This window comes from Lytechinus pictus, chromosome 10 (assembly GCF_037042905.1).
Source record: "Lytechinus pictus isolate F3 Inbred chromosome 10, Lp3.0, whole genome shotgun sequence".
Lineage (NCBI taxonomy): Eukaryota > Metazoa > Echinodermata > Echinoidea > Temnopleuroida > Toxopneustidae > Lytechinus > Lytechinus pictus.
The window spans coordinates 13,597,958-13,716,577 of record NC_087254.1 but is presented as its reverse complement, the minus strand read 5'-3'; the positions used below and the strand labels follow the sequence as shown (position 1 = coordinate 13,716,577).

The following is a 118,620-nucleotide window of genomic DNA, read 5'->3' as shown; positions in this document are numbered from 1 at the left end:
CTACTGCAAATACAATTCTGGATAATTGGTGACGGTGTTAATGGTGATAACATGTAAGAGATGCTGAATGTATAATTAAATTATGACCGTTGTCATAAACCAAATGTAATCATCGTCTCCAACCTGTGTGATCTATGGAATCCGATTGACTTCTACAGTATAAGCCTTCCCATAGAGATTATACAGCTCCAATAGAAATCCCCTGTAATTCTATATTTCACCTGTTCACACTACCTCTCAACACTCCACCCCCATATATTTTGGGAAAACGGAACACGCCCGGGTCTCTACATAACGCCATACGGAAACCGCTCGAATTAAGGATGGCTAGCAATTCATCAACAAATGAAGGTGATAGAGGCAAGGGACAGGCCGGCCCCCCAGCATCCAAAACCCGTTCCAAGAAGGAGGGCCGCCACAGTACGTTTCGCGCCTCGATCACGGGCGGATCATCAGGACACGAAGCTAGTTGGATTTGGTGGAGGCCCTCGGTTGGGGCAATGGATGCATTTCATGGTCCGGTGGTTCTTTGTTCTTTTTTCTTTTATGGCGGCAAGTACTAATTAGCTCAGACCTTCGGTTGAGCGAGTTTTCCTTATTTGTTGGGATGATAAGCATCTGAGCAAATGTTGCAAATCCCACCTCTTCGCATTGTCAAGTTAGATTTCTTGCCTTATTTATTCATCTAATAAGCCTAAAGAGAGCGCGAAATTTGTTGATACTAAGGCCAGAAAACTGGACATTTTAAACACTTTTATGACTATGAATAGGATGCATGGGTAAAAATATTTTAAACAATCGATGCGAGCGCAAACCTCGAGCAAAAATTTTTGATCAACTGTCATGGAAAGGGTGGTGTTAAGTAGTTTGTTAGAATTAATTTAGAGATATACATAACCCACCTGGATCCGCCTATGGAAAAAGGGTTTTGCCATTTTCTTGTTCATGCATTGGCAGAATAATGCCCTATATTCCTGCGTAAATGTAGGGCCTACCTTAACAAAAGTTGCAGATATAAGATGGAATCATTTTCCGCGCGGAGCGCTCGGAGAAATCATGATTTTGTACTGTAATATACATGTAGATGTAAAAACTATAAAGTTTGCATTGTGTTTGGTTAATATGCTGATTTCTGTGTAACATTACAATTTTTCTATTTTGCACTTATGGAATTATTGGGGGGCAAAACGATATGCTTGCCACCCAAATATTTTCATTGGTTAGTGACTATTAGTGTGAATGAGATTTCCACTCAGTGCCAGTACAGTGTAATCAAAGTGAGATGGCCTATTTTGCATATATTTCAATTATTTAAGCATAACACGTCAAATCCATATTCTGAGGAACTAATTTTTTTTTCATAGATAAAATAGTAGGGCCTAAGAAGTATAAATCACAATAGCATGCACCTCTGCATGACTTTAGAGCTGTTTTGTAAAGTCTACTACTATATTGGAGGTTCAGCTAGGTGCTTTCATGCTTTAATTAATTAATTAATTAACCAATTTTGTTAGAAGTTTGGAAATGATGTAATAAAGAAACAAATCATTCCGATTGCACTTTGGGACCTTTATATATCACGGGCCGCGGAACTACGGGTTTTGAAAGTGGAGGGAGAGGGCTGAGCCGCGAATTTTTGGGGGGCTGACCATGTGCTTGCAAAAAAATCATTATCAGATGGTAATTTTTACGTTTTTGTACACGATTTTGGAAAAAAAATGCGGAGGCTGAATAAAAAAAGTTAAAGTTTTATCATGACAAAATATGCATATACCAGTGAGCTGTTGATTGATATACAGGTGCATTTTCAGCTCCCCCTTGATGCGTTCCTGCCCCGTTCCTGCATCACCGGAAAACTGACGAAGTTATCCCCGCATTCACCTCCGGTCATACTCCTGCGACCCGACTAGAGCCTCACTATACGCGGCTGTCTTTGCCGTCATCCACGTACGTGGTGTTACTGCTAGCAAGTACCACATCACCGGACTGTGTCAAACAAAGGTGTAAATAATTTTTCAGAGATTTCGAAAACTATTATATTGACTGAGTTGCCATGTCGGGGAATTACGAGAGCAAATACTTTTCTGCGCAGGGTTTTGCCCTACGAAATCAACATAAGTATTGGGCCAGCGCGGCGGTTGGCTGCGGGGAAATCAAGGTGGAACACCTCAGGGAAAATACTCTCGCCATTAACGACTCCTGAACAACTCCTTGGTTGGTAGTGGTAGGCTATGGCCCCGGGGACCATGGGAACATCGCCACTTCGTGTTCGGTATACGGCAGTAACTAGTTGTTGGGCACTGCCCACTCACACTAACACGTTTTAACTATATCTGAGTTCCCAAAGTGAAATCTCTTCTAATATTTCATTTATTATGATTAACTTTGATTTAAGATTTTGATTCATCGAACAAATTCAAAAACGTTTTTGACAATTTGTTAATGTTATCTATGTTATGTAGCCTGAACGAAGTTGGTCTGTTCTGTTTGTCCGTTGGTCTGCTAGTCTGTTCCAAAATGTTAAAAATTTTCAATTAACTTAAATTGCTCTCATTTCTTTATTTCTGATTCATTTTTATCACACTTGGTCCTAAGGATCCGTAGGTAATTGTTGAGGATGATGGGTTAAACTTAAAGGTCATCTAGGGTTCAAGAGGTCAAATGATATTAGGTCATGTCCCCGTTTGTTGAAGTTTTTGTGCAACTTGTTCTCATTTCTATATTTCTGCATTTCTGCATCAATTTTGATCACACATGTTTCAAATGATCATGGGTTATGTGTTTTGTTGATGATGGGGTCAAAGGTCACTCGAGGGCCAAACTGTCAATTTTTTGTTCAAATTGCTCTCATCTTTTTATTTCTGCATCATTTATGTCCATACTTGGTATAAATGATCCTTGGGTAATTGTTGAGGATGATGGGGTCAAAGGTCATCAAGGGATCAAAAGATCATATTCCATATTTTATTGATTGTGAAATCAGGCGAGACTCTTGGTTAGTGAACCACATTGTTTATCTCACATTATCACCCTTTCAGACATTGATGAATGTATGAATAACCCCTGTGAAAATGGAGGACAATGTGACATTACTGAGGGGTCCTATACCTGCATCTGTACCGATGGATTCACAGGAATGCATTGTGAACAAAGTAAGAACATCATCTTTGGGTTTCAAGCTGAGATGTGAATCTTTTAGCCACTTCCATTAAATATATCTTGTAAACCCATCCCCTTCCTCTATGGGCTTGTTATCTTTGATATTGTTGTTTTGTAATAAATTGTATGTTGTATTTTTTATATGTTTGTAGATATTGTAAACTGATCATAATGCAGACTTTATTGCTGTTTATTTAGTAGTTTTGAACAAACCATTCAATAAATAATTTTTTTTAGAAAAGTCCACATTAGCCTACATGTAGGCCAACATTAATTAGCTTGTGTTCAAATAAAAAAATGCTTAGTGATTGTGCTTACTAGTACATTTTAAAGCATGATCACACCAAAGCAGAACTTAAAATTAAGCTTTACCTGAATTTAGTCAGTTTTTAGGGTTCCTACACATATAGTGAATACATATGCTCCATATTTATTCTATAATTACATTAATTTCTTCTGTTGAATATAAAACAAATATCTGCTTTTCTTCCGAAAGCTACATTCGCTTACCTTGGAAATGATGATGAAGAGTTCGCACAGCAATGTAAGAAGGATTCTAGAACAGAGTCATGACAAAGAACAAAAATAGTTTGTCAAGAATGGCTGAATCAAAACAGAGTCCTTGACTTGATTCTTGACAAACAACACATGTGCAATTTTTCATCAGCTCTGAAAATATGACAAAACTGCTGTTCCGGCTCACTGATATTTGACATAGACTTCTTCATTGTTCTTTTTCTTAATATGGGCATTAATTTATTTACTCTGTTCATAAATACTTGCTCAGTATACCACGTTTCTACTCATGTATACTCAGGTATAGACAGATGTGTGAATGACCCTTGTGAAAATGGAGCCCAATGTGAAAACGCCGGTGGCACTTATAGATGCATATGTACTGAGGGATATATGGGGATGAATTGTGAACAAGGTAAGACAATATTATAGATTATATCCCTTATTTAAGATTGTTGTATTGAGAGTGTACACAAGGATAAAAAGAATAGTTTTACTACGAAAAACGTTTGCCGTGAAATAGTTCATTTTCCTTGCTGACGTCACGCATAGTCCATTTTTTCCCTAGGGAAAAAGTGAACTATACGTTTTTTTGACCCCCCCTACCTCGCGATTCGCGAGCTGTGCCGCGCGATGCGAGCAGAGCGCTGCTCAGCCAACGGCACTCTCCACTGCATGCCACGGGAAACCTGGTTAGTGCAGCTCGCCGAACAGATGATCCATACGGCCCAGGCATACAGCAAGACTTATTATTTTCTCAACTTCTCAACGATTGTTCTATATGGACTTATTAAAAATCGAAAATGGTATGAGTGGAAGGGATATAAAACAAATATACAATGACCCATTCTCGGAACAGGCTAAAACTATTCGCACTCAGGAACATCACATGGTACTATGTGATGTTCCTTCGATGCGAATAGTTTTAGCCAGATCCTCGAGTGTCATTGTATATTTGTATACTATTTAGAGCTATAGATGTAGGTTAAAATTGATATAGCTTTCCAAAGGAATGCTGATTGTATTCATGGACTTGATGTAAACTATGGGCCACCTACAATATATCCAAAATTGATAATGCAGTATATTGTAATGTAGCATTTATTGTATAGTGAAAATACACAGCTGTATGCAGTGGCTTCATTTCTGCACTTTTGATACGATATATGTTCTTTCAGATCTGAGATGAAATCTGACTAATTTTCTTTAATGAGTAGGGCTTATGGTTCTCATATTTATACTTCGAAATCAGAGTATGCACCCGTTTCCATGTAATGTACCATATTATCCTGTTCATAGATATTGATGAATGTGTTAACAGCCCTTGTCAACATGGGGGTCTGTGTGAGAACACCTTCGGCTCCTACACATGTTTCTGTACCAGTGGATATATGGGACATGATTGTCAACAAGGTAAGGATGTTTCCCCGGGGGGGGGGGGGGGGGGGGGCAGTCAAATGTATTTGCATGCATGACCAAATTATTTTCAAACACCCCCTAAACAAGTTTTTCTCTGTGCAAGTTTTTTCGCGGGCTTCATTTACACATTTTGGCCCCTAGACAAGTTGTCGCCAGAATATGACCCCTAAAAAAAGCTTTTGGGAAAAAAAAACATACCCTAAATACGTTTGACCCTGCGATTTACCATTGACCAGTCCTTCCAAACCACCCTTTTCTTTTTAAATCCGTGCACTCGCAGCCCGCGTTCAAAACTGAAAAAACACGTTTTTGGGTCACGCATGTGTACAAAAATATATTTGACTGCCCCCCCCCCCCCCCCGGGCTGTTTCAAATTACTGTCATAAACAATTGAGAGATGATTTATCTTAATCGTGGTTTTAAAAGGCAATTGGTAGTGATTTTTTTACCTGATTGCTCAGAAAGCATGAATGCAAGCAACCAGAGGACCGACAGCTTAAGGTCTTCTCCGAGGGACCCGTTGTATTGAGGATTTAAATGCCTTACCAATGGGCATTAGCCCACCAATTGGGAATCAAACCCGGAATACAAAACCCCCGCTCTACCGACTATGGAATTAACATGAAAAGGAAATGCTTACAGTATTTTTAATGTTGAGCAATTTGAAAAAAAAATCATAGTGAACTAATTTGTTATAAAATAAGATAGGACTTCAAAAAGTAGACAAAATAGTGACTTGTGAATTTCTTTCATTTAAATCTATATATACAATAAAATATTATTGCGGGTAGGAGTAGATAAATTACAGAATTATTTTTTTTTTGTTCTGATGCTCACCAAATTCAGCTCCAGAGATGGCATTACTGGTTGGGGGGGGGGCATGTCCCCCCCCCCCCCCATTTGTTTGAGGGACGGGGTTGTGTTCCCACCTGATAGAAAGCTTTAACATTTTTTCTATTCGCTTAACATGCTGTATAGAATTTGTATTTGCCCATTTGTCCAAAGATAAATGTGATGAAAATAAGCAAAATTGTTAATTTATTCAAGTCCTCTTTAATGAGGCATTCATTTACAGCACATGATACAAGGGCTTGAATTAATTGGCAGCCATGTTAGGTTGCGCTGCATACCTGTCATTTTTAGAAAAATTGGCATTAGTGCCCTTTTGACCAGAATTAGCTGCCCGTTAAAAGTGGCCTTAATGCCGTTTAGTATGGCCTTGATGCCGCTTGAAATTTTGGGCTATCAAAGGCAACTTTTCCCCAGCTGAACTAGTACCTTTTTAAAAGTGGCCTTGCCACTTTGAATTTTTAAATCGAGCCCTGGTATACCCATCAATTACTGCCCTAAAATCTTTTGTACAATGAGTTACATTAAGTGGTTGATTTTGATGTGTTTGGAAGGGATTCACAAGTCTGATAATTTTTTGCCCCTCCCTACTCTTTACATGAAATCACTACCACTGATCAGCACCCAAGATTTCTGACTAATGTATTAATTTTCTGAATGTTTATAGATATTGATGAATGTTCAAGTGGCCCTTGTGAAAATGGAGGACAGTGTGACAACACTGAGGGCTCCTATAACTGTATATGTGTCGATGGATTCACAGGGATAAATTGTGACCAAGGTAATTCATTTTAATGACTCTAAAAGGCTATGTAGGTTTGCATTTTTATTAAGAATTGATTTAGCTTTCCAAAGGAACGCTGATTGTCTTCATGGACTTGTTATTTTCATGTAAACTATGAAGCTGTACAATTTATCCAATATAAAAAGCAGTTATTGTATGCAACATTCATTGTATTATGAAAATACACAGCTGTATCCAATGGCTTCAACTCTGTACTATGTATGTTATGTTCTTTCAGGTCTTAGATGAAATTTGACTATTTTATTGTATTAAAGGAATGGTCCGGGCTGAAAATATTTATGTCTTAATACATAGAGTAAAATTCACTGAGCAAAATGTCGAAAATTTAATCAAAATCGGATAACAAATTATGAAGTTTAAAGTTTAGCAATATTATGAAAACAGTCGTCATGAATATTCATTAGGTTGGCTGATGATGTCTCAACCCCACTTTCCGTTTTCTTAATATGTTATTACATAAAATCATATTTTTTTCATTATTTCATACTTGTGTGAATGATATGTCTCCCTCACAATGAAATAAGTTGCAGTAATAAATATCTAATGCACTAAATCAGTTGTCTATCCAATTTTTCTAGTTCTTGGAGGAAAAAATTTGAATAAACCTAATTTCATATAATAAAATACAAAATAACAAGTGGGGATGTGACATCAGCCCACCTAATGAATATTCATGACGACTGTTTTTACAAAATATTGCTAAACTTTAAAATTCAATAACTTTGTTATCCGATTTTAATGAAATTTTTGGCATTTTGCTCAGTGAATTCTACTCTATTTATTAAGCTATAAATACTTTCAGCCTGGACCATCCATTTAATGAGTAGGGCTTTTAATACAGTTCTGCCATTTACACTTTGTAATTGGAGTATGCACCAATTTCCATGTCATGTCCCGTTGACAGATATCGATGAATGTGTGAACAGCCCTTGTCAACATGGGGGTCTGTGTGAGAACATCTTTGGCTCCTACACATGTATTTGTACCAGTGGATATATGGGACATGATTGTCAAGAAGGTAAGGCTGTTTCAAAGTACTGTTATAAACAATAGCTTCATCGCGGTTTTAAAAGGCTTTTTAATCTTGAGCAATTTAAAAAAAAACTTGCAAACTTATCACAATATTGTTATAAAATAAGTTTGACTTTAAAAAGTAGACGTAACAGAAAATAGTGACTTGTGAATTTGCATCATTTAAATCTATATACAATAAAGTATTATTGCACATGGCAGTAGATTAATTACAGAACTATTTTTTGCCTGTTCTGATGCTCACCAAAGTCAGACCAGAGATGGCAATAGTGGTTGGGGAGGGGCATGTCCCCCTTTGATCACCTTTTTCAAGGGGGAAGGGGTTGTGTCCCCGCCCCCTAAATTTTAAAGTTAAACATTTTTTCTATTCTTTGAACATTCTGTATATATTTTGTATTTGCCCACTGGTCCAAGATAAATGTGATAAAAAGAAACTAGTAAAATAGTAGAGGCATTTGTTTATGATGCACACACATCAATCGCTTCCCTGATATCAAGAAGTTATGTATCATACTGTAATACTTGATTAAATAAGACACACTCAAAATGAATTTACAAGTCTGATAATATTTGCCCCCTCCACCCATTACATGAAATCACCGCCACTGGGCAGCACCCGAAGTCTCTGACTAATATATATCTTTTCTGAATGTTTATAGATATTGATGAATGTTCAAGTGGCCCTTGTGAAAATGGAGGACAGTGTAACAATACTGATGGCTCCTATTTATGTTTTTGTACCAATGGATTCACGGGGATGAATTGTGAATACGGTAAGACCAGTCAGAACACACTTCAAAGGTTTATATGTCAGGATTATGGGGCCTCATTCACATGCCCCTTGTAAATTTGAGAATTAATAGTGATCGAAACATATCAAAATTCTGTTTTGAATATTAACTTCATGCTATATTTTATTATTCTGTAGACAATCATGGTAGCATCATTGCATTGGTTATTTCTTTCTTTAATCTCTATTTAATCTGAATAACTACATTTTAGTACACGAACGCTGTCGCTTTCCACGCCATCTTGTCAGGTTAACAATTTAGATTCCAATGTACTGTACACTGTAAAAAATGAAATGCTAATTAAGCACTTACAGGGCTTGTATAGTGACTGCACTACAAGTGCTAACTTTCTAGTTTAAATTTGAACTAGAAAATCAGCACTCGTAGTGCAGTCACTATACAAGCACTGTAAGTGCTAAATTACACATAGCACTTCATTTTTTACAGTGTACATGCACCAGTATTCAACCCAATAGTATACAGTATTTAACCTGTTTGGAGAACATCCTCAAATATATACCCAGTTGTGTGTCCGGACGATCAATTTTAGAAAGTCATTCAGAAAAAATTACAAGCGAATTTTCATCAATTTTTAGTGCAAAATGTTAGGAAATATTATAGAGAACGAAATAGTAGATGATTACAACTATTAAATTCACATTTTTAGTGTAATCCAAAGACAAAAAAGAAGGCTTCAAAAATATAAAGTGTCCGGACACCCAACCCCCATCCTACATGTATAGAAATAGGGAATTATCTTATTTCAGACTCTTCTCATTTCCAAGGGAAAATTCAGTCTGTTGTCAGTATTTTCTTTATCAATCTGCCTACTGTTTGGGGGATGGAATTATACAGCTATAGCTTTTTGCCCTAGCATTCAACCTAGTAATGATAGATGGCGAATTTCAAGTGGTGTAGATCGCTCACCTATATCACTCTGGGCCTTGCAGATTGTGAGATAACACCATCTATCATCGCTAGGTTGAAGTCTTGGTAGGTTGAATACTAATGCATATATTGTATGTTATCTGATTTTTATTTTATAAACATTTTACCGACTGCATATCGCAGGGACATTTTGTCATCCGTAAAACTTATCTCATTTTTTTCCTTTCCTTATTGACCATCTTTTCTCCATCCCACTTCATTAACGTATGATCCGTAAACCTATCCATTCTTCCATTCACTTATGGTTTGGCCTTTACAGCAATATCTACAGATTGTGGAAACCGACCGGCCCTTTCATCTTCCAGTCCTCGCATCATCGGTGGTTCGCTGACTCAGCTCGGGGATTGGCCCTGGATGGTATCTCTCCGAGACCGTTCAAATGTTCATCGTTGTGCCGCTGTACTCATCGACAGTACCAGAGCTGTCACGGCTGCCCATTGTGTGTAAGAATTTCTGTTGAGTTCCATTACAGCATCCATAAACATGTAGCTTATACTGCTTTGGTGCATCACACTTATTGTGAAATTGTCAGTTTCACTCGGTGAAGTATCTATTTATAGCTGTCTGATTAGTATCTTCATTCCCATAACCTCTAGGAGACTGAACCTGCATAGAGGCGGGCTTAGGTCTATAAAGAATTTGTTCAGTGTCCAATACATGTACGTCAACTGCTTAAGTGTATTGTTTGTTTTCTTCCTAACTTTTCACTTTGGACCTTGCTGCTCATAATATTCTTTATGATACGCATCACGCTCGGTGTCCGTTCGTTAACTTTTCCTTGTAAACACGATAACTTCCGTTTAACTTAACCTAGGCTCATATAATTTGGTGTGTATGACACTAGCATAGATCCCAGGAGGCCTATTGATTTTGAGGTCAAAAAGTCAAAGGTCAAGGTCACACTGACATGTTTTCATCGTACTCTTCTGAAGTCTTTGTAAATGCGATAACTTCAGTTTAACTTAACCTAGGCTCATATAACTTGGTGTGTATGACACTAGCATAGATCCCAGGAGGCCTATTGATTTTAAGGTAAAAAAGTCAAAGGTCAAGGTCACATGTACTCTAGGCTCATATAATTTGGTGTGTATGATACTAGCATAGATCTCAGCAATTCTATTGATTTAGAGCTCAGAAGGTCAAAGGTGAAGTCGCCACCTTCCACTTTTCTTGCTTGACAAATAACTCCATTTTCCATTAAAGGCGGGCGTATTATGTGCTCGCCTTCGCGACACTCTTGTTGAATGTAGGCCTCTTGGAAAATTTCTGTTGAAAAATAACTCACAATCACAACATTCAATGCAAATTTTAGACATTATTGGTTAAAATGAAGATGAATTTTCTCTCCTCTCTCTACAGTCAGCCCTTAGTCTAATTGGTGGCTTTGAGAAGGTCTCAATGTAAACAAGAGTACAAATGTGACGTCTTCATGAATAAGAAATTGCCTCGGTCCAGCAAAAAGTCACATGAAAGCTCTAAAAGATCAATATGTTACAAATATATACCTATAGATAAATGCATGTAACATAACATGTATTGACTTTTCATTGAAATATAAATAGCCAAAGCTTGTTTCTGCCCCCAAAGAAAAATGTAACATGTATAGATCTGTCATTTACACGTGATGATTAAATGATATAATTTTTCTTTCAGGAAAAAGTTCGATACGGCAGTCCTGGGCGATCTCAAACTCTCCATGATGTCTCCGCATCACGTCCAAATGGAGGTTCAAGCTGCTATACATCCAGACTATGATATCAATACTATCACTAATGACATTGCTGTGATCACGTTCAGTGGTATTCTTGAGTTCAATGACTACATCCAACCTATCTGTGTCCATAATCACGATGCGTCTACAATGTTTAAATCATGTTACATAACAGGATGGGGACACACATCTGAAGGTACATTTTTTCCTCTAAATTTTCATTTTTGTCTCGCCTGCGTAGCGGATCGAGACATAGGTATCACTATTTCCGGCGTCGGCGTCTTCGTCGTCAACAATTGTGTTGTACACCCAATAACTTTCTATAGCTTCGAGGTGGGATCACCAAATTCATACCAGAGGTCCATCTCCTGAAGGCACAGGTCAAGTTCGAATATGAGTCGAATTTGAATAAGGTCAAAGGTCAAAAGTCAATGAACTTTCCATGACTGGCACTGTGCTGTGTTGTACACATAATAACTTTCTATATCTTCGAGGTGGGATCACCAAATTCATACCAGAGGTCCATCTCCTGAAGGCAGAGGTCAAGTTCGAATATGAGTCGAATTTGAATAAGGTCAAAGGTCAATGAACTTTCCATGACTGGCACTGTGCTGTGTTGTACACATAATAACTTTCTATATCTTCGAGGTGGGATTACCAAATTCATACCAGAGGTCCATCTCCTGAAGGCACACGTCAAGTTCGAATATGAGTCGAATTTGAATAAGGTCAAAGGTCAATGAACTTTCCATGACTGGCACTGTGCTGTGTTGTACACACAATAACTTTCTATAGCTTCGAGGTGAGATCGCCAAATTTATAATAGACGTCCATCTCCTGAAGGCACAGGTCAAGTTCGAATATGAGTCGAATTTGAATAAGGTCAAAGGTCAATGAACTTTCCATGACTGGCACTGTGCTGTGTTGTACACACAATAACTTTCTATAGCTTCGAGGTGAGATCGCCAAATTCATAATAGACGTCCATCTCTTGAAGGTGCAGGTCAAGTTCAAATGTGAGTTGAATTTGATTAAGGTCAAAGGTCAATGAACTTTCCATGACTGGCACTGTGCTGTGTTGTACACATAATAACTTTTTATATCTTCGAGGTAGGATTGCCAAATTTATACAAGAGGTCCATCTCTTGAAGGTGCAGGTCAAGTTCGAATGTGAGTTGAATTTGATTAAGGTCAAAGGTCAATGAACTTTCCATGACTGGCACTGTGCTGTGTTGTACACACAATAACTTTCTATAGCTTCGAGGTGGGATCGCCAAACTCGTAACAGAGGTCCATCTAAGTCATATAGCATACATGTAGTTTTGACATGCAGTCTCTTCATGACTGCAATATGCAGGCGAGACAACGCTTGGCGTTTGCCTTGTTTATTAAAGCTCCCAACCCAAACTATAGCATTACAATAGGCCCATTATACTAATGAAAAGCAGTATTTGCCCTACCTCTTTTTCTCACTGTGTCTGCGTGTAGTCTTTTGTGTTCTTTTTTTTTTTTTTTAGGGGGATGGCCTTAGCCATATTATTAGTACGATACTCTAAAGCTCCATTAACCCTAAAATGGCCGGGGGGTTGAATCAACCCCCCCTCAACATTTTCTGTGATCATTCCGCCGCGCGAAATTTTTTACCGTGCCACTCATCGAGTTTATACTTTTAAGTCTCGCGCATCTTTTGAGACCTAATTTACGACACCTGGGTACGCGGTTCTGAAATTACGCAACATTTTGTAAGTGCATGTAAGACCAAAAATTGTTCGAAAACATGATTTTGTGTACAAAGTCAATGCAAATTGAGTTTTCTCATCTTATTCATAAAGATATGATTATTTTTACTTTAAACAGCTGAAATCAATTGATTTTAGCATGATTATGCTTCAAAAAGGTTGTGCAATAAATCTGGTGAAAAAAACAAAGGAAAACAAAAGGTTGAAAAACAAAGAAATACATAAGAAATTAATAAAACAATAAAATACATAAGAAATTGATTTCCAAAACGAAGTTTTTTTCAATTGCGATTGTTAAGAATGCTACAAAGAATATTTTTACCAAAAATTAGCATTCTAGGAGCTTTATTTAGTGAATTAGAGCAAAAAGTATGATTTATGCATAAATTAGCATAATTAATTCATATAAAATAAAATCTCATTATTTTGGAAAATTTTACCATACAGCCTTGTAAATTACATCCCACACTACCAGCGTGCAAATGTTTGCGGCGCTCGCGCGATCGGCGGCCGAGATCTCAGGGGGGGGTTGAATCAACCCCCCCCCCCCCCCCGGCCACAGAACAGCCAAAAAAGCCCGGCCTAGTTAGGGTTAATCTATAGCCAAAACATGAGCCCACGTAACATTTGATGTTCTCCAATAGGTGGCCAGGTATCTGATGCACTTCTAGAAGCAACAGTAGAGTTGTTTGATCAGGCTCGATGTCAGTCATTTTATCCCAATCATACCATTACATCGACTATGCTGTGTGCAGGGCATCTGAGTGGATCAACGGACACATGCCAGGTCAGCATCACTCCATTTTCTTTCATTTTCAATCATGGCTGCCTTTCTCAAAGAACATGACATTCGCTAGAGGGTATTCATTTGTCTCGCAATCTACTATGGTCCACAAGGAAATTCATGATCACTCTCACAAAAAGTGTTCACTAGCTTTCTAGGAAATTTGTGATCACTCTCGCAAAAAAGTGTTCACTAGCTTACAAGTTCACAAGCTTTCGAGTGTCGCTGCAACTCTTTATCAAGTGACGAAAATTATCTGATAACGTAGTCTATTTATACCAATCCCCAGGACCGTACACACAAACGCGGGAACAATAGGTGGGCACTGATCCGTTGTGTGAACTTGTAAGCTAGTGAACACTTTTTTGCGAGAGTGATAACAAATTTCCTAGAAAGCTAGTGAACACTTTTTGCGAGAGTGATCACGAATTTCCTTGTTGACCATAGTAGATTGCGAGACAAATGAATACCCTCTAGTGATTATTTCAGTCCGCAATAATGAACCTATTTAGTAACCTGACATTCGTTAGCAATGATTCCCTATTAATTAGGTAGGTGTATGGATAAGCTGATATATATTGCGCATTTTAAGAATCTTGCTATAGGATTGGTCAGAAGTGGGTCACATGATAAATGTTAGTTTCCCATATCAATCATCACTCGCAGTGACGGACCTTTTTTGTTTTGCTGATCTTTTTTCAGCCGATAAGGACGTAACGCATTATGAATTAGTTTGAGTACGCGCGATGGGTCATTGCCACTCAATTCTTTGGTCCATTTTTCTCCATCACTTGCATTGAAGATCATGCAAGATCTAGATCGGCTCGCGCAGTGCAAATACGTGCCTACAGTAAACTTTGCACAAAATAGAAGTGCTTTGCCACTTGATTGTTTTGTTGTGAAGTAAAATTCCTTTGTGAGGTCACAAAAATCTTGCTGGATCAAGATCTTGGATGCTTTTGCACATTTCACGCTCTAGCATTAAAAACAAGCTTAATCGTCTCGATTGATTTTTTTCCCAGTGGAAACCTTGATTTAAAAAAAATCTAAATTCTTCTTATAGAGACGCATTGATATCAGGAATTATAAGGAATTATAATTTGCCTGAAGCGCGCAGCGCTGAAGGAAAATATTCTCCCAAGGGAAAATATAGCTTTGGAGGGGAGCTGAAATGTTATTTATTAAAAAGATAGACCAGGCAATATCTGTTATGTTATATAGTCTTTGTGGATTAACCATCAGAGATTGCATTCATCATCTGGCTCTCTGATTAACCCGAAATTCTTGCTGCAGCTCTGATCCATCTATGTCATAATAATTTTTTGGGGGAAAATACATCATGCGCGTCCTTCATGCAATCGACGCATTAAACACTATCGCGTTTATCAAATAAACTAAAACTGATTACGCAACTTGTAAGCAGTGAGTGATGTCACCTTAGTGAATTTAACGCCGCAATTGACAATACAGCGCAGTTATATTCACTGAGGTGACGTCAAAACCTAAAATATAACAAATGCGATCCTTGCAGCTATGGTCACATGATGGCGTATTGACCTATCACTGATTCGAATCTACATAACATATGTAATATAGGGCATATAACGGCCTCTTGATTTCAGGTGACGAGGCAAACCACACTTCCTCGGCAAGCTGAATGTACTAGCTATCTAGCTGCATCCAGCTTGCCACGTTAGTGATAGATTGCCCATCACCTTCACCAACAGTGATTATTTGCTTAATGTTTGATTGCAAATTAGAAATAAAGCCAACTGTATTGTCCCCCTTAGAAAATGTTTTTCCATAATCGGGTAGCCTACTCTCTGAGAGCATATGCTTTTCATCAAGCTTGTGTTCTATTCTATTTTCAACAGGGAGACACAGGCGGTCCTCTCCAATGTGAAGATCAAGATGGTCGCTTCCATCTGATAGGCATTACTAGCTTTGGCATCGGATGTGGGAGAGAAAACTATCCTGGCGTTTACACCAAGGTCTCTGAATACTATGACTTTATTACTTCAGATGACCCACAACCTGAACCTGAACCAGGTGAGCTTTGAACTACCCCCCCCCCCAAAAAAAAAAGAGTAAACAATACCAAACTTATGGTACAGTTTGTGTATGGTTATGTCGACGGTTTCATGGAAGCATTTACAGGAGTTTTAAAATGTTTTTGATAGATGGATCAAGGTATACAAAGCTAATTGTTCATCTGTATTTCAGAGCATCTTTAATCATTTATGACATACCATGTATCAGTAAGGTGATTCATTTGATATCTTTTAAACTTGACAAGGTTTACAATCTGGTGGGTGTTTCATTAAGCTGTTCCTAACTTACGAGCAACTTTACAATTGACTGGCAACTCTTTCCTAGGAACCAAATGAGCATCAAAATAAATCCGCCTGGTTTGTATCATTTACCACAAGAAAGGATTACCAGTCATTCATAAAGTCGTTTGTATAGTCGCTTGTAACATATGAACATGTTTATGATACACCCACCAGGCCTGTTGCAAGTTTGGATCAGTCCAAGTTTGGATCAGCAATTATCAATGGATTTTATTCAATTACATGATCAAGATTAGTCCAGTTTACCACTCTGTAACTTTTTTTATGAAAAGAAATCAAATCGAGCCATCTTTTTGCCCCTTATGTTTCTGATTCTATTAAAAGTAGTGGCAGTTGACCTGTTTCCGGGCAGGTTATTTGAGGTGACGCACCTACGTGTGGCATACCTAGAATACCAGTGGCTCCTCAATGCCGTTGAAGGGAATGCCATCGATCTCTACATCTTCACCCTAGACATCGTGCAACTTCTTGATACCGTACTCATTGGTTATGGAAGCGATCCTACAAACCTTGACACAATCCTTGTCAACTCTAGGAATGGACCTGTTCCCCATGTCTATAGAATCTTTAATGAATATGTGTGGATTAGGCTCGTTACTCCCCCTGAACCGATGGCCCTTCTCCCAGGAGTCAATGCACTGGCTGAAGGCATTCTTGTTCATACAAGAGGTATGTATTCTGGGGAACTTTTCATCAACATTTTCTTCTACATGTTGTCAGATATGACAACTTTCCCTGATTTTGGTTGGCTGAGAAGCATTGTTACTATGAGAACTGTCATGAAATTCCATGAAACATCTGACAACAAGTCCTCTCAAGAAATGTTTTCCTTGTGGTTTATGTACTTTTATCCAACATTTTTTTTGGGGGATGGAAAATTGTTTTATCTGTTAACTGTAATTTTCTTCCTTTTAGTGGGAGACAACTCAAATCTTTCAGTGATAGATAATCACATTTAAAAAGGATCATATAAGGACTTCAATAGTAGTAAAGGTTATGGTGTTTATTGAAGCCTCATAATTCTATTCTGTAATTCCTCAATTTTCTTACTCATAGTATCTAAAAACAACAATCTAAGAATGAAAGGTTGATCGATCAGTCTACATATTTATTATAATGCAAATTTGTGTTTATTTTTCATCATTCCTGTGAAAAATGAAGACAATTTTAGTTACTGTGCAGACCAACCGTGCGGGGAAGGGAACATCTGTATGGCAAATGCAGTCGGGTATTCTTGTGTCTGTCAGAGAATTTCGAGTGGATCAACATGCAAAGGTAATTTTGATTTAACAAGACCTGGGCCCCGTCTTACAAAGAGTTGCGATTGATCTGATCAATCACACCTATGGAAAGCCATCAACATCTATTATGCATGTTTGTTCAAAATATTTTCTAACTATGATGTTTATTCATGCATTCATTGTTTTCTTGAAAATTTGCTGTGCTTCTCTGTGTTTACCTAAGACATTGTGCAAATTTGTTGTAGAAAAAATTATGACATTGATGGATTTCCATAGAGTTACAATTGATTGGGTCAATCGTAACTCTTTGTAAGACGGGGCCCAGAACAATATGTCAAATCGACGAGAAGGCAACCCTGACAGCTGCTCATCTACTCATTGCTGCTAGGGCTTCTCAATTAATCTACCATACTCTTCTGCTCCAAGTCATCACTTCTTACCTGGTTTACAGTCTTTTGAGGACTACTCCAATCTCACAGGAGATACTTTTTACTCTCATCTTTCTCTTTCAATCTCTTCCATTCCACCATTTAATAGTCCTATATTAGAACTTTCCACATGTTATTAGTGAATGTAAAATGTAATTCTATCATTTGTATCTATTTACAAATTCCTTCCTTGTTATCATAATTCCCAGTTTATCATAATTATACGCATTGAATTATGTTTAAAAAAACATAATCTGTATCTCGTGCTGCAATGATTAGATGTTCTTAGGAAATATGAATATTATCAATTTTCTTGAACAGTAAAAATTACATTTTTAAAATTTATGATTTTTAAAATCTAAAAATTAAAAATTTTGTTGTCCTTTATTAGATTGTTTCAATCTTTGATTGATAAGGCTCATTGATGTATATGCTGTGATTAGAATTAACTGAAAGTTTTGATGAACCTTCCATGTAATTCCTTGATACTTAATTTTTTCAATATTTTAAGTATGAATTAAATCCTTATGACATTTATCCCATGCTCAACACACAGATCTCTACCATAATTTCAGCGGAGACGCTATTTCATACATAGACCGTCAGGTTTCCACGTCTAGTGACATTGAATGTACTTTTGATACGGATTGGTGCGGGTGGACTCAGGTTCAGTTTGTAGAAAACCTTGACTGGAATATGACCCATGGAGATGAGCTGTGGAATTTTGTTGGTCCGTTCGCGGATCACACAGAGCCGGGAGTGGGTAAGTAGTTTTTGTCTCGCCTGCATAGCAGAGCGAGACTATAGGCGCCGCTTTTCCGACGGCGACGGCGGCGGCAGCGTAAACATCAAATCTTAACCTAAGGTTAAGTTTTTGAAATGACATCATAACTTAGAAAGTATATGGACCTAGTTCATGAAACTTAGACATAAGGTCAATCAAGTATTACTAAATATCCTGCTTGAGTGTCAGGTCACATGACTAAGGTCAAAGGTCATTTAGGGTCAATGAACTTAGACCATGTTGGGAGAATTATTTTCAAAATCTTAACCGAAGGTTAAGTTTTTGAAATGACATCATAACTTAGAAAGTATATAGACCTAGTTCATGAAACTTGGGCATAAGGTTAATCAAGTATTAGTGAACATCCTGCTCGAGTTTCAGGTCACATGACCAAGGTCAAAGGTCATTTAGGGTCAATGAACTTTGGTCAAGTTGGGGGTATTTGTTGAATTACTATCATAACTTTGAAAATTTATGGATCTAGTTCATGAAACTTGGACATAAGGTCAATCAAGTATTAGTGAACATCCTTCCTGAGTTTCAGGTCACATGGCCAAGGTCAAAGGTCATTTAGGGTCAATGAACTTTGGCCAAGTTGGGGGTATTTGTTGAATTACCTTCATAACTTTGAAAATTTATGGATCTAGTTCATGAAACTTAGAAATTAGGTTAATCAAGTACCACTGCATATCCTGTGCGAGTTTCAGGTCACATGACCATGGTCAGTGGTCATTTAAGGTCAATGAACTTTGGCCGTGTTGGGGGTCTTTGTTAAATTACCATCCTAACTCTGAAGGTTTATGGATCTAGTTCATAAAACTTGGACATAAGAGTAATCGAGTATCACTGAACATCCTGTACGAGTTTCAGGTCACATGACCATGGTCAAAGGTCATTTAAGGTCAATGAACTTTGGCCGTGTTGGGGGTATTTGTTGAATTACCATCCTAACTCTGAAGTTTATGGATCTATTTCATAAAACTTGAGATATAAGAGTAATCAAGTATCACTAAACATCCCCTGTGAGTTTCAGGTCACAAAACCAAGGTCAAAGGTCAGTTAAGGTCAATAAACTTAGGCCATGTTGGGGTAATTGTTGAATTGCCATCATAACTTTGAAAGTTTATGGATAGAGTGAATGAAATGTGGACATGGGTGTATTTGACAAGTCTTAAGTCACCGTTCAAATGTCATCTTTGGTCAATGAACGTGGTATTATGTCATTATATGAATGGTGTGTTTGTGAATGATTATTTTATAGTAGTTTTCAAAGTTAGCACTGCTGCTATATTAAATTGCGTAATGCAGGCGAGACTGCCAGAGGCGTTCCACTTGTTGCAATTATATATTGTTTGATGGGGGTGGGGTGTCAGATTCTTTTTAGCTTTTGATTACACAAAAAATATGAATTCAATAGTTGTAATCTTTTTCTAGATAGCCCTATTTTGCTTCTTGCTACATCCTTATATCCCATTCATTAAATGTATTTTTGTTATTTTGTCAAAATTTTTTAAATTTTCATTATTTACTCTATTGTTATGGAATCATTTTGATTGAGTATTTTCTATGATATTGCTTAACAGTTTATACTAAAAATTGATGGAACTTTTCCAAATGGCTGTTTAAAACGGATTGTCCGGACACATACTGTCTGGGCACATAACTGGGTATACCAAGAAAATGCATCACTTGGGGCAGTTGCTGAAATTGCTCCTCCCCCTCCCTCTCCCCCTCCCTCCCCATACTCACGTTCTAATGCAAACTACTTTCTCTTGGATCATTGAAACATGGGTTAATATTTTAAGTTACAGGTGAATTATAAATCTTCTCTTGTCTGGTTAAACAAATAAATTTAATTAGAAGTTTGATTGATTGAAGCATGGAATAGTTAGAGCCATAAGCCTATTTGAATTGGTACGGTATACATGTATTTGTTAAAAATTTGAAATTACCAATATCACATGTGAGAAATGCATCTTCCTTGAGCACCTTGCTCTTGCCATAATTTCTGCTGAAAATAAATTGCTTGTTGAAAATATCTCTGATGCACCCAAAATGCATGAGCAAAGGTGGATTGAATCGGATGACTAGAAGGAAACCAAGCTTTCAAATTTTATGCGTTTGCAGAGATCCACTGAGTTCCTAAATGTGAATAAACATTTGGAGACTAAGCCCGCTTATATCCGTGCTGGAGTCTATATAAAAAATGTGTTATAGCAAAATCATTCAGTCCCCAACAGGTTGATTGATGTAGACCCATTTTGTTGGCAGAATAAACACTATCATTTTATGATATTGATCTTCTCCCGATAGGTGGTCATTACATCTATGCTGAGGCATTGGAGGAGGATACCCAATACACTGCAGCACTCGCAAGTAGCAAGTTCTGGGGGACTAGGACTGACCACCGGCAGTGCTTCACCTTCTATTATTTCATATCCAGTGGTGATAACGTTGACCTTACCGTGTACTTTTTGTCGGAGAACTCGACCACCCCCGAGCCAGTGTGGACATTACCGGGAAAGATACTTAACAGATGGCTCATTGGTGAATTTGAACTGGGTGCTGCAGGATGGTTCATCATCCAGGCCATGCTGGATGGACATCCCCTAGGATTCATCAGCGTCGATGACATCCAGTTTACCGATTGTCTCTTGAACGGTTAGTGTGTATGCTTTAGTTTGTAGCAACCCCAAAAATTTACATTACAATAAAATTCATATCACGTCAGGGTCACCACCGAAGAAACCTATGATAGGCTCCTCAATTAGCTACACAATAAGACACAAAGTCATCAGATGTAGTTGTGGTATGCTGTTCGTTTATTGTAGGAGAGAAAAAACAACTTATATTACAATAAAATGTGCTTTTGGTTGCTATAAGGGTTCCACTGATTTATGCTAGGTACATGTAAGTCATGACTGAATGTCCATTTGTATTACCAGTGACATTGTACAGGGAAAATGGTGACAGATTTCATTGTATTTTGAACATGGAAATGTATAGTCAATGTGTGTATTTTTGTATATTTATCGACATTTGCCACTCTCCACCCTGGTGTACATGATTATAGGTACCTGTAGAAAGGTATTCCTTCAGTGTTCAAGCACCTGATAAGAGTAGCGGTATTTAAGTCGGGCTAATAGTATGCAGCGCTTAAAAACATTTTATTAAGAGCTGTATTAATGTTGCATATTATTATTATTATTTATTTATCATTATCATCATTATAAAAACACAGGTTGGTTTGAGAAGGGAGAATCATTTCTGCAATGTTTTTATCTGCACATGAATGACTCCTGATCTATACTAAATGTCATTACAGGTAATATTCATGAAAACATTACCCTTGTACCTGGTAACGTGGTGTACATGTCGTCACCAAACTTCCCAAACGCTTACCCTAATGATGTATCTCAGCTGTGGACCATCACAGCACCAGAGGGGTATGGAGCACGCTTTGATATTGATGTCATCAACATTGAAGACCCGTTTGAGAGACTTGCTATAGGCACTGGACATGATCCAACCGATGAAAGCAGCATCTTGGGAAGCTGGACTGGACATCATCTGCTCCAGAATGTTACCAGGATATCTCTTCAGTACCAGTACTGGGTGTCTTTTAAAAGTGATCTAACCGTCAGAGAACAGGGCTTCATCATAGCGATTTACCCAGTGGAGTTTGAAGGTTTGCTCCTTGAAGATATGACTCTAACAATCCTCATATGTTTATAGCAACCTCATTTAGAACATCAAATACATTAAAACGATATCAATATACACTTTATCAAGTCTGATACATGTTTTATGTTTTATGAGATGAACATATTCTTCAGCACATTAATATGAAGATAATGAAGCCCTTGAAACTGGCTCACTGGTATTTTAGATGGCCCTCAGAGAAACAAATGAATTTGAGAAAAACTGAATAAATAGAAAGTTACGAGAATTTGAATGTTGAGATCACTAATATTATGGACTTTGACCAGGATATGTGATGTCACATTTGTACAACTCCATTATTACTTTTGTACATATATTACTTAAGTTGTAATTTTCATCAAGTCTATCCAAAGATCAGGGGCCTGTTTCATAAAGGACTTGTAACTGTTGTAACTTTGCCATTATGGCAACTACCATGGTAACAGGGCTTAGCAGCCAATCAGAATCAAGGTTGCCATGGTAGTTGCCATAATGGCAAAGTTACAACAGTTGTAACTCTTTATGAAATGGGCCCCAGGTGTTATTTCCATGTGAGGATGTGTAATGGAGGTTTTGATATATACATGTATATCATTAAATAAGAGATTTACTTCCATTAGAATGAGCAATAAAGTATTGTATATTTTCATTGTGTGTGACATCACATGTTGGTTGCATTGCAAATAGAAGGATCTCCATAATAATCTTGACATTCAAATGCTCATCTTGTTGTGTGTCAGATTGTTTTCAAACTTTATATGAACCTTATTCTCTGATTTTTTTTTTCTGTTGTCACACAAGCTAATTTGTCCGAAGGGTATTGTTCTCCCTTAACTCTTTGCCCACTTTGTACAACTAGAGTAACATACAGTGGACTGCCAAATTCGATTTTGTCAAAGTTCGTTCACATGACACACTGAGTGTAGCTATTGCATGCTATTGATTAGCAAATCACACTATGCAATGTCAGTGTAGATCTACAAACAAAGCTTTTCTTTATACCAATCGAAAGTCATTGTGGGTTACATTAGTATGGTCTAGGCAAAACCCCTCTAAAGGTTGCAGCCTTAAATTACTGGGTCACAAGAGGGGTTATGTCTGTGGTGGGGAGAGTTAATTCTGATATTTTGCATATGCTCTGGATGTTATGTTAACAGTTATTTTAAATATTTCGATTTTGTGCAGAATATTCCATAACAATGGAATGTGGGGACCTCCTGAACTTTACCTCACCCAACTACCCAATGACTTATCCTAACAGTCAAATTCTTCTATGGCTTATCACCGCACCTCCCCAACATGGACTCTACTTCCGTTTTGCAAGATTTGATACCGAATCTCATCGGGACATGGTGATTGTAGGAACCGGGGAATCCCCAGATGCGGGTGTCCGACTTACAGGACTCTCTGGATTTATTACTCCCAGTGATATTGTCTCAGATGATAATAAAGCCTGGATAATGTTTAGACCTGATATTGAATCAACTGAGGCATCTGGGTTCTTCGTAGAAGTTAGAACTCTTGAAAGGCCAGGTAAGGGGTTTCTTTGGAGTGCTCATTCCTTTTTTTTTAATTCAAACAAACAGATCTATCTCTAAATATTTTCTATTCTTGATAAGCACTTTAGCAGATATATTTTGATATTTGCAAATAAGATTTTTTTTACTTCATATCCTTTCACAATCTTTTGCATTTTACATACCAATGTCACAAACATTAAATCCCTGCATTTCATACTTGAGTTTGCAAAGTTATATCAAACAAGGATGAAGAAGGATACACAAGGAGTCTATTTGTCATGTTCAAAATATCCCACTAATAACATGTGGCTTCATGTTTTGATGAATGAAAGTGACATACATGTACACAACCATTGTTTTCCTAGTGTTTTTGCTTTGAACGCTCAGAAAACTTTAGAAGGACAGTTGTCAGGGGAGTGACACCAGAGTATAAAAGATCAACGGTCGAAGATCAGAAAAAAAAAATCTCCCCCTCGCCTTCCGTCCCTGGTCTGTTACGATGTTATTTTGGCTATATCTGATAAACTTTAAGAATTGCAATGTGTCTAACACTTTTGATATCATTTAACTCCACTTATTTTCCTGCATAGATTGTACTGCAAGTAATGCTTTCCAGTGTCCTAATGGACGATGTATCTCGACAGCAGCTCTGTGTGATAATTACAATGACTGTCAGGATTTTATTGATGAGGAATATTGTCGTGAGTATTACATATCGTGACTGACCACCAAGTGATTTACAGGTGTTCAACCACACCCTTTTTTCGATACCCAAACCCCAACCCCCCCTAAAATTGTGTTGAAGACCTTAAACCATTTTTGTCTCAACTGCATCACAGAGTGAGACTAGGCGCCGTTTTTTCGACGGCGGCGGCGTCAACACCAAATCTTAAACTAAGGTTAAGTATTTGAAATGACAACATAACTTAGAAAGTATATTGCCCTAGTTCATGAAACTTGGCCATAAGGTTAATCAAGTATTACTAAACATTCCGTTTGAGTTTCAGGTCACATGACCAAGGTCAAAGGTCATTTAGGGTCAATGAACTTAGACCATGTTGTGGGAATCAACATCAAAATCTTAACCGAAGGTTAAGTTTTTGAAATGTCATAATAACTTAGATAATATATGGACCTAGTTTATGAAACTTGCACATAAGGTTAATTAAGTATTACTGAACATCCTGTGCAAGTTTCAGGTCACATGATTAAGGTCAAAGGTCATTTAGGGTCAATGAACTTTGGCTAAATTGGAGGTATTTGTTGAATTACCATCATAACTTTGAAAGTTTATTGGTCTAGTTCCTAAAACATGGACAAAGAGTAATCAGGTATCACTGAACATCCTGTGCGCATTTCAGGTCACATGACCAACATCAAAGGTCAATGAACTTTGGCCATGTGGGGGGGGGGGGGTATCTGTTGAATTACCATCATAACTTTGAAAGTTTATGGATCTGATTTATGAAACTTGGCAATAAGAGTAATCAAGTATCTTTGAACATCCCATCCAAGTTTCAGGTCACATGACCAAGGTCAAAGGTCATTTAAGGTCAATGAACTTTGGCCATGTTGGGGGTATTTGTTGAATAACCATCATAACTCTGTAAGTATATTGGTCTAGTTCATAAAACTTGGACATAAGAATTATCAAGTATCACTAAACATCTCATGCGAGTGTCAGGTCACATGACCAAAGTCAAAGGTCATTTAAGGTCATTGAACTTTGACCATTTTAGAGGTTATTATTATATTGCTGTCATACATGTGACTTTCAAAGTTTATAGATATAGTGTATAAAATGTGGATATAGGGGTAATCAAGTATCACTGACAAGTTTTAGGTCACATGATCAAATGTCAATGAACGTAGTATTGTATCATTATATGAATATTGTTTGTTGTGAATAATTATTTTATAGTAGTTTTCAAAGTCAGCACTGCTGCTATATTGAATCGTGTGATGCAGGTGAGACAGCCAGAGGCATTCCACTAGTTTTTTGGCTTGTCAATTTTTTTTGGGATACAAAACAACGTAAAATTAGTGGTGAAGACCTTTTTTTTTTGTTGTCAGCATTTCATTCAGCTTGAAAACCTTCCCCCTCCCTTTCAAAATCCTGTGTACGCTACTGAGTGAATGATATCCTTTAAAAATACCGGTAGCGGGTATTGGGGCTATTCTGGTCCCATCCTGACTATGTTGGGCCCTTGCGCATTAGTAATGTGCAAGGGGCATTATTGACTACCACTTTATCAATCTTATTGTCTCTGTGGTATGCTCTTGCTTAATGGATGCATGGGTTTGTATCGCAGCTACATGTAGTTGGCTTAGAGCTATAAGTGGGGAATTTAATCTTCATAGCTATGAAAAGATAGAATAGTATTTAATGCAGGGCCCTTGAAAGGACTACCCTGATTAGATCATTGTTTACATCGTGTATATTGATCATTATCATTATAATTACCTTAGTTATGATTTGCATCATTATCCCTTTTATTATTAGTAGTAGAAGTATTGTCGTAATGGTATTGGGATGTATATCACAATAGAATCACTCGTCATGTTTTTAATCATGTTTTCCCACTTTTGGCAGTCCTCAGATACATAGCCATTCATTATGTATGAAAATAATTAATATGATCTTATAGTCTGTTTGCATACTTGTGTGGTTGCCACACTTTCAAGCTATGCTTATAGTGGCAACCCCTGCAACCTTTGAAATTGTTATGTTATAGAAAATACAATCTTGTTCATATTTTTATTGTTCAACATTATGTTATGTATTTGTATTTGAAAAAGTTGCAGAGACAGTAAATGAAATGAAATTAAAAAAATGAAAACTTATATTGATAGAATAGTATTTACCCAACATCATGTAAATTTTGAAAGTGACAACTGCCAATTTGTTTGTATGATCACAAAGGTGCCCTTAAATATATACATTTAAACTGTGTAAAAGATTTTTAGGTCATAAAGTTGTCAAAAGTTTACTGAAATTGACACTGAAAATTTATATACATGTAACTCTGTGAAAGTTATTTATTTGGTTTGCCAGTTGAAGACGTGTTTCAGAAAAGGTCATGAGTCCCTTTGCGTCAACCTTAATGAAACATTTCTGATTTGGCTTAGCCTTAAGTATAGCTTGTGATGTCTAGTTTAAAATTTGTTTTTAATTTCATGAAAAGCCATTTGTGTGGATGTTCCTGCAAGCTGTAGTCAGCTTTTGCCGTATAATATGACCTATTTCCCTAACCAGCATGCGACCAGTGCTGCAGATGCTGACAGCATATTGGGAAAGGTGAGTACTTTCGAAAGAGATGTTTTCCTATTTTGATATTTACTCTATGGGTTTTGATTTCTATTTGATTTATGCATTTTCGATAAAAGCATGAATTCGATTTTTGTTTATTTACACTTGAATATCATTTTAAACAATGACACAAGAGAATCTGTGAGCCTTTTTCTGCTTGTCAATGCAATTTGTTATACATTAAGATGGAATTACAATTTCCATAAGTAATGTATTTGATTTCACACCTTGAGTGTTCACATTTTAGGCTTAAAGGGTTACTTTTCTGGTATTAAAGTGTAGCAAAGGAGCTTATGCAATCCTGAGGGTGGTTCATAATGATTTAAGTATGACTTAACCCTATTCTATTAATAATGGGATTTGAGGATTGATTTGAAAGTGTATCTCATACGCTTAAAGTTAGTATGCTTCATTCTGACGCACCTTTGATGTTTAATGTGCACCATCATTGATTCATACCATAGAAGCGCGCATCCTCGTAGCATGTTCTTTATCAATGTGTCGATGTACTTATACACAACTGGGAATCTACAGTGGGACTTAAAGTCACATTTAAATCTTTGTGAAACACCCCCTTGGGTCAATCAAAGTATCTCATGGTGCCGGTTTGTCTTAGTGTCTTGACTAATACCAGGATTATGATTTGTTGGGCTGTGCTACCAGGGGCAGGATTTGACCGTCCAACCTGCCCTGTGATTTTTAAAGCAGGCCGACATGTAGTTAAGAAAAAGTAAATATGACCCTACAAGAAAGAAAAATACCATGCCTTAGAACTTGATATCAAATGCCCTCAGTTTCTGAATGGTGAAACATGCATTTTGATTTAAGTTGTCCTGCTCCCTATCGAAATATATACTCTCACTACCCCTCATCGTTTACACCACCATTTAATATCCAATCATAGGTGACAAGCAGTTGCCCACAGGAAAGCAGCCATCTCCAACTAGCGTGCAACATGTTGTTTCCTGAGTGTCCCCACCATGGACCTACTCGCCAGCCTTGTAAGTCATCCTGTATGGCCGAGTTGGATCTATGTGCAGCAGTCTATGAGGACCAGCATGGAGAGGAATGGCCGCTTATATGTGATTCGTTGCCCGAAACTGAAGAAGATCTTTTGGGGCGATGCACTGGACCAAGCGCAGGTGGGAATGTATTAGACATAAGTGATTATTTGAACTCCAGAGTAAATTGTACCATGTTCTTTCAATTTAAATGTCAGCCTAACAAAAAGTTTTATAAATGTATAAATAACTCAATGGAAATAGAAATCAAGGCCTTAGATTGATCACAAAATGATATTTTATTCTAACCAATGGAGTATTAATCTTCTTGGCTCTAATATTATGACTTATTACATGAGGTTTTATAATATAATCATGACACACAAGCCGATGTTAGATGAATTTTCTTCTTTTCAAATTTTAAATGTGTTTACTTTATCTTGTTGTTTGTAAAGTGCTTGGTGGTATTTCATTTCTTGAAAAATGAGTGCTATGAAGATGCCTATAAGCAATTTATTTAGCAAATCATTATAAATCAGTAGAATCAAGTTTAATTACAAATGGGATCATATGGTGCATAGAGATGTCTAAATATTACAAATAGATGAAAATATATTTGGTCCATAAAGGAGGATTCAGTTTAGCTTTTTCTAAGTCCCTTTGTAATGTTCTGACTATAGTTTAAGACAAAAAATGCTGCTCTCAGCGAGATATAATCTCGTACCTTGATAATAAGAGCAATGCTATTTGTAAGACATGGTACTTACCAGCTCCTAATTATTATCACATTAGATATTCTGCATACTTCAATTTGTGGAACAAGACCTGCATATAACCCTTACCAGCCTCGGATTGTGGGCGGAGTCAATGCACAGGAGGGGGAATTCCCTTGGATGGCTTATCTCTACAGTGAAGATTATGGTCAATACTGTGGGGCAACTCTCATCTCATCAGAATGGATTGTAACTGCTGCCCACTGTCTCTGGTATGTGTTGCGCCCATATGAATCTAGTTAGCATGATGGTGATATTGGTATGACCTGTTGCTTTAAGCATGCAGACCTATCAAAATGGCCATTACGTGGATGAGGTTTCCCTTTGATTACTGATTTAATCTTTTATACAAGTTCCATCAGGCATGTTTAACATCAGAATCAGAAAGTTCAAAGAAAATCAGAGAAACACATAGTTTTGAATGTCTTGACATTACAAAAATGCATTTTTCAAAGTTCAGTTCAATACATAAAATACAAAACTATTGGGGTAAACAAACTTGTTTATTGTGATGCGTTCAAAGGAGAGAACAGCAAATTTTGTGTAATTAAATAGAGTTCCTAGACAAATGGGAGGATACAAATTCCACATCATTCATCAAAAGCTACTCGCTTAAATGCCCATTTGAGACCCACTTTCTGAGTAATGTCATTTAAAAACAACCAAAACCAACTTTGTTTATTACTTGTTTGATTTCTGCCAACAGTTCTTTTTTTTCTTTCTTTACCATCAAGTATTGGATTGTTCAAGGATTATGAAGAATTGTGTATATACCATAAAAGTGATATCTTTAAAGCACTTTAAACCTACCATTTATCTTTAATGCTTGGAGGCTAGGGCCCATATGCTGAACTCTGGTTTAAATTAAACCCTGGGTTAAATTTGTGGTTTATCTATGGAGAGCCAATTGGGGTACAAATTCCTAACAGTACACATCCAATTTATTAACTCATATGACGCCAAAGTTGCCTGGGAATGATAACTGAAAGCAAAAGGAAACAGAATAGTAAATATAAGAAATATACAATATAAGCAGAATTTTTTATTTTTGGGCTACCCATAATTTTAGACCAGACTTAGACCATGGTTTAAGTTACACCTGACTTCAGAATACGGGCCTAGGACTACAACATGCTTGTGCTGTGGTATTCATAATTGTGTTTATTTCTAATTCATTAAACGCTTTTGCTATATTCAATGTGTTTGTAATTGAATATGGCACTCACGATGGCAAATCTTTTGCAGTTTAGAAAAACAAAAACTGCCACCCGTAATCATAGCAATCCATATTACATTCAGTATTAATCTTTAATAGAATGGGATGTCAGATTAGAATAACTTATTGACATTGAAAATTATTGTTAATTCATTCAGAACTTTAATGCAAGCAGTTTGAATTTTCGTGGACTGACATGATTACCAAGCCTTTATGTCTGTGATCCAAATACTCTTTACAAATACCTTAAAATTGGTATTGCTGGTTTGTTTTTCACAATTTACTTTTGTAAAATGTTCTTTTTTTGTTCCAATGGTTGGGATCTTTTTCTTTTTTTTCTTTTATCATGTATAATTTATATTTGTGTGTATTTTTGTTTCTTTCAACTTATATGTATGCCCATCATTATACCAGCAGCATCATGATTGATGCTGCTGAGGAGGGCCATCCTCCCGTTTTCAGTTTGTTTATTTCACCTGTATTATTTTATCTTTTTATTTTGTCAGCTGTTTTTAACTGAAATAAATTCAAATTAAAATAAAAATTAAGCTTTTTGATAGTGGCATAATAAATCAAAAATTTTACTCACAGGGGTATAACTGACCTACTAGACGCGGTAGTCATGGGAGACCTTCATCTATCAATTAATTCGGAGCATCATCTTGCAATTGCTCCAGATGACATCTTCATTCATCCTGAATACAATGATACCTTATTGAATGCAGACATTGCTTTGATTAAGCTTTCCGAGCATGTATCCTTCTCCGAGAACGTTCGACCAGCATGTCTATCGCAAACGCTTCATGAAGAGACAGATTACACAACATGCATCATCGCCGGTTGGGGTAACACTGAACATGGTAAGCTAAACAAAGATAGCAAGAGACCCCCTTTTTTATCCTGCTCTTTCAACCTTTGGCATTTCTAGAGAAGGAGCATGATTTCCCCAAATTCGAATGAATCTGTTTTTGTATGCATGCAACTGTGTGCATATATTTGTTTAGGGTAGAACTGGATAAATGTTTCTCTTTTAAAAATTCGTCATTTCTCATCTTTTTCACATTTTTGCTTTGTAAGTAATGAATGATGATATTTTAGTGATGATTGAATGCACTCAAAAGTTTAAATCATTGACAAGGAAAAGGATAATGAATAGAGTGATAACGATAATAATGGAATCAGACAACTAGATGTAGATATACTTTACACATGTGTATAGTAAAACAGATCAATATTATGTTGACATTTCATTTATTCTCAGATGGTCTACATGTTTATATTTGCACTATTTTTTGTTTGATACTACGATTCTTATATGATAGCTATGATTACAGTTTTTTTCTGTTTTAAGGACGTTCCACAGTTATGTTTGTGCGCATCATGATATGTGCATATTTTACACTCTGCGCGCTGACATCACAATGGATGAACTGGTGATTAATCAGCTGTAGTTAATGTGAGCTGATTTTTCTCCCTATCTGCACCAACTGCAGATCCGATGTGTTATTTTATGAAGCTAATAAACTGGCATTATTCCATGGACCATTTTTTTTATTCCTCTACAATTTCAAAATACTTTTCTCTGTAGTGCTGCAAAGTATGATGAATATGACCCTGAGTTTGAATAAATAGTAGAGTGGTTCGGAATTTTTCCTCACATAGATACAAAGCTTTTGGCGCGTTTTCGGGTGTTTTAAGAAGCAAATTTGCTCTAATGAGAATGCTGATAGTTTGAAAACAAGCACATGAACCCATAGTTTTTAATGTTTGCACCTCTTAGGTTACCTTCCTCTACAACTTTGCAAAGTTTGGTGAAAATTACATGGGTTTTGAATAAAGTGCAGAATTCCTTTACTTGTCAAGTTTGTTATTGAAATTTGAAATGTTTGAGGTTGAGTATCTTTCCCGCAATTTCTAAGAACTGAGAGTGTTGTTAGACTTAATTGAGCAAACAATTGACAGCAACATAAATAGATTATCCATCTTACAGATACAATTATTAATCATATTGCAAAATTTGATAAAATTTTCATGGATTTTGAATGAGTAATAGAGCTTTAAACTCATTGTTGTGATCTTGTGAGGTCTAAAAATATTTCAATATTTTTAAGCCAATTCGCAAGTTTGGACACTGGTAGTTTAAAAACAAGCACATGGACCCCATATTTTTAATATTAAAATGTCTTTAGAATATATTCCTCTAGAAATCTAGAGAGTGTGATGAAAATGACATGGATTTTGAATGTTTGGGAGCGAAATATGGAACCTTTTGCATTTTAAAGGGTATTAAGAGACTTTTGCATGTTTTTGGTGCTTTTTAAGGCGATTTTTCAAGCCAACTTGCAACACTTGGGACACCAATAGTTTAAAAACGAGCACATGGACCCCATATTTTTAATATTTTAATGTCTTCAGAATATATTCTTCTACAAATCTGGAGAGTATGATGAAAATGACATGGATTTTGAATGTTTCTGGGCAAAACTACGAAACCATTCGCATTTTAGACGGTATTATTAGACTTTTGCACGTTTTGGGCGCATTTTCGCCGATTTTCATGCCAACTCGCATCACTTTGGACACTCATAGTTAAAAAACTAGCACATGGACCCATATTTTTAACTTCCCGACACCTTCGATATGCATTCCTCTACAATTTAGCCGAATTTGATGAATATGACATTGATTTTGAAAAAGTGCAGCTTACAAAATACTTTTTTTATTTTTGAGTAGATTCACGTCTTTGAAGATTTGTTTTTTCCGAGTTTTTGCACCATTCTTGCCAAATGAGGGCGCTGCTGACTCCAAATAGATATAGTTTTACCAATTAAAAGTCTTTCAGTGCTGCAAAGTATGATGAATATGACCCTGAGTTTGAATAAATAGTAGAGTGGTTCGGAATTTTTCCTCACATAGATACAAAGCTTTTGGCGCGTTTTCGGGTGTTTTAAGAAGCAAATTTGCTCTAATGAGAGTGCTGATAGTTTGAAAACAAGCACATGAACCCCGGGGGGCCACTTACATTGACGAGTGGATACCATGCGCGACCAAAAAAACACGTAAAAAGGATGTCTTTTTCACGATAGGGCACGTTACGTACGTAACGTGATAAGGGTGTCAAAAACACAAAAATAATGAAAAAAGGGTATCTATTTCGCTAGGACAATTACGTGTTTAGGGTCGAATTTGCGGGGATGATAAAACAAAATTAAAATGTTTTATAAAGGATGTCCTTTTTGCCCCAACACTTCGTGTTTAGAGTCCAATTTGCGCGAGGTGTAGAAGATGGGGTCGTACTAAACCAAATTAGGTAAAGCCGACGACCGAAGGACCCGTAACAATAAAACATTCCTGTACTTGTTTAGGGGTTCATTTCAGGGAATATTTGCCAAGAGTATCGTTTTGTTTCCAATACTTGTTAAGGGTAGGGTTTCACACGCCAATACTTGTTAAGGGGTGCATTTTCAGAATATGGAAATTACGTGTTTAGGGTGCTTTTCGAGACCCCATGGTCGCGCATGGTATCCACTCGTGAATGGAACTGGCCCCCCCGGGACATGAACCCCTAGTTTTTAATGTTTGCACCTCTTAGGTTACCTTCCTCTACAACTTTGCAAAGTTTGGTGAAAATTACATGGGTTTTGAATAAAGTGCAGAATTCCTTTACTTGTCAAGTTTGTTATTGAAATTTGAAATTTTTGAGGTTGAGTATCTTTCCCGCAATTTCTAAGAACTGAGAGTGTTGTTAGACTTAATTGAGCAAACAATTGACAGCAATATAAATAGATTATCCATCTTACAGATACAATTATTAATCATATTGCAAAATTTGATAAAATTTTCATGGATTTTGAATGAGTAATAGAGCTTTAAACTCATTGTTGTGATCTTGTGAGGTCTAAAAATATTTCAATATTTTTAAGCCAATTCGCAAGTTTGGACACTGATAGTTTAAAAACAAGCACATGGACCCCATATTTTTAATATTAAAATGTCTTTAGAATATATTTCTCTACAAATCTAGAGAGTGTGATGAAAATGACATGGATTTTGAATGTTTGGGAGCGAAATATGGAACCTTTTGCATTTTAGACGGTATTATTAGACTTTTGCACGTTTTGGGCGCATTTTCGCCGATTTTCATGCCAACTCGCATCACTTTGGACACTCATAGTTAAAAAACTAGCACATGGACCCATATTTTTAACTTCCCGACACCTTCGATATGCATTCCTCTACAATTTAGCCGAATTTGATGAATATGACATTGATTTTGAAAAAGTGCAGCTTACAAAATACTTTTTTTATTTTTGAGTAGATTCACGTCTTTGAAGATTTGTTTTTTCCGAGTTTTTGCACCATTCTTGCCAAATGAGGGCGCTGCTGACTCCAAATAGATATAGTTTTACCAATTAAAAGTCTTTCAGTGCTGCAAAGTATGATGAATATGACCCTGAGTTTGAATAAATAGTAGAGTGGTTCGGAATTTTTCCTCACATAGATACAAAGCTTTTGGCGCGTTTTCGGGTGTTTTAAGAAGCAAATTTGCTCTAATGAGAGTGCTGATAGTTTGAAAACAAGCACATGAACCCATAGTTTTTAATGTTTGCACCTCTTAGGTTACCTTCCTCTACAACTTTGCAAAGTTTGGTGAAAATTACATGGGTTTTGAATAAAGTGCAGAATTCCTTTACTTGTCAAGTTTGTTATTGAAATTTGAAATTTTTGAGGTTGAGTATCTTTCCCGCAATTTCTAAGAACTGAGAGTGTTGTTAGACTTAATTGAGCAAACAATTGACAGCAATATAAATAGATTATCCATCTTACAGATACAATTATTAATCATATTGCAAAATTTGATAAAATTTTCATGGATTTTGAATGAGTAATAGAGCTTTAAACTCATTGTTGTGATCTTGTGAGGTCTAAAAATATTTCAATATTTTTAAGCCAATTCGCAAGTTTGGACACTGATAGTTTAAAAACAAGCACATGGACCCCATATTTTTAATATTAAAATGTCTTTAGAATATATTTCTCTACAAATCTAGAGAGTGTGATGAAAATGACATGGATTTTGAATGTTTGGGAGCGAAATATGGAACCTTTTGCATTTTAGACGGTATTATTAGACTTTTGCACGTTTTGGGCGCATTTTCGCCGATTTTCATGCCAACTCGCATCACTTTGGACACTCATAGTTAAAAAACTAGCACATGGACCCATATTTTTAACTTCCCTACACCTTCGATATGCATTCCTCTACAATTTAGCCGAATTTGATGAATATGACATTGATTTTGAAAAAGTGCAGCTTACAAAATACTTTTTTTATTTTTGAGTAGATTCACGTCTTTGAAGATTTGTTTTTTCCGAGTTTTTGCACCATTCTTGCCAAATGAGGGCGCTGCTGACTCCAAATAGATATAGTTTTACCAATTAAAAGTCTTTCTCTTACTTTAGTATACACTTTGTTATATAACTTGAAAAAATAAGCACATGAACCTATATTATTTTTTGAATTTTCATAATGCATAGATACCAAAGTAACTCTCTGCAAAATTTGGTGAAAATGACATGGACTTCATTCTAACTGTACATGTGGAGCGTCCTTAATCCATTACTATCTATATTGTGATTAATTATCATTGTCATCATCATCATTAACATCATTATCTTCATCCTCAACCTCATCATAATCAATCAGTAAATATAGAACATTTCCCAAAAAAATTGTTGCATAGTTTTAGGGGATTTAATAAGTCTGATGCTGATGAACGGTTGATGTTTAAATAAGATCTATCTGTACTATGTTGGGAAAATATTCTGACAGATAAATGCAAAATGTGGCATTTACTTTCAGATGAGGCAGATAATCTTCAGAAAGCTACTGTGAGGTTGATCGAGGTTGAGCGTTGCAAAGAACTCTACGAGGTGCCTGATGATTATGATACCGGATATCTTGTATGTGCTGGTTTTGAAAGAGGTGGAATAGATACTTGTCAGGTATATTTTATGTCTAAACATCATTTGATTTACACCCCCCCCCCCACTCGATTCCCCGCCCTCAAGTATTTGTGTATCAGAGTCGGATCACTCACTGGGTTACGAAGGTCATAAAAATCACCTGCTGCAGTGTGAATGTTATATAAGTTATATACAACTAAATGTTGCTTGGGATCAAAACAATGACTACCCCTATTTCATTGTGGAAAAGGGCCTCTCATTATCGTAAGTGATCCGTATTGCATTCTGCTAATAATAAGGATGTTTCCCTATGTAACTTGTCCTGATCAGACATTTCTTCTCAATGTAACATTTCTTAATCTTTTCAGGGTGATAGTGGTGGTCCTTTGGTGTGTGAAGGTGCTGATGGGAGATGGCACCTGACAGGTGTAACAAGCTTTGGTAATGGGTGTGCTGATCCAGGCTTTCCAGGAATCTATGCAAGGGTTTCAACTTTACTCCCTTTCCTGGAATCCATCTTACTTAAAAGTAAGTGAGAATATTTGTTTTTGTAGTTTGCCACCACTAATTCTTCAATTTAAAGATAAATGCTTCTTTTTCCCCTGCGTACTATTTGAACGTAACTTTTGTTTTGTTATTTCATTACTGTTAATTATATGATAATGTGGCAATAAAGGGAGTCAGCTTTGACAGGTTAATGGCCTGCATCCTCTACAATTTCTTTTCATTTCTTTTACATTTCTGCTATTTTCTTGTTTACATTGTAATTCAAGTTCTTTTACTTTTATTTGACGTATCGTTTTATCCTTGTATATGTGATTGTATTTTTAAAGGATGTTGAATAAATGATTTAAATTAAATTGAATTGAATTGTTTCTCTGTGTAATATGAGGAATGGAATAATCATAGCACTGTCTTTCCTAAGCGTTAAATTTTCATGTTTTACTGGTAACATTCCTAAAACCTAACAAATATGTATGACATGATGATAGGACTGCTTTGTCACTGTTTTGTCTTGCCTGCATCATCTTCATACCGTTGTGAATAAAATTATATTACAGCACCTGAAAATGATGAGTACCCATCAGGCACCTATTCAATGGAACAAAGTGAATGCAAGAATAGACAAGTTTCCATTCATCCTCTCACTACTTATCTCTAAAATACCCATATGAGATTGATTTAGTAGTTGGGACTGTTTCCGAGTCACTTATTTAGTGAATGATAATGGCTTCTCTTTTGAATAGTATTGACAAAAGTAGGATTTTAAATTCTGATTGTCTCTTTACGTTTATATGTTCTACAAACATTCTGAATTGATCAGCTGTAGGATAACTGTCTACTCTAATATACTGCAAAATACTGCTTATTATAATCCTAAACCTATTACATTGCGCAGACCTGATGGATACTATCTCGTTAGAAGACCAAGATGATGAAGTACAAATAACAAGCCCAGGCTATCCTGAGTCGTACGATGCTAACATCGATAAGACGTGGTACATTAGTGCTCCTCGCGGGTACAGCATTTCAGTTGAATTTCTCGTCTTCAGTCTGGAGGCGGGCTTTGACGTCCTCACTGTTTATGAAGGAGTGACCAGTGATGTAGAGGAGAGAGAAGTATCCCACAGGCTAACAGGATACCTTCCACCACCAAGTTTTACATCATTTGGCTCTCACGTCTGGTTACAGTTCACCACTGATGACATAATCCAAGATCAAGGCTTCCTTCTTGTAGTCAGCCTTGTTAAAGGAATAGGTACATGTAGCTCTGTTAAATTCACTAAGAAAATCAGGTCAGGCTCCCATTACATAAAAGTTACAATTATGGTAACTCGGTCATTCAATAGTAACTACCATGGCAACAATGCTCAATGGCCAATCAAATTCAAGAATTCTACGGAAGATACCATCGAATGACAAAGTTACTATTATAGTATCTTTTATGCAACGGGGTCCAGAAGCAACCAAACAGTTTGTAGAATTTCAGTTTCAGTACAAAAAAAAAATTCTGCCAGATTTCAAACATAATTAAATTCCAAGGACATTGAAGTTATAAGAAACAATCTTGTCTTTCAGTTTATAGAACAGAGAAAGCTTTCTAAGTACATTGTGTTTTTTTACAATAATGATTATTTCTTGCTGATGCAAATTTGTATTTTCACACCAATTACTCCGTTTTTACTCCATTTGGCTGATCGGAAATTGAATAGGCGTTAGAATTTTTGCCCTTCTAAGATCAAACTAGAGTGCTAGCAAATGATCTCAACCTTTCCCTTGTTGCATGTGTCCTCCTTGGTTTTTAGAAACTTCATTGGTTTGTAATAATAGATACCCGGCAATTGAATTTTAAAAATTCAATCGCTTATATTCTGTGAAAATTGATCTTCACTGCCAAATGCTTTATATTGCATAAAATCACAAATTGTTTGTATTCTTCTTTCAGACTGCAGTGATGCCGACATGTTCAATTGTTCAAACGGACGATGTATCCATATAAATTCAACTTGTGATGGATTTAACGATTGCGTGGATTTTTCTGATGAAGATTTTTGTCGTAAGTTAATTTTTTTGTAGAACATAACTTAAAAAATTGTAAAATTGTAGGGCATATTCATCAAAATATGTTGTGCAATTACATATTTACCTAACCTTCTTTTCAAAGGTTTTTATATTTCTTTCTTAATGAAACAGTTTATGACAGGTATACAAACTCATTATGCATCTTGAATTATTTGTCATCATGCTTATGATGTAAATATCTCAAAATAACATTGTAGCGCACATCGCCATTGTGTAATTTTTTTATGCTTTTTATTATATTGTTTTTTTTCTTCATATTTTGTGTTCTTCACTCAACCTTTTAGAAAAGTAAATGATTTTCAAAATGTAACCATCAGAAATATTGTATATTCTATAATCATATTTCATCCCAGGATAGCTTTGGAGTTGCTTAAAGGGATTATTCTTCAAGATCCAATGTTCTATCATTATAAGTGTTATCTTCTGACCATTTGCAGCAGTTTAACCTGAGGACTACATATTTTCTACCTTTGAACATCATTATTTAAAATATACACTATCTGAATGCTAGGGAAAATTTAAGAACAGATTATGTGGAGAGGATGGAAACATCCCCTTTCAAAAAAAAAAAATTCCAGTAAATAAACAAGTGTAAAAAGTAAAACCAATAAATAACCAAATACAAGCGAAAGGGGGCCAAAGCCCACAGCCCCTCCTTATCCTCACCCATATAATATATCACTATCTGTATGTTCATTGTTTATTAGCCCCATGTGTTCCCCCCCCCCCCCCTTCATAAAATAATACCAATGAATAAGTTCATAAAGTCAAACCAGGGAAAAAAAAATACAAGCAAAAGGGGCCATGGACCACAGCCCCTCCTGATCCATACGTATATCATACATCGCTATCTGTTCATTGTTTATTAGCCCCATGTGTTTCCCCCCTTTAGAAAATAATACCAATGAATAAATTAGTTAATAAAATAAAACCAGTAAAAAAAAATACAAGCAAAATGGGCCAAGGTCCACAGCCCCTCCTGATCCATACCTATATAATATATCGCTATCTGTTCATTGTTTATTAGCCCCATGTGTTGAGATTCCAGAGCCTTGTCGAAGCCTTGTTCAGTATAGCCGTACTTACTTTCCAAACGCATATTCGACGAGTGAGCAAGACTCACAGGCAGCACTTCAGCTTTTAACCAATCAGGCAAGTTATTTTAAGAACAAATCTGCCTTATAAGTAATGCTGATAAGAACATGTTGATTATAATGATAATCATAATCACAATGATACAAAAAATATATATTGGAGTAATATCAATTCAACTACTAATTATAATAACAATGATATACCCATCGGCTGTTTTATACTGAAGCTCAAATGAGTTTAGAGGTCTGGTTCAATACTTACCCTGATAAACTCAGTGGTTTGCCTGCAAAGTTCAAATTCTCTCTTCGCCCTTTTGAGAAAATTCTTCTGATACCCATTTAATTTGAGCAAATTTGCACCTTTCATGGCTACGACTTCGCATCCCTGACCGGTTTTTTTTTTCTTTCTCTTTCATGAACCATCGAGATGATATGAATTAGTTTGCAACCTTTTATTCTTGTTTTAAATATTTCTATAATGTGGTTATGGTACCTTTTAGTTGTAGGTAAAATATGCATGCATCATAGAGAGATACAGAGTTGCAACTGTAAAGGGGTACTCCAGACTAAAAATAATTCTATTTCAATAAATAGAGTAAAATTCAACAAGCAATACACTGAAAATTTTGTGAAAATCTAATAACAAAGTTATTGAATTTGTAAATTTAGCAATATTTTGTGAAAGCAGTTATATGCACACTGTCATATTTTCACCCTGGTGTACCCCTATAAGGTGCTCTAGTTTTGACATTGGTTTGCACCTGAGGAGGTGCAAAGTTGAACCTGTTTTTCTTAGTGTTTATCAATCACAGAGTCATTTTCTCCACTGGTATCTCAATGCACAGTCCGGAATCAACCAGTGCCATGACGGAATGATGGAGCTAGTATGTAGCGCTTACTTCCCTGAATGTATCCACAATGGACCAACCAGAAGACCTTGTTTGTCAGAATGTCTTGATGTTACTAATGCTTGTGAACCCCTCTATGAAGAAATGGTAGGACAACCATGGCCGATCAACTGTACTCACTTTACGGATTCACAACCGGACAATGAGGGCTCTTGCTTAGGAGGTCGAGGGGGTATGTGTTGCAAAAAGCCGAGTGTGGGGGTGTGTTGCAGGTGTGAACATGAGTGAGGTATTTGTGTGTGTAATTGGTCCTGCTTTATTTTATATATGTGAGTAATGAGGGTTTTTATAAACAATGGTCGTCAAGTAATCTTTTGAATACTGTACTAGAGTTGAGCTTTATTCCAATACAAGCCACAATTAGGGTTCAGAAGCCAGCTGGAGACTGACGTACGTTTAGACAATTTTCAAAAGATTCATGAATGTGTGCATTGCAGATGTGAGTGTGTGTGTGTGTAGCGTGTGGTGGGGATGCATGCATCTGTTAATGTGTTGGGGTGCATGTGTGTGTGTGTGAGAGAGTGGGTGGGTGGGTGGATGTGATGAGTTATATAGGTTGATAGTATCTCTATTTTCTGTTTCATATTTGCATATTCAATATACTTTTTTTTTTAATTCGAGAGTTCCTAAAATAATTGTATGAAAACTCACAGAATAATTTCTCTTTCTTGTAATCATATCATCATTTAGCTGATACTCTCCTAGCTGCAATTGATGTCCGATATCACAAGTGTTGTATTACTAAGTTTTCCAAGTAAATGTTTTATTGATGAGAGTCCAATTTGTGTTTCTTTCCAACGAAGATTATTTTAATACAACAGTATGTGGCACTCGTCCAGCGTATACCCAAGACCAGTCTCGAGTAGTGGGTGGAGCCAATGCTAAGGAAGGGGAATTCCCCTGGATGGTCTATCTCTATGATTATGATCGTGGCCAAGTCTGTGGTGGTACATTGATTGCTCCTGAATGGATTGTCACGGCTGCACATTGCGTGTAAGTATCTCTTGTAAAACAAAATATATTCTTTGATACTTAGCAAAATGTTACTTTACACTGCCTTTCTTTATCTAAATTGCCTATTTCGTTGGCGGTCATCTGAACCGTCGTAGCATACATACGATGTTGAAAACCCATTTCAGAGAAAATCGATTTCAAAGTTTACTATCATTTTCATACTTAGTTCCCCAGCCTTACAACATATTCATTGCTAGAAAAATACACGTTTGGAAAGATCAAGACAATTGCTTGACATTGGTGTCTTTATTTTTACACAAAACTAAGGATCGGAGAAAAAAACGCAAAAGAGCTACATGCTTGTTATTTTGGTTTGAGCAGCTTATATTTTCCCTGTACAAAAATGCCATAGGGAAAGAGTGATACAACTTTTAACTGACTGCGATTCTAATGTGCGATCAGTCAAAACGTTGTATCGCTTTTCATGTGCAAAGTCAATGCAATGCCAGTGCCGATACAACGGTTTGGCGCCGCATCGCTCTATTACAGTACGCGTTTCCAATGGGAAATAAATGGCTGAATAGAAATTTAGTTATGAATATAATAGGACTTGTACTTTCATTTTCTGCAAAAATCTCAAAATCAATTTTTTTTTAAAACCAAAATTGACTGATACGACAACGATCTGTCTACACCTGTTTTCTTTACTTTCTGTACCAAAGAGTCTAATGCTAGTTTGTCTTTTACCAGTTTGTCTACTAACCAATTGGTTTAATTGTCTTTTCTTACCAGTACAGCCACACCCATTTTGTCTAATATTCACCTAGTCTAAAAACCGTTTAGTCTCTATGATTTACTCCTTATAAACCCAACGTTTATTTCATCGTAAGTAAATGAGATAGAAATAAGACCAACTTGGTTACACTAAGCAGGTATTAAACCAAGTGTAGTGAAAACAAAATTGGCAGTCAGGCCCTCGACAAAATTGATAGAAGACCAAATTTTGGCACATGTGGTATAAGATTATCTGAAAAGTAGCCATATATATATAGACATTTTTTTATCAGCTAACTGAATTTAACATTAAGAAGTACGAGTTTATGCAATGAATGGTCATAACGCACATGCATAAAAACTTTCTTTCAGTGTGGACATTCCTTACACGGTAGATCACATCATATTGGGGGACCTGCTTCTCTCCTCTCCATCGAACCACCATCTGAACCTTTCCCTTGCCGAAATCATCGTCTATCCCGAATACAATACGGTAACATACGATGGCGATGTTGCCCTCATCAGATTATCTCATCCAGTCAGCTTCACAGATTACCTGAGACCTGCGTGTTTGGCGGAGTCAGCTGAAGAGGTTCAGGACTATAAGAGGTGCACTGTTAGTGGATGGGGTGACACCGAATCAGGTTAGGTATCCCACTTTCTATTGGAAATAGAAAGCGGGAAATAACAGAGTGTCACATAGTGTGATCACAGTGTGATCACAGTGTGTTCACATAATGGTCTATGTGAAAATAATATTCACACTGTTGAAATGCTCAAATTCAACTTAGTGAAGATATTTTCACACTGTGGACACCTGGACATTGTGACTGTTCACAGCGTGTTCACATGGTCGACTATGTGAAAATGTGATTCATGCTGTTGAAATGCTCAAATATAACACTGTGAAAGTGATTTCACATTATGTGCCACACTGTGAGCATACTGTGGCACACACTGTTGGAGACTGTGTAGGAATTTACTGTGCATTAAATCATTTATTTAAGATCTGGCTTGGTGGTTCAGTGGTAGAGCCCCGCCTTGTGAATGGGAGGTTGTGGGTTCAATCCCCGGTCGAGACTGGGGGTTAATCTACAAAAATGGAACTAGCTTTTGCCTTCTTGCTAGGCATTCAGCATTTAGATTGAAGAAGGGTAATAGTAATATGTTATGCAGGGGGTGCTGGTTCAGCAGTGTCATAAATGAAGTTGCCATCCTGGGTAAAAGAAATATAATTATTGTTCTTGCAATTGTGATTAACATTATTGTTATTATTATTATTATTATTTCCATTGTCCACAACTTGATGTTCTGTTGGTATATTAAACAGCAACCGGACTTCTTCCAGAAATCTAGGGTTATTGTTCTATATTCTATCAAATGGGTCCTCTTCTCATTGTTCACTTCTCTTTCTAATTCAAGACCTTCCGTAGGATATGAGCTGTTCCAAGCAAGCTTGCCTTCTGTATCGTTTCAAAGGACACCTCGACTCCTAGAACAGCCCGAAAGCTTCTGTGTCTTGTTGTCACTGTTCCTAGGGCTCCGATGACTATTGGTACCACCTTCGTCTTCACCTTCCATATCCTTCTCAGCTCCCATGCCAGAACGTTATACTTCTGCAGCCTTTCCTCCTCTTTACGCCAAGCTCTACAGTCTCCCGGAATCGCAATATCTATGATGAGACATTCCTTATCCTTCTTCTTTAAAAGAACGATGTCAGGTCGTCTAGCTTCAATGACCTTGTCTGTCTGGATATTAAAATCCCATAAGAGTTTTACATCTTCGTTCTCTACTACAGGCTCTGCCAGATGTTCGTACCATTTTTCTGCATGGGGTAAACGGTACTTCTTGGCCAGACCCCAATGAACTGCAGCTGCTACTCTGTCGTGCCTTACTTTGTACTCTGTGCCATTTTGCTGCATTCACTCACCAGATGAGACACCGTTTCGTCTTTGTCATGACACATTCTACATGAGGGCGATGTATGCTCCTTTTCAATTTTGGCGCTTCGGTAATTTGTTCTAATTGCTTGGTCCTGAGCAGCAACTAGCATACTTTCCGTCTCCTTTAAACTTTCTCGTTTCAGCCACTGCCAACTCTCTGGTCCAGCAAACTCCTCTGTCTTAAATGCTGTCCGTGCATCACCTTCTCTTTCCATCCTTCCAGTCTCATTTTCCTTTGATCAGCTGTTTTGCTGTCATATCCTTTCCATTCCTCATCGACTCTTTGACTGCTGTCATGATAGTATCCATCTAGCCTTCAATATAGCAGTATAGGCTTTGTTCCTCATATCTTACAGTCTCCTCTATTCCAGCCAGACCACGTCCTCCCTTCTCTCTTGACACATAAAGTCTATCTACATCATACTTTGGGTAAAACATCCCATGCATAGTTAGCAACTTCCTTGTCTTCCTGTCCAAGTGTTCGAGTTCAAGCTTGTTCCATTCAACTATGCCAGCAGCATATCTCACTAGGGCTACTGCCCAAGTGTTAACAGCCTTCACCATGTTTCCAGCATTTAGTTTGGATTTAAGCACCTTCCGAATTCTCCTGATATACTCTGCCAGTCTGCCTCAATCTTCTTCTTCATTTCTTGATGTTTCAACTTATCTGCCTCTAGTATTCCGAGATATTTATAGCTACCACCGTCTTCGATTGATCTGATCTCTTCTCCGTTTGGCATTTGGAAGCTGTTGTCATTGGCTGGCTTACCTCTCTTGAGAGTAATCATTGCACATTTATCCAACCCAAACTGCATACCGATGTCTTCGCTGAAGATCTGCACAGTGTTGATGAGAGACTCCAAGTCACTTTGTGTCTTACCAAATAGCTTCAAATCGTCCATGTATAATAGATGGTTGATTTTTGCCTTGCTCTTGAACTCGTATCCTAGCCTGGATCTTCTGAGCACCTTAGTTAATGGTGTCATTGCCATCACAAACAATGGAGATAGACTATCTCCCTGAAAGATTCCTCTCTTGATACCAACCTCTCCAAGCACTTCACCATTACTTTCCAACTTAGTTCTCCATCTCGCCATACTTGTAATGAGGAACCTTCTGATATTGTCTGCTACCCCTAACATTTCCATAGACTCGATGATCCAAGAGTGCGGAACCATGTCGTATGCTTTCTTGTAGTCAATCCATGCCATTGCGAGGTTCGTTTTTCTTTTCTTGCTGTCTTTCATAATTCCTTTGTCGATGCATAGTTGTTCTTTTGTTCCTCTTCCTTTTCTACATCCTTTCTGTTCCCATGGTAGTATGTCTTGATCGTCCAGGTGTTGATATATTTCTTCTGATATTATGCCAGTCAGTAACTTCCAGAGAATCGGCAAGCAGGTAATTGGACGGTAGTTTGACGGAATGTTGCCTTTGGTAGGATCCTTTGGGATGAGAACCGTTCTTCCTTTTGTCATCCAATCAGGGGGGTTACCATTCACGACAATCTCGTTCATTTGCATGCTCAGCCTTTCATGAAGATTTGTGAACCTTTTAACCCAGAAAGCTTGCACACCGTCTGGACCGGCAACTTTCTATGGCGCCATTTTCCGAATGATCTTTTCTAGCTTGCTTTTGTTGATGGTCAGATCATCCTGTGCAACTATAGTTGCACATTCCTCTTTCGTCGTTTTCAACCACATAGCTTCTCGGTTGTGATTGTGTGGTTGGCTCCAAATGTTGCTCCAGAAGGCAATTGCTGCAGCTGGATCTGGTAGTGGAACTTCGTCTATCATCTTTCCATTAATTTCTTGGTAGAACCTCTTCTGGTTGTTCTCAAACAAGGAATTTTGTCTATACTGTGACACTCGATCGGTGTACCTCATTACTTTTGCTGTAGTGCTTGTTATTCTTTGTTTTAGTTCCTCCGCGACGGTCTTCCTTCCTTTCCTTCTTATACTGTACTTCTCCTCAAGGTACTTAAAATCATTGATATCTGCGTTGCCAAGGTTTATCTCTGTCAGTCTTGATAGGTCTGTCCTCCATCCCTTTATCCGATTATCACGCCTCCTTTTCCATGGTGGTAGGCAGTGCTTCCTTGTGTTCTCCTGTTTTCCTACACCTAACCTCTCTGTTACCAGAACTGCTCCAGCATATATGAGATCATTAGTATCCTCAATACTGTCTGAGCTGATAAACTTCATAACATTGTTGACTTTCTGAGTTTCTATCAGTAGTTTCTCTCTTGGTATTCTCTTCAGATTAGGAGGGATGGGGCGCTCTCCTTGTGTTAACCCCTCTTTTATCTCCAATAATATTATCTTTATCTCTTCCTGCTCTTCATCCAATCTGTTAGTGGTTGGATCCAATTCTCTTTGAAATTGAGCTGTTGCTTCTGTCTGCTCTTCTTCTCTTCCCGGTCTGAGTACTTCCTCCTGCTCATCTCTCACAGGTTCATACACATTTCTTCTGATCCCTTCCCTCTCAACTTCAGTCAGTAACTCATTCCTTAGGATCACACGTACCTGATCTGCAAGTCTTTGCTCTGATGTTGGGAAAAGACCCTTCTCTTGCCAGATCTTGTACATTCTCTTGATGTAGCCTCTTTCCTTGTCAGGTCTGCTCTCATAATAACATTCCATGACATTCATATTGTCTCTTCTGCTCCATTCTCTTCTTGTTGAAGTTTTTAGTCCAGTAGTAGATTGACGACTGGATCCTGCCTGAGCCTCCACAGAATCCATACCGGGCGCGAGCGAACTATGCAGGCTAGTTCTCTCGTTTTCGCCGTTAACGTTTGTATTCAAATCTGTATTCATCATTTGCATGAGTGATATGTGCCGTATCCCTGGCTTGGGGAAAAGAGTTGGCGTTACCTTGGAACTTTACAATTAAAGTGTAAAAAGATTTGTTCAGCTAGGCCATTTATCTCCCAAAGTATCTCAGTTCTCAACCATCATGATCATCTCCTTTCATCGTTCTACGTCACTCAAAGTAGCGCGTAACAATGGTTGCCATAAAGCCAGCGTAGTATCATCTACTTGTTATCATGCGCTTCTCGAATAACAACTTTCTCTGAAATTTTGATAAAAAACATCATGACTCACTGATATATGTCCTAATTATTCTCCAAATGCTAATCACGGTACTCCATTGGGTTCCTGGTGTTGTATTGCATCTGCTGATATAAATTTCCTTCCACAAATCGTGAGATAAACAGTAAAATGACGGCAAAATACGGGAACACGTCCGTTCAGTAAGGATTTGCGCCCTCTATTCATTATTATTATTATTATTATTATTAGTAGTATTTTTATTATTGCTTTTATTATTATGATAATAATTACATCATCATCATCATTATTATTATTACTTATTTTGTCTTGACATTGAGGCTTAAAGCTTGTACCTTGGCCGAGGCTTTAAAACATGTATAAGTAGTTCAGGCCTTGACTACAACACTGATACACATACCGGCAGCAATAACAGAAAACAAGCACACATTTATGGATTGTTATATCATTTGGACAAACCACTCATAGATATACCTGTATATATAAGAAATTCATACTAAGATCCTCTTGATCTCGATTCACAGACTTTATTGCAGACGTCTTACAGAAAGCTGTTGTAGGGCTAATACCTCAGGAGACATGCGCAAGACTATATCCTAATGAAACCACCGATCTTATGATGTGTGCAGGATATGAACGTGGTGGAATCGATACATGTCAGGTGAGAATAGATGAGGTTCCCGTCTTACAAAGAGTTGCGATTGATCCGATTAGCAACAACTGTGGAAAGCCAGCAACGTCTACATCTACTTGTTGGTTCAAAATGTTTTCTGATAATTGGGATGAATATTCATACATTCATCATTGTCAATTCAGTGTATTCCTCTTTTTCTACAAAAAGACATTCTGTAGGAAAAATTGTGACAATGATGGATTTCCATATAGTTGAAGTTGGTCGGATTAATCGTAATTCTTTGTAAGACGAGTCCCTGGTGGGTGTTTCATAAAGCTGAATGGTGGTCTATCTGGATTAATGCGGGAAATGGTAAGCACCAAATGTTCATTGGTGAGGATTAAGCATGCAAGAAAGGATCACCAGTCATTCTAAAAGTACATCTTGATTACAGGCTCTTGAAAACACCCACCTTTAAATTTGCATACATGTATGGAAACCTGTTCATGTATTTGAATCAAGAGTGATGACACAGCATGGGCCTTGTCTGGGTTACCATTGCTCACATTTCTGTTTTAGCTCAAGGTGCATATGATACAACTTTTTGTTGAATTATTATTTACTTTTTGATGTGTAACTCTTTATTTTGCTTGTCAATTAAACACACTTGTGTTCTCACATTGAATTAAAAGAAAACTGTTGGCGATATACAGTGTGATTGATTTTCAGATAAGATTTCATAATTTCATAAAGTCCAGTTTATGTAACTTTACCAGATGTATATCCACAATAATGTAGTTGGTTTTACAGACTTTCTCATGAAATGAATGTTTACTGCAACTACTTTCATTCATCAATCCCTACAGGGAGATAGTGGAGGTCCATTGGTTTGTGAAGGAGAAGATGGCCGATGGCATCTCGTAGGAGTGACCTCCTGGGGTAACGGGTGTGCCGATCCAGGATATCCTGGAATATATGCCAGGGTCTCTCGCTTCATTTCATTCATTACTGAGACTGTGAACCCACGTAAGTAGTTTTCGGGAACATTTGATTTAATACATCAGAGAGCTTTGTGTGTAATATATTGATATTAACGTATTTTAAGTTTGTTCAATGCTTATATGTTAATGAATGACAGAATATTTAGTCTGCTATTTGTGTTTGCCTTGAGTACAATGAGAGGATATCCATGTTCGCTTTCAATGTCATTTCACGTTCAAAATCCCAATACCTTAAATGTTAACTAACAATGCGATCAAATAATCTTTTGTAGTAATTGCACAATGCTATAGCAAAATTGATAATTTAATATAGTCAGGTTAACACTTAAATGTTACGCAGTTTTTTGCAGCAGTGTCATGAAGACGGCAAAATTAACAACTATATTTTGATAAAAAGACAAGTTTTAAATCTATGCAGGGGAGTTGCTAGATTGCCGAAGTATCAGATTTATTCTTGAAGAAACATTAGATGAGAGTAAGATGCAGAAATCATTTTGAGCTTTAAGATTTGTGCATGTTTATAAGGTGGAAATCATGAAAAAATACATAAGATGTCTCTTCGAAAACCATGCACTAAGAAAGCAGCCTAACTAACAGCCGAAACTGACAGGTCAACAATTTGGGAGTAGTCCTATTCATGTAGCGCTTACATGTATACCCCTTGGAATAACTGTGTCAATTTGTCTATAATTTTGGTGAATCAAATATTACAGCATATAATAGTTTCTTAGTCATTTATGAAAAGTCTTTCACCATCACCATGAAAGAATTTCTTGAGTTTTTTTTCTTAAAATATTTACATTCGCATCTGAAATTTATCTCTAAATACCTTAACACCTCATTATATATGTCACAAAGAGATCTTGTTTATCCCTTTTCATTTAGATTCATCAGATGCGATCATTTTGGCGGTGGACGACGTAAAGCAAATCTCTAGTCCAAATTGGCCTTTGTACTATGAAAGCAATACTGATCTGACATGGCATGTCATTGCTCCTCCTGACCACAGTATTGTGATCACATTCATTAGTTTTGATTTAGAGTCAACTTATGACAACCTCGTCATCCATCAGGGGGTAGCAGGAAACTTCGACCAGAGTTATCAATCCCATTTTTTGACAGGAAACCAGCTACCAGATCCCATCACGACATTTACCTCTTATGCATGGTTGCAATTCACCAGTGATGGCAGCGTAAATAGGGAAGGATTCTTCCTCACTCTGTCCATTATAGAAATGAGAGGTTGGCTTAGGCATTTTTCACAAAGAGTTAAGTATGACTTAGAGTCATGCTTTAATGTCAACGCGCACATGGTTTGCAGTGCACAATTTTATTGATTAATACGCAGTAGTGCGCATCCTCATAGTATGATTTGACAATGCAGTAATGCCTTTTATACTTCACGCAAATGGAAATTTAAGTGTGAATCTAAGTTACACTTAACCTCTTTGTGAAACCCCCCCCCCTTAGTCATTATTTTAATAATAAATTGGCATCTAACCTTTTATAAACCCTACTTATCCATTGTACAACTACAAGGTTGTGATATAACCTTGTCCACAGTTAGTAACCCCTGTTTGGTGAAATAACATGAATAAGATATGTCAATGTTTGGCTTATTTTCTCTTGATCTAGACTAGATCTAAATGCTTGATTTTTTGGCACATTCAGTTTTTACTTGATTAAGTTGATCCTAAAACACATGCCTTGGCCCAAAACTAAATTGAATTCTTGAAATTATATATTTTTTTAAATTAAAACAAGAGCCTGTGGTTATGAAGATCTGCATCAATTTTACTTTCCACCAATAGAGGGCCTTCTGTTCATGTTGTAGTGGTGTTTTTTTTATGTCATACTTTCGGTCATACATGAAAATTTTATATTTTTGGGGGTTGCGCTATTCCCTAGCGATGCCGCCAGGACGACAGTGGACCGACGGGTATTACCGTATCCCTTTTCTTCTTCGGTTAATGGATTGTCCTGTCGGCAGGACTAGGGTACAAGTTGCTTGTAAATTATTCTGAGTACACAATTTATGTAGGATATGTTGTATGTACTTATACAATGTTCTGTTTGATTGAAGTGCAACGATATGTTTTGTATACTTGTTTTTGTGACGAATAAAAACTGCAAAGATAAAAAAAAATAGAGGGCCTCACAAAAATATGCTAAAAAAATAACTTTTTGATCAATCTGGTGAATAAAAAAATTGATTCCTAAGTCTATAATGAAAACAAATCATAACTGAATGGAAACCGAGTGCTTTTTGTCACAAAAGTGAGATTTTAAAGAATTTTTAGTGTGTATTGTATGTTGCATTATAGACACACCAAAGACTGGGTGGTTGCAGAGAGCAAATGATACACCCCTCAATTTTTTTTCTATTTTGATTAATAATTGTAAGGTGAACCCGATTTCATTTTGTGTTTTTGAATTATTTATCTATTGTCCATTTCTATATTAAAAAAAAGAAGTTTAAATTGTTCAACACTTTTTTAACTGAAGGATTATTCTTTATCTTTCTAGACCTTACCTAAATTAAAATTTTCTCTGTAATTTAAAAGAACAAAACAAAGCAAATTAGATTCAGTCTAGGTACTACTACACTTGGTGCTCCCCTGTGCCACAAGATGGCAATGCAAAACAGAGGCAAAGAGTATAGCTCCTCCAGCTTCCGAGGAGTGCCAAAAAAGCAACATATCTTGCACATTCATCAAAATCATAACATTGTAAGTTTTTAAGGAAACATTGATGAGAATATAGTCTTTAGTGTTAATTAGAACCCACAATCATGTTCTCAATATCTTCAAACCCAGTAGCTTCAGGGGTGCTGCTATCAGGAGTCCCGGCTGGGGCACTGACCTTGGTCTCCCAAAAGGGTCAGCCGAATGTTTCTATTTCAATTTTCCAAATGGCTTGAAGTTGAAAGGAATTCTGGAGGGCCATTAGAGGCTTAAAATGACCTCGCAAGTGTGTACTATGTATGTAGAGAGTGTAATTCTGGTATCATTCAATGCCTCTAATGGCCCTCCAGAATGTTTTTTTTCCTTTCAGCTCAAAGGGGGATCTGCCTCCTTGAAAACCCCTATCAGAGACACCTCTACCCCTGAACCCTTTAACCCGAACCCCTGGCCAAGGGTGTTCCTATTTCAAATGTTGGCAGGTAAGCACTTCTTTTAGAAGGAATCCCGCTACAAGGATGCTATGCACCTTTTTCATTGCAGGGCTCTCCTGCAGTTCGCATTATTTTGTCTATCGTGACTGATGATTAGGAATTAAAAGCTGCTTGCAGGATTCCTCCAGGGACGGCACTGACCTGACTTTTGACAAGATGCCTTAATGCCACTGCACACCTTACGACTGTTCGCGATCCGATTTTGGAACAAATCGCATTTTGCTCATTTTCTGAAAATGTGAATGGATCATATTTTGTTTGAGGTTAAAATTAATTGAAAGAAAACTAATATAACCATTTTGAAAGATTGCAAGCCTTTATTTTGGAGTAAAGGCCAAATTAGTTTCAAATCGTAGCCAATCGTACGACTGCTATTACGTCATTACGACTAGATATTGAATTCGTTTTTATTCTAAGAAGGATGATAGCATAGTCACAGATTTGAACATAGGTATTCGTACAATGATTTAGAACATTACACAGTAGGATATTCCAAGTCTCAATATTAGCATCAAACTCTACTACATTTTATTCTAAAATCGGGTCGCAGACCAATCGTAAGGTGTGCGGTCGCCTTAAGTATTATAGTAAAGACTGACTTTCATTTTAAAAAAAAATTATTTTACCTAAGGGTGTCCTGATGGCATGTTCAACTGTTCAAGTGGTTTATGCGTCTCCATTGATGCTGTGTGTGATGGATTCAATGATTGCTTTGATTTTTCAGACGAGAAAAATTGCCGTAAGTAACTCAATATTTTCACGAGTCATGATTTCATCTTTGATATTCCTTCGCTATGTGCTAGGTGGAAATGGATTTTGAGTTATAAGCAGATGTAGGAAATCTGATAGTCACCCTATATGGGGGGGGGGGACACTCAGAGACCCACTATAACACCCCTAGAATTGTTAATTCTTTATGAATGGGGGCTCCCCTGTCTGGGCACCTAACAATTTAAATTAAGATTAACCATGAATATTTTTTTATTTCACAAAAAAATCATTTGATTATGTTCCTTATTTTCTTCTGAGTACGTGTGCCAAAATTTTCACAAAAATTTGAGAGAAATATAAGATTTTCTTAGAAAAAACCTTGGGAAGTCATTTTCAGATTGAATAAAAAAAAATGGTACCTCATGTCTGGGTACCCATTCGCTTTACACGCGATTATGGGATTTTGATGAGAAAGTCTGCATTTTGAGGCCGTACACATGGTATACCTGAAACTCAATAATTTTCATTCATTCTGAGTCTGCTTTTAAAAATAAAAATCTGACTCTGTATTTCAGGTGTAAAATTTGTGTCATTTGGTTCCATGGTATTGGTAAATGCTTTATATTGCATAAATCCCCGATTGTTTGTGTTCTTTCAGACTGCAGTGCTGACATGTTCAATTGTTCAAACGGACGATGTATCGATTTAAATTCAACCTGCGATGGATTTAACGATTGCTTGGATTTTTCCGATGAAGATTTTTGTTGTAAGTTAATTTTGTTCTAGTACATAATATGAAATTGAATGACGATAAGAGTGAATTCATGATTTTGGCCTCTACAAGCCTGGGTGCTAAAGTTCATAGTAAGTCAATACGTATAGATGTGTTGAAGTACAATCCCAGTTATAGGAATCTCGGAGTTCATTTTGACTCTTGAGTTGACAATGTCATCACATACTGTATATACTGCTACATGCCGATCGGTATATTTACAATTGCGTAATATTCATAGCATTAGGAAGTCTCTGTCATCTAAAGTTGCAGCATCTGTGATTCACTCGTATGTATTTTCTCATATTGATTATGACAATGCTTTATTGTATACTACATCATATCAACTTGCCAAGCAGCAACGTGCTCAAAATTCTGCTGCTCGGGTCCTCAGTGGAACATCTCGTTTCACCCATATCATTCCAATTCTTAAAAGTCTTTACTGGTTACCGATTAACCCTAGGAGAAAAGGCCTTTGCCTCTTCAGCTCCATCTCTCTGGAATGTTCTTCCACTGAGGATCAGATCAACTGAATCGCTTGAAGCATTTAAAAAGTTTTCAAAATCCTATCTGTTTTCTTCTTATTTTTGTTGAATATGTAATTAAAGGTAATATGATCTGACCATACACTCATACAAGCAAACATTTTTTCTGTAATCCCCTCCCATCCCTCTGCGCCTCAGAATAGCTTACTGGATAGATGGTGCATAATAAATGATGTGTTTATTATTATTATTATAATAATAAAAAAATGGTAAAATTGTAGGGCATATTCATCAAAACATGTTGTGCAATTACATATTTGCCTAACCTTCTTTTCAAAGGTTTTATTTTCCTTTCTTAATTGAACAGTTTATATGTCAGGTATACAAACTCATTATGCCTCTTGAATTCTTTCTCATCATGATTATGATGGAAATATCTCAAAATAACATTGTAGCACCCATCAAAATTCTTTAATTTTTTTAATGATTTTCGATCATATTGTTTTTGTCTCACCTGCATAGCAGAGTGAAACTATAGGCGCCGCTTTTCCGACGGCGACGGCGGCGGCGGCGTCAACACCAAATCTTAACCTGAGGTTAAGTTTTTGAAATGACAGCATAACTTAGAAAGTATATGGACCTAGTTCATGAAACTTGGCCATAAGGTTAATCAAGTATTACTGAACATCCTGCCTGAGTTTCATGTCACATGACCAAGGTCAAAGGTCATTTAGGGTCAATGAACTTAGACCATGTTGGGGGAATCAACATCAAAATCTTAACCTAAGGTTAAGTTTTTGAAATGTCATCATAACTTAGAAAATATATGGACCTAGTTCATGAAACTTATACATAAGGTTATTCAAGTATCACTGAACATCCTGCATGAGTTTCACATCACATGACCAAGGTCAAAGGTCATTTAGGGTCAATGAACTTTGGCCGAATTGGGGGTATCTGTTGAATTACCATCATAACTTTGAAAGTTTATGGATCTGATTCATGAAACTTGGACATAATAGTAATCAAGTATTACTGAACATCCTGTGCAAGTTTCAGGTCATATGATCAAGGTCAAAGGTCATTTAGGGTCAATGAACTTTGGCCAAATTGGGGTATTTGTTGAATTACAGCCATAAATTTGAAAGTGTGTTGGTCTAGTTCATAAAACTTGGACATAATAGTAATCAAGTATCACTGAACATCCTGTGCGAGTTTCAGGTCACATGATCAAGGTCAAAGGTCATGTAAGGTCAAAGAACTTTGGCCACGTTGGGGGTATTTGTTGAATTGCCATCATATCTCTATAAGTGTATTGGTCTAGTTCATAAAACGTGGAAATAAGAGTAACCAAGTATCACTGAACATCTTGTGCGAGTTATAGTAGTTTTCAAAATCAGCACTGCTGCTATATTGAATCGCGTGATGCAGGTGAGACGGCCAGAGGCATTCCACTTGTTTATTTTATATTTCCTGTTCTTCACTCAACCTTGTAGAAAAGTAAATGATTTTCTAAATTTAACCATCAGAAATATTGTATATTCTATAATTATAGGTCATCCCTGGATAGCTTTCGAGCTGCTTAAAGGAAATGTTTTTCAAGATTCAATGTTCTATTACTATAAGTGTCATCCTCTGACCATTTGCTGCAGTTTAACCTAAGGACTACATATTTTCTAACTAAGAGCATCATTATATATCATTATCTGGATGCTAGGGTAAATTCAAGAACAGATTATGTGGGGAGGATGGACACATTAAAAAAAAATAGATACCAGTAAATAAACAAGTGCATGAAGTAAAACCAATAAATAACCAAATACAAGTGAAAGGGGGCCAAAGCCCACAGCCCCTCCTCACCTATATGATATATCACTATCTGTTCATTGTTTATTACCCCATGTGTTTCTCCCTTCAGAAAATAATACCAATGAATAAATTAGTTAAAGGACAAGTCCACCCCAACAAAAAATTGATTTGAATAAAAAGAGAAAAATCAAACTAGCATAACGCTGAAAATTTCATCAAAATCGGATGTAAAATAAGAAAGTTATGACATTTTAAAGTTTCACTTATTTTTCACCAAACAGTGATTATGCACAACTCAGTGACATGCAAATGAGACTGTCAATGATGTCCGTCACTCACTATTTCTTTTGTTTTTTATTGTTTGATTTATACAATATTTCATTTTTTACGGATTTGACAATAGGGACCAACTTGACTGAATCATATAGTTTTAAGCAATGCTAGTTCCAGATGTTCATGGAGGAATCAATCGTTGTTTCACTTGACAATGAGGAGAAAATTAGAATATTTCATGTAGTAGAATACAAAAGAAATAGTGAGTGGATGACGTCATTAGTCTCTTCATTTGCATACTGACCAAGATGTGCGTTTAATTGTTTTGTGAAATTAAGCAAAGCTTTAAAATGTCATAACTTTCTTATTTTACATCCGATTTTGATGAAGTTTTCAGTGTTTTGCTTGTTGGATTTTTCTCCTTTATTCAAAGCAACTTTTTGTTGGGGTGGACTTGTCCTTAAAGATTTGTGCACGCTTTTCAGGTGGAAATCATGAAAAAAAAAAGGATCTCTTTTCAAAAACCATGCACAAAGAAAAAACCTGAACTAACAGCCAAAACTTACAGGTCAACAATTTGGGAGTATAGTCCCATCCATGTAGCACATATGCCCCTTGGAATAACTGTGTCAATGTGTTTATAATTTTGGTAGATCCAATATTACAGCAAATTTTCTTAGTTTCTTAGTTTCTTATGAAAAGCCTTTCACCTTCACCATGAAAGAATTTCTTGGTTTTTTTTTTCAAAATTTTAACATTCGCATCTAAAATATATACCTTTACACCTCATTATTTATTTCACAAAGAGATCTTGTTTATCCCTTTTCATTTAGATTCATCAGATGCGATCATTTTGGCGGTGGACGGCCTAAAGCAAATCTTTAGTCCAAATTGGCCTTCGGACTATGAAAGCAATACTGATCTGATATGGCATGTTATTGCTCCTCCTGACCACAGTATTGTGATCACATTCATCAGTTTTGATTTAGAGTCAACTTATGACAACCTCGTCATCTATCAGGGGGTAACAGGGAACTTCGACCAGAGTTATCAATCCCATGTATTGACAGGAAACCAGCTACCAGATCCCATCACGACATTTACCTCTTATGCATGGTTGCAATTCACCAGCAATGTCGATGTGACCAGGGAGGGATTCTTCCTCATTCTATCCGTTACAGAATTGAGAGGTTGGTCTTGGGCATGTTTCACAAAGAGTTAAGGGGATGGTCCTGGCTGTAAATATGATTATATCTAAATAAATAGAGTAAAATTCACAGAGCAAAATGCTGACAATTTCATCAAAATTGGATGATGAATAACGAAGTAATTGAATTTTAAAGTTTATCAATATGTTGTGAAAACAGTTACATGCACATCGTCATGAATATTCTTTAGATGGGCTGATGATGTCCACATCCCCACTTTCCTTTTTTCTTATGTTTTTACATGAAAAAATAAATTTTTCATTTTTTTCATACATGTGTAAATTATGTGTCTCCTATATGATGAAATATTAAAGTTGTGGCAATAATTAAGTAATGTACTTAATCAGTTGTCAATCAAATTGTTTTAGTTCTTCAAGTTGATAGAAAATTTTTCAATAAACCTAATTTCATATAATAAAATACAAAGAACAAGTGGGGATATGACATCATCAGCCTACCCATGCCTAGAAATGTTTCACCGGAATAATGCAAATCTTTAAAATTCAATAACTTCGTTATTTGTTATTTGATTTTGATCAAATTTTCAGCATTTTGTTTTGTGAATTTTACTCTATTTATTGGAAGGTAAATATCTCCAGCATGGACCATCCCTTTAAGTATGTCTTAGAGTCATGCTTTAATGTCGACACGCGCATGGTTTGTAATGCACAATTTTGTTGATTAATACGCAGTAGTGCGCATCCTCATAGTATGATTTGACCCATGCAGTAATGCCTTTTACAACTCACGCAAATGGAAATTTAAGTGTGAATCTAAGTTACACTGAACCTCTTTGTGAACCCCCCCCCCCCCCGATGTGTCAACTTCAATGTTTGAGTATCTTTCAGTATCGTACTATTTCTCACAAATCATGACTCATCTGAACATTGTGAATAGTTTAGGCAACTTGTCAAAATTCTTGTTCTAGAAGGAATCCTGCTACAAGGTTGCCATGCACCTTTTTCATTGCAGCTCTCCTGCAGTTCCCATTATTTTGTCTATCGTGACTGATGATTGGGAATTGACTTTTGACAAGATGCCTTAATGCCACCGCACACCTTACGACTGTTCACGATCCGATTTTGGAACAAATCGCATTTTGCTCATTTTCTGAAAATGTGAATGGAGCATATTTTGTTTGAGGTTAAAATTAATTAAAATAATACTAATATAACCATTTTGAAAGATTGCAAGCCTTTATTTTGGAGTAAAAGCCAAATTAGTTTCAAATCGTAGCCAATCGTACGACTGCTATGACGTCATTACGACTAGATATTAAATTCATTTTTATTCTAAGAAGGATGATAGCATAGTCACAGATTTGAACATAGGTATTCGTACAATGATTTAGAACATAGTACGCAGTAGGATATTCCAAGTCTCAATATTAGCATCAAATTATACTACATTTTATTCTGAAATTGGGTCGCAGGCCAATCGTAAGGTGTGCGGTCGCCTTAAGTATTATAATAAAGACTGACTTTCATCTCTTTTTATTTGTCATTTTACCAAAGGGTGTTCTGATGGCATGTTCAACTGTTCAAGTGGTCTATGCATCTCCATTAATGCTACATGTGACGGATTCAATGATTGTTTTGATTTTTCAGACGAGGAATATTGCCGTAAGTAACTCGATATTTTCATGAATCGTGATTTCTGCTTTGATATTCCTTTGCTATGTGTTAGATGGGAATGGATTTTGAGTTACAAGCAGATGTACATGTAGGAAATATGATGGTTAGGCCTACCCTATAGGAGGGGGGCACTCTTGGAATACTTTTGGTCTGGCGTACATAAATACAGCTATAAGATGGTTTAACTAATTGTAACCAGTTCATTAGCCACAAGGAATTATCAATTTAGACCAATAATGTAAATTTGTGTTCATTTTGCAATTGATTTTTTTCCAGAGTTTGCTAACATTAAATAGTGACAAAACACACAAATGTATTAAAAATGTTGATAAAGTAACACTAGACTGTTAATATTGATTACTGTTGTGCGTATAATGTTTTCCATCACAGCTGCATGTGAGGAAGTACCCCATGTGTGCAGAGACCTTGTTCCATACAGCTCAACTTATTTCCCAAACCCATTTGCTGAGACGAGAGAAGATGCTTTAGAGAAAGCCTTAGATCTTGTAAGTTTCTCTCTTTTATCTTATTTAATGAAAGTAGATCTGAATACAGTGCATCCGAAAAAGTTCTTTTGTATTTTCGCGAATTGCTCGACAAAGGGTTTCTTTCCCGTAATCTCTTTTCATAATGATACTCACTCAGGCATTTACATGTAGTAAAATATCACAGGTCGTAAAACAGCAGTACAATTAAGAATTTTCTATGTCAGTTTTATGCTTGTTTATACACTATGATTATTCAGGATGCACTCCTTATCGATTGCCATGAGGACATAATGGAGCTAGTATGCAGATCGTATTTTCCTGAATGCATCCATCATGGGCCGACCAGAAGACCCTGCTTATCGCACTGTCTTGAGGTTTCTAATGCTTGTGAACAGCTCTATGAAGAAATGATAGGACAACCATGGCCAATCGACTGTACTCACTTCTCAGATTCACAACCAGACAATGAAGGTTCTTGCCTTGGAGGAGAAGGAGGTAATAAACCTTGGATTATTTAGAAATTAGCAATATCGAGATGCAGAAGTGTTGTGGCTCAGTCGTTAAGTCCACAAACATTAGACCACAAGGTCCAGGGTTCAAATCCCACCTTTGGCAAGGCATTTATGTTTATTTGCCACTCTCCACCCAGTAGATAAGTCTGGATCATTGCGTTAAACCCTCGTTACAGGACGACCGCTTCTCAGATTTTGAACACATTAGAGGATCTAAGATATTTCATTTCAAGCGCTATCAACCCGGGTAACCCGTCTTATGTAACTTTTCATCTTAGCAGGCAAGCCTGAGAGTTGAGCCAGGGTTAAACGATTACAGCAGCTGTGATATTACATACGAGCAGCTCTACCTGTAGCCGGCCCTTTAGAATGAAATTGTATTTGATGTTCAATCAAGTTTTCAAAGGCACATTATATTTAGAAATCCAATGTTACTTTGTTTTCAATTTCGAATAAAGAAAACTGTTTTCACAAAATACTAAAAACTTTCAAACTCAACAACTTTGTTATTTGTTATCAGATTTTGATGAAAATGTTTAGCATGTTGCTCTGTGAATTTTACTCTATTTATTTAGATATTAATATTTCCAGCTCAGAGTCCCCCTCTAATGTTCACATACTATTTTAGATTTCCTTAATACAACGATCTGCGGTACCCGACCAGCATACACTCAAGATCAGTCGAGGGTCTTAGGCGGGTTCGATGCTGAAGAAGGGGAATTCCCATGGACAGTATACCTCAGCAACACGAATGGAAGCCAGTTCTGTGCTGGTGCTCTTATAGGCTCTGAATGGGTTGCTACTTCTGCCCATTGTGTGTAAGTGTATCACAGTTAATGTTCTACATTTATATCGCTAGAAAATTCCCTCAGTGACGGTTTATGAAATGATGCAAACACCTATCAATGTTTTTAAAAAGAGGACTAGCTGTATAAATAATGAATAATTTCAAACTGAGAAAAGAAGCTAGGGGGCTTAGCCAGTTGTGTCTGATATGTGAAGTTATGCATATTAAAAACATACTTATACTTTACTCAGTTTAAATTGATAATGATCTACGATTACATACTTTATCATTGCATCAAGCAGACTGCTTAATCATGTTAGAATTGTTTGTTAGTGCTTGATGCCCCCATTTCACTAAGAATTGAGTGTTGTTTTTTTTTAATTAGTGTAAGTTAGAATAATTTATTATTGGATATTACATCAAAGTGAATCCTTTCTTTCATGCCAATCATGCAGTGGGGGGCACCGAATCACCCTCCAGCATTCTAGGTGTCCAGTAAGTGACCCTGACATTCATTGATCTGCCGGTCTTACATGAGAAGTTGTTGGGAAAGGTCTTTTTTTAAATGATATATCTCCTACATTTTTTCTGTGATAGGATAGTCTATGTTCTTTTTAAATACCACAAGTAATGGATAATTTTGTTTTATTTTCAACCACCGGTCTTCTTTCCAGCGATGGGGATTTATTCTCTGTGGATAGCATCGTACTAGGTGATCGGCTTCTCTCCTCCCAATCCAGCCATCATCTAAGCATTCGTCCTGCCGAGATCATCAGCCATCCTAAATATAATAAGTCGCCATCATTCTCATTTGATGGGGACTTTGCTCTAATCAGACTATCCCAGCCAGTGACCTTCACAGATTACATCAGTCCTGTTTGTCTGGCGGAGGCATCGTCTGAAGAGATGAAGGACTACAAGAGATGTACTGTCAGTGGATGGGGAAACTATGTATTAGGTTTGATTAACATATCACCTGAATTTACATTTGATAATATCAGTGCATGACATTCATGCAATGTGTCCTAACAATGATAATCAGGATTAAGTTTCAAATTCTTAGTTCTTATATGATTGCAAAGATGCATACTCCAATCAACCAAAAATTATATATAGGTATTTCAAGAAATGAAGCAGTTATGTTTATATAAAGCCATATGGATTGGATTGTTTGTATGTATTTATATGTTTAATTATGTTGAATAAATAATAATAATGATAATCCAGGAATAAACAATAGTTCTCAGCTAATAATTATCCCTTTGAAGTCCTCATATAGAAATTAAATACAGAACCTCATGATTTGTGAAAGGTTCCCGTGAATGTTTCATCTCCGTTACAGCTATTGATTTGCTATGGGAACGTGTGGGGAAGGGGGTACCAAGAACGTACCATAATTGACTCTTTAAAAAAAATTGAAAAGAACTTGAAATTGAAAGTGGAGGAGCCGTGGTGTAGTGGTTCTGACTCTCGCCTTGTAAACAAAGGGTCGTGTGTTCGAATCCCACCGCGGTCTGGTGTCCTTTGGCAAGGCGTTAATCCACACTTTGCCACTCTCGACCCAGGTGCTAAATGGGTACCCGGTAGGATGTGAAAGTCATTGTAGCTTGTCCAGTACTGTGTGCGCCTCACCGGCGACTGACTGGAATACTCCCCAGGGAGTGGAGGATGTGCACACATTGTGTGCGGGAATGACTGATTGAATCCGATGACCGGGGTAATAATATATCTGTAAAGCGCTTAGACACGTCGTTCCGATGTATTAAGCGCTATATAAAAAACGGATTATTATTATTATAACTTATTCTTTTGTCATATCTCACAGGACTCAATATAGACGTTCTTCAGAAGGGCGTTGTGCATCTGGTATCAAATGAGAGGTGTGCAGAACTGTATACAAACAGGACATCAGACTTGATGATATGCGCTGAACTTGTACAAGGGGATAAGTTTGCATGCCGGGTGAGAAATACAGAGATGTGTTGGCTAAAAGATTTCAACCTAAAGATGTGTAATAATAGTCTAGGAAAAGAGGACTTTCTTTAACAATTATTTTCAGATTCAGATTCATTTATTGGTCCATGCATATAAAAAATACAGAAATTTTTCCTCCACTGGCAGTATACATAAAATACATCTAAATTTGAAAATGTTTGAACATTTAAGGAATACAAATAAACATGTATTGCAATGCAGCATGAATAGAATTGACAAATAATTAGTCATACAGGCAAAGAACAGAAACGGTGGAGAGAGATACAGCTGAAAGTTAACTGAAGAGAAATGATGGAGGAGACTACTTAGTATGTGAAAGCGTAAGAAAAAATGGACTGGATAGAGAATGAGAGACGGAAAGTGGGTGAAATAAAGAAAAAGAAGTGAGGAAAAGGAGAAGGGGAAAGAGAGAGAATGAGAGAGAGAGAAGGAGCTAAAGGGAGTGAAAATATGTGTTACGACATGGGGAGAAGATACACAGCTGCATGATAAAAAAGTATACATTAAAAACTGGCTTTGTGATGCATTTAAGGCAGAGGCAAGAATTGGCATGAGGTCAGACAACAAGTGTTACGAAATTTGAACTGACCTATAATTGACATAAGTAACAATATAGACCATGTAAAGTGGCAAGACATTGAAAAGGATTGAATGCTACATTAATGATAAGTCATGACCTAAAGAGTCTGGGAGTAGAATCATTACACGTTTTAAATTTTAATCAATGTTCTAGATTTTTGTAGACATTGGCAATAGCCCAGCAAATGTATTGTTGCCTCTGAAACTCTAGGTATAAATAATTATTTGTAATAAACTTAACTGAACTAGTAGAAAGGAAAGCCTATTCGTCTGGTTTGCATGCATTTCATTGCTTCTAGTGTGCATAGAAATGATTTGAGATTAACTAAGTTCTTGGGAAATTACTATATAAGAGTCCATGCATTGACATGAATTCAAATTAAAGAAAAGCATGATTGATGTTGTGTATTTCAGTAAAATCACCTTCAGTAATATCATTTTGATATGATCATAACTTTTTTGCCAAAATTCACAAAGGATCTTTTGAAAACCCATGGTTGAGTCCATGGTTTATGCAGATTTCCTGTATAAATTACACTTATTTTACCGGGTATATTAAAAATGTCCAATGCTGATGCGCGCTTTTGTCACAGTGTGCCAAATTGATGCATGTTGCAGTGCCATGCTATTTTATTCATAAGTCCACTGTTTTGAATTAATGAGTCCAATCTTCAAGCAGTGGATTCATGAATAAAATAGCGTATCTAACCATGGTAACAGGCGTCAATTTGGCTCACTGTGTCAAAATGTCCAATGCATCAGTATTGGACATTTTTTATACACACGCCCGATACGTGCTAAATTAAGCTTAATTTATACAGGAAATCTGCATAAACAATGGATTCAACTATGGGATTTCAAAACCACCTTTGTGAATTCGGACCTTAATGACCTTGCTTTCCTCTATTTTTTTTTCCTCTTGAATATCGCAGGGGGATGGTGGAGGTCCGTTGGTTTGTGAAGGATCAGATGGTCGATGGCATCTTGTAGGAGTGACCTCCTGGGGCGAGGGGTGTATGTATATAGGAAAACCAGACATCTACGCTAGAGTCTCACGATTCGTGCCATTTGTTGAAGAAGTCTTGGCAAGAAGTAAGTTGTATAACACTATCCAAGAAATTAAACGGGGGGAGGGGGAGGGTTCGCAAAGTTAAGAGTGCCTTAAAGCCTTACTTATGTGCAGACATGCACATGAAATTTAACTTTCAATCTCATTGTTAAAGACTCAATATTATGCATCCCATGGCATGATATCACCAATATAGTGATGCATCTTATAGGTTACAGAACTAGGAATTGTAGTGTTTCTTGTTGAAACACACCCAGGGAGGATGCCCTGGGGGACGATACTCAAGTTTGTTTGTCATACCTGTATGAAAGAAGTGAGACAACGTTGTAATTTTCTATGGCGTTGGCAGCGTCAACAGTATAAAATCTTAGGCAATGTTTAGTTTTGGAAACATCATTGTTATAACTGGTATTAAAACATACTTCATAAATATTATTTCATCCACTCGATCCTGTGTACTTTCTCAAGCCAAGTGATCAGTCACACACGATGCTGCCTGAGGTCTGTGAATCTGTGTCTCTTGATCTCTGGACCACAGATTCGTGACAATAGATATTGCGTCTCTTTAGGGGATGATCTGATTCGAAGTTCATATAATAATCAGTATGAGTTGACTTGAGAAAATCCACAGGAGTGGATGGAAAACTTGCCATAAATATTGTTAAGGGTGGTAGAAGTTTAACAACATTTTATTTGATCATCCTGAACTGATGAAAGTTTTCTGTATCACCTAATAATTTGATTTTTGTATTCATATTATACTGCACCAATTCTTTCGCCAACATTTTTCCCTATCTTCACAGATGACGTCGTAGTACCTACATGTGAGTATTATGTCTTTGTAACTACTGTGGTTTATTTGAATGGTAGTAGACCATCAAATTTGGTAAATGTCCATCTCACATTGGTGTTATCATACTTCCATGACGATTTCTATCGTAGCAAACCAGGTTGACTGGACTGTGCTTTATCTGTGTACTAGGCTGTTGTTTTGCATCAGTTACATCGGCTTGTGCCATCGCATCAGGTTATTGCATCTTTTCTGAAAACTGCGTAACCGGACCATTCAAGAAAAGAGCCCCCTAAATTCCTGTAACATTTGGTCCAGTTTACCCGACCATTCGAGAAAAGAGCCCCCTAAATTCCTGAAAGGTCTGGCCAATTTACCCGATGTTCTGTGAAAAGTATAGCCAATTATCCAATGGTCGGGTAAACTGGACTCTACATTCTTGGAATACAGGTAACCCTTATCTCAAATGGTCGGGTTTCACGATGGCCCAACCCGACGCAATAACCCGCGATGTGATGTCACATGATCATTATTGTCTCGCCCACCAGAGGTGAAGGCGAGACTTAGGGATCCAAATGTCATCCGTCCGTTGTCTGTCGTCCGTCCGTCACAAATCTAATGACACATAACTCCACAATCGTAAGTCGCTTTTCAACCAAACTTGGATGGTAGATGGACTTGGGGGACATGCTTGTTATGCTGCAGTCGGAGGTCACATGGTAAGGTCAAAGGCCATTATCAGGTCAACGATAAAGTTTACATGCAGGTCAACGTTAAAGTTTACATGCAAGACTCTCTTATGACACCTAACTCCGCAACCGAAAGTCGCTTTTCAACCAAACTTGGATGGTAGATGGATTTGGGGGACCTGCATGTTATCCTGCAGTCGGAGGTCACATGGTAAGCTCAAAGGTCATTTTCAGGTCAATGTTAAAGTTTACATGCAAGACTCTTATGACACCTAACTTCGCAACCGTAAGTCACTTTTCAACAAATCTTGGATGGTAGATGTACTCAGGCGACCTGCATGTTATGCTGCAGTCAGAGGTCAGATGGTAAGGTCAAAGGTCATTTTCAGATCAACATTAAAGTTTACGTGCAAGGCTCTTATGACAAGTGTTATTCCATCCCAGTCATTTAATGAAGTTTTGATACAATTCTGTTGCGTGCCCTCGCAAATCACAATATTTCTGGTTATTTTCATAAGTGGGCGAGACACAAAATCGCTTTTGCCTTGTATCTTGTAATGCAAACATATTTGTTCAAAAACTACTTAGCAGTAAATAATGCAGTGAATTTGTACCGGGTATTATGCCTATTGTCCTCATAAAATTTATTTTATGGAGGGTTGGTTGTCGTTTAAAGAGGTACTCCAGGCTGAAAATGATATGATGTGAACCTTTAAGCCGTTGGAGACTGAGTAATTTTGCTTTAATATTTGTGTTCCATAGAATCCAGCCCTCACGTGCATTACACATATATACTTTATACCCCATTTGGAATTACAGCTGAACCAGACTTCATCCAGATAAACCTCGGCATTGGAGAACCATACGAGATATCCTCACCAAACTATCCCGAGTTGTACCCAAATAATCTACACCAAATATGGGAGATTGTGCCACCCTTGGACTCGGCCATACTCATCCATTTCATTGATTTTGAGTTAGAAGATCGTTATGACTTCTTAAATATATACAATGGAGAAACATATTCCAATGAAACACTGATTGCAAGGATAACAGATGTCAATCGACCAAGAGATTTGGCTGAGGTGACTTCCAAAATGTGGATACGGTTTCAGAGTGACTCCGCTGTCGGTCGACACGGGTTCCGACTCACGCTTACTGCCATACGTAAGAATTTTTTTAATGACTGCTATTTAATCTCTCTTGTTGTTGGTTTAAATATTGTACCATACAAATAATGGACTATGATATTTTGACGTAATATTAGATGGAAAGCTGATTCCTCCTCCCAAAGCCAACCCAATCCCTACCCCCACCCCACTCCTCAACACATCCATTGACCCCTCCACTTCTAAAAAAAACATTATGTTGCCCCTGAAAAACAATTTTTTTGTAAAGCACTGTAAAACAATGTTTTTTTGTAAGAGCACTCTATAAAATAACACATTATTATGATTGTAATGTATTGATGTTATCGTTTGTATTAATCATACCCGGTTATTAATGTTATTATGATTTTTTTTCTTTACCATCAATATTTAAATTATAACTCAAGGAGTTCCTTACAATGGATCGTGTGGACTAAGCTGCTGTACCAATCAATTAGAAAGCTGTAATCGTGGTGACTGCTACTGTGATGTGCAATGCTCTTCATTTGGTGATTGCTGCTGGGATTTCCAAGAAAACTGTCATGTCCAGGCCACCCCAACTCCATATTTCTTTTATAGTACAATAAGTCCAGGTATAATCGCTGATGTGGTTTACGGTACACAATGTGGAGTGTTATAGAAACAGTGGATAGAAGAAGAGAAGAAATGGATAGGCGAGAGAGTGGAGATTTGAGAGTAGAGTATTCTTTCTTGAAAGTAGTCCTGAAAAGGACTGTAAACCAGGAAAGTTTGATGAGTTGAGAACAGCTTGAGTGGTAGAGCTGATGAGGAGATGCTGGCTTGAGTCGGCGAGTAGAGATGATGAGTAGTAGAGAGACTCGACGTTTCGGACAGGTTGACTGTCCGTCTTCAGGTATGCTTGCCGGTGACATGACATTGCTGCTCCGGGCTTAATTTCGTCTAAGATGTAGGGCTTTTTTAATAGGGTTTTATGTTAGGTTTAGGGTAGGGTATAGTGTGAACCCTAAATAGCTGGGCTATTTTGATGCCTAAGAAGACTGGAAGGCTGGTTCAGCCCCCTCCCCTTATCTCAGTCGTTGACTGCGCTATTGTGACGAAAATTGGCACGCGCGTTACCCATGGCATAATCTACAAAACTATGAGATCAAATTCTGCAAAAAATCTCATTGCTAATTCATTATGCTAATTCATGCATAAAATCAAAAGGTTGCTCTTATTAACAATCATACCCCTAAAATGCTAATTTTTGGTTCCCAGGCTCTTTTCACCATCAACATCTATTTAATTTCTCATTTATTTCTATGTTTTACGAATTTTCGTTTTTTTTTTCAATAGAAACTGTCAGGGACTTTATTTTAACCACAAACCACATGATGAAATTAATTGATTTTAATCAGTAAAAGGAAAAATAAGGATACATTTGTGAATTTTGGCTAAGCACTATTTGCATTGGATTTGTACATGAATTCACGTTTTTGAGCAACTTTGGGTCTGCATGCACTTACAAAATGCTGCGTAATTTCGGAACTGCGTACCTGGGGGTTGCAAGTTTGGTCTCAAAAGTTGCGCGAAAGTAAAACGTCAGCGAGCGACGTGGTAAAAAAAATTTGCGCAGCGGACTTATCACGAAAACTGTCATATTATAGGGTTAACCCTTAAAGGCCCGGGGGAGCACTTTTGAGACCAAATTTGCAATGACCGGGTACGCGGTTACGAAATTACGCAACATTATGTTAGTGTATGCCAGACCCAAAACTGCTCAAAAATGTGAATTCATGTACAGATCCAATGCAAATTGTGTATTGAACCAAAATTCATAAATGTATCATTCTTTTTAGTTTTAGTGATTAAACTTAATTAATTTTGTCTGCATTCAGTCTGCAACAATTTCCATAGAAAAAAAAGTCGAAAAGAAAGAAATACATAAAATTTAAAAAATAAAAAATGAAAATAAATACATTAGAAAAAAAATTGCGATAACAATTTTTTTTTGAAGTACATTCGATCGGGATCCTACAAAGAGTCTGTGAATAAGAAATTAGCAGTTTGAGGCAGTATGATAGTTGATTGGAGCAAATGTTTTATTTTCATGAATAAATTAGCATAATTAATTCATTAAATGAAAAATCTTAATATTTCAAAAAATTAACCATACAGCCTTGTAGATTATATCGCACACTACCACTGTGCAAATTTTCGAAGGCCGTGAGATGGGTCCAAATAACCCGGCTCTTTTAAAGTTCGAAGTTGGTCATTCCATTAGTGTGGGGAATTTAGAGCGGAGCGATTGTCAAGTAACCATAGAGGCCGTTCTCATGACGCTTTCTAAAACTAGTTTACTGGAAACCGATTCAGGAAACCACTTTGGAAGATCGCTTTGCTAGCATTCCCACTTGATCACACGAAAGTGGTTTTCAAAATCACTTCACGTAAAGCGCTCTTGTTGCTATGGAAACGCTCTCAGTGGGGTGATTCGTTTCGCGCGAAATTCGAAACCGCAGCATAGGCATTCTACACCTGTCGTGTGGAGTAGCGCGCTCAAAATGTGCGAAGATCGCTTCCCGAAGAACGGTTGTGTCCTCACTTACGCTAAAACCAGTTTCACGAGGCAAAGCGATCTTGAAAACAACATCGCGAGGTGGTTTTCACCGCTTCGACCGTTCTCACTACGCGTTAAACTAGTTTCCAGTAAACTAGTTTTAGGAACGTAATGAGAACAGCCTCATACTAGCCAAGTATATCAACGCCGTCAAGTCATAAACCCTCAAACCTCAAATTCTCGAAAACCCTTTTTGATTAATTCAGTTCATGTACCTTCTTAGCATGAAAATGATTTAGAAGAGGAATTGGTTACTTCGGAGGAAGTTTGTATTTTTAGGCCAAAACATAAAATAACAGAATATGATGATAGGAATTATGCTTCCTCTTAGTGACATCCTGCCTTCATTATAGCTACAATAAGTGAAAATAAGTAGTAATGACAAAACAGCTGTGGCCCTTCTGATTCTCCTTGTGCCATTTCTTCTACTGTACTATTACTACTAATATTAATTGTTCATTATTCATATACTCGACCTTCATTTGTTTTGCATTAGTCAATGTGCAATATGCACAAATATTTCCTCTAGACACTGTACATATAGTCGAACTTTTCTTTTTATCTCAACTTATGAAATACATGTTTCTTTTGATTTCAATACCCAACAGGAATAGGGGACAGGATTGACCTTGAGTTAGGAGAGACTGCGGTAATAACATCACCAAACTACCCTCAAGATTACCCAAACAACGCAGACATTTCGTGGAATATCCACGTTCCCTCCAGCCACAGGGTCTTGCTCCAATTCATTGCGTTTGATACAGAGGCGAGATACGACTTCCTGTACGTGTATGCAGGTCGTGACCCTGAAACCATTCTCACAGGGGATGGGAATTTCGACGACATCGTGTCATCGGGTTCTTTCATGCAGCTGAGGTTTGAAAGTGATGGTAGTTTTGCGCGATCTGGGTTCAGACTTCAGCTAAGTGTGGTTGACGAAACGGGTGAGTTTTGCTTGCTTTCCATTTAAAGGGATCGTTTAACTTTGTGAGCAGCTGATTTAAAAATTTCTCAAACTGAGTTGAAATGTGCGTATGAGTGCCTGTATTTGTCCTCAAAAACCCTGAAACAGACCACAATATAGGATGAAAAACTCTAATTTAGATACAAGTAGCAATTTATTAGCCTGATTTTGAGAACCGTCTAGTAGACGGGTTCAGCTTATGACCAGTTTTCTCCAATTCAAAAAGTCCGTTGGCTATTTTGACTGCCTTCTGTTGTGTGTATCTCCTATATTAGCTATTAGCTGCACTGTACATTCAGTGTATACCTTGTACACACTAGGTCATGCTGTGTTCATCTAGAATTAATGTGTTGTGGTGCACAGATTCCCTGTATACACATAGTCATTGAAACCAACTCCCAATTATTTTCAAACTTTGGTTTACATCTCCAAGGTTTTAAAATTGATCCTGTAAATATAATACTTTGAAACTTTTGGGATGGTATTTTTACACTATAAGCCTAATGTTTAGCCCATTTTCAGGAACCAAAATGAGAATTTTTTAAATCAGAACAAAGTGAAACGATCACTTTAATAGCTTCCCAATATAAGAAGTTAAGACAGAAATAACATGAAAATGATGATAATACTATTATTATTTTATAAATAATTGAGAACTCATACAAATGCAAAACACCAGATGTGGCTGAACGCCATCCCTCCTCAATTCACCCACATTTGTTTTACATAATCAATTTCTTTTGAAATGATAGTTTGAAGGAGCTGACAGAAAAGACCAGTGACATGTAAATTTGTTGGTGTTTCATGTGTGTCTTATAGACACTACTGTTCTATTGCCCCACAGTCGATTGGGCATACACCAAAAGTTCTTATGTGGGCATGCAGCTACATACACCCATGTGCAATCTTCTAAAGAATTCTAGCAATGAAGCTAGCCTGGCTTGAAATATATCCATGAGGCGAAATCGTCGTAGAAAACAAACCGCGATTACGAACCATGGAAAATCTCAATCACCCCGGGCCAGTTATTTAAGTATCTAAACATGTGTTTCTTGACCTCGATTGGTCCGGAAAAACTAAACCGCAATTACATATGCAGCACGCTGATTCAAGCAAACTCGCTCGCCATTACATGCAGTTATTTTATTTCTCTTTAATAGTTTCCTTATATCGGGGCTGATTTTCTTTGTTCGAAACAGAATAACATTGGCTTTAAAAATACAATGTATCAAATATCAAATAAAATAATTTAATTCCGAAAGGCCTACTTCAGGCAGAGCTGCTCTTATGTAATATCAGCTTTTGTTTACGGTCTACCCTCCGCTAACCTGATAAGAGGGATTATCGGCGATACAGGGTTGATAGCACTTTGCATACGCAGCATGACGATTCAATCAAACTTCTTCGTTCGAAATTAAAAACAAATTAACATTGGATTTCAAAATACAATATCCCTTTAAAAACTTGATTAAATATGAAATACAATAATTCAATTCCGAAAGGCCTACTACAGGCAGAGCTGCTTTTTCGTAATATCACAGCTGTTGTTTATATGGTCTAACCCTCAGGCTTGCACCTGCGGAGGAGAAATGTTACATAAGAGGGATTATCGGGCGATTCAGGGTTGATAGCGCTTGGGAATGAAATATCTTGGTTCCTCCAACGAGGATTTTTTTATGAGGGTATAGGACCGTAGCAAAACCATTAGCTGCGGCGGCGAATTCTGCAACGAGGGTTTGACAAAATACTTTGAAATACCTTGAATGCTGATTGTTCTCTAGATAACAAGGAATGATTGACTCAGCTGACAAAGACAGAAACTCATCCCTACAAGCCAATATAAAGATGCTATAATGGAATAAATTTCCTTAACTAGTATACATATAAGTGATTGTTCTGTAAGATGACTACTGTATAAGCTGTTATTTTCGCGTACAGAATATTTCGCGAATCGCGGGGGTCCCGACATTTTTGCGGGTTGTTGAATTCGCAATCAGAAGATGTATCATACCCTTTCACAGCATTTCAAAAGCAGAAGTAGTGCAAAACATGTGCAAAAATATGCTCCTCAAAACCCCCATGCTGACATGTTTTTTGTACATAAATATGTCCCTGTAAAAAACAGTTGCAAAGTGTGAAAAAAGTGGCTTGAATTTCACTTTTTTTGTACCTTTAGATCTGAAAATTCATCATGTCACAGTTTGATCTGTAAGAGAAATCTTTGGAAGTGGTGTTTTGTTAGATTCATTTTATATAACGTTGGTTTTAGTGCAAAAATATTGAATTTTGTGAACAAAATCTTACGCCTTCAAAACCATGTGAGTTATGAATATTAATGAGTATGCAAATAGCTGCCAATACGTGTGTGAGGAGTCAACCAGATGACAATAAAATCAATGTATTTGTTGGAAAATACATTGTAATATTGCAGCGAGTGAACAAATATGGATAAACATACATGTATGTCAGGAAATAATTTAGGCTCTGCAAAAATAACAGCTTATACAGTATTAGAAACATACACTATGATGAATTGAGTTATTATCAATTTTAGCATTTTCCATTGTATATATTTCTTTCTATGATTATTTTAGAGCTGGCAAGTTGTAGCAATGGGGAACTAATATCTATTTCATATATTTGTGATGGCATGCTGAATTGTCCAGATGGAGGGGACGAGTACAACTGCCGTAAGCCCACTTTCATTTTTTTCCTTTTCACCAAAGTGATTGCTTAATTTCCAATCGTGAAATATTGTATATATTTTGATAATAATAAGCGTCATTATATGGCTATGATTTAATCAGACACTTCTACATGTAGTATCATAAAAATCATGTTTCATATAATAGTATACAAAATAATGGGTATGTGATGCCACAAACTAAATGCATGTTTTGACTTGACCTTAAATCATTTAAGTATCAATGGCTGAAATGTCTATAATTTTATACATTTGTATCCTGCAATTTCTCTTGTGTCATAGTGATTTGTGTGTAATGCGGTCTCCCCCTGTTCCTTTTGAATCAGAAATTCACATTGTAAATATATTATAAGACAATATGAGACTGCACATCTTGTGTTTATAGCTCCCGTCATACTAGCCGACGGAGAAAGCGCAACTTTTGCGATGCCTTCCAACCCCCACTCCGTCCAAGAGTCATCCCTTGAACGGTCATTCCTATCCAACGACTCAAGCCTTGCTTTGGTCGTCATGGTGGAATTCATCCATCTGTCGCCTGGCGATGTCATCGTAATCAGTACCGTCGATGCAGATATCGATGACGATTTTGTGTGGACCATGGAAGGACCACTTTCACAGGATTACAGTCAGGCTGCTGATAAGGTTTTCACACACGGGCATATCGTTGTCCAGGCAACCACCGTAAATGGAACCAGGGATGTTGCGTTACAGGTCACAGCTGCTCAACTACAAGGTATGTATAAACATTATCAATTATTATGATGATACGGGTGTGATTCCCTGGCATTTGCTTAGGTGACAATTGCTCTGATGGAAAAATCAGCACGTTGTAAATCATGAAAGCTAACATCAAAACTGAATTAACCCTAATCCTTATCTTGCCAATTTTCGAAACCAAAAACTCTTACTATCCTAACTTGTACTCGATGCCCTATGAGATATTAAGACCGGAGCAAATGTCACAGGAGCTTAAGTCGTGTCACCAATGGTTTATTTAAGGTGAAAACTACTGAACATTTTTCTTCTCAGATACTTCTCATTGAGCTGTTTTGAAAGATAACAAAAGAATATGTAGAGTGTGTATCACTAATCATTCTTACTTGAAAATAGAAACTGTCACAATTGTGTTACACTTCTTTTGTATTTGTATCCGATTCTCAGAATGTATGCAGGATGAATTTTAACAATTGTACTTAATGTATTAACATGTGTTCTGTTAGTGTTTTATTCTGTAGGTGGGGTTTTAGCTTAGAATATACATGTGTATTTTGTTTCTGTATACCGTTAAAGGTCAAGTCCATCCCATAAAAATGTTTATTTGAATAAATAGAGATAAATCAAACCAGCATAACACTGAAAATTTCATCAAAATCAGATGTAAATAAGAAAGTTATGGAATTTTTAAGTTTCGCTTATTTTACACAAAACAGTGATATGCACAACTCAGTGTCATGTGAATGAGTCATTCGATGATGTCCATCACTCACTATTTCTTTTGTTTTTTATTGTTTGTATTATACAATATTACATTTTTTACAAATTTGACAATAAGGACCAAGTTGACTGAACCATATAGTATTAAACAATGCTAATTCCACATGTTCAGGTAGGAATTAATCGTTGTTTGACAATTTGACAATGAGGAGAAAATTAGAATATTTCATATAATAAATTACAAAAGAAATAGTGAGTGGATGACGTCATCAGTCTCATCATTTGCATACCAAACAGGATGTGCATATAACTGTTTTGTAAAATTAAGCGAAACTTTAAAATGTCATAACTTTCTTATTTTACATCCGATTTGATGTTATGCTTTTTGGATTTTTCTCTTTTTATTCAAATCAACTTTTTGTTGGGGTGGACTTGTCCTTTAATAATGATAATATTAACTAGTTTTTGTCTCACCTGCATAGCAGAGTGAGACTATAGGCGCCGCTTTTCCGACGGCGGCGGCGGCGGCGTCAACACCAAATCTTAACCTGAGGTTAAGTTTTTGAAATGACAGCATAACTTAGAAAGTATATGGACCTTGTTCATGAAACTTAGCCATAAGGTTAATCAAGTATTACTGAACATCCTGCCTGAGTTTCATGTCACATGACTAAGGTCAAAGGTCATTTAGGGTCAATGAACTTAGACCATGTTGGGGGAATCAACATCAAAATCTTAACCTAAGGTTAAGTTTTTGAAATGTCATCATAACTTAGAAAATATATGGACCTAGTTCATGAAACTTATACATAAGGTTAATCAAGTATCACTGAACATCCTGCATGAGTTTCACGTCACATGACCAAGGTCAAAGGTCATTTAGGGTCAATGAACTTTGGCCAAATGGGGGTATCTGTAGAATTACCATCATAACTTTAAAAGTTTATGGATCTGATTCATGAAACTTGGACATAATAGTAATCAAGTAAAACTGAACATCCTGTGCAAGTTTCAGGTCACATGATCAAGGTCAAAGGTCATTTAGGGTCAATGAACTTTGGTCAAATTGGGGTATTTGTTGAATTACCGCCATAACTTTGAAAGTGTGTTGGTCTAGTTCATAAAACTTGGACATAAGAGTACTGGTAATCAAGTATCACTAAACATCCTTTGCGCATTTTAGGTCACATGACCAAGGTCAAAGGTCAATGAACTTTGTTCAACTCTGTTGAATTACCATCATAACTTAGAAAATATATGGACCTAGTTCATGAAACTTATACATAAGGTTAATCAAGTATCACTGAACATCCTGCATGAGTTTCACGTCACATGACCAAGGTCAAAGGTCATTTAGGGTCAATGAACTTTGGCCGAATTGGGGGTATCTGTAGAATTACCATCATAACTCTAAAAGTTTATGGATCTAGTTCATAAAACGTGGAAATAAGAGTAACCAAGTATCACTGAACATCTTGTGCGAGTTATAGTAGTTTTCAAAATCAGCACTGCTGCTATATTGAATCGCGTGATGCAGGTGAGACGGCCAGAGGCATTCCACTTGTTTAACTAGATAGCGCTTTTCCCAGAACAGCACAAAGCACTGTGCACCACACTATTACCCCGTTAACATCCTCTCAAATCATTTACTTTACTTTACTTTGAAATTCTAATTTTAAGGCATCACTAGCTGTGAAGGTAGTGACAGACTGATTGTTCCGCTGAAGGTATGCGATGGTATCGTTGACTGCCCTGACTTTACTGATGAACAGGACTGTGGTAATATCTTGAATTCAGATTTTTTTTTTTGAAATTATAGAACATTGAATTACTTATTATAGTTGGAATAGAAGTTGCAATAATATTTCAGCATATCAAATTACTAACATTCTATCGTTATATGATAACAATTTAATCCCTCCAAAATTTGGTATTATGGTTAAAAGAGAAGTCACAATGATATTGCAGCATATCATATCAATAGCATTCTGAATTTGTAAGATTAAAATTTAACCCTCTTTCGTGTTCAAGGAATGAGCAAGAAATTACCCTCCAACATGATAAAATTTTATTACACTGTTATTTGATGCTTGTGCCTTATTTCTTTTTATTCCTCAATCCCTTTCCATCTCTACTTTCTTTTCAACTCAAACTAGCCTCAATCATTGAGTCACTTGAAAATTGCACTTTACACATATTTATTTTAAATGATTTAGTTTTGGCATTATTATATTGCTTTTATCATTATAAGTGTTGTTATTAACATTCATTATGAATAATGTTACCATCGTGATTTTTAATATTTGTATTGTTAAATCAAATTTTGGATACAGATTTTCGAAATTATTTTTTATCTGCTTATGTCTTATACTAGTTATCAGTTTATCATGCAACAATTTTAGCCATAGGGTTCCATTGTTTCATGTTAATATTATTTATATATATTTATATTTTTTATCTGCTTATGTTATTTATACTAGTTATCAGTTTATCATGCAATAATTTTAGCCATAGTTTTCCATTGTTTCATGTCAATATTAACTACTTAACAGTGCAGGGGGGATTCTGGGGCAGTGGCATCCTAATGATAGTGATATTTTTCCAAAATCTTTTGAATACACTGTCATTAAATATTTTTTATGGCTGAATATTATAACCTGAACCAAGCAGTTGCATATATTAATACATGGCTAGGAATTCTCTACTGTCTTTAATCAGGTCCTTTGGAAACTATTTCGCTTAACCTCGGAGAGAAAGCTACTATTCAAAGCCCTGGATATCCACGCTTTGTTACGACATCTTTGCCTCTCCGAATGGTATGGACAATACAAGTTGCGCTCCCTTGGCAGATCGTAGTAGATGTATTGAGTTTGGTGACTGAAGCATCACACATGCTCATGATTGGCACCGGTCTAGATGACAGTGATGAGAGCAGTGTTCTGTTCAAGGTTTGTACCAATTATTAAAGCCAGTACGCACCAGCAGCCTTGGATTAACACCATCTCAAGTCCCTATCTACTCAAATCTGACCTGGTTTTTAACCCATAATGCAACATTCTGAGAAGTGTAATCTAATGATATACATTCCTGTCTAAGTGATAACTCACAATTTCACTACTCAAAGCATTCATATACTGAAACAACTACTTTCCTCCTAGAAATTATGTTAGTTTCCCTATAAGTATTCAATTGCAGGATAATTCACTATCGGTATTATCAACAGTTATCTCAAAAGGTACAAGTATGTTTTGAGACTAGTTATTTATAACACACAGTCAATGAGAGACCACACATAGTATTGGTCAGTTTGCTCCCCCTTTAATAGGAAAATGTTAACGTAGGTGTTAGTGTGTGAGACGGAACGAGTGCCACGAAATGCACGTGTGACATTGTGATGAGTATGTTGATTCCCATTTGAAGGCCCCTTTTTTATATTGATCTGTTGGTGGGTAAGTTTGTATATGTGAATCTGAATTCAATCACTTTTTGATACAAATCCCTTTCCTGAGATTTTGCTTAATTATACTGATTTACCGAACTACTTTTACTTATTCTTGTCCAGTAATTTTCTTGAACTATGGTGAAATGATGGAAGTTTGCCGTTAAAATAGTATGGTAACTAGATTTTAATTCGTCATGCGGACGAATTAGGTGGTCTGTCGTAGAAAGATAAATACTAGTAGATAAACATACATAATTATTTAAACAAATGAGTAGATATCAGATTGACAGATAAATGGACAGTCAGATAGACATACATATTCAAACAGATACACATAGGAAAGATAGATAAATAGATAGATGGAGAGATAAATGATAAGTGGATAGATTAATAGAAGAAAGGTAGATAAATTATATCTTGATATATAGATAGACAGATAGATCAATAGATAGATATAGAGATATATATATAAACATATAAATACATATTAGATAGGTAGACAGATAGACATTAGATAGATATATAGATAGATAAATAAATAGATAGATAGATAAATAGATAGATAGATAGATAATGATTGATGACAAAAATTACGATGAGGATGATGATAATAATGATTGATGACAAATAAGATGATGATAATGGTGATTGTGATATTATATATACACAGATGGACAGACAGAAAATATATCGATATATTTATTGATAGATAAACAGATAGAATAACATATTAAACAGATTTAATAGATTGATAGATATTAGATAGACAGACAAATAAACAGACATAATTATTTAAACAGATCAATAGACATTAGATTGAAAGATAAAAAGATAGACATACAGATAGACATACATATTTAAACAGATAGATGGATAGTCGGATAGATAGATAGATGGATTGGATGATATATGAAATATAGGTGGATAGATTGATAGAAGATAGATAGATAAACATACATAATAATTGAGAGACAGATAGATTGATATACTGTAGAAAGGTAGATGTATTCAAACTGATAGATATATATTAGAGAAATAGATAGATAGATAGATAGCCAGGCAGACATATAGATAGATAGATACTTTAGATAGAGACAGGCAGATAGATGGATAGATAGACATATTTAAACAGATAGATATATATATTAGACAGAGAGAGAGAGATCGATAGATAGACAGATAGATAGATATACATTGTACATGTAGGTAGATAGATAGACAGAAAGATAGATAGATTTATAACATAGATAGCGGATAGATAGACGGATATGATTTGATAGATATAATATGAAAAAAGTAAATATAATCTGTTTTATTTTGCAATATTTTGCAATATTTTAACTATTATTTATGAGAATTCTTATAATTGATCGTGCGCAAGATAGTAAAAAAAAAATAGATTTTAATTTGTCATGAGGACGGATTAGGTGGTCTGTCATGATTTTCCATTCAGTGTCGGCTCATGTTGTATAAAATGATTCATTTACATATGATCTATTTGATCATCTTGATCAAAGACATCATGGGAATAGATTTTGACCATGACTAAAGTGATTATTAATGTGGTAATGACAATCAATGATGGTGATAATGCAAGATGGTAAATACGAAATAAAGTTTGAGGCACGTGAAACGCCATGAAAACTTCTTAAAAATTTAAGACGATTTTACCGAAATTTGCTTTCCAAAATTGCTCAATGAAAGGCGCCTTAATTTTCACAGCAGCTAATTTTTACTGGACAGTTGTTCATTATTGATGTTTTTTATGCCAAAATTTGTTGTACTGTCCGCAATTTTTTTTCTAGATTTCAATTAAGTTTCAAGCGAGAATTTTCACAATGTCAATGGGTATTAATTTCACTGAATTTGACTTGAAAATTCATAGGTAATACTTTTTGAAAAAAAATATCTTAAATATTTTTATTCAAAATTTATGCTAAATTTCAATAATTTTTAATGAAAAGTTTCAAAATGCTACAATACCACAGCATTCACTTTAAAACTCATTGGTGATGTTTTTTATTAAAAATTATGCAGAAAGTTTTTTTTGTAAAAGTTTGCAAAATTATCGCAAATTTATAAATATTTACATAAAATTTTCCGTCAAGAATTTTCATGATCCATTAATTGTGTATGACTTTCACATTTACTTGTAATTTTTTTTGGATGATTTTAAATGAAAAAAGTCATGTAAAAGATTCAAATACAGGCAATTTTCCTGTAAAATTTCTGAAAAAAATGCGTAATTAACTAATTTGCACAATGTTTAAAAATGACCGAATAAAAAAATCTGGGAAAATCCGCAAAATGTCTGAAATAAAATTTTGCAACCCAAGAGCGTTTCAATATTGCAGCGTTTACTAAAGAATACATAAATGATATTTTACAATGTTAAAATGACCCCTAAAAAAGTTCCGGGAAAATTCCAAAAAATGTCCTATATAAAAAAACTGCAAAGCAAGTGGGCTTGAAATTTTCAGCAAGACAGTACAATTGATTAAAAAAAAAATTTCCTTAAAAGATTTCTCAAAAATTAGGCCAAGAGAAAATTTGAAAAAAATTAAACAAGTCATAACACATTGATGCTGTGGTCGAAAATGAAAATTATTCCACGTTATTTGTAGATAATTGTCTTCACTACATCATATCAAAATTTGGAAGAAAACTGAACACTAATAACGAAGATACGGTCAAATATGCATAAATATGTGATGTAATTGCGAAAATGTGTAATTTTCACTTCTAACATAATTTTGACGTAATTACAAAATCTTCAGATGAGATATTGACTATATCCAAGAGTGAGGAAAAATTGGGGGTCAACGGACACCCTGAAGAGCTACAGTGAATTTTATATAGGCATATTTTTGCCCACTTATGACTTATTTTGCGAGTTTGCACGCGCGAGTAATGCAAATTTGAATGGACGCGCATTCCCGTATTATTGGTCGTACATGTAAGAGGCTGAGTGAGGTATCAAATTAATCAGAAGATAATGGACAATGGACAGACATAAAATAAATGATGACTCGAAGATGCATACCGATGGTAGGTGCAAGAACGCGCACGCATACCTGTGCGCGCGCAAATTCTTGACATGCTCAAAATGACCTGAAACGTACCCAAACTTGACCACGGTCAATTTGGGTATTTGAAAATTTGGACGCGCGCATACGTGCGCTTTATGACCTTTGCATGACCTCTGATGACATGTCCTGATGACCTGTCACCTGAACTTGATATGCAAATATGGATGAATTTTGATGATTTGTTGCGATGATACCATCAATCATTTAATTTTACAAAATGGCGCCTAGATGACGTCATCATGATTTGATAACCTTGAAAAGCTTTGTTACACATGTCCATAATGATGTCCATACATGACATGAAAATCAAGAAAATTGACATGCCCGATTTAGAGATAAAGTGGGAACAAAATTTGGCAATAGAAATAAATAAAGTAAAATCTGACGAATATAAAAGGTGATCATTCATATTCATGACAGACCACCTAATAATAGGCATTTATCTCAACCCAGACAAAATACACGAGAGGCGAGTAAGTGCAGTTTCCGTGGAGTTTAATAAAATTTGTTTCCGAAGAGCATCTTCCAAATGATGTATACCGAAATGATATGTTGTCAAATAAAGCCAAAATAATATTATTCAACAATCAAAACATAATGATTATAGATGTATAAACCTGAGATATGTCATATGCGAAAAAACAAACCAATCTCCTCAATTGTCAATTAAAACAGTCCATCCACATCCATGACAAAGGCACCAGTTTGTCATGTTGGCCAATATGTGGGAAACGTAAAATTCCGTTTGCAACACGAGCTTGTGCAGGTAAACAAAGCCCTGTTCACATTATAACCTGAGGAGTGGAATATCAAACTACGAAATTGGTCTAAATGAATGAAAATTATTATCTCAGGAAGCCCAAAATAAGTTAAGAATTATAATGTGGTGTGGCAATAAATGGAATGCCGCCAAACGGGATGACTCATCGTCAGCCCGCCGCCACAACACAATATGATGTGCAAGAGTTCAAACCATGTTGTATTTACAAAATCCATGCAAAGCTAGAAGCGGGGAAAGGGGGGTGCATTAAGCAAACAAGGACGCGCCTCCCAAAACAGGTGAATTGAGATGAAAGATGCTTTCCAATCAACTCCACGAAGAAGAATGCTAACTTATTAGAATTTGGATTTCGCCCCCTCCAGAAATAACCACATCGGCTAATGCGACGTAGCATTTTTTAGCCACGCCTCCTTGTGATGTCTGAACAAATACCATATTTGGCATCACAACATATCTCCGCCACGGTAAAGGAATTCGCCTGACCAGGCCCCCTTCTTGTAAAACACCCGTTAACGTACTGCTGGCGGGATATGTTGTTATCCAGCTAGCCTGACCTGAGATAACCGCTCATCAACTCGCTTCGCGCGTTAAGAGGTATTATATAGCACCATCTATCTAGAAATCATCTATTTCTAGAAATAATCTAATCTAAAAAATATTTGTATGCCAGTCAAATTCTATGTGTGAATACAATCCTTAACCCAATAGTGTCAGTGATTTTATAATTTCCTTTCATGACGAAAAACTTCCATTTGAGAACACTATACCCCAGTTTCCCTTCTCATCAATTCTCTTCTCCAAGTACGACAAACCCTAACTGCCCCAAGCAAGCAATTTAAGTATCATAACACCTGTTTCTTGACGTCGGTCCAAAGATAACACAACAGCCCGGCATATACAGTCACAGCAGGGGGCCACACACGATGGGATGCATGCGCAGTGCTGAGCGCGGCCCTTTCCTTATTTCGTGGTCGATTTTCTTCGTTCGAAATTGAAAATGAACTAACATTGGATTACTGAATACAATATGCCTTTTAAAAATGTGATTAAATATCGAATACAATAATTCCATTCCGAAGGTCCTACTACAGGCAGAGAAGTCTTACGTAATAGCACAGATGTTATTTATCTTTTCGTCCTTTGCTCAACGCTCATATACTGGCCTGTGGAGGTGAAATTGATTACCAGGGATTACCCCTGGATTACCTGGCCAAGCGCAGTTGATAAGGGCTTGGAAATGATTTTTGGGAGATCCAAATGGAAAATGGGGTATAACACCGCAGTTTGCAATCTGAACTGCGGTCTTTCTCCAAACGGGGGTTTGACGTAATGAAACTATGTTCAAAGGAAAATGGTTGGTTCACTTACAATGAACATGTTGCTACATCTGCCAATCCTGATCATGTTGTTCCAGGTAACGCAGTTTCAGAAAGAATCATTTAGGGATTGGTAAGAATGTCAAAATAGCATTTTTTAATATATCAATATATATATATATATGTATATATATATAGATATACATATAAAAGAGGCAGAGAGGTAATGCATTGTCATAGTTCCAACAAAGTTTATTTCCAAGTCCAAATTTTTTACGTTAAATATTTATATATATATTTACTATTTTTTTGCGTTATGACTTTCAGATTTCCGGCATCCCATTTTATGATGAGCATGGTGCCACCTTTGGTAAAATAAGTCCTCCAGGAAACTCAATGTGGATCAGTATAGAGAAGCCTTATACAGATTCCCCCTCAGAGCTAGTTCTGGCTGCACACGTCGAAGCAGTGACTGGGGAATCATGTAAGTGAACTAAATTAGGATTACATAATGCTGGGTTTTTTAAAGTAAAAGTAGTCCTCTGTAATCAATAATGAAAGATCTATATTATAAGTCATTTGACTGTAAGAATATTACTGTTCCTTACTCAAGAAGCCAAAATTCTTTTATTTCCTTTCTCTTTTATAATGGTGTGTCTTTTGCTTTGCCATTGCGTTATGTTTCTTTGTAATAATCAAATCTCTCAATTAAGATTTCATTATTACTTCTATAAACTATGATTCCAGATTATAATGTCGTTCTAAAATGCTTTTTAAAAGTTGACGAAATTTGATGTGAAATGTGAAAAAATTGGTCATTGAGTGGAATTAGATTGTATGCAATGTATCAGAGAGCAAACACATGCAAACTTTCTTGAATTACGACATGGGTGTTCCCATTTTACAACCATTTTTTGGCTTCCTTTTATCAAACTGCATCGTATTCATCATGATTGCAAGGAAAGTTATCACATTGAAAACACATCGTGTAGAAGAACATGAAGATATGATATTTGAAAGGTGAATGGTTTGAAGGGTTTTGAAAGTTTACATGGTGGTGGGACGAGATGACAAAAGTTATCAGTGTCACCATGTAAGGTAGTCTCGAAAAGAACTGTTGGGTATTTTTGGACAAAAGTTCTTAGAAACTGATGGTCTTGACGTTTCGAGCATGTGAACTCTCCTCTCTTCCTCAGGAGTGTCAAAGAGCAACAAATAGTAGAGTTCGCTTGCTCGAAATGTTGAGAAAACCGGTTCTTCTAAGGATATAATCCAATAGAATACCCAACAACAGTCCTTTCGAGGACTTTCTCTTACGTGTCTTTATTTTTCTTTAAGTGCAATGTCCACCAGGTGAACTATACTGTGGGGGTATTTTCCATGGCTGTTACAATGAGACAAGCAGCTGTGATGGATATAATAATTGCTTTGATGGGTCAGACGAAGATTGTGGTAAGTGTTTCATTGACATCCTTCCAGCACAATGCAATTAATAGTAACGATGTAGTGGTGGTATTATGGATTTGAAGAAACAATAAGTCATAAAGATATACATGTACATGTTTTTACTTTGTAAATATGATAATGTGAGTCTTCACACTTTTGGTCATGTATTTATCTCTCACACTTTTGAAACCAGAATTGAATTGAATGGAATAATGCTAGTAATGATGATGCTCACAAAATAATGCTTAGCAGTCCTTGAGGATTGTAATGAACATGTTATCAATACTGATGATAATGTAAAAGCTAATTGTAAAAATTATACTTCTAATACTGACAATAAGTAGACCATTAATAATGATCACAATAGCTTTTCAATAAACTGGCATAATACCTACTATTATTATAGCTATATACTTTTCCTGACGCATAGAGAATTTTATCAAACATTTTTTGTCTAGGATTAATTCCTAGAATGCATCTTGGTGAAAGCATTTTTCTGGGGTGGACTTGACCTTTAAGCAAAAATAATGATAATTATGTAATATGAGCACATTATATGGAATATTATTTACCCATGGCTATTCTGATCGAATGCTTGGGCAATCAAGGAATACCTTCCTACCCCATACCCATTTACTTCACCTGGATGGAGAGTGGCAAATGTAGATAGACGCCTTGTTGCGGTGGGATTTGAACCCCAGACTTTGTAGTTTAAAGAGCTGACAACACCTGTGCATGCGAGCAAGATAGGTATAATAATTTTCAGCGCTGCTTTTTTTTTTGCACTCCTAGCTTGCCCTGGTATTCTGGAAGTAAGATCTGGTCCTTCCAACACCTGCCTGCATCGTAGGAGCTTCTGTAATGACGTAGTGGATAGTGGAGATGATGAAAGCGATTGCAGTAAGTACATTGTTCCTTCACGTTTTAATGTACATGATACTGTCAAGACATAATGCTTTTAAATTGCCTTTAACTATGTTAACCAATTACCGTGGCTGAGGCAACAGGAGTGATGTTAAACCAGCAAGGGTCATTTGAAATATTAAACGATATGAAACATAAAATTGATTTTGGCTAATGGTAGATAGCCAAGTTGTCGTCTAAGGTACTTGACTACACCATGAACGTCCGCGGTTCAATTCCCGGCACATCTTTGAACAAGGTATTTTATCTATGTTCTTTATCTTGCATCAAAGAAATGGAAATTCTATATTATTAGAGAGTTTTCGCATTCTACAACGCACCTATTCCTTTGAAAATGCAATTTTATTTAAATCACAATGGAGAGCTGAGATGCTTTTGTCAAAAGTTGGTGATCTGGAAGCGATCGGAACAGCAGCGTTGTCTCGCGACTCTGGATAACGACATATTTGAAATTGTTCGTCTGGTGCAAATCTTCGGATCATCTGCTGTCCGGGTCCACCAACTTTCAACAAAAGCCTCTCAGCTCTCCATTGTGATTTGACTTGCGTTGTAGAGAGCGGCCTTGTCGTGATTGCGAAAATTCTCTATTGATACCAACATGTGCATGAGTTTTTTTTATAAAAGATAGTCATATTTTTATGTTTGTTCGATCTGACTGGGTAGCTACGGGCTTCGATCGATTCTTGTTATGGCCAGGTGTTTCCCATAACTTGTTTTCTTGAAGAAAGTCTACAATGATGTTGGTAAAAACAATTAACCTCCACCAAAGTGTCCTGAAAGTGATATGTCCGTAACCTATAGGAATATATCATGTACTTGTTTATTTCATTATTCAATAGAGTGAAAATATCAAAAGCTTTTCCCATGCCTTAAAGAAATGTGGTCCTTTCCCATTGTTGTACCAATTATTAAAGCCAGTATGAACCAGCAACATTGTAATAGCACCATCTCAAGTCCCTAACTACTCAAATCCAACCAGGTTCTTTACCCATAATGCAACATTCTGACCAGCTTAGTAACTCACTTATTCCCTAATTCGACTCTCAATCGTGAATAAATTATTTTCAGTCACGCCTCACTATCCTTAAGCACAACCAGTGCAACAACATCAACACCTGAAATAGAAAACATTTATATACTTTACAAAAAACATACCTGTTTCGAGGGGAGCACCAAGCTTCGACGGCAAGACAGCACGAACGGTACTTACTGACGAATGTACTGAGGCCTCCCTCTGAGTTCAGATCTCGAAGAACTCATCAATGTACTGTACATGCTGTAAGGCCTATTCATCCATCAGAATTCTCTTTGCTCTATCTTCTTGCATCCAGTCAATCGTCCACATATCCATCCCGAATAAGACGTCCGTACTGTGCTGTGTCGAACTCGGTCAGTGAATTCCGAATCGTTTAGGAATTCAGACACTCCTCACGCAAGCATTGTTATGCTAATCGGATACTTCTGCTAAGAAAAGAAAATGTATTTATTCCCTAATTCGACTCTCAATCGTGAATAAATTATTTTCAGTCACGCCTCACTATCCTTAAGCACAACCAGTGCAACAACATCAACACCTGAAATAGAAAACATTTATATACTTTACAAAAAACATACCTGTTTCGAGGGGAGCACCAAGCTTCGACGGCAAAACAAGCTAAACTTATAGCTCCCCCTCTCAGTCAATCAAAGAACGGGTAAACAAGAAAATGAGTTACACGACGCAATCATTTCAATTTAACCAACTTTAAATGTATAATGATAATAATACATGTCTCATTCAACAATCTCATCGAACGCCTACAATCCATCTTTAACAAAGTTATACGTATAATCATACTAGGCTGAGGCTAATTTACCCGGTATAAAAATAATTCTAAAGCCCCAAATTCATAGAAATTGAAAGACAATCCTTCATATTGTCTTTAATATATCCATCCTTAGCAGTCTCCGACCTCCACCTACCATGTTTCTTAAACAACCTGTCTGGAACACCAAAGTTCGCTGCTGCTGTGGCTCCGCCACTTCGGAGGCTATGCATGCCAAAACTCTTTGGATTCAACCCTACTTTCGCCAACGCCTCTCTCAATAATTCTAAACATCTAGTATAAGACAACTGTCCACGTCTTAACTTGTAACTATTACTGGATTTACAGTAATTTAGAGGCCTAAAAAGAAATACTTCATCAGAGGCATCGTTAAGCCCCGCTGCAATCAAATATTTCCTCAAAGCTAATACGGGGCAGGTGGGGAATTTGTAGCACCTATAAGAACCCATGCTCCTTGCCTGTAAATATCGGTTTTACTTTTCATGATGAAAGTATTCACATGAGACAAATACAAGTCTAAATCACATTTACGAATATGTATCATTTCATCAAATCGTAGAATGCCTGCGTAGGAAATCAAAATCATAGCACATAATCGAATATCTAATAGACTCGTTGAAGATCCATACTTCTCAACAACTGCTTTCAAAATGTCTGGGGTTATAACTTCTTTCTTAACGATCGGTTTGTTTAGTAATTTCTTTAAACATTGTAAAACAATATGTATGAACTTGCGATCACAGGGATTAACATTCATCCTTGGCTTGCAGTCAAAATGCCACTTAATGGCGTAAAAAGCCGATTCTATCCTCGAATAAGGAGCTTCTCTTTGATACAAATGAATAAGATAGCGACTAATATCTTCTGGTTCTGCTGTGTCAGAATTTACTTTATTTTGCTTACACTAATCTCTCCAGATATTCAACGCTCTGTTGTATTTACTCATAGTGTTATCAGCTCTCGAAGCTGTCAAGACCTTGTTCAAAGTTATATCATATCCTTCATGAAGAGAATTTCTGGATTTAAGAAAAATTAAACAAAACTTATAAGCTGGTATATATTTATCTCAACACAATATATTCAAATTGTGATAAATTCTCAAGTTCAGTCATTCTTATCAAATTCTCAAAATTTAATCACTTCTAATACGTTTTACAGCCATGACAGCAAAATTAAACATTAACTATGCAGCTATCCTCAAACCAGGTGGTTTTATATTTTCACTAAAATTTCAGTATGAAATTCATTAGATCACAATTCCATATCATAATTCGTTTCAATCGTCTTGAAGGCTTAGCAAAACAATAGCTTTGGGATTCATTTCCTTTGCGAAAATATTTATTTTTGCCTTAAAACACTTGCAAAAACTTTCTGAAACATTTTATTCTCAAGAATTCTGTAATTTTGAGACTTTGAATGTTTTCAATCATCACCAATTTCTTCATTCTGAGCTCCGCCGCCAGTAAATTATAACTAATTTGAGAATGAAATCTCATATCAATTCCTTATCAACCTGTACGATGGTTATCCTTTTACATAATCATAACATTCTCCAATTTCCATCACCACTTCTTTGCTCTGCAGCATAAGTGGATCCTAGCTATGCAGCTATCTGCCATGCGGCCGTGTAAAAATTACATGTTGCATTCCAACAGTATAATTTTGAATTAACCTCCATCAATGGATTTATTACATACCAGCATTCATGTCAGCCATCTCTCACAAACCGTTTTTTTTTTTTTTTTTTTTTTTTTTTTTTTTTTTGTATTCATTATTATTTCTGCCTTGAACGAAAATTCCTTGAGGATTATCAATTTTGAAGTATTCAGAGAATAAGGAACGAAAATCACTTTGTTCAGAGAAAAGAATCGGCCAGAAGGGTGCAGACGGCCAGAAGGGAACAACCAAAGTCCCCCTAGCAGAACAAAACCTTCAGATGCTTAAGTACTTGCCCTATACATGCTATACATTCGATAGGTGGAACCAACCAATTATTCTCGCCCGACCAATCACATGAGAAGGGATCAACATGATCTATTAGGGGACACCAATATTTAGAATTGAACTTCTTAATTTTGAAATTAAAATCTTCCGCAAGTCTGTCCACAGTGTGAGGGCCCCAGATTTTGTCCAAAAATCCGACAAATTCATCTGACACACCCCAATCATCAAAATCTATCATGCGACTTAATGCATCTGCAAAACGGTTCTCCTCTCTGGGAGCCCAATGAACGTGAAGACTAATGTTGTTTCTTTTACACAACTCAAAGATGTGTAAACTCATCTCATGCAATTCTGCAATCATACTTCCTTTATTTACAATCGATCCTACTCCTTTATTATCACAGAGGACCTTGACAGTTTTATGTCTCATGTGAGATACAACTGTTTGCAGTGTCATACTTACTGACTTGAGTTCTCTCCAAGTGGAGTTTTTAACCATTTCAAACTCAAACCAATCTCATCCCATTTCATGCCTGCGCACTCAGAAACCCAGGCCCCGCAGCCTGATGGACTTGCATCAGAATAGATGAAAGTCTGTGGAACTGAATAAGCAGAAATAATGTTTACGTTAAGAATATGCAAATTCTTCTCCAGAAGAAGAACACGAATATTAATTCATCACTATTGATCACATTATGTCCTATCCCAATGTACCCTCCGGATGATTTCGTGATGCATAAATCTGGTTTTAATTTGAGTAACTGTGCCAAACACTGGATACAATGTATCTTTCCAACTATAACTACGATCTTTCGTTCTGAAACCTCAGGCAATTCTGCTTGAAATGAATCTGAACATAACTCAAGATCCTTCATCCTTCTTTCAGTAATCTTTATATAAGCTACTCTGCTTTCCCGTGGTATTCCTAACCAATCCAAACACTGGACAGGAGTCCATTGAGATATTTCTCAACATTTGGTATCAAACCTGCTTCAAGTAAGTCATTTTTCACCGTCTTGACCATAGTATCATACGAATCAAAGGAAGCAGCACGACCCAATCATCTATATACAAAAAAAAAATGAAAATACCATTTCTATACGCCAATGATTAACGATAGGCTTAAATCGTGTAATGAAAACAAAGGTAGCTGTTGCCAACCCAATGACAACACCTAAAAGGAGAAAAACCTTGTACCACTACCAAAATCCCAACTAAAGCCTACAATTTTTCATGCACTTGAAAAATGTAATAATGATGATAACCTTGCTTAAGTTCAAAGGAAAGCATAAAATCTCCCTGTTTTAAATAAGACATGACTACATTCCAGTCTTCAAGTATAATAGTGTTCTTCCACAAGTGTTAGTTGACATAACGTTAACCAAGAATCAGTCTCTTTTTATATCTGAACTCTGAATTGAATCTGAAAGGGGGTAACATCATGGGGTGCAGTGGTGGATTCAACAACCAAACCCTTTTTAATAATAATTCGTTAATGGCTTCAGAAACGAAATCGGGATCGATGTCAATGCTGACTTATCATCTTATTGTAAGGTAATTTGTAACCATGTTCATTGACATCTACAACAAATTGAGATGCATCAGTTGATTTCCAAATTGTAAGGAAGCATTCAATCTACCTTTAACCAAAGGTTCTGAATTTCATTGATCATACTCATAATTTCTCAAATAAAATTCTTCCTCCTACCCTGCACATCTTGTCGAATCAACACTAACGTTACTCGATGTTTCCCAACCGAAACAAATTCAACAATGCTCTGTTTCTGTATTTCTTAATTTAGAAGGGCCCGCTGACGGACCAGGAGTAGTCAATATATTCCAGATTGTTTGATCTGTGTGATATCTATGTCTAGGTTCATTAGTTAAAGGTGGAATTCAACCAAAATAACACATCTTTTCTTAACATATAATTATGGACTAGGTAGAATCAAGAATAGATTCCTTTGCTACGCCCTTCTGATCATTCTACTCTTCAGTTCTCAAATACCACACTTCGTCAAATACAGAACAAAACTGACATTTACCTTGCTCAGTTTGACCATGATCAATGGATCATTTAACTCTGTTGAGCATTGTTATCTCTGAAGGATGAATCTTGCTGGGATCTTGCTTCCTGATACCTGGGCAACTTCTCCAGTGCCCATGTCTACCACAGGCAAAACGTTCGTCGGTGGTCTGAGGCAACTTGCATACCCGCGCCAACTATTTTGTACATATAAGTTGGCGACACTGCCAAGCGAATATCGATTTCTTGACCCAAAGGGTATACGAAATAAGTTGTCGGAAGTAGTAGAAGAACCTTGAAAATTTCCAAAATTCTTGCCCAATATAACCTTTGTTTGTTGAACGAAATAACTTACGCTTTCTATTTACACAAGCCTGAGCTTGCCTCATTCTTTTCTCCCTCATCAGTATTCATCCAATGCGGACCAACCTAAAATATAAAAATGATCTCTATATATTTATTTGATTAATCTCCCATAATTAAGTCATAAAGTAATTCCGCTGAAAAACGAACAGCTTCCATTAACAACATAAGGCCATATCTATTATGTACAACCGTTCATAAATTTCAAAAGCAATAGCCTAGTTTGGAATTTTCATTCATCTTTATCTCACTAACCTGCTTCAGATTCATCTGCTTTTCTGATATGTTTCTTCCTTTTAATTATATCTGCAATACCTTACTTCAGCAAAGCAAGGGCTGCGCCCGCTGCTTACCTTACTCTAATAAGGCAAATTTCTTATCCAACTCGTCCTGGCGTCTAGAATTATATTCATATTGAACCTTATTACCTTTCGAAAGACATCTCCGACGCCCTTTTTTAGTTGTAGAAGCTCCGCTGACCCGGGCAATGTATCGAGAATCAACATAATCAAACAGCCAGCCCAATCTTTAAACGAGCCAATGCTTCCTTTGTAGCATTGCTTACAAGAAGGCGAAGAGACTCCAGATTATTGAGTAAAATTTTCTGAAACTGCCTTTAATTTGTGGCATAACCCGAGGTTAATTTCTTGATTCGCCATTATTTTATATTTAACATCGAATCCAAACGTAGATCTATTACGATAAGGCCTATAGAGTTTAACACGTGGAAGAAGCGTTGAAAATAAGACGTCCGTACTGTGCTGTGTCGAACTCGGTCAGTGAATTCCGAATCGTTTAGGAATTCAGACACTCCTCACGCAAGCATTGTTATGCTAATCGGATACTTCTGCTAAGAAAAGAAAATGTATAATTTCACTACTCAACAGTCAGTTGGCAGGCCCTCAGAAAGTAGATTCATTTATCCCAGCTTTATTCATGCTTGCGTGACATTACATTAATAGTGATTTGGAAAAATCCATGGAATGAATTGAGACTAACTTCTGTGTATACAAAGATTCCAAGTTCAAGCACACTCTGATGGAGTCTAAAATTTGAGAGGACAAGACCTCTTTAATTTTGCTTCTGAAATATGCCAGCTCTATTCCTGCCTTGAATTTTCATTGTTGCAACATTGTCCTTCAATTGTATAATTCATTAAAAAATAATGACAAATAAATAGTGAGTGTATGACATCATCAGTTCTCTTATTAGCATACTGCCAAGGATGTGGATACTGAAAGTAAAGCAAAATTTTAAATGTCATATTATTGTAATTTAAATATGCTTTTGATGACATTTTCATCAATATGCTTGTTCTTAATCAATTATTTTGCTTGGGGGACTCCCCCTTTAAAAACTTTTGATTTCTTTGTTAATTAACAGGTAAATAGATTTAGTCACAGCTACTGATAATCCCTATTTATCTATTGATTCTGTTTAGCCTTTGTGTGTGATAATGGTCGCATTGTCAGTGAACGATTTGCATGTGATGGATACAATGACTGTGGAGATTTTACAGATGAACCTCCGGAATGCGGTGAGTATTCTTCTGCTAGGCTAACCACCCTCACCCCCTCCCCTCGCATTATGCACAATAAATGACCATTGTTTAAAGGAGATACGAACCAATAGCGCCATCTCGAGTCCTCAATTACTCATACGACTGGGCGTTGTGGCGTGCGCCTGTAATCCAAGCTATGTGGGGAAGTTACAAATTGATGTAGAGGTTCGAGGTTTGAGCCCTGGTCACGTCTTTCGGATGGTGACGTTAAAGGTCTGTCCCAGACGTAAATAATCATATCTGATTGATACACGTCTGACAAAACTCAAAACCACACACACACACGCCAGTTTCCTGGCCCATAATACTAGTGTAGTCTAGTACTGTATACCCACTTGAATGATAACATGCTAATTAACTACTTAATACATTTATACCACAATAATTATGTTACCAACTAGCAAAACAATTACTTTTCCTCTCAAAACATTTTGTTTTCTCTATACAAATACAATTATAGGTCAATTTATTCTCTGTAGTATTAGTAGATATCTGAAAACGTATATTCTAAGACTATGTACTTATAACACACAGTCAATGAGAGATCACACACAGTTCACTCTCCCATTAAATGTTCTGGTTTTAGTCTGGATTAAATTCCATCTTCTTCTATAAAAAAAAATTACTGTAGAATGTTAGAATCATTGATCTATTAACTTGACCATTAAGAATTTTAAAGCTTGACTTGATAGTAATTTTATAAATGGGAACCTTTCTTTAATGCTAATGCAAATGCATTTACAATCTGGTAGTAATGAAGAATGCGGTTCTTCTTTTTTTTTTTAACAGCAAGAATGTTAATTTTAGATTGAATATGATTTTATTCTATTATCTAAATTTTCCTTTTTTTTAAACAGTATGTGCTGCAAATCAGTTTGATTGTGGAGAAAGATGCATTTCTATAAACGATGTATGTAATGAAAATGTTGACTGTGCAAATGGTGCTGATGAAGCAAACTGCAGTAAGTATATTTGTGTTTTTGCTTGTTTAACACATAGTCCTTTTCAATTTTACAAATTCATAATATTACTTGGTAAAAAAGATTCTGCAATTGTGTCTATTGAAAGTTTAATTAATGACTTGCCGAGCATTCCAGCAAGCATGATGGAGGAATGCTTGTAGCAGTAATTTTTCATGGTGTGACTAAGTCATATATATATATACATACATATATATACATTTATTAAGATGCAAGTTACTATCGAAAGCAATTATGGAAATCAAAATGTATATCTGCTATAATAAGATAACCCTTCAAATTCATAAATAATGAGACTAGTATCTTCTTTTTTCTTATGCTTGTTAATGATCCTGTAAAGACATATCGGGTACAAAGCTTATTTGGCTGATTGACAATCAAAACTGTTATCTAACATGATGCTGTGGATAGACATTTGCGTTACTATTACACTAAACAGCCATGACAGTGAATCAAATAAAATATAATTAGCGGATATCTTTTTCAAAATTTCTATATTAGACTCGTGAATATTCTGTATATTGTTAATTGCTGTTTTTTCAGTATGCAAGAGCTATGAGTTCCAGTGTAATGACGGCCAATGCAAACCATACTGGGAACGTTTAGACGGCAAATATGACTGTGATGACGGATCAGATGAAAACCAAGAAAACTTCAGGGGTATTTATTTTTTGCAAACTTATTGTGTGCATTCTGGGAAATAGTTCTATGTGTTGCCCTTCTAGCATGTATCAAGAGAGTGACATTAGGACCGTCTGCACCATCCCGAGTTTTCAAATTAGCGCGCTATTTCTGATCTGGCAAATTATCCCGATCTGAACAATTTGCAATGGAGACGCAATTATCGCGCTAGTTCGTAGGATTAATATCGAGATTGCAATCCCAAGTCAACTTGGGATTATCAACTTGGGATTATTTGCAAAATAGCGCGCTATTTTACAAATTATCGCGCTAATTTGTAGGTGCAGACGCACTCAAGATTATTTATTCACGGCGTCAGACCATAATGCATCGATGCCTTGGTCGAGCAGGAATCACTCTTCTTGCGATGGTGGAGACGGGGTTTCTTGAATCTCGAGATTAATCGCGAAGAGGGCAGATCGGGCTAAAATCTCGAGATTGAGCAAACTCGGGATGGTGCAGCACCGCCTATTGTGATCATACAATGACTGGAGGGTTAGGACCATTGTTAAAACACAGAGCCCCATACTCTGAACTTGGGTCCAAAATAAACTTTGGTCTGAAGTTGTGGTTTAACTATGGATAGCCAATTGTGACACAAAAACAGTGGCCCCTCTAACCTGTGTACGATTACAATGTTCTTGTGTCACTTTAGCCCCAAGAATGACTAGAATGTAGAAAGGGCCGTGGTGTAGCAGTTCTGACTTGCCTTGTAATCAGGGGGTCATGTGTGCGAAGCCTGCCATGGCCTAGCGTCCTTTGCCAATGCGTCAATCCACACTTTGCCACTCTCCACCCAGGTGGTAATTGGGTACCAGTTATCATTGTGGTTGGTATAGCAAGTGTGTGCATAACAGGCTGCTTATAAAAGCCACTTTTTTATCATTATTAGTAGTAGTAGTACATGTAGTTAAGGATCCTATGTTAAAAATGTGTGCAACCTCTTGTAAACATGGTAAAAATACTGCACCTTTGTTGCAGCCATTTCCTCAAAGTTACAACTACACATAGCTTAGGATACTTGTCATTTAACCCTAAATCTCACGGGGTATTTTTATTCTTGTCATTCCGGGGGGCCCGGGCCCCCCCCCCCCCCTTAAGATCTCAGCCGCGGATTGCACGATCACAACGAAAATTTGCATGCTGGTAAAGAATGATATAATCTACGCAGTTGCATTGGTAAATTTTACTAAATTATGCTAATTTATTCATAAAATAATACTTTTTGCTCTGATCCACTAAATAAAGATCCTAGAATGCTATTTTTTTGGTGAAAATATTCTTTATAGCATTCCTAACAATTGTGAATGAAAAAAATTCTGGTACCAAGACCGATTTCTTATGTATTTTATTTTTTTTTTTTTCTTATGTATTTCTTTGTTTTTTACTTTTTCTTTTTTTTTCGATGGAAATCATTCCAGACTTAATTCTGATCAGAAACAAGGCAAAATTAATTAAGTTTAATCAGTAAAAGTAGATATAATGATAAATTTATGAATTTTGGCTAAATACACAATTTGCATTGGATTTGTACATGAAATCACGTTTATGAGCAATTTTGGGTCTGACATGCACTTACATAATGTTGCGTAATGTCGTAACCGCGTACCCGGCCGTCACAAATTTGGTCTCAAAATTTGCGCGAGACTTGAAAGTAAAAAGTCAGTGAGCGGCGAGGTCAAAAACTTTTGCGTAGCAGATATATCGCGAAAATTGTCGAGGGGGGGCCATTATGGCCCCCTTCCAGGAGAATTAGGGTTAAGAGCTTAAAATCATTGGACGATTATTAACCATTTTGGCTTAGTGTGAATCTTATATTCTGTTGGCTCCTTCCATTTATATATAAATAGAAATAAAAATTCACATGCTATAATCTACAAAACGCAGTAGGCTTCATGGTAATGGCAAAGAAAACTAATTCATTTATTATTCCCCAGAAAGTTTTAAATGGTGTGAGAGACAGACTGAGCTAAAAAATCAAACCTGTACGCCATTTGTGTCACAATCTACAAAACGCAGATTGGAAATGGCAGGGGCCTCCTTCTCATCATACTGTGGTATAATGATTGAAACCACTCAAGGAACGATTGAATGCAACAGAGTATTCTTTACCAATGAATCACAGATACACTGTAAAGCTAAAGGAAGGTGGCAATTTAGTTTACCATAAAGACTGTACAATGTTTTGATAAGTTCTTCATAACTTTCCTCCACTTATTCATCCTCATATTAAACATGGTTTCTTCTGTTATCTTTCAAGTTTCTTCTTGCATACACAATACACTTTCTTGCTCACATGCTAATGGGTTTGAATATCCTTCATTGAGTGATTTACAAACATAGTTCAAAACTATTCTTCCCTCCAGAATGCCCTGGAAATTATTTTCAGTGCCGAGACTTCTCCTACTGCCTACCAGCGAACTCTGTGTGCACTGGCTACAGAGAATGCAAGGATGGCAGTGACGAGTGGAATTGTATATGGTCTCAAAATACCACAATACCACCTTTTATTGAACCGACCGAATCACCAATCCCAACGGGACAGTCTTCACCGCTCTCATGTGAGTAAAAATGCTTCCTGTCAGTGATGGTTAAAAGGGGTCATATTTTCAGATCATCATAGCATTAAGACTGTTTTTAGTTTTGATATATCTCCCCGAGAGTATATATGTTTACTAGATTATATGAATGTGTATGACCTCAAATTATTTTTATGTGGAGGATATAAAAGAAGAATATGTTTTATCGGACAGACTTGGCGATTTTGCATAAAAATTTATTTTGGTCGGGTGTCCAATGAAAATAAAACATCTTGGATTTGGAATGGGTTTCTTTTTGCTATAAAGCCATTTATCATGCATAGAATGGGCTGACAATATCACGTTTGCTCTTTTGCTGGAGCCTTTTGATATTTAATTGCTCAATTTGTTGAAAGACATTTGCTGAAATATTCTTTTCAAAGGAAAAATAAGACATTGAGATAGCTAGGGCACTGGATACTGCTAAAATACTATTTCAAATTTTCACAAAGAATTTGAAAGGCCACTATACTCTAGAGGATGCTTGAATATAATTATATAATATTGACTGGCTTTGGCGCGAACATCATATATATTGCCCACAACAGAATCAGTTTGGCCCGAGTCTTTAGACAAGGGCAATATGATTCTTTTATTAAGGGCAATATTTTTCATGTTCCGCAAAAGAAGAGCCAGTCAATATTTTATTATTATCCAAATCTAGAGCAAAAATTGAGATATTTCTTTTAAGAATAGAGTTCTATTGTGTCATGTTTATATCAGGGTCTAGGCTCTGCACCTTACCATTATGACATACGTGTAAGCACCCGGATCCAGCGTTGTCTTTATCATGATATATATTGTTGCTGCTCGGATCATTATGAAGCATATGTCTTTCTACGCATGTGAGACCAGGGAGAATACAGAGGTATATTTAGGATCGTCTCTGCAAGCAAAGTGAATACGCACATAGAGACCAAGCAAAATACAAATAAGAATCTCTTCCCGATATTCAGAAAAACTAGAGCAATGCAGCTTTTTAAATGACCAGCTCAGATGTCTGATACCCGTAATAATTCATATTTATTACCCTTTACCAAATCTTACATGGGCTGTATTCATCCATGGATTTTATCTCTTCATTTAGTTTTCATTTTAAGACTTCTAAAAACATTCTACATACAGTTGTCTTATTGAAATAAATATGATAAATATTCGGAAGTAAAACAATCCTGATTTATACATACGAAACTGACAGAAATATTCATACATCATACTTGATCAGTAATAATCTGAATGTATTAATTTTCAGTTATTCCATTTGAGGATTGTGGATTGCGGCCAGCTCTTGAGATCCATCGGGTCACCCATGGTGAGGATGTGACTGGGCTTGGGGAATGGCCTTGGCAGATTGCACTCTACGCACCAACCGGTCAGTTTTCCTGTGGAGGAAGCATTATCACTCCAGAATGGATCCTCACTGCTGCTCACTGTGTGTAAGTTCAGTTTTATTCACACGATAGTCAAAATCAATTTGCTCTCACTGCAGTTCAGTAATGATCTTACCTAGCGCAGATCTTTTATCTCGATCGAAGCCCACACCCTGGCCAGTCCCTTTGCCCTGCCTTAGATCTACATGGTAGTCCTAAAACTTTTAAAACTAAGTATCTGTTCATAATACATTTCTTTGTGTGCCATTTCTATTTACATGAATTAGCAAATAAGCCCCATTGTGCATCCCTAGAACTATACCACTTCAAAGAAATTTATAATACTGCATGATTTATGATTTTGAGCTCTGGATTATTCTTTCTTACTTACAAAGATTGGCAGCTCTGACATTATGATATCAGCAATGTCCGTATGTGCTTCCAAAGGACTTGGATATTCTTACCCTTGCTTTAGCCCTGCAGCCTTATTACAGTGCCACTAGCATTTCAAGGAATAAATTTCTACCAGGTACCCATTAACCTAACCTGGGTTGAGTGCAGCACAATGTGGATGAATTCTTGCCAAAGGAAATTACGCCATGGCTGGGATTTGAAACCATGACCCTCTGTTTGTTTGTCAGAAGACTTATCCGCTGGGGAAATCATAAATTATCACCATCAAAGGACAGATTTTATTAAAGAGCACTGCCAACCTGGGAAGCATTTATTGCCTGTACTTCCACCTTGCTCCGCAGAGGAGAAGAGTGCGCAGTCATTTGTGGAAAAAGTGACTTGGAACGACTGCTGATTGAGCCTGAAATTACCGATGATTTCATGTTGGAAATTGATTGGCTTGCGAGAAGCATTTGTTGTAATACTGGAAGAGACACAGACTACTATGCAATATACCTCAGATTCCAGGCACTTGTTATGCTTTTCCTTTAATATCTACCATTAGTAGTTTGAGATGGTGGCATTTATTAGGTCAATCATAATGTTATACCTGTTGTTCTGTTTATTTACTATCAATAACTGGGATATACTCATTTGATTTGCTTGTTCATTACGATGAACCAAGCACGCCGAATATACAGTACACAATTTTCCTGCGCGCGCGCTGCATCTCCCTATGAACGCACTATCCCAAGATCATCGCGCAATTTGGCGTCCATTTCCTCTTTTACTTTCGCCAGCCGTCGAGTGCAGACGTAAAGCTAAGTACACTCTCAAAAAAACGCAAACTTGTTTTACATTTTGGTTTTATACGAGTGCATTTATCCCTTATTTCAATCTTATTTTTCCTTTTAAGGTTGTTTTAAGCATATCCCATCGCGCGGAGCTCTCCGTGATATTATTTTCACGTATTTTGTTCTTTCTTGTGAGTCTAAAACATAAGATGATGTTTTCTCGCAGGCGGGTTGCTTCGCATCCCCACCCCGCAGCTCCGCGCCTTCCTGCGTGTCGCGGGCGTTGAGTTTCATGCTCCTCTTCATTATAAATTCATTTTAATTCTCTGACTTCTCGCTTCTTCGCATCCGTCTTGAATTTCCTTGAATTTATTTCTCTTCCACAGATTCTGTCGGACGTTCAGGAGCGTCGTTTTTCTATTCTCGTTTCAACTACTATTGTTCTTGTCTCGAGTTAGTTGATTGTCTCCTTTGTTTCAATCAACTATTGTATCCTTTGTTCTTGTGATTCTATTAATTCTTGAATTAATTAATTAATTATTTAATTAATTAATTAATTATTTAATTAATTAATTATTTAATTTAAAAAAAAAAAAATAATTCTTTCCTTAGACTTTGTCTTGAAAGGTTTTTTTCCTTCACAAGAATTTTACTCTTTTAGGAAGCCGTTCTTGTTAGCTTTTCCACCTCGCTAATTTTGTTCTGGTCTTCCTTTTTTCAGGAAAGCAAACTTCAGTTTCTTCTTTCCTTTTTTCAGATCAGCTTCCGGTTCCGGATACTTAAATAATTTTTTTTCGACCTCTTGTCAAAAAAAAAAAAAAAAAAAAGAAACAAACTTTGTTTTTTTCTCTCAGCTGATCCCATCCTTCACCTTCAAAAAAAAAAAAAAAAACTTTGTGTTTTTCTTCTTTAGGTGCTTCTTCCCTTTTTCCTTAGGAACTTAGCAGAAGCAGTCTTCTTGTTGTGTTTTCTTATACGAACAATTATAATTATATATTTATAGGGAGGAGTTTCTCATAATAATTCTCTAATTATTACTGTTCCCTTTTACTGGGATAGTACTGCGTGTACTTACCCGTTTAAGATATTATATTACTGTAATTCTCACTGTTCGTTTTTTGAAGTCCCTTGACTTCTGGGGTTGGGGTTTTTTCAACCCCCCTACCCCCATCTTCTCTGTTTCCCTTTTTTTCTCTTTCTACTTGCTATTAGATTTTCATCTACATGAGCATGAGCTTCTCGGATTCCTCCCTAGAAGAGCTCGAAATGGCCGCTGAACAGGTGTCCAACACTGGGGTTTTATTCCCCATCAGCGGTAATGTAGAAAGTGGAAACGGAGAAAGTTCCCTCGTGGGTTCTAAGAAGGGTGGAACCGTGGATCCGAGTCCACTTGCCCATGGGGGTGGAGCCGTGGATGCGCGTCCACGTCCCCCAATTAAGAAGGGTGGAACCGTGGATCCGCGACCACGTGCCCGCAAAGTGATAGCCCAGGTCTCCGCGCTGGAGCCTGAACCATTTTCGGGGAGCGTCGTACTAGCTCAGAAAACGACGACTCCTCTAGGGCTACCGGACCCACCGGCTATCGGGTCACCTAAAGACCGGGGGGAGAGCAGCCTCTCCGCCCGGCACAAGAGACTAGGCTCGATGCCGTTTCAGACTCCCCAAGGGAGCATCGGCAAAGGGCTATCAGCCCCTAGTCGCAGGAGACAGCATAGCCCGACCCCGTCGGACTCTAGATTTAACCTGACTCCGTCAGATTCTGCGGATCGTTCTTCTCGGTCAATGAGCGCTCCCCGTGGGAGAGCTAAGACGAAGAGATCAAAATCCGCACAGCCTCCTGCCCCTTCTTCTGTGCCTCCACCGGAGCCACCGAAGAAGAAGAAAAAGAAGAAGAAGAAATCCGCGGCCGTAAGCCCCGTTCCATCGGGCGGCCCGGCTTCAAACTCTTCTACGGATGGCCAGGCCTCGCAACTTATGATGTTGCTCCAGAGCGCCTTTGTCCACTGTGGGTTGCTACCCCCGGGCTCGTCTGCTCCACAAGCGGACACCGGCCATCCGACACCTCGAGACACCTCTAGCGATTCTAACGAGTCACCGGCTCTCGAACCCACTCAGGCTACGCCCGTGAGTTCTCAGGCTCGGCCGACCTCGGGGTTTCTTCCCCGTGAGTCCGACCATGGCACACGCCGCCCGAGCTTTTCACGGGCGCCTGCTACCCTCGGGGCTCCGCCCGGCGAGGAGACTTGGGTCGGTTCCCCCCCTCTAGAGGCGGAACAAGCCCTATCAGAGGACGAGTTCAATCCCGATCCTCCAGGTAGCCCAGCCCCCCAACCGGCGGGCAGTAGGGCTCAGGACGCAACAGAGATCCTCCATAAATATCTCCCACATATCTACCCTCCAGACGAGCCGGTAGAGGGAGATTTGGACTCTCTCTTCTTCCCACAGCCTCGGAAAACCCCACAGGGTATTCCGCTCACTAATGACTTTAAGAAGAAGAAAAAGAAGAAGAAGAAATCCGCGGCCGTAAGCCCCGTTCCATCGGGCGGCCCGGCTTCAAACTCTTCTACGGATAGCCAGGCCTCGCAACTTATGATGTTGCTCCAGAGCGCCTTTGTCCACTGTGGGTTGCTACCCCCGGGCTCGTCTGCTCCACAAGCGGACACCGGCCATCCGACACCTCGAGACACCGCAAGCGATTCTAACGAGTCACCGGCTCTCGAACCCACTCAGGCTCGGCCGACCTCGGGGTTTCTTCCCCGTGAGTCCGACCATGGCACACGCCGCCCGAGCTTTTCACGGGCGCCTGCTACCCTCGGGGCTCCGCCCGGCGAGGAGACTTGGGTCGGTTCTCCCCCTCTAGAGGCGGAACAAGCCCTATCAGAGGACGAGTTCAATCCCGATCCTCCAGGTAGCCCAGCCCCCCAACCGGCGGGCAGTAGGGCTCAGGACGCCACAGAGATCCTCCATAAATATCTCCCACATATCTACCCTCCAGACGAGCCGGTAGAGGGAGATTTGGACTCTCTTTTCTTCCCACAGCCTCGGAAAACCCCACAGGGTATTCCGCTCACTAATGACTTTAAGGCTGCATACGAAAGGGCGGCCGCACAGGCTAGCGTGCCTGCCGCCCAGGGAAGGAAGCCGGTAGCCTTCGGAAAGGGTTTTGCCTTCTCCAAGGAGGATACCGAGGCGTTTTTCACTCCCAAAACGTTTTCTCCCCAGCTTAACCGCATCGGGGCACGTTTGGGGACACGCTTCTCTTCCAATCACTTTGCTACTGTGGAGAAAGCGGATGTTAGATATGAGGCCTTGACTCGTTCAGCCCTCAGACTCACAGCCTTCCTTGGGGCCTTGCTTGGCTTGCGAGCACAGTCCTCTGAACTGGAAGTGTCAGCCAACGACAGTGTCCTTCTTGATGAGGCACTTTTGTCCTTGGTAGGCGAGCTCTGGATGCAGCTAGCTACTACAGCCACTACTGCATCCAACTCGCGCAGAACTCGCGTCCTTAACAGACTGGGCATCGCGTCCAAGGACTTGCTTGAGTTCCTCCCAGGCGTTCCCCAATCGAACAAACATTTGTTCGGGGGCGAGGTGGCCTCTCTTCTAAAAGAAGAGATCGAAGGACGCAAACAGGCCTCGGAGCTTCTCAAAGAGCTCAAGGCCTCGCGCCCGACGGCTCCACCGACGAAGAAATCGACCTCCAAGGCTCGACCTTCTTCTCGCCCCGTGGTGACTCCACCCCAACCCCGTGCACACGCTCCGCCTAATCACAGAGCTCGCACTAGACCTCCGGTGAGTTCCTCACGTGGTGGTAGGGGTAGGGGTAGGGGTGGCCGGCCAGCCTCCAAGGCTCCGGCTAGGCCCAATCAGCCTCTTTGACGGGTTTCCCCGAGCGCTGGTTCCGGTCGGCGGTCGTCTCCGTTATTTCCTCCCTGCATGGGAGGGAATAACGGACGACGCTTTTATCTTATCCGTCGTGCGAGATGGCTTTCATATCGATATAGAGGCCCTCCCGCACGGCGTGATTCGATCCGCACCGCCGACCGTTTCCCTTCTTCATCAGCAGCATATCAAAGCAGAAATCGACGTGCTGCTGGAGAAGGAGGCGATAGAGAGAGTGCCGGACAGTCCACATCTCTGTCTCTCTCCTATCATTCCCAAGCGCTCAGGAAAATTACAGATGATTCTGAACATGAAAAGAATCAACGAATTCATCCAGCCAGACCATTTCAGAATGGAAACACTAGCATCCATTCTGCCGTCTCTGCAGGCATCGGATTGGGCCGCCTCCCTAGATCTCAGGGACGCCTACTTCCATATTCCAATTCATCCCGCATCACGGGACCTATTGGGTTTTCGCTTCAACGGAGCGACTTACAGGTACCGGGCAATGCCCTTCGGCTTACGCCCGGCACCCAGGGTCTTCACCCGGGTGGTCACAGCAGTGGCCGCCCACCTAAGAGAACGGGGGCTCAGACTCTTCGTTTATCTAGACGATTGGCTGTTGGTTGCAAGTTCAAAGGCCAGACTTCTGTCCCACTTGTCCCTCCTCCTGCGGATCACCCAGGAGTTGGGATTCGTAGTCAACTGGGAGAAATCGGACCTATCACCTTCCCGCGTACCCACATACTTGGGCGCGGTTCTAGACTTGCCAAACCAGCTCGCTCGGCCAAGCCCCGACAGAGTTCGGGCAATCGTCGCTCTGGCCCGCTCTCTCAGAGAGCGAAGCTTCGTGAAGGCTCGCACGTGGCTGAGATTACTCGGGTTCATGGCAAGCCTTGTCGACATTCTACAAGATTGTCGCCTGCTTATGAGACCCTTTCAGAGATACCTCCTGTACTATTACAGACCGAGCGTAGACTCTCTGCTTCTTCGGATCCCCTTATCACGGGAGATCCGTCTCAGCTTGGCCGCCTGGACACATACGTCCTTTGTAGCGAGGGGCAAACCCTTTCGCACTCCCCTCCCATCAGCCGCTCTGACCACAGATGCGTCGCTTACGGGATGGGGCGGCCATTGTGCGGGGGAGATGGTCTCGGGGGTCTGGTTACCTCAACGCACCTTACCTCATATCAATGTGTTGGAGATGAGGGCTGTCATCAATTCCCTTCAGCATTTCCGACACAGGTTAGTCGATCGAACGGTCTTGATTCGCACAGACAACAAGTCAGTTGCAGCGTACATCAATCGCCAAGGCGGCACCCGATCAAGCTCTCTCAACGCCCTAGCTGCGGAGCTCTGGGAGTGGTGCCACCGTGCGAAGATCGTTCCAGTTGCCTCGTATATACCAGGCAGCGACAACCTGATAGCTGATTTTCTGTCCCGGGGCCGGTGCCTACCATCCGAATGGTCGCTCCACCCGGAGATATTTCAGTCTATCCAAGTCCACTGGGGACCCCTGGAAATAGACTTGTTTGCCACGGCTCTCAACCGGAAGCTGCCGATGTTCTGCTCTCGTGTCAACGAAACAGAAGCAACTTCCCTGGATGCATTCTCCATTCATTGGGGGGATCGGAGGTGTTATGCGTTTCCTCCGTTCCACCTAATACCGCAGGTATTGAGGAAAGTGAAGGAAGATCAAGCTTGGCTTCTTCTAGTGGCCCCCAATTGGCCAAGGAGGCACTGGTTCCCGCAACTCCTCGAACTGTTGGAGGGGGACCCGCTCACACTTCCTCTGAGATCAGACATAGTATCTCAACCTCTGTCGGGGATCACGCATCCTCGGCCAGCGGTCCTCCACTTAACCGCATGGCTGTTATCGGGCAAGACGCGAAAGCTCTAGGCCTTTCTGATCGTGCCTCTCAATTGGTAATACAGAGTCGCAGAAACTCGACTCTTGACCTTTACAATTCTCGGCTGGGCCGATTTGCAGATTGGTGCACTGCGCGGTCTGTTGACCCTCGCAACGCCTCTCTTGCCGCGATCGCGGATTTCTTTGTTCACCTTTTCGACATCGGTCGTTCGCTTTCCACCATCAGTGGTTTCCGGTCGGCTATTGCTGCGTTTCATTCCGGATTCCCAGATGGCTCTAACGTCTCAAATTCCAGTCTACTCTCTAGACTGATGAGAGCGTTTTTCTTAAAGCGACTCCTTCCTGGAGTCTTCCGGCTGTGCTTAACGCTCTGGCTAAGCCTCCGTTTGAGCCTCTAGCAAAGAGCTCCTTGCATGATTTGTCTATCAAAACTGCCTTCTTAATTGCTGTAGCATCTGGTCAAAGACGCAGCTCTATTCACGCTTTGACTACTTCCCCCGGTCACATCCGGTGGGAACGGCGTGGAGTCCGCTTGATTCCCACACCGTCCTTTATTGCCAAGAACCAGACTGCCACCTCTGGTTCGATCGAGTTCTTCCTAGCTCCCCTATCAGATCTTTCCTCGGTTACTGAGGACAAAGTCTGGTGCCCGGTCAGGGCCTTGAAATGGTACCTGGATAGAACTAAGACACTTCGCAACTCTGACCAGTTGTTTGTCACGTCGCGCGAGCCGTTTGCGGCAGCGTCACGAGACACCATCTCCCGCTGGATCGTTGAAGCGATCAAATCGGCTGGTGATGATGCTCTACTTTCAGACACTAGGCCGAGAGCCCATGACACTCGTAGTATCGCTACTTCTTGGGCTCTCTTCAATGGCGTCGCCTTGGACGACATTCTAAGAGCCGCCTTTTGGCGCTCTTCCAATTCTTTTACATCCTTTTATCTAAAGGACATAATAAATAATAAAAATATAAAATAAAATACTTACGTTTATTTTCTTATTTACGAGATAACTGGATATACTCATTTGAACCCTCCCACCTACCCCTCACCTTGCGTGACAACATGTCTTGCGTGCAGGCTCATGAGAGGAAATGGACGCCAAATTGCGCGATGATCTTGGGATAGTGCGTTCATAGGGAGATGCAGCGCGCGCGCAGGAAACTTGTGTACTGTATATTCGGCGTGCTTGGTTCATCGTAATGAACAAGCAAATCAAATGAGTATATCCAGTTATCTCGTAAATAAGAAAATAAACGTAAGTATTTTCATAATTGTGATGGATCTGAAAGTGCACTCTTTTCTGTCTATTGTGAAGTCCTGAGTAGAAGAAATATGTGAGCTTGAACTAGGATGGCTGGGGGAAAGGGTTAGTCCAGCCTAAAAATAGACGATTTGTAGGGTCAGGAAAGTATGAAACCAAACAATGATCTCGGTAGAATTCATAATAACGTGAGTGAGGAAAAAAAGAGTAAAAGCAATTGTATTTGTGTGTATACAGTAAGTAAAGGAATTCAAAGATTTTTTGAAAAGGTCGCTAGGTAACATAAATATCATTATATTTCAATAGAAAATGTTAGCTTGGCCTGAAAATGTTATATAGTCTCTAAAATTTGCAAGTGAGCAAAGCAAGAGAGGAGAAAAATTTGTGTATTTTCTATCTTTCATTTAAATTTTTGAAGTAAGATGATAAGACTAAAATACTAATATCACTTGGACTTTGCTGTTGTTGCCGTCAGTTTAGGCAAGGAAAGCCACAAGTGACACTCTCTTTTCCCCCCGTTTTTGTTTCCCACAGAGAAGACCAAGCAGCCACTTACTATATCAAGGCTGGTAGCTTGACTTACCTCAGGTTTGAAGGAGGTGGACAACTCCGAGATGTTAGGCAGGTCATCAAACATCCTCTGTATGACCGGGGAACGCTGACAAATGATATCGCTCTCCTCAAGCTCGTTACCCCTCTCAACTTTACTAATGAGGTGCAGCCTGTATGTCTTCCTTCAGCAGATGAATCTGTACCAAAGCCTGAAGAATATGTCACATTCACAGGATGGGGCAGCTTCACTGAAAGATACAGTATGTGTTCAAACCTTGCTTTAGTAAATTTGATTTGATTTTGATTTGATTTATTCATATACATATATACATCATTTTCAACATTACATAATATTCATATTAGTATAATCATTCATATTATATATATATATATATACATGATTGGAGCATCATAAGCTCTATGAGCTTGAGAACGATGTTCCAAGAAAAAAATACATACACATGATACATAAATTATACATTTGCCAAGAGAATACATTCAATGATGCGAACATCAAATAAGAGGTAAAAGAAGAGCAAGAGAGATAGAGTAAGGGGTGAAAAACAGAGTGGGAAAGAGAGAACTGAATAGAAAGAGAGAAACATGAAGAGAGTACTAATAATATATAAAATACAAGACATCATATTTTGATAACAAAGACTCGTTGGTGAGGTATTTTGTTTGTATAATAATCATATATACATCCAAGTTTACGAAATCCACATTATTTGAAGGGGCAAGTTAAATAAATGCCAATTTGCATTACTTTCAGTTTTTATGTTATTGCGTAGTTTATTCAAACAGCAGAATGCTAAAACTTTTACTTCCATCATTTTGGAATTGTACAGAACAAAGGCAGCTTGCAGAAGAGTTAACTGATCACATGCTCATCTTTCCTTGATAACAGATTCCGCCATTTTTTATCTTGCTGAAAAATAGTCTCATTTTGTTTGTTCATACTATGAAACCTGTAGAAAATTTATGTTATATAAGGGCTTCACCCAAGAGCACATTGACCATGCAGTCTGTACGAGTTCATGGATTTGAAAAATTATTTTTCACTTTCATTCAAAATAGTCAGTGGGTGTGTGTGTGTGTGAGGGTGTGTGTGTGTGTGACGTCATGGGATGGCTTATTGGCATATAGATTGCATTACACATATTATGATAAAACATAAAGTTCCTAATTATGTAACCTTACTGCACAGGACAACTCCACAAACCTTGTATATCTAACTCCTTGTGTATATGACAAAATTCCTGAAATGATTTGTCCATATATTTTGTCCCTACTTTACATGAAATGTTAATTCATTATGAGGTTATTGAAGTGAAGTAAAAATGGAAGCAAATGGGGATTGACATACTGAACTGTTCATTATTCTATGAGCTTGTCCTCCAACTTGTCCTGCAATTTTCAGTGTCATGCTAGTTTGATTTTCCCCTTCAACTGCACTGCATATAAGATAGACTTTGGTGTTTTGATCTTTTAATTCCAATACAAATAAACTTTATTTCATTTGTACATCCCAAAGTCATATTAGGTGGTTTCAAACCGCCCCGATCACAAGAATCCCCGTTAAATTACGAGAACTTTTTTAGGCTGAAAAATACCCATTAATTATTCCTGCATTCACACCGCCCTGAAACATACCCTTCGGGATAAGTTCCTGAAGTTACGAGCATGCGCAGTATGGTCTGATAAGCAGCAAGGCGCGAAATTCAAAATCACTAGCCCAGCAGCAACCCATGCACGGCGCCGCACCCAACGACACGCTGGGCTAAAAGTTCCCGTAATTTGCTTTCAGACCGCCAAAATACCCACGACCTTGGAAAAATCCCCGCGAAAGTTCTCGTAATTTCGCCAAGTACCTACTATTTATCGGGTACTTTCTTTCGGGGATATTACGCGTAGTTTGCTTTCACACCGCCAAAATACCTGGTATTTTCTGATCGGGGTAAATTTCCCGATCAGAGAATACCTGGAACTGGCGAACTTCGAGGCGGTCTGAAACCACCTATTAATGTACAACCAGTTAATAATTCACACTTGTTCAAATTGTATAAGCCATTCTTTGCTTGGAATATGAACTTTCGGTCATTTAGGGGTAACAAACAAATGTTAAAAAGTAAATGACAAGTCCAGTCTCAGTTTAATCTCATATAAAAATACCAATAATAAATGAGAGTTGTTCTATTGATGAACCGGAAGTGTTTATGTTTTTTTCTACTTTTTAAATCTTTATTAGGTGCCTTGCCTGATTTGCTCCAGGAGGGGCGAATGCCTGTAGTACCAAACTACATCTGCGATTATTACATCTCTGTCCTTTCTGTTGAACCAACTATGTTCTGCACCATGTATCATAAAGGCCTACAGGGAGTATGCACTGTGAGTTATGTTTAACCTATTATAGAATTATTTCACAGTTATATCCTTCTATTTTTTTCATATTTTAATGAGCCTACTTATCACAGAGCACCAAAACTTACATACACTGAGTTACTGACTTCTGCTTTAGTGGCACAGTGTGTGTTCACAGTGTGGAACACAAGCTAAAATCACCTTCACACTGTTAAATTTGAGCATTTCAACAGTGTGAATCACATATTCACATAGTCTTGTAAACACACTGTGAACAGTCACACTGCCAATGTGTCCACAGTGTGAAAATATCGTCACACTGTTGAACCTGAGCATTTTAATAGTGTGAATAATACTTTTACATAGTCCACAATGTGAATACACTGTGATCATACTGTGTGACTCTATGTTCTTTCCAAACAACATTCCATGGAATCATTATTCATTCTTTTTATCTTCAGGTTTTTCTAACCAGACAGAATCTTAACTATGATGTTATAGCATAACCGGAGCTGAACATCAACTAATGGTTTTAAAATCAAAATTTGCTACAAACAAAATCTTAAAACTTGTGAACTGATGGGGTACAGAAATCCCCATATCTAAGTAATACCACTGTCACATTTGTTCTACGGCGGCCGTACGGCGAGTCGAAATCAGCCGTTTTATTCATTTTCACTAAAACCACCTACATGTAGCTGGTACAAACAAATGTTGAAACGGCTGTTTTCGACTCGCCGTACGGCCGCCGTAGAACAAATGTGACAATGGTAAAACTGTCAGGTGCTATGTTACATGGTAGAAGCATATTTGATCATTTTTTTTATTTTTATTTGGTTGCTGTTGTGTTGCAGGGTGACAGTGGTGGTCCTATCGTACAGGAGATCGGTGGCCGATGGACACTTGTTGGGATCTCGAGCTGGGTAGAGATTTGTGGGGCACCTTATATCCCCAATGGATTCACCCGTGTGTCAAGCTTTATTGACTTTGTACAATCCATGATGACCCAAAACTGAAATGCTACATGTATATGTAAGGAACTTCAGATTGGTAATATGTGAACATGCCAAAGCATACTTTTAAGATTAGATTAGAGCTACGTTTTTTGTAGGTGAGCAACCATTTCTAAAAGTCTTTCAAATCAATTTTAATTGTAACCATATCATCGTAGCTCTAGATTTTGTACTTAAAAATTAACCTAACTATGTGGTATCTTAAAATCTAAGCTTACAAATAAATGACCACACTAACAATTACTAGATGGGGCAGTGTACAGGAATAACTGACACCTCAGTGGCTGAAAAGTCATGCATATTTTATCAATTGCTCAGTAATAACATTTTTGCACGAGATTCATAGGTGACATATCATTTACTTATAATTTACTTATAATGTATGCGAACACTTGGATGGTCATAGGATTCAGTTAGAACTCATTTTGGCATTATTACTATAACTGGCATTTATTTTTTAATTTGTTAATTGTAACATTGGATTTTCTTCCTTCATCCAGTGATTTACGCTTCTGCATTTTAATAAATATGTGCTTATGATAAGGAAATAAATATCAATTTCTAGAATAGAATTGTGAGTTCAAATATATTGTTGGCATAAGATATCATATTTCAAGTTTTAATCTCAAGCTGCTGTATAAATGTGGGATTGGTTTTATCTTGATCAATGCAGGAATTGAGAAATAACTTATGCTACAGTCACAAATAACCTTACGAACACTGGATGAACGATGCTATACAGTCTATTGCTATGTTTTAAAATCGGGGATCGTAAGGGTATTTGTGACCGTAGCATTACATACGTCTTAAAAATGTAATTTAGACTCTTATAAGTGAAAATCTCAAAAATAATTTGCAAAGATACTTTAGATTGAAAAGTTTTGAAATCAACCTAATTCCTTCAATCAGTAATCGAGTCTTGACATATCAATTTACAAGAAAATTTGTTTTAGCCCTCATGGTCCTGGGGCCATTGTACCCCTACCCCCCAAAAAAAATCCCATAAAAGGTTCTTTTGAGCCAAACTAACAAGGTGTATCATTATTCTGCTTTTATTGATCAAATCAGTTTCATATTATTCATAATTGGAAAAATATCTTTAATTTGAAATATGATAATGTATCAAACAAAAAGATGACAATCAAAATGAGAAATATCAAAAACAAATATAATACATATATACATTTTAATACCAATTTTTGTATACATTTTTATTAGAACCCAAGAAAAAGTTCCTTAAAATGGGAACTAGTGGGTATTTTTTACTGTAATTATGGCAAACAACTCATGTTTCGTTAATTAATATAATTGCTTCATAGAAATTAAAATTTTGAAAATGGAATAAGTGAGATTTAGATATGTAACCTTGTTGATTTCATAGTTTTCTATGATAATGCAAATTTTAGACACTATAAATGGATGGGATCTTGGGGTATAATGCCGTCGCCCCACTTCACTGGTCTGACAAGAGAAAAAAACCTCCTGGGACTATAGGGGTTATACGTGTTTTTGTTAAAGTCTCTTTGTATTCATTTTTATTATGTCATTTTCCACGTTTGAGTTAAATCTGATGTGTCTCTTCACTCAAATTTCATGTACTTTCTCTAATTATCTCCCTCGCTTTTTTCTCCCTCTCTCTTTCTGTTTCTCCAACATTAATATATTTTATTCTCAATTTCTTAATCCTATACACACATTTCATTCTCCTTGTATTGAATAAAATTATGATCAAAACATTAAAGTCACTTGTCATTTGTCAACTCTTAAACCCCCTTGTCTTTCAAGTCATCTCATAATTTTTGAAGTGACCGAGTTGGATTACTCTGCAAAATTTCTAAAGAAAGTTTAAACACCTTATCGGTGATATATGTGTATATAAAGCATAGTTTATCCCTAATTTAAGTGGGCTATTTCAGACCAGGATATACTGGGGGTCAATTAAACCCCTCCCCCCTTTAGGTCTTGGCCACTGATTGCGCGATCCCTGCAAAACTTGCTCAATATGTTCAAGATTAAAATAACGGTTGAGAAATTTCCTGACAGTTGACGTTATGTGTCTCTCAATACGAATACGGAAGTTGCTTTCAAGTGTTAAATTGTGACACGAAGACAGAGAATGAAATTTTCAATACATTGTCTGCATAAATCAACTGAGAGAGTGAAAGGAGACAAGGGTTGTGAAACAGTTTTGTGGCTAAACTCAAATCACATCTGGTACTTTGAGATAAATAGTTCCAATATACAGAAGACGTAAGGAAGAATAAATCAATAGGAACATAAAAGGAAGAGAGAATGAAAGAGTCAGTTTATGAAAGTTAATATGAGACATACATGTATATCATGTGAATTGAGCAGACCCGTTGAAAGAATGCTTTGCGGTGTTTATGTAGTTTGAAAAGCGGGTACGCGCCGGTGATTGACTTATATTTTGACATATGCATAATTGGGTTCTGGTGTGTTTACTGATGATGAAGCAACTTCAACATAGTTTGCAACATGAATGTAAATAAGACAAGATAACATTCACAACAATGTGAAAATAAGAATATTTTATTTGTTAGGCATATAATGGTAACAGTCTGTGTCAGTCTGGCGGACTTTTTAAATACATTCAGCCTCTAATAATGCCTTGTGATAAAACTTAGTGTAAGATAAATACCTCGGAAACAGAACTATACATGTGGGTATATATTTAATGTGATTGGGAAAATAAAACATTGACTTGGTCCTGCTAATTGTTATTATTTGAATATAGATGCACTGATATCTACAATAAAAGTAGCACGATATATTTATATTGTATCTGTCTGTCTAATAAATGGCATGTATTAAAAGCGACAAACTTAATATAAAAGAACAATGAACGCCTTTCAAGGCCTTTCCCGAAAGGGGGGGGGGGGGTACTGATGGAGGTCTTGGAAAACCGACAGATATTGGTACCGACGTCCAACGACCATGAGTCATGGTAGTCATATTTTTCTCAATTCTCCTCAGTCACATCGTCTTATGATTGTAATACCCAAGGGCATGTCCAGTTTTTCATCAGTTGGGGGGGGGGGTGGCGGAAAAATATTTTCATTCACATTTTCCCCAATCGATCGCCAAGCAAAATGTTATTTTCATTGTTGTTTTTTATTTAGGAGTTTAGTCCCAACCTATATTCCCGTTACACCAATGCCACGTTCATGCAGTTCTCGCGGCGTTAATCACACACACACACACCACCCTCGCACCCATCCCACACACGCGCCCACGGACAGTGGAAATGTACAGCTTCAGATATACTTTCGGTTATTTTTTTCCTTTTTTGTGTAGATATCATACAGATTTGACAGAATGATTTTTAATATTATGTTTTTTGTGCGGCTACTTCTCATTCAACAGCTTATTGTTAACTGGCTTGCAATCCAGTCACACCTTCAGGATATATCAGGAACAATAATGCTGGATTTATAGCACCATTTGAAAATATTTGTAATTTTACACAAACCCATTCTCTTTGTTCTTCTCAAAGATGTCTTTAATGTTTATTTTCAAAAGTGCCTCAGAATATAAATTTCTTCATTTTCAAGTAGAATGCTGCCATATAGTCTGATCAGATAGGGGGAGGGGAGAAAAAAAAGATGAACAGATAGAATTAGGAGTGGGCTATACAGAGGTAAAAAAAATAATCCTTTTTCGTCATTTTACATAGCATTTTTATCTGTCCTTTTTACCCTATTTCAACATAGTCAAATAATTTTGCCGGCCCGAAATCCAAGATGGCCGCCATTTTCACGTAAAATCAATTTTTTTTTTGCCATAACCTGGTAAATTTGTGAAATTTTGAAAAGTCTTTTGGTGTCTTAACGCATGTTGTAGGGATTAATGGATTCATGTATGCCTAATTTTTTCTTGCAGAAATTTTCATATTTGGCTTCCGGTGTAAAATTTAATGTATGGTGCTTCAAAACCAGGTGTGATATAACACATTTGTAGCGGCTTGATGTCTTGACCAAAATGACACCACATTAACGAAAAATTGGGTGAAAATTGTGATATTGCGAACCCCAAAACCGGATTTGAAGGAGGGGGTGTTCTGTGGTAAAAATGCTGAAAGTCATCAAAAACTTTTGGAAAAGGCTTATTTTTATTCAAATTGCTCTCGGGATGAATCATTGTATAATGTTGTTTAGCCTGATGAATCCCAAAATTAAAAGGAAAGTGATGGTGGCAAACGGCCGGTAACAGTATCCCATCTTGTAACAAATTCAAATACTATTTAGTGAGCACTGTGCCACATACATTACTTGACAATGAATCAATATTCCATGCATGAAAATGTATTAAATTGTCATTATACTAAGGTATATTCCTTCAGCCATTGTCAAAAATATTCAAGCCAATGGTCCTAAATTCACGTAATTGCTCAAATCGTAAAAGGAAATGACTGAAAACAGTGCAGTCAGTCCGCAAGCCACTGTGTTAATGAGCAAATGAGCAAGATTTATCCAAGTCCTCTCGTGGCTGAATTCATGTCCCTGCAAAATCTCGTGAATTGTGAGACTTTCTTTCTCAAAGAATTTAACCACTTTCTCCTTGAGTAATATTGATTATTTTTGTACCATGGGCAAGAGTAAATGTTACTCTTTTATATTGGTTATTTCTTTTGAATGAAATATTTTGATAAATAAGTGAATTTTTTACCTGAAAAGATGCATCAAACAGAATTTTCTTCCTCTGTTTTCACTTGCCAATTGTGCAACATTTTGTGATTTAGGCACCAACATTATTTATATCATCAGAAAGCTCAAACTCTCTACTTTCTTACAATGTCACTCTTGATGTGTGGCATCTTTTAGATGGGTCAGCAGCCAGCTTTTTCCATCAAGATGCAAGACGAGATTTCTGAAATTTCTGAGTAACATAAAATCCAGAGTTCTGATTGGCTGAATACTGTTTTCAAAACAAACAGGCGCGGGTAATTTGAAGAGATTACCACATGGTCAGTGTGACCTTGCAGAGGCCCAGTGTGGGGAACATTGGAATTTGCGTGGGTGTGTGGTCTCTATGTCCAATCAGAGCGCAGTATTCTTGTTTTTGAGCTGCAAAATGTACTTGGCCTATGAAAAGCTGGCTGCTGACCCATCTAAAATACATCTTCTTATAAAAATTACATCATATTAAAGCTTAGATCTTCAGCTTTATCATGATCTAAAAATCATTTGTGCCCAAACAGAAATTAAGTGTGAAAACAATAACTTTTGTTGCATGAAAAAAAATATTTTGCTTCATGTTTTAAGATCAAAAGTTTTTCCTATATTACAACATTCTTTTAAAAATCCAAACACATGACCTGAAAGAATGATTCTTCTTCTTTACAAAGATACCAAAAACATGAAATTTTGTCAATATTTAGAGCAGCAACGGCCGAATAAAAAGAGGTGTTTTGGTTCGCACCAAGCTCATTAACTATGCAAAAACCCTCTAGTCATGAATATCACTTGGATAAAAGAAGCTACTTTTTCAGGGCTTGCGGACTGACTGTGTGATTTTGTTTTAAAATGAAATAGAACTAGGATTGCATGGATTTCGGGTGAATATATGTGGCACCTACATGTACATACGCTTTTTAAAGATTTGTTCTTTATATATACCACGCTTGGTCTGAAACAACTGTTGCAATACCCTGAATATCTTACAAAATCATTGGTATTGGTATTTTGTCTATCCGCAATCCCTGTCTGGATATGCGGCTACACAATTATACTTGAAATGGGTCAGTATCCCAACAGTTATACAGTCATGTGATTACTTAAAAATTCAACATCACAATTCTCGAGCATTGTTAATCCCTTCGCCCATCACTGTCGTGAACTTACTAGGCCTAGAATCTGACATACAAGACTAGGCAATGTTAGTTGAAGAACTTAAGGTACAAAGTGTTTGCAGCAAATAAGTAATTGACCAAAATAAAACCTCTATAAGGACTGTCAAAAATGTCATTCCAATTTGATTATATGCACTGGATGGTGTTTGGATTCGCGACAGGAAAGGATACTGTCATCACCTTTACAGCAATTTCATCAAATTTTCGAAGTAGTGTGATACTACACTAGTTTCGATGGATTCATAATGGTTAAAAAAAAAGAACAACGTAGTACATGACTTTCTCCCTGGATTGGAATTAGTTTTAATACAACCAGAAAGTCAAAGGAACGTTATGGTGAAAATTTGGTCCCAAAAATTAATCGAATATAAAATATTAACGATTTGATATGGATTTTGATTGTGATGGCAGATTCAATAGATTGCAGTTTTTTTGCAATCTGTAAAGAATGGAATAAAAGCCTTCTTACTGCCATGGGCGTAATCGATGTAATTCAAATCTTATTAAATTATTTTCCTAGATTTTCGTTAAAAAATACTTTCTTTCTCGACTTTCATTTTATTTTCAGTTCATTTTATTTGTCTTCTAACTTTGAGTTTGAATACATGACAAACATATAAGTGTGTATGAAACAATGAGCAGAGTACATGATAAAACATACAGGTATATATAAAACAGAGTAGGCCTATGCAGAAAACATTGTTTTTAAATACATTATACAGCTTCAGACAGAAAAGAAATAATTTTAAAGGAAGACGATGAGACCTAAGTGAAGCAATGCTTGTAAATTAAGGTTCCTCATTACGATTTCAAAGAACATTGGATAAACAACAAAGAAATGGCAATATAATATAATATGATAACTAAAGAGAGAGAAGAGGGACACATTTATGTACAAAAGGGACAAAAAAAGGACATGAGGACAGAGACCAGCCAGGCCCGGGAAAGGGGGGATGTTAAGTATTGATAATTTAGCATTAACTGATAAATAACACACGAAAAATAGGCTTTACGAATCACTTCCATAGTTACTCAGTAAATAACATTTCAATTTTCGTTTAAACACTGTAGAACTGACAGCATGTGTAATGTCAGGGTCAAGTGCATTCCAAAACCTGGGTCCAGTGCAAACTAGAGTGCCCAAAGTGAACTTTGTTCTTGCACGAGATATATGGAGAGTGGAAGATTGTCTAGTATTGTAATTGTGTACTTGACTATTTTTCTTAAATATCAGTGCCAGGGCTGAAGGGAGACTTCCTGAATCAAAATCATACATAAGAGATCCTAGCTGCATAAAGTAAATATCTTCCACTTTCAATAAGTGATTGTCATGAAATAAAACATTTGTATGGGCACGATAACTGACATTACATATACTTCTAATAGCTCTCTTCTGAACAATGAATAATTTTTGCAATTGCGTTTTAAGTGAGTTGCCCCAGGCAAGCACACCGTAGTTTAAGTACGGAACAATTAATGAGGAATATAATATAAATAAAA

The 118,620-nt window shown here is 37.4% G+C and overlaps 2 protein-coding genes across 3 annotated transcripts; both read left to right on the top strand.

The window, feature by feature from the left end:
- The first annotated feature begins 2,252 nt into the window (after positions 1-2,252).
- Positions 2,253-39,814, top strand: LOC129270203 (uncharacterized). Its single transcript, XM_064106020.1, has 27 exons — positions 2,253-2,272; positions 3,039-3,152; positions 3,977-4,090; positions 4,975-5,088; positions 6,611-6,724; positions 7,653-7,766; positions 8,440-8,553; positions 9,779-9,962; positions 11,173-11,426; positions 13,614-13,756; positions 15,628-15,802; positions 16,429-16,773; positions 17,266-17,379; positions 18,330-18,536; positions 20,871-21,218; positions 21,883-22,245; positions 23,445-23,792; positions 24,370-24,480; positions 26,965-27,077; positions 27,994-28,231; positions 28,883-29,075; positions 30,671-30,939; positions 35,943-36,085; positions 36,415-36,574; positions 37,446-37,805; positions 38,493-38,603; positions 39,657-39,814. The coding sequence occupies exons 2-27, from the start codon at positions 3,053-3,055 to the stop codon at positions 39,812-39,814; spliced, it is 5,007 nt and encodes a 1,668-aa protein (XP_063962090.1). The 5' UTR covers positions 2,253-2,272; positions 3,039-3,052.
- Positions 39,815-40,571: 757 nt separating this feature from the next.
- LOC129270205 (uncharacterized) lies at positions 40,572-113,011 on the top strand. 2 transcript variants are annotated; one of them, XM_064105367.1, is made up of 34 exons: positions 40,572-40,803; positions 41,435-41,624; positions 42,732-43,003; positions 47,898-48,034; positions 48,853-49,012; positions 49,873-50,229; positions 53,532-53,639; positions 57,046-57,402; positions 58,935-59,042; positions 59,445-59,560; positions 59,800-60,037; positions 60,683-60,872; positions 61,516-61,799; positions 62,667-62,803; positions 64,348-64,507; positions 65,288-65,308; positions 66,783-67,130; positions 67,519-67,704; positions 70,301-70,636; positions 73,251-73,346; positions 73,746-74,093; positions 76,475-76,573; positions 77,513-77,742; positions 83,750-83,906; positions 84,761-84,874; positions 85,661-85,768; positions 93,393-93,488; positions 94,370-94,474; positions 95,036-95,152; positions 97,540-97,734; positions 99,005-99,188; positions 107,860-108,137; positions 110,126-110,265; positions 111,093-113,011. In XM_064105367.1, exons 1-34 carry the CDS (start codon positions 40,596-40,598, stop codon positions 111,252-111,254), a joined length of 6,342 nt encoding a protein of 2,113 aa, XP_063961437.1. In that variant the 5' UTR covers positions 40,572-40,595; the 3' UTR covers positions 111,255-113,011. The 2 variants fall into 2 exon arrangements, with proteins under 2 accessions (XP_063961437.1, XP_063961438.1); XM_064105368.1 differs by lacking the exons at positions 40,572-40,803; positions 41,435-41,624; positions 42,732-43,003; ... (1 more) ...; positions 48,853-49,012; positions 49,873-50,229 and adding an exon at positions 52,800-52,901.
- Positions 113,012-118,620: the final 5,609 nt, after the last annotated feature.

Excerpts from the sequence above, each read along its gene's own strand:
- LOC129270205 (XM_064105367.1), top strand. The coding sequence starts at position 40,596 with ATGATGGAGCTAGTATGTAGCGCTTACTTCCCTGAATGTATCCACAAT. Across the intron at positions 60,873-61,515 it reads GCTACTTCTGCCCATTGTGT|CGATGGGGATTTATTCTCTG; the intron begins GTAAGTGTATCA and ends TCTTCTTTCCAG. Across the intron at positions 67,705-70,300 it reads TTATAGTACAATAAGTCCAG|GAATAGGGGACAGGATTGAC; the intron begins GTATAATCGCTG and ends AATACCCAACAG.
- LOC129270203 (XM_064106020.1), top strand. The coding sequence starts at position 3,053 with ATGAATAACCCCTGTGAAAATGGAGGACAATGTGACATTACTGAGGGG. Across the intron at positions 3,153-3,976 it reads AGGAATGCATTGTGAACAAA|GTATAGACAGATGTGTGAAT; the intron begins GTAAGAACATCA and ends ATGTATACTCAG. Across the intron at positions 38,604-39,656 it reads TTCTGATGAAGATTTTTGTC|CCCCATGTGTTGAGATTCCA; the intron begins GTAAGTTAATTT and ends ATTGTTTATTAG.